Source organism: Truncatella angustata (genome assembly GCF_020726525.1).
Source record: "Truncatella angustata strain MPI-SDFR-AT-0073 chromosome Unknown BKA67scaffold_14, whole genome shotgun sequence".
Taxonomy (NCBI): Eukaryota; Fungi; Ascomycota; class Sordariomycetes; order Amphisphaeriales; family Sporocadaceae; genus Truncatella; species Truncatella angustata.
In genome coordinates, this window is record NW_025763394.1 from 487348 (window position 1) to 621867 (window position 134520).

Sequence of the window (134520 nt, forward strand, 5' to 3'; positions counted from 1 at the left end):
CAAATGTCAGACCATTCCTAGCCCTGCTCTTTGCAATATTGCTAAAAGATACAGCCTGATGCAACCCTCATCCGCAATGTTTTGGAAATGCAGTGAGGTAAGGATAAACTTGACGAATAGAATGGCACGTGCATATTTTAGCGGTATACGAGCAAGCAGTAAGGTATAAGGGCCTTAATTAAAGCTGGCCTTAAAGGGCAGGCGATATTTAATACCTGACTGAATGTAACTTTACGGCGGGGTCAAAACGTAGATGTAATTATTAAGCCACCGTATCCCACGCGGGGAGCTTCCTCAAAGGAATTAGAATTACTATAGATAGAGACTCAGCGTAAGGTCAGGGGCACAAATCCTTATTCGTAAATATTCTATCAAAGCTGTCACGCGAGGGGATTCTCACTGCTCATAAGACTTACTGCATTGAAGCCTATCTCTAGTTAGCTAGAATCGATGAGAACAGAGACGATACTTACTTACTGCAATACACCACCTTGATATCATATCCTTTTACTTTTCATCAAAACTATATTACAATAAGCATCCGAAAAGTCTATTGTTATCTGCTTGCAACTCTAATTTATTAAATTTCCGGCTGCCATCCTATACAGCGCACCATATTCTACCCAACATGGTTTGCTAGCCGCCTTCACCCCTTATATGTCTCCAGAAATCAGGCAGCTAACAATGTCAAGCGTGTGTCCATTATCAATATTGGTCTCCCTCTTGTTTCCATCACCTTTCCAACTCTCGCCACCGGCTGCGCTGGCTATGAATACTCGTGCGTTGGTCGCTGCTACGTCGCGAACTACTTTTCCGCAATGCGATACGGACATTTGCTTCTCTCGAATGGCACGAGTATTAGTACGTTACTCCTCTGCCCAACTTGACATATTATGAATGCTCATTGAATTTGCTACTACAATTTTTGCTAACGGAAACACTTTATATAGACGGCTGGCCAATTAATTACACTATTCCGCCCAACGCCAGTATCGAGAATGCAGCACCGGGGCCGTGGGGTGCCTTCCTTACCCTGCAGGATACCGAGGATTACTATGACGGGACGCAAGAAATCTTTGCAATTGTGACGTGGGGCCAGTACGGTACGGGCGAGTATGATTATGAGACTAGCAATATCATCGATATCGGCGTAGACAATGATTTTGTTGAATCTGACTGTGGGGGCCCGGATGACTGAGTTAATTATAATTTGTTGTTGGAATAAGGATCTTTGCGCCCTCGTACGAAGCTAGATTCTAGATACTATAGATAGCCCCTTATGGCTGGGTATAAGCCACAGCAGCCACCTTATGGCTGTCGGCAGCCAGCACCCGAAAAGGGGGGACCATTAGTTATCGGTCGCGTACGAAGGGATAGAATCCCTTCTTTCCCTTCGTACGACACGCTGAATATAGATCTATTTGTCGTCGCACGGCGTTCGAAGTATACTTGAATGGAGAGGCCATTCAACATTTGTTTTATTTCGTCTACTCTAGTAACACTAGAAGAATAGGCCACAATATTGCCACATTACTCTGTACCAGTCGAAACTCTACCAGTCGAAACCCCAAAATCCTACCAGTCGTCTAGGGTTGCGGTTCTACTAGTAAACGTGCTTGGCGGCGTCTAGGATTGCGATTCTACTGGTAAACGCTGCTTGGCAGCGTCGTGGTTCTACTAGTAATCGTGCTTGGCGGCGTCTATGAGCTTGACTCGATAAATATGGGTCACAAGGCGACAAGGGTGTCATTTCCGGAAGAGGAACCCGCCATTCATGTACCAGTGGGTTTTGCACACGAATGAACATAGCTGCTGCATATGCATTCGTATATCCGCCTATAGATAACACTTTGGTAGCAATTCCAACCACGCGCATCAAGCCGTTCGGCTCACTCCAAACAATGCGCTTGTCTTGTCATCATCGAACCCCTGCAAAGTTATCAGGAGTTGGGTAAAAGCTCCCTCCATTTTCTCCTTTATCTGTCTGAACTGCTCCGAATCCTCACCAAAGGCTTTCGCCGCCTGGTCGGTGACCTGATTTGTCTGTTCTCGCACCCCTTCGATGCCATCACTGAACATCCGCATCTCCCCGTAGCTCACGTTGCCCGCGGTGAGCGGATAATGCCACGTCTTCGGGCCATATGTCTTTTCGCCACTCTCGGAAGTGGACGCAATGGGTCGTGTATACAGGAGAGGGCTGGGCGATTTCAAGGTCAGTTCTGCTGTTTCCTCTTTGATAATGGCGTTTTGGCGGGAGCGAAGGATTGATAACGGTATAAACTTCTTCGGTTTCGACGGTTGGGCTGGACAGGCATGCCAGTGCGCCCCATGACGAAATCGGGGGAGGGCGACTGTTTCGACTGGTGTTCTTAACAGCGGGTGGACTAGAGAAGCAGCTGTGGAGGAAGACGGCATTGAGCTACTTCCTTTTGGCATAGAGCTAAGCGGTTTATTCAATGCGAAAGATTGCCGTGCGCGAAGAGTGATTGAAGTTATCGCCTGTAGGTAGAAACGCGGACTCTTGTTAGCAAGCGTGGGATAGATTGTCCGAGATGGAACAAAAGAGGCAAACAACTTACAAAAGGAGCGACCACCGAACCCGGCGGGTTCGACGATCGCAGGTTGACTAGAAGAGTCGCCTTGTGCTTTAGCGGGACGTCACCAAGGCGTAGAACAAACGACTCGTTAGGTCGGGGGAGCAGCTCAATGAGTGGCCACTCTTGGCGGAGTAGGGTTTTTGTCGAGTTGTGAAGATCCTGCGATGCAGATCATACATGTTAGTTTCTCCAAGATCTAAAGAGGAAGGAATCTCACACGGGGGGGGGGGGGGGGGGGGGGGGGGGGGGGCACATGATTTCCTTACATTTGGAGGGTGCATCTGCACCTCGACGATGACTTTCTGGGACCTGACATCCACTGCGGTGGCCGTGGTAGAGAAGCGCTGCGCGACAACCAAGAGAATCAAGTCTGACGGGCAGGGTAGCACATCTTGTAGCCACGTCCACATTGTCCAATCCCCCTTGAACGGCGCAACAAAAAGGGCCGCCTGTGAATCTGTGTCGGTATCAAATGAGGGAATAGGAGCAGGAGTGTGAAGTAGGGGGCTATAAGAAGAAAACAGTGGTTAGCACAACTTTACGACTTCGTCCCTAAACCACCCTGATAAACCGCAGTCAATAGAGCTTATACGCACCATTCACTGATAATGAAGCACCGCTTTGGCTCGTAGCTGATGAGAGAATTGTCCAACGGTACTCGGAGCGAGTACCGTAGGTCTTCGCCCCAGTACGCCCCTGCTTCTGGCGCCTCGCCCAATGCATTCACTCTGGCTGGATCCGCCCTTTTCCGCAACAGAAGCCTCAACATCTCCCTGCCGTCCACAGAGCGAATATATGTCTCGCCCACCATGAACTGCTTCTCCTTGTACTGACTCGAAACCCCCGCAGAGCGTCGCTGCACATCCACAAACTTGCTTATGTTCATCTCTATCTCGCCTACATCGCGCCAGACGCTGAGACAGCCGGGCAAATGGGCAAGCTCGAGGTCGACAGCGCGCGCGCCTCCTGCGGCGTCGTTTTCGCGCCGCAAGCGCGCAGCATCGTCGTAGAAGGCAAGTACAGTATCATAAACAACTGGATCTTTGGTACGCCGGAATAAAAGGAAGGCGTCGTGTCCCGGCGGCGTCTCGTCTGAGACAATGCGCTCGTACACTGGGAGAAGGAGTCGCACCACATCGATCATCGACCCTGGTGGACGGGCCGGAGGAGAAGAAGAAGAAGAAGGAGAGGGAGGTGGAACGATCGCCTTCGCAAAATCCGTCTCAAGTGCTGCTGCATACTTTCCACCCTTCTCTATCGTTCCTGGCGGCAAGGTAAGCGGATGCATGATCCGGATCACGCCTTCTCTTTCATTGGGCGGTCGAATCATACCACTACCCTGCCACCCGTTGGCCGCATGTATGCGAGATGCAATGGCGTTGATTCACGATCATCGAGTGCGTCAACTTCTGCGCCGTGCTGAATCAGGAGCTTAACCGCAGGCAGGTTCTCCCTTAACGCGGCATGGTGCAACGACGTATGATTGTTCTCGTCGCGCGCCCGAACCAGCGTGCTGTCGTGCGCTAGGAGGATTGACAAGATCTCGAGATGCTCTGCCGACTTGAAGTCTGCGCAGGTGTGCGATGGCGTCACGCCGAATTTCCCGTAGTCTCGGGTCCGCACGTCCGCGCCCTGCACCTTGAGCAGTACCTCGACGAACTTGACGCGTCCGAACACAACTGCGAGGTGTAGAGGCGTTAGAGTGTATCTCGCGGCATCCCCAAGAGGGGCATTGACGTCGCCACTCTTTCCGAGTACGAATTTGACTGTCTCAACGCATTCCGTCAGCACCGCAGAGTGCAGAGGAGTCCAGTCAAATGGTGCCACCAACTGTCGCATGCTACCGAGGCTGCCACGAGCTGACACGAGAATCGTGTCAATCTCCATGTAAATCATAAGGTGCGTGTCCGACAGCTTCAGCGTCGCAACGCGGACGGCAGAAATTTCCGTCGGGCTCGCCATCCCAGCATACACCTTAAGGGCATTTAGATGGACGTCATTACACCTGAGTACAAAGTCCTGGACGGTCTCGGCCCCGTCCACGGCCATCTGGCGGTAGACGGCGATTACGGCGTCACGCATCGTAAGTGCGAATGTCTCATACTCGGGGCGTGCTAGGTAGAGAGCTTCGAGCATCTCGGACGGTAGAAGCGTCAGTGCAGCCCGTTTATAAGAAAACGGAAGGGTGGTAAGGTCTGGCGTTGTAAGAATCTTGTGGTATAGTTGCTGCGAGAGTGCGAGACGCAAGTTCGCCGGCAGGGCGTCAGGCGTGTTGAAAGTGTGGTAGACTTAGTTCATCGTGAGCAAGGCCATACGGTCATGGTCGACGATCTGAGCAGACTGATGAGTTTCTTCGTATCGTGAATGTGATAAAATATAGAGCGGCAACTCAAGAGACTTACCTTACTGCCTAGCTTGGTTGTTCCAAACGGCAAAAACTCCTCTTGGTTGGGGCTGATGTCGGTTTTGCCATTCTCCTTGCTGTTCGCCTTGCCATTGTCCGGCCTCCAACAAGTCAGAACACTTCTCCGCCAGCTGCTCTTCTCTTTCGACTTCTGGCGGGGTTTTATATTCAAGATCTCCTCAACCCTCGCTACACCTTTCCATCGCTCTTCCGGGTTCAGTCTCAGACTCCCCCAGAATAGCTTACCTATTCCGACCTCGAATATTGACCCCTCCAGCTCGTCAGCCGACGACTCAATCGCAAACATGGCCACGCGGTCTCTTTTGTCTAGCCTTAGCGCCTCGGCTTCCTTTGCGGACATTGCGCAGAAAAGACTGAGACCCTGCATCAATGTGAAATACGCAACCAGTCCGAATGAGTACTCATCTCTCGGGCTCTTCGTCGCATGCGCCCTCATCTCCTCACCGGCGGATTTCAGGCACTCGGGCGAATTCCACAGCTCAGTGCCGCCCCGCGGCGCATCTCTCGAAGTCGATAGCCCGCTCATCCCGAAGTCGGTGATTTTGGGGACGACGTGCCGCTGGGATCCGTCCTCGGCCGGAAAGAGCAGCACGTTCTCCGGCTTCAGATCCGCGTGCACGACGCCAGGGAGTGCAGCGCGGCCAAGCCTCGGGCGATGCCCTTGACCAGGTCGATTCGAGCCTCGAGATTCACAGGCACTATCCCGCGGCCGGTACGAGACGAATTCAAGTAGCTTGCCAGATCCGGCGTCTCGGCCATCGCAGGCTCGAGCAGGAGAATGGGAGCGATGAAAAAGTCCGCGTTTGCAGCGACCGTAGAGAGTGGGGAGGCGGAGGAGGAGGACGGGAATACGTTGGCCTCATCAAATGTTACTCCGAGCACCCGTGCTACATTCTGGTGCTGGCAGCGGGCCATAATCTCCAGCTCAAAGAGCAGGTCGTGCATGGCACGCGCGCGCAGGATCGCGGCATCGCTGCCCGGCGCGCACACCAGTGGCCGGAGCGCCGTATAGCTCTTCAGTGCGACAAGCACTGCGGGTCGTGAGGGCGGCGTCCATTTCCCGATCCGCACGTCGCCGAAGGATCCCGAGCGGGGTGGTGCGGAAGCCGCAGCCGTTATTGATATCTCGGCGATTGGCGCGATCCGCACGTTATTCCGTGTCAGTGTAAGCAGGAGCCGCAGGATATCAGGCTCCGGGGGAGCTGAGTCTGTAGAGGTAGCGTACCATTGTTGGGGCAGCGTAAGGTGTTCGGTGACGATATCCCGTAAAGAAGACGGGACAAAGGGGGAGGGTCGTTGGGAGGGAGAAGTGGTCGTTGATGAGGCCGAGAAGGAGGGGAGCGGGCGGCGTTGGGTGTGCAAGCTGAAGCTGGACTCTGTTGCTCTAGAAATTGTTGACATTGTCAAGGTGCCCGGGTGAGGGGACTGATGAATGCGGTCACGTTGTATCACACTCACTATTGAGAGACAGAACAAGGGAATGTGGGAGATGGTAGGTAATTCTATCGAGACGTAGCTCTCTACCCAGCCCCAGACTCGTCTTCAGGCTCAATCGATTGGCGCTGCGAGATTCCCTCATCGGCGCCTGGCCCGTCACGGGCAAAGTACTGTGTTGTTGGTTCAGCGCCTTAGAGGACGTGCATATGCGGACGGTGCGGCTGAAACGAAGCAAATATCGTCACGTCCGTCGCCCCGCCATGAGAACACAAGCACACCTCAATCTTCTATACTGACGGTTCACGAGGATGGCTGAACTGGTTGGCCTTGCCGTCGCTATACCGCCCCTGATACAGCCTATTAAAGACAGTATTGCGGCGCTGGTAGTCCTCATCTCTGCTTACCGCCAAGCCGATACACATCTTGCTCACACAGCGCTTAAACTCAAGACCCATCTGCTGCATGTCTCTGAGCTCACTGACTTTGCATGCGGCAGCTACGCAGCCTTTAGTGATAATGCAAAGGTCATCTTCCACCGGCTTATACGCGTCCTCGATGGGTTGCTTGCAGATTTCTGTGATGCGCTTGTCGGTTTGACAGATGTGGAAAAAGCGTGGTTGAGGAAAGCTGGGTTCGCATTGAGGGGCAGAGGGGTCTTCAAGAAGTTCGACAGTGAGCTTCTGGACTGGGAGAGGCGTTTTAACGATGTGGTGTTTATCACGGTGCTCGCTAGCGGGCGCAAAGTCCCTGCTCTGTTCACAGCTCAAGCCACTGCTGTGCAGCGCTCTCCATCGCTTACAAGACTGCTTGACATGATCGCTCGTACGTTTCATGAGTCTGGCCCGTTGTCGTCATCACTTAGCTCGGCGTCCCTATGCCTGTCGCCGCGCGACATCTCGTCTGCTGGATGCACACCAATCGACTATTCCTCTGTGCTGTACCACCCGCACACAGCCACCTCGCCGTCGTACCTCCTGGAAACCCACACCCTTACCCTCGCGACTGAGGCAGATGTACGCGGCATCGCTTCGTTTCTATCCGCCTCAGACCCAGCCATTACCTCGCTCCTTGCCTGTAGAGGCTATTCAGAGTCCACCCTGAAGTACAGCGTCCCGGACGGCTACAAGGACCCGATATCTCTCCGATGCGCACTGCTGTACGGAACCGACGCGAGGACTGAAGCCGCGTACGCGAAGCACTCGCTCGACGAACGGTTGGCGCTGATGAAGCGCCTCGCCAGCGCATTGCTGTGGGTGCACGTCGCCGGCCATGTGCACAAGTCGATACGGGCCGACAACATCATACTCTTCGGGAGCTCAACATCTTCGACCCCCTCCTCCGCCCAAACTTCCAGACAAGACAGCAGGGAGCGCGATCTTGAGTCAAAAGGATTTCCCCACGTGCTCGGCACGTCTTTCCTGCTGGGTTTCGACCTCAGCCGCGCCGATGCGGCGGCCACGTCGTACACGCAAACGGCGGACCTCCAGAAAGCATACTACCTGCATCCCGACCAGCAAGGTACGCCGGACCGCAGATACTCCCTGCGCGACGACGTCTACGCCCTCGGCGTGCTCTTCATCGAGCTTGCACTGTGGACCTTGTTCGTGCGTTGGAACAGCGCCACCTGGGAGCGCAATCGCGGTCTGGTCTCGGCCAGCACAAGGAAGGCACCGAGTCCCGAAGCGATGCGGGTGAGGTTTCTGGGCTTCGCGAGGAAGGAGGTGCCTCGGGCCATGGGCGGCGTGGTGGGAGAGGTGATTGTGGCGTGCCTGGAAGGGCTGGATGACGTGGACGAGGGGAGTGGTGATGGGGGAGCCTATATTAAAAAGGTACTGGAAATGTTAGATCGGGTGTCTCTATAAGTCTTGGGTAGCCGTATTTTTACAACGTTGCCACAATCTACCACCATTAGCCGTCCGCAATGATCCGCACGCATTATTGTAGATCCCGGGCTCCATAGTGCCTCTCTGTGTCTGTGGGAAGTCTGATCCGGGGAAGGTTGTAGGTGGGTGGGGTGCAGACACAGCAGTGGGACCGTAGACAACGATACCAAGAAGAACACCACCTTGCGGACGTTTTATGTACGTGGTGACTAGGTCTCGATTCCAATCACGCCTCGGAAACGATCATGTTTGGACCATACCTACATATGACAGCGGTAGAACATCGTACTGTTCTGCACAATCTCAGCGAATGGTGGAATGGAAGTTGGGGAAATGATGCGGCACCAATCGTAAATATCTCAACGAGCAGCAATCTGTTTCGCCAGGAGCAACGTTGGGAAAGGCCCACCTATAACGCTTGCTAAACTGCGGGTTAGCTGATGACGTATTTCATCAGTCCTGAATTTGCCCCATAACTTAAGTCCATAAACCCGGCACTAACAGACTTGAACGTCTTAAAGGTGCTTCCAGACGAGTAACCACCCCAGCACTTAAGCCGCAAAGCCACAAAAAGAACTAGTTGTCATCCTCGTCTATGTCTTCAGTATTTGGTAAAATGATATTCATTACACACCCGTAGCTTCTATATATTAGGGATGGAGAGAGAAATATTTTGACACTAGAAAGGCGGATACTACTCGTTCTGAATAATATGAAAGTGTGGGACTTATAGTCTGATTAAGCTTGTTACCCTTTGTAAGTTCCATACTTTGAGACGTCTTTCCGAAATTTCTAGGCACTAGACGATCGGGTTTATTGAATGAGTTGTAATAGATTGATAAAGAGAGATTCGACAAATATTTATATAGTTGTACCGAAGCATTGAGTAGAAGCCAGACGTGGAGCTGTCATATCCGGCAGAGCTGGAAATAGTACACACATTTGGCCCCGCGAAATTGTGCTAGTCTTGCCTGTTCGTGTCCGCATAGCCGAAAAGCTCAAAACAGGATACTTAGACCGAGCCGCGGGCATGCAGTACTACGTTTATGGTAATACCTGCATTCCCAAGAAGCTACAAATGGCGAGAAATGGATCGGAGAAAATAGGGAGCTCAATTGATAGCGCAATGTTCCTGACGACTCATAACGGCTATTGATGTGTAGTTAGCTATAGATCAAATGTCACCTTCGAATCCCAAAGTAAATTTGTAAGCAAAATGCATTATTCAACCCGGTTGGACTGGGACTGGGTAGCAGCCCTGTTCGTCTTGTTTGGATTCTATCCGTTGCTTCATCTTTGGCAGTCGGAAAATCGGGTTAGCAAGACGAGATTAATAGGATAGTGTATAACGTAACGTGGATTAGGGACGGAAATGGGCATCGCTTAGATATCCGGCAGTCCAGGGAGAATTGATGGATGGGTTATTTACGGAGTTTGTAGAACGGTCGCGGTCCACCCACACGTCGGGGGTCTAGGCCGGACACAGTCGGCTTCCGCTACACATTGTAGGGCTTGCTGGCTGTCAGGTCTGCCATCAACAATCCAAGAAGCGGCTAAATGGTTTGGAGGGACGAGAAGTGGTTAAGTCCAAGGTGTCACTAGAGATTCACAGAGACTTAGACCCGGAGATATTTTATGGGGCCGGATTATATTAGATGGAGGACATTGCGCCTGGTGGAAGGGGGACCAATTCCGGATGCATCTTACTCTGCCACAATTTGCGATGCAAATGCCTTTCGAGTAGATTTTGTAACCTTGTGCGATCTTGGTATAATTGCGCTAAATATCTAATGCTCATTGGATGCATCTAAGATCTCCCAGCTTAGTGAGAGCCTGACGACGATCCCGAGTTATCGGCGCATGACCATGCGCTTGACCCACCTTCCTTCGTGTAGGACGCGATAATGTCGCTGATGGTCCCGTACGTACCAGCAATCATGAGGAAAGTACCTGATGCTATCACGAAAATGCTGAAGGCAACCATTAATTTCCATCCGGTTCCCCGATACTTTCGGTTCCAGTTGTCATAGAGCCACATGGCGCCCATCGGCTGGAATGACATCAGGGTGCCGAGCAAAGCACCGACCAAGGACACGAGACCTCCAAACACCGGGATAGCACTGGCAATTACATATGCAATCAAGGTAACCGCAAAAGTACAGCCGAGCCAGACAGACCAGTGAGTCAAGGTGTTGGCTGTCAAGTGTTTCGACCCGCGTAAAGTCTGCACAAAGATGTATTTACTTGGCAACTGTGTTTGTGTAAGCAAGCGCTTCTCGTTGTTTAGTCATCAGAATGACTCACATGGGCGCAGATTATGCCAGAAACTAATAGTCCAGGCAGAGCGATACCATAGGCAATCTTCTTGATGAGAGGACCAGCTGAGCCTGGCGCAGGCGTAGCGACGTACGACCCGCAAAAGTAGTAAATAACGATTCCAACGATGCAATAAGTGACAGTGACGGTTGTCTGGCAAATGATCAAAGAACGGGTGTAGTGACGTGGGTCCCGCATCTCGGCGGCGATTGCAAAGAAGCCTGGTGTACCGGCATAGGCGAAAATGATGGAAGAGACGGCCGATATGGCATTCGTAAACGACGGATTGCCGACAATCTTGTAATCCGGGACCCAGACACCATCTTGAGGAGCGGCATATGGGCGGTCCTCGAGGCCTACCGCAATGGTAACAGTGAAAACTACTCAAGCATTAGAATCTGTTTGAATTTGCGAGTTCGTCACACAAGTCCTTTAAGCGCCACTGCGAAGGATTACTCATCTGCCATAATATCTTCGCCGTCATCAACCCAGCGATTTGATCTCGAGCTCCGAAGGACTCTTAATGACAAAGGTGTGATGTAGAACTTACCAGCGGTCAAGATGCAGATTATGCCTACCCACGCAAGCCAACTGATCTTCCCCAAGGTACGTATGCTAGCCATGCAAAAGATGGCAATGGCAGCAACAGCAACAAATACCGCTGTACAAGCACCGTGATCTGATAGCGCATTTAGAGCAATCGACAAACTGAGCATAGCTGAACCGACAACAAAAATCCAGTCTATAGACCGGTTAGTTTGCACATTGGACGATCATGCCCGAACGTTATCAACCTACACAAAACAAAAGCACCGCCAAAAATAATGCGTCCTATGCGGCCAAATAGCAGCTGACCCACGTCATCGATACCGTAGACCTCGGGGTGATTTAGCTTGAAGACTCCGACGATATAGTCCGACCAAGTGGTGATGGCAGCGATAGCGCAGAGGACTATGACACCCGGTACGAGGCCGAGGGCGTCAAAAGCCGATGGAATTGATAGAACGCCCAGGCCGATCTGGGTCTTCATCATCAATACTGATGTGCCTATCCATCCTACCTGGAACTAGGCATTAGCGTACCCGACAAAGCCAATTGCAATGGGAATCGTCCTACGAACATTACGGTAATTTGGTCCTCCCTCTACTATTTCCCCAAACACAGCGTCGTGAGTAGTCGTGCTCGGCCCACGAGAATCACCAATGTGTCCAGCTCCATATGACGGTACCGGACCTATTCCATGGCCATCGCCAAGGTCCTCGTGTTCCTTCTTCATGATGTCGGACATGGTTGGAGAATGGTCGAGTGGGTGCAAGTAGGCACCACGTATTTAAGGAGAGCTGAACGGAAATGAGATGTACGAGCGTCTGAGAAGCATAACGATATATATGGACAATAAATATTTGGCAGAAAGGAAAAGTAAAGCAGAAATCTAAAGTATTGGGTTAATTATGGCCAGTGATCCTCATACATTTCTCCAGCTGCCGGACTGCAAGGGGCAAAGTAGGATCCTCCTAGCTCGACTCCGCTACATTATCTCTACTTTCTTTAGATCAAGACTACCCCAGATATGACATCACTCTCCGTGATATGCAGTTTTCTAGTGATATCTTGTACGTACACGCGATTCATTTCCTGGGGTCTAGCTCGGTGTTTCTCCAGACTCCATAAGCTTTGTGGAGCCGCGGGACCCTGCACTAGACCCTATCCTGGCATGATGCTGCAACAGAGACGGAACCGGCAAATATAGTGCATCATACGAGCTGGAGCTAGGTAAGGATTGCGGCATTTTTCGTGAGGCGGGCAGAGGCGAACGCGCATGGTGCTAAACAGATTTTCAGTAACCTTTAGAGATGAAGTCAACACTACACGGCGAGCCTATATCTGGCGACCATTCAATTCGTCATTGGCTGTCGAGGTGTTAACCGACAAAAATCGCCGTAAGTCCAGGGTCGGACATACGCGGTTCACCTCCTGGCAGGATGACACACGCTACGGATGTAATGCCGTAGCGCTCTTGTAAAGCCACCAACCTAATAAGGTTACACGCGATGGTCGTTGATCTAATCATGATAACTAGACCGGCAGACCCGGTGTACACCCCACAGCACTTCAGAAGTAAACATCACGTGTCCGCCGATGCATGATATTATGAGGCATAGCTGATAAGACAACGTCATGCTCGTACGAATCGCCTTACCAGTGGCGGTGCTGAGCCAGCCCGGAACGTGCGATCCTCGGAAGTTCCAGCTACAAATTCACAGATAGCTACAACATTGTGATGAATTTAGGCGCATGTCCCGCCTCTGATCCCCTGCGTGACATTCGCGACAAACGCCGCCAATTTCGACCCTAACCAAGTTCAATTCTTCAAGCTATACAACATCGCGGTTAGGACACTGTCGAGTTCTTGGGTCAACTACCAACGGATTACCTTGAGAATATCCATGATAGATGTTAGTTCATACTGCTACATGCCACAATATTGCCACGGTATTGCCCTAAAGACGAATGGCAAAAGGGCTGAGGGAATTCATGCAATTAAGATGGTACCTTTAAATGCAGCCTCCAACACGCGTTGTTTGTAATGGCACTGATCAACCAACTGATTAACCAATTGCTATATTACAAGGTACTATTAGCTTGCATCATTCGGTCGATTATTGTGCGACTACACGGAAGACGCTGTCGCTTTTACTCAACGGCAATCTATGTTGGCGTAGCCGCCTCCTTAAGCTCACTGACACTGACGTTGTCTAGAAGAGGCTGTTAACACTTGTGGTGATGTGTTAAATCTCAGAATGAACAAGCTTCCACTAATTCCCGCGACCAAATGTTAGTTGAATATGAGTCCCGTAAATACTCCACTGACCATTGTATAACCTTGTTGTTGGTGCTGTCAGTCAGCCGGAAACGTCCCATCAGGTATGCTTCCTCGAGGGAATGACAAAAGCATTACCCAATTTTCCTTATCATGCTAGCTCTCGATAGAGTGTGGCCGAGGTAATGCCAGTGAATCTTGCGCATATCAGAATACCAGATAGCCAGGGATCAGAGGAGATCACTTCGGGAGGTCTTCCGTCTTTCGGACCATTTGCCAGAAGGCAGGACGGGCGACCGATTTACAGTAAAGATAAAAATTAATCTTGAAACTCCACAAGTTGTGGCTCCAGACTTGGATTTGAACAGAACACTAACTTATATTCTAGTTTGACCGAAGTGTGCAAGATATTTTGGAAAGTGAGTCTAGTTCACGGACAGCCTTGCCCATGGCCGTGATGGTATAATTATTAACGGATATTGCCAGTTGCTATCTCGTGGCAGAGCTCCAAGTTGTCGATAGTAATGGCATGACAGGGTTGACGGTTTTGCTTAGAATCAAGCGGCGGGATCTACAATGCCCCCAGTATAGTTGCGGGCATTACTTTTCAAGTATAAGCCGTGGATGAGAACCACAGCAAGGGTATCTGTTAATACATCGGTTGATGGTGCGATGCTCTCGATCATAGTGCCCTTATCATATTCGTGTTGAAACACTCTGAAAATTCGCCCTATCCGAGGATATTTGGTTGAAAATAGGGTCAACGGGTAAGATGCCGACAAGCTGTCTCCCCATACATATGGCTCTCTGGCTGCTGTGGATTCGACTGATTGGCAGGACTGCCGCCTTGATACCGCGGTCTAACATCTCTGCCTCGTCCTGGCCTACATCATTCTTGATACTTTTATCATCATAATGTCTCCCCCAACTAGCTGAGGGCCCATCTTTGAAATTTACGGTGACATAGAGACTGCCTTCTTCGATACGTGTTGCCTGATTATTATGCTGACAAAAAGAAATCGAAACAAAGCCACTATCGAAGGCGGCAATGATTTGCACGGATGATCTTTCCGCTCCCATACCCACTTTGGCGAGGATTGTAGAAGAATAGAGGTTAAACTAAGCAACAAAGTCAAGTGGGATGAGGTGGTTCATCTCATCAATTAGTAGCATATCGTCTGGAACATGGGCTATCGGGTCTTCAAGTATCCTGGACCGAGTCAGATGTAGATGGGCAGTTGGACAGGAGACGTTTCCGCTCACGTGTGAAGAGCGATGGAATAACTCTGGTATCGATGGTGGGCACTCTAATCACGTTGGAAGATCTCATACGAGGGACCATTCTTTCGTCATGCCTGGGCGAAAAGATGACTCCCTTCATTGGCGTCTAGGATTAGCACGTGAGGCGAAGCTGAAACCACTTGTTTGTGCGTTTTGGATTTGTTTACTCAAGAACGTTCGTTTCGATTAGATTGTGTAGTTCGTATGGTAATTCCTAAACTTGGTATCCTCCCGTAACAACATGGACAGATTCGACACGATCGACATTCACGACCAGAGGAGACGCATACTATGTGCCCAGAGAAAAATCTAAAGCAATGCAGAGAAAACCTGTCCCCATATCTGCATTTTAGGGCCTCAACATCTGAACTAGGAGATAGTACCCGCCTGAAGTCTTTCATCATGTGACTGCAGTAGGCGAACATCGGTCGAACCGGGTATTTCGTTTTCGTAAATCGACCAGTCGCTGATAAAAAGAACTGGAATACCATCACTTTGTACTAGGTTAGCGCATCATTATATATCGTCCAATCATGATCCAGACATGTCTGTGGCAGAACATCTCAAACTCCTCCTCATCCGCGGCGCATCAACACTTGGCGATGGGGTTGCTGCAGGACTCCTTCCCGCGATGCGTAGAGGACATGCCAATCACGATTTGGATGCTTTCCAAAAATAAAAATAAAATAAAAAACCACTCGTCGCCCTCCTTCTCCTGGAAATGTTGCGGAAGAAGCGTCATCTGCTTTTCATTGCAAGGACATTGCACTTCTCTTAGAGCTGGAGGGGCTACCTTCATAAAATTCTGTTTAGCGATTGATTCTTTGTGTAATTCCATACAACCTGCCCAGTCTGTCCGACTGATCAATCTTCTCGGTTTACCGCTGGGGCATCTCAGAATGAAGATGGTTGATCTCATTTCCACCAGAAACGCATTGCCCTCCTCGCCAAGCATAACTGCTGTGTTCATCAATCTGCTAGCATACCCACCACCCATCAACGAATAATGTCGCCCTCCTTATCGATGCCCTCCGTCATCTCAATGATGTCGCTCCCGCCCATGATGCCCGTTCCCACCCCGCTGTCGACCTCCTACGTCTTGCACCCCATATCTCGTGGAACTTCACACTCTTATCGCTCGCCGCAACGATCAAGCAACCTTCTGCCATTCCTCCCTTCCCCTTCCGCGATCGACGATCACGTAATCCTCGGCTGGACTGCCGTTGTCGATGAGCTCGGGATTCGGAGTTGTCCGATTGTGTATGTGATGTCGGAGATAGGTTTCCTGGATACGGAACAGCATAGAGGGCACGGTGTTCGCCGTCCCACTTTACGCTTGCAACCATTTGGCAGTCCGGCCAGCTGAACACGGCTATCCGAATTGCGTGGTCGGGTTGAGCATAGCCGAACGTGGCAGCGATTTCTCGACGAGTGGTGCTCCAAACGAGGCTGGTGACCTGAGCGCTGACGGATATGGTGGCCAAGGTCGTTCCAGATGTGCTGTGGTAGAAATGAATCATCTTGTCGTTCGAGCCACCACCAGTGGCGAGTAGGTGGGGACGCCAAGGACAAAATGCTATAGCCTTGACAGCAGCTAGATGTGGCCAGCAGTGAAGGGCCGCCGACGCGTGCCAAGTTTTGACCCGGGGAACTGGAGGGGACGGAGGAAAGTGTGGTAGCACGAAGTTTGGACCTTCTGGTGCAGGTCTGGGAAGTCCCAGAGGGTAGTAGTAGTTTGAAAGAATGTCGAAGTTCGTATAGTCAGTCCAAGAGGCTTCTGAGCCTACGCCTGACCTTGGATCGAAACTAGGCGCTAACGGGTTCAGCGAGTCCTGTGGCTGATCGTCCGTCCTCATCTCGAAAACCTCAGGTAACTCTTCCGACAAGCCCATGGAAGTCGAATATCGAGGGTTCTACATTCGAGAGACTTCCACTTGCACATCTTCGTCCTCGATATCGTCACCTAGAATTTTTTCTGCCCTGAAGAGGCAACACATGTTGTCGTTGCCTCCTGTAACGAACATTTCGCCGTCAGGTGACCATGCGAGACCACAAATCTGTTGTGCGTGAACCTTGACGCGAGCCAGCAAGGACATTGACCCATGCCAGGTATCTCGGGCAACTTCCTAAGCGCCTGGCCACTCCACAGAATAATAGTAAACATCGCCAGCCTCTTCACCAACGAGGAGATCCTCGGTATAAGCTGGGACTCCGGAATTGAAAGGATTTAGCGAAGGTCGCATGGTGGTGACTGGACGCCAGCTCATGCACGAGACAGGGTGGGGGTGTGCGGCTTCAAAGCGAGGAATCATACTGTCGAACAAGGAAAGTAGACCAATGTAACCGTTTGATCGTCCATATGCCAATATGGACTTGCCGCCTTCAGTAGATGAAAATGCCACAGAAGTAAGCCATGATCCATCTCGAACACCTGGATTTAGCAGTGATGTACCAGTAGGTTCTGACCAGCCGTACAAAAGGTTCCCAAGACCAATGGCAAGAATGTTGCAAGTTGGAGAATAGGCCATGATTGAGCAGTAAAAATCGTCTCGAAGCCCAGGGGCATCAAGGACCCTCCTGGAAGTCAGCGTATAATGTGACGTTAAGGAAAAGAAGGTCTCACCTGAAAGGAGGATTGGGAATGGTTCGCTGCTTTTTTACACGCTTTTCTGCACTTATTAACCATTAATTCAACCGGCCAGCATAGTAATTGAACGTACTGGGGAGGTGCTTGTCATTGGACCATTCAGAACCAGTCCAGGTTGTCCTGGATACGTTTCTTGAAGCCCGGCATTTATTCCTCCTTCTACGAGGCTGAAATGTAGAGGAGCCATGGTGATGGATAACGCGCTGTACTCGATTCATGTTCAATGCTTGTGCGAGTCTTCCTTCGTGCTTTTCCTGGCGTTCTTCAGAACGTGGCCGTAGGGCCGAAAATGGCATACTGTAAAGGGGTGCGTTGGTTCCGCTGCTCATATATTGGCCCCGACCACCGTCAATTGCCATAGACCCTGGTGCAGTGCCGCCGACAGACCAGATCGTTCCCCCACTAACCTAGTCACTATTAGAGTATGCGACGAAGGGGCTGACATGTAACCGAAATCAGCTTAGTCGGACAGCACCTACTTGTCGCTCCAGGGAACTAAGTGTAATTGCATTACGTGGAATGGCCCCTACCGTAGTGCCTAACATCATTAGTGCTAGTCACTTATATCTTCGATGTCACTCTTACCCCGTCTATTCCTACTGTCTGGCTGCCGTACTGTTACTGTATCAGGTTTGGGACAGGGAGATCTAAAGACGAATGGATCTGGGGTGGCGTCCTGATGCCGAAGTAACCGCTCAGGTGTTGAGAGCTTATGCGATTCTTTCATGGTTCGAAAGTGATCAGATATGGGAAGTGGACTTTGACTGTTGGGCAGGAAGCGATCAGCAGCTGTCGCCAGCCCTCTCTGGGACCCGTTCATTCCGTATCGCAGAAGGCAATTTTGCTTTCGGCAATTAATTTCGGGGTCCGACCAAAAAGGTGTCAATACAGCTGGGCGAAGCTTGCCGATACAAGAGTCAGTAACCGGTATCTTTGAACCCGAGCCCTCTTGCACATCCGGGGGTTGACTGCAGCGACGCTGCGAATGATCAGTACTGGGGGTTCTGGGTGGAGACCAAGTTCCATCCAAATATTTTTCAGCAGATTGTGATCTGTTATTCTCGGCGCCGCCACGTGGACTAGATAATGTGCGCGTGTCTAAACATGGAGGCACTGGAGTAAAATTGGTGAGCTCGGCCAGTTCTTTCTTAGCTGGCGTTGAAAGATGCCTTTGGTGAGTTGTCTTGCAAAGCGTTGTACCACTGGATACCGATTGTGAAGAACGTTTGATGACGGGGGTGAAGCATTTCGAGGCTGTTGTTCTCTTCTGGCGGCGAGTCTCTTCCATCACAACTGTCGATTGTAGCGATAACAAATAAGGAAACGAAAGATCAAAAACTGCAAGGCAGTAAACAATAAGTTGTTGAATGATACTGTGCGCAAGAGTAAGACTGGAGCCGACACAAACGACCAGCACGTGTTGTCCTGATTGCACTGAAGGTAAAAGAAGGAGGGCGGAAAGTTGAGAACGAAAATTTCGATGCGTATGTGGTAGCCAGAGAACATGTTAAAGTACAATGATCTGAGGAAGCAACTCGTCAGTGTGGCGTGCCATCGTTGCTGCTCTAATTGTTATATCTTTGCCGGCAGATGGGCGGAGATGTCCTCCATTATTACCGGCTACGTACCTGATTTATCTTATCATTAAAGTTGACCTCGGAAGGCACAAGGCACGGGGCACAAGGCACAGGGTACGAGAGCACAAGGGCAACTTCATTGTACGAGATACCTCGTCAGGTGATATCTTCCAGAGACTAGACATAGTGCCGTGTTGGATTATCCTATAAGGTATTCTCGACATCAGTCCATCTTCCATTGCGAAGCGGATCGAGTTGTTTCAGTTTCGCAAGCCAATCTCTGGTCTCGCCGGACGACTTTGAATCTCCCGCCGTTGTGCCTTGGCCGTGCTTCAAGGCCTCGAGCGCTACGCTGTACTCCAGCAGTGCCTGATAAATCCACTTCACATCTAGATAATCCGCCACAAGGTCTCTGATCTCCTCAATCTCCTTCTCCACGTATTCTACCCGTTCCTGCATGGTCAGATTAGGCGCTATTGTAGGCCTGTCGATGTGTTCTAGGATGTGGGACATGAGGAACTGATGATAATACCACAGACTCTGGTCTTCCGGGCCGAGGTTGAGCCCGTCTCTTGCGAGATCGAGCTCTTCCTCCAGGAGCCTTTTACGCGCCTCGTCATCGGCGCCTCTTTCGGCAAGTACCTTCAAAATCAGTTGGCTCCGGTTGTGCCAGGCTGAGAAATTACTCAAGTTTTCCCCAATCTTCTGTCTCGTGTATGCAAACTCGGCCTCCGCCATGCTCGTGCCCTGCAGCTCCTCGCTTTCAAGTTTGGCAACCACCTTCCGTCGGTAGCTCCAAGCATGAAAGTTGCGAGGATCCTTGGAAAGCATCTTGGAGACCAGTCCGAGTTCTGCAGTCCAAACCTGGCGAGCCTGCGCGACCGGAAGGTGTGATATGCACAGATGAAGTATGTATGAGCGATGGTTCCAGATCCAGTAGCATTTCGGGAATTCGAGTAGGAGCGGAATGGTAAACTGTAATTCGGACTGCAGTACATCAGCGTCGTTCTTGGTCTCTGGCCGTTGTTGCAGCGCGTCGTCGCCCGCTCCGTTTCCGTTAACTGTTGAGGAACTCTGCCCATCCCTCGTAGGTGTTTGGGACTTTGGGTCTCGCGGGATCGCATCCGAGGGCGATTGTGAGGATTCGGCGGAAGGCAGTTTCGTAGTGCCGCTCGCTAAAGTACTCGGCGACCCCTTCGAGAGCCATGACCCATCCGACGGTCTGGATAATGAGCCAGAGATTAGACAGCGTCGACGGACGTTCCATATTGTGTAGTATTCGGGGTTGAGACGGAGAAGCTTGGTGGTGAGGTGGAGGAGGGTAGAGTCGCTGTATTTTTGTTGGGCAACCTAGCGAGGAAGAAAGCGTGAGCCAGTCGCCACGAGCGATGGGGACATGTGTGATGCTCGGGATTCAAACCTGTTGGCGGATCTGATCCTCCAAGTCGCGATATTTGCTAATCTTGTTCAGATCCTGCTGGCGTTGCTCCTCGGTGCGTTTCCGGACGGTTCGGGCTATGCCATGCGAGCCTCCAGCCTGGCCTGTTAGATCAGTGGGAAGCGACAGAGATATTGAAGCGACACGAGGCTTACACCTGACATGTTGGACGTTGCAATATAAAACCCGGCCTCTGCACTGACCTGTCCTTCTTGTCCTGGCCCTGGTCGTGGATTGATTTACCCGCGTAGGTGTTTCGTGCCGTGTCGTCTCTGGGGGGCTGAAAGTCGCCGAGCTCCCTTAAGGAGGGGCACCTCCCTAAAGACCTAACTAACCTAGGTTAACCTTAAAGGCCAGGTTAATTCCAAGACCTACAGTACATAGTCTAGACTAACCTTAGAGAGCAGGATCGCTAATGAGATCGCTAAATGATAAAACGGCCGCCTACAGTACCGTCTTATCGATAAGAGCTCCAACCTAGTACTAGGCTGGCAGGCTGGGGGCCGGAAAACTGCTCAGGCGAAATCCAGTATAACTTAGTCTAAGGTTAGGTTAGTTAGTAAAACACAAGACCCAGCGGTTCATTATGAGGCCGGCCCATGTTCACCTGGGTTGGTTCAGTTGTAACTCTACCCAACAGCTTTGCCTGTCACGCATCGGGGAAACTATGATACTGTTTGTAAGCCCCCTGCGCTTGACTATCCAATCAGCACAATAACGTCATGCCACCTTCATCCAGAAGAAGAAGACATAATTCATATTACCAATCGTCATCGACTGAAATTCGTATGATCTGATTCCCCATGCTGCTTCTTGTGGTATAAACAACAGATCATTTCTCCGACTGCTCGTTTGTTTTTCTCCCCTCAAGATTAAAAACAAAAACAAAAAATACCATAACACGATCAAGCCTCGTCAATCTGCCACCCCCACTTACATCACTACTTTCACTCACACTTACATTGACCTCGGCATACAACCAAATAACAACCAACCATCCAAAATGACGACCATGAGAGCCCTGGTCACCGTCGAGGACCACAAGGCCGCCCTGAAGAACGACGTCCCCATCCCCAGCTTGTCTGAGGGCGAGATTCTCGTCAAGGTGCACTACGCGGCACAGAACCCCACAGACTGGAAAGCCGTATCGGCAGCGCCTGCTGGCCGGGTCGTAGGCTGCGACTTCGCGGGTACGGTGTCGGACGCCAACGGCTCGCACTGGCGGGAGGGCCAACGCGTAGCAGGCTTCGTGCAAGGCACGACGCAGCGCGGGGCCTTCGCCGAGTATGTCGCCATCGAGGCCTCGCTCGTCTACGAGATCCCCGGGCCGGTCAGCTACCAGGACGCCGCCGTTGTCCCGCTCGCGTTCGCCACGGCTTCGCAGGCCCTCTTCCAGAGGCTGGGGCTGCCCGAGCCGAGCAGGCCGGCAAAGTCGGCGTTCCCCATCCTGATCAACGGCGGTGCGTCCAGTGTCGGCAAGTATGCGGTGCAGCTTGCCAAGAATGCCGGACTCTACGTGGTAAGTGCTGAAGTCCGATTTCTATCTATATCTTGAATTTTCCCCATGGTCGGACAGTCAAGCGCTGGTGGGATGGTGGCAGATCAGGACCCAGATTGAACAATCTAGGGAAATGTTGCATTCATATGACGTCAATCGTATAGAAACGCTACTCACCAAGACTTTCACTACTTATTCGTGCATGCCTGCATATTCAAGATCCTGACTGACTTGTGAACTAGATCGCCACGGGATCACAGAAGAACCACGAGCTCCTGACATCCCTCGGTGCCGACGCAGTCGTGGATTACAGCGACGCTGATTGGGCCTCTCAGGTCCGCAAGTTGAGCCATGACAACCTGCAGCACGCATTCGACTGCATCTCAGAGAAGGAGACAGTCGGCGAGGTGATCAAGGCCCTCTCCCCGACCAAGGGCGGGCACGTGCTCACGATCCTGCCGCGCAAGAACTCAGAGTACCCCGACATCAGCAGTAAGGTCAAGATCGAGAGCACCATCGTCTACACCGTGTTCGAGCGTCCTCTCAGCTACGGCGCGTTCGACAACTGCGGGCACGGCCCCACGCCCGAGGATAAGGCGTTCTGGGAGAAGTACCTCAGCCAGCTGCCCGAGTGGCTGGAGAAGGGCGCTATCAAGCCGAACCGTGTCAAGGAACTCGGTGGGCTCGAGTCCATTCTTGATGGATTCAAGCTTCAGCAGGAGGGTAAGGTCAGTGCTGAGAAACTAGTATACAAGATCGTGTAGAATTCGTCAGGACGTAAGAGGAAACTTTGCGGTGTGTGGATTGAGGGGCCACAGGTCTGCAGCAGCAATTACTTACCCAGCAAAACAACATAACTTGTCTTGATGGCAATTTAAGTCCAAATGATTCTGTCGAGTTCCACTATCTCATGGTGCTGCTACAATGTGGATCTAGAGTTTAGAATCTAAAGAGCAATCGACTGTCCGTTCAAGCAGTACACTTCGCTTTGACTAAACTAGCATCCTGGCCCACTAGTCCATCAAAATACGCAAGCAGCGTCTCAACAGGGACCATATCCAACACGCCGAGACTGGGGTTACTCGATCTCAACGTCTGACCACTGAACAGCACTCTGGCATAAAACCCACTGCCACTCCCATCCCGCCTCGACGCGGCGGTCGCGCTCCCCCCGCTCTTCTGCCACAGCTCGAAGACGACCTCGCTGCCCATGCCGGGCCAGACCATCTGCTCGATCTGCAGGATACTCAGCAGGCGGCTCAGACTCCCGTCATGCGCGACGTTATGCCAGTACACGACCTCCGCCTGGCCCTCGACGACGGCGCGCAGGTGCGCTGCCAGCTCCGCGACCCAGACCCCGTACGTGGCGACGCTCGCCGCCAGCGAGTCCCCCGCGTCCCGGTAGATCTGGCTGTACTCCCACTGGCCGAGGCGGTAGACCTCGTCCGCCTGGGCCTGGGTGATGCAGTCCCCGCTCGTCGCATTGCACGGCAGGGGCTTGCCGTGGCACTGCCGCGCGGACAGGTTGTCGTAGTAGTGGTCGAACCAGCTGTGGAATCCGGCGTCATCGGCAGGCACGCCGGACACGGCGTCCAATGCCGCGTATAGGTCCGTGGCCCGGGTCAGGTGGTCGGCCCACGCCGCGTTGGAGGACGACTTGATGTTGCTGAAGAGCGCACTGCCTGCCGCGCAGCTGTATGCTGGCTCTAGCGAGTCGATAGTGCTCGCCTGCGCCAGCAATGGGATGTCTTGACCCGCGGCGCCCCACATGCCCGCGATCAGCATCCCGGCCACTTGCGAGGTGATCTGGTTCGTGGTGACGCGATACTTGACCTTGCTCTGCCAATCGCCAGATTCCTTATCAGGCAATAAGTCGAGCAGGTCGTGGTACACGCCGTACAGATCGGCACCGTGAGCCCAGGAGTCGTCGAGTCCACCCGAGGTAATCTGAGGGAATTGGCACGAGCCTATCCAGCCAGAGGGCACGAAGGGGTTGACGGATGAGTTGTAGCCATCCCAATACGTGTGCGCAGAGAGATTGCCGGACCCAGCTGGTAGGTGCTGACCGTAGTAATAGAGTCCCTGGTCGTCACAATCCCAGTGGTACGGCTCTACCGGGAAAGCGTTGCTGGCATAAGGTGTACGCTTGTGGTGTCTATGGATCTGGTTTCAGTCAACATTTGGGAGCGAGTTTCGGATGACAGGCGAGAACTCACTACTTCAACGTATTTCAGACTGTAATCAGCACTTGGTTTTATGTACTCAGTCTTGCGCACGTGCGGCATGTTGCACCAGTTGTAGGTTCCATATTTGTCAACCGGTGTATTTGACGAATTGAAGATGAAGCCATATACACCATTGCCGCCAAAAGCCGTGGTGATGTTGTTGACGTCGGTTTGCGTTGGAGCGTGCCAATCCAAATCTACGGCGGCGTGGGCGGTCGCGGAAAGCAATGTGGCCAGGAACGTTGATGGGTGCGAGAGCATGTTCAATCGCATAATGAATACGAGAGATGTGATGATGCACAGTAGAAGCACCAGCTCGAGAGACCGCCGAACAAGAGTCGCCATTGCATATTGATATAGAACGGGGAGGACGCTGTGCGGCTCCACGTAAGATTAGGAGCGCCGAGTGCGTGCCGGATATAATTGGTTTCCAGGAGAAACTGTTATTATGATGTTGCATTTGGCCCAGAAGTGCTCACGACGTTCGCTGATCTGGGATAAGAATATTCCGCCAAGTCTGTCAAAGTCACTGCAGGTTTACATAGTTAGAAGCAAAGCGCCGATCACGTTCCCTAAGGATCATCCTTCAGTGGCTGGGATTTTAGCGGCCGCCAGGTTACCGTTGGGTGCCAGGGTGCGTTGTGGGATCGATCGTCGGGCCCCGCACTTGGATATTGAAGACTTGCAAGGTTCACGTTGAGACTATACTGCAGACTGCAATCAGATTCACGGGTGGGCTGTCTCTCTGAGAGTCTTGCTAGTGAATTCGACGATGGCGACTCCTGTAGTTGACATATTTCCTCTCATGCGACTACCGCCTGAGCCGCGTCATGAGGTCTTTCGCGCGGCGGTTCCGTCTCCCGGTATCAACTTTTTTCAATATACACAGCTGGCCCATAATCGCGAGGAGTGCGATTCATAACACCGTGGGAGAAAGCCCGAAGCTTAATCTTGACCTCCGTCGTCTATCTATTGAACATGACGATGAAGCAGTCTTCGGGTATAATTCTTCCGTTGGCAAACCCGCCACGCGCTTCGACAAACTTGTCGAGAGTCACGAGAAACTTGCGCAATTCCACCGGAGGAGCTGGGGCTATTGGTACTCACTGTACCGAATAATGGGTTGTTCGTACGCGGGGGATGAGCAGCTGATCTATGCTAGTGGACTTAACTCTGTATAATATGGTATTGCGAGGTATGAACGTTCGGTGCGACACCATGTCCAGGTACACAAAGAAGAGATGTGGTGTTTCTCTATCCAGAATTACAGCTCCGATATTACACATCAGCTCTTGGCATCGTGGAATGAGACTTCTCGACGTTATGATGGACCAAGAGGTTCGTATTCCGACCGATACGAAGCTTATCAAGGTGGTCGTTCAGGACACGAGATGGGACTGCCTCAGTTCAGATTATGTGGACTCGGCAAAGGTGGACAAGTAGGAGAAGCAACGTTTCGAACTCGCTCTTCGATGCCCCAGCGTCTACAGATGTAGACTACAAGGGAGGAGACGAGGAAGGAGAGTATTGAAACCACAGTGGTAACGAGGACTAGTACCATATCAGTATTCCATCAGTCGGATTGGATTAATTACCTGTTGAATGATAGTTCATGGTGGGAACACCCATCGTTTCTTGCCGAGATGCCCCAACACTTCTTCAATGTCTGATAGTCACAAAACGATGAGCTCGCACGGCTCCTGGGGAAACCTAATATAAACTTTAAGGGGTGGGTGATGCCGCCTTGGTAATGCCGCCTTTGTAGTATAAAAGTTTACACTGTTCGTCGGCCTACTCAAACCCACTATATATTACAGTTGACATCCAGGTCTTTTGGGGGATCAGTTAGACTATCTCAACAAAGCTCCATGTTGTCAGTACAAAACAATGATAGAAAATAAAATAATTCACGCTAGGTACTTTGAAGTTAGTCTTAAACTGAAAGCTCTCAGACGCTCTGTCAAAAAGTGGAGTTCTATAGCCGAAAACAACTGCCTTGATCGATACAGCATCTACCTCGAAGGAGTTTGACGCCGTAGCGAAGAGATTTGAAAATATCATCAGGAATACTTCCACTGCGGGCGCGATGCTGGAAACACTTCCACGGCTTGATGGCTTTGATCATTCAAGTCTAGTCGAGGCTCTGTCTGTCTTCCTGTATGAAGAGAAAAGCATTCGATACTTCAGTTTCGAGTCTCCATTAGCTGTTTGGAATACGGAAGTGAAGTCGCTAGGTCTGTTTAGTCCTATGATTCCCCAGAACTCAAGAAATCATACCCGCTAGGTGACGGTTTGGCCATTGAGGAGCAAAGAGTGGTACCATTTACCACGGAAATACTATCAAACTATGTCGGGAAACTGGGGTGTGATTTCATTAAACTCCTTGGTCGAGGAAGCCCCTGTAGAATTACTACCTTCCTGGGATAGATGACGCCCACGCTGGAGAGCACGCCCACCTAACTCCTCAACGATGCAGGGTTCGAGATTAGAGAAAATATCGAATAATAGGTTCTAGATTGGCTCCATAAACTGTGTCTGGAAGCTAGAAAAGCTGGACAGCTGAATAGTCTTCTTCGAAAAATGGTAGCGCTCTCGGCGGATAGAGCAAAGGCGCGTGACATCTATTGTCAACTTGGAAAGGTATGTAAATAGTCCAACTGGCTGAAATTACGTCAGGAGGTTCCATTCAAATGCACGTTGATCTGCGGGTTTACAATTTTACTCTTTCACTCGTTTCGCCTATAACGATGGAGTGAGGCTTGTCTGCTTCACCTCTGGTGAAGAATTAAACCATTGGGCGCGGTCGATACACTCAGGGTCTTGCTAGAGAAGAGAATTGGACATCATATTGATGGAGTCCACTGCCAGGCATCTCGCCATTATGCCACTCGAGCGAAATTTTGATCAACTGGAAGGCGAGCACAATTGTTTATGCACAGTGATAGTAAATATTTCGTTCCAGGGACTGGTCAAGGTCTTTCTGTAGCACTCTCTAAATCAGAAGCTACTCGTTACCGCTCAACATGCTTCCCAATTCTCGAAAATAGGACACCCTTGCTACCAATAGCCCAGACCACCACCGATAATCAGAATTGCTCGATCAGAAATTTCCACGACCAGTACGACACCATCAAGTAGCACTGCCCCGACGAGCATGAACACAACCACTGGCGCAATGTTGCGATGCAATATAGCAATTACAGTTCTTGTCACAACAAGTGATGTTACAATGGGGCTCTCTGTCGTTAAATCAATCTAGTGGATTTTCGGGTGTGGCCTTTTCCCGATGGTCTTTCCTACAAGGTAGCATGTTTACAATCAGCCTAACATAGTTACAGAACACATCCATGCCCGCCACGGTAGTGCTGATAGCAGTCATAATTGTTTTATCACGATACAGGTAACAGGGAGTTTGACAGCCTAATGTGGTTTCAACAAAAGAGAATGCAGCTTTTTCTTCCAAAATCACATTCCGAAGTTTGCTTAAAATACACTCACTCCAGCTGTGTCGTGTTGAAGAGGCGGTTGCCCGTGTCAGTTGTGCCTCTCCCCGTGAACTTGTTCTCGGACACTCTCAGAGCAACAAGACTAACATCTCCTTCCCGTACAAGTGCATCACGAACCGGATTTCCTATCGCAATTGCCCCAGCTTGGACAACTCCCGAAACAATGACAATGCAGGTATTGACCGCCAGCGACCGCACGTGTTGGACAAAATCAACCAGCGTTTTACCACTATTCACTACAGAATCAACGAGTATCACATTGTCATGTCCGACGAGATGCTGCAACTTCAGATCACCCGGTCTATGGGCATGGAGAAACGAAGCCAACGGGAAAGCATCATTCACCCCTAGCGCCATAGGTTCTCCGCCGCGCATCAGCGCCACGATGATGGTGCGCGACTCGGCACAGAGACGGAAGCCATTTGTCTGATGACCTTGCACATGCGGGACTAGGTAATCTTCGAGCCCAATCACACTTGTCAGGAGGTCAACTGCGAGATACCATCCCACACGGCGATGGGCTTCTCTCAAAAGCGGACCAGCAAGCTGGGCGTCACGTGTCGGAGTCATGAGCAGTTTGGCTGCATCCTTTTCGGTTGCCTCAAATACATGAAGCTTGCCGGGCATAGCGCCTAATCGATCTGAGAAACGTCGACCAACGATGTTGTCTAGTAGGTCTTGGTCTGAAAGCTGAACAACAGGTAACTTTACCTGGTCCAGGCGTGGCTCTCCAGTATGAGGCAGTAGAGTTTGTCGTGCCTTAAATCCGTTGACCCCTATGGCGTTTGCCAGGGCTGTCTCCATGGATTTGCTTCGGCTGTACTCATCACCGACAACGACAATAGCCTGATCAGCTTCCTTCAGCATTGGCAGGTCTAGAGGGCTGTCCCCGAATGCCCAGACACTTATATGGTGATGATTTCTTAGGCGTCGCACAGCGGTGGCTTTCAGGTCGGGGGTGACGAGGCAATCATGATCGATGCGTCCATTGCCGATGACTTTGACGCGGCCAAGCAGACCTGCCTTCCGCAAGATCTTTTCCCATACTAGTTGCAATCCGCACGTAAGAACAATGATCCCAACGTGCTTATGTGCCACCACGGCTTCAAGCATCGAAACGAATTCGCGATACATGGTAACCCCAGAAGCAACATCCTCGCATAATGTCTCAAATTTCCTTTCGCTATCGATCTCTTCGTGCAAAAGCGCTGTCTGTAGGAAAGCATTGAGCGAGTACCCGAGTGGGCCCCCAAAAAGTCTTTGCAAAGTATAAAGCTTGCCATTCGCCTGTGGCAACATGTTCTTCTGAACCCTTTGCCAAAACAAGACACCGGTATCCACTTCGGCCAGTGTTTTGTCGGCGTCTAGGACTAGCATGGTCTCTAAATCGTCATGCTCGAATACCATTTCATCAATCCCGTCGTTGATCTTCGTGCGGTAGTCCACTTCAGTCAGCTGAAAGATCTTGCAAAGTTGCAATACCTTTGGGCCGAGCGCGGATTCATCAACGTGCAGGACGTGGAACAATATACCTCTATTGTGACATACATATCGCAAGCCATCAATCTCCGCATCCTGCCATCTCTGAAGATTTTCGGGCGATATTTCGGGGCGGCAACGATGCTCATCGGCTCGACGTCGTTTAGCAACAACATCGGCAGGGACCTCCAAGTACAAAATATGTGTGTAGGTATTCAGATCCGCTTCGGTACAGACATGTTCCGGGGCCATAGTCTCGTCCCCGGACCAAAACATGAAGTGGCCTGCGACAATCCCGACACTGCCACTTGTGGAACATTTGTCGCTGATGGTTCTTATGGCCAACTCACGCCAGTAGAGCTGCTCTTGTACGTCCGCTTTCTTGAACGAGTCAAGGCCGCCGGGTACCAGTTCTCCGATGATTGCAGAGCCTTCGAAAATCCCGCAAGACTCATTTTGCAGCTCAATACTAAGCTGGTTGAGCAGATGAGTCTTCCCAGATCCAGAGACGCCATAAAGGCCGATGATTGTAGGTTTATCTTTGACGTCGACGGCAGCCGCTTCAATCTCAGGCCCCATCTTTGCTGACTCAGTTCGCCTCAGGTGTTGTGACATTTTGATAGGAGTCCCATGAATCTGCTGTAGTACTGACATTTTGACGGTTTTATGCTAGATAATTGTAGTTTAACAAGAACAAGGCTGTGAATCAGGGTCGACTGTTTTGAGAGGTGCTTGTTTTAATGGGTGGACTAAGGGTCTGAGGATAGGCTCCTTATGTACAGCTAGGGGCGGTGGCTAAAGTTACAAACACCCATCACATTCAAACTTTGGAAGGGCGCAACTTAGAGGAGGTCTCAGGAAAAGAAAACTCCAGTTACTGCTGTCTGCCGGTTGTGGTGCTGTGATGTTTCCTGTGGGAGGCCTACCAACTTTCTGACCGGTCAACTATCAGTCGTCGCCGAGAGTGGCGTGACCTCTCGGTTTCTCACACGACAAACAAATAGACATGCAGGAGATTCCCTGACTTTTTTGGACGGGGAGAATCTGACTGGTCCAGGGCTATGCGCCTACGCAATCTTATGCAACCTCTGGCCGTCTTGTTGATCACCCACTTCGCATACAACCAACAGGAGAGGACCACACGCCCGACGCAAGAATGAGGTTTCGAAATTATGTCGGTAATCTTTGAGTAAGTTGCTTATTGTGCCTTCAACGGTACATGGTGATTCTAAGCGGCTCCGGCATCGACGAGCTGTAAGTTTGCTGCAGTGCCTATCACCTAAAGTCTAGAACATGCAATCGCCTAGCTCTGCGAACCATATTCTCTAGAGAGGTAGCTACACAGGGAATTTGGAGGTTAGATCATTCTTGTCCATGTCCATAGTTCTTGATAAATAACTGAGAGTGGATCCTAATTCCAAGAGAGGCCGTAAATGGCTTGGTACAGCGGTCACTCGCAGTATCAGGTCAAATACATGCTTCGAGGCCATAGGGATTGTCGGATATGGAGACACTAGACCATCATGATATTTTACCTTGTATTTTTGTTCTCTCAATTCATAGCGTGTGACTTCCTTGGTCTTGCCAAAAGTCAATTGATAGAAACCGTGTTTCTTCGAGGCTATTTGTCACCCAAGAATGCAAAATAGTGAATTAATTACGGCGTCCGAAAGATGCGAGAAATATACATAGAGATTCCCTTGAAAATATTAGATTTGATGTCAGCCTTTAGAGGATTATGCCACCGCTTAATGGCACAAATAAAAGGTTATGCTAGCTTATGCCCTTCAATTGCGCTAATAGTACCGCCCTTCATTTTGCTGGTGTGATAGTAAGAAAAAGAAAAAAAGGCCTCAAAGAAGTTTTAAGACTACCTGGGCGGAATGGTTTCCTTGCCGGGCTAAGCTTTCTGTGAATCTGTCTTGGGAGGTTGGCATTCTTCATACTTCTGTTCGCTTTGTCCTTCCCACTCAAATGGTGATCTTTGCCCAGCGAACGCAGTACCTGTGTTTCTTTTTTGCAGCGTGGTAACATGGCATTCATCATATTCTGGACCTCTCATATATCCACCCCACGCCTCTCTCTTTGTGGAGTCACGAAGAGCATTTTAGCCTACAGGTGCTATCGTGTTAATAGAACAGATTTACAGACAAGTTCGATCGAGTAAGCTTCTAGTATTATGCACTGCAGTTTCGATGAAATGCTTTTACTTGCCATCATAGTTTAGCGTGATTGTTAAATTGGGATCTTATACTTGATAGCCACCCATAATACATTAGATGGCGCTGCGCACATGAAACTTCTGTTGCTAACTATACGACATACAAGGCTCGGCCTGTTCGCTCATGAACAATTTCCATTACAACCGAGAATTGTGCGCGAGACGGTCGCGGGCCTCGATTAGTCCGTGCGATGCGGTTGATATTGTATAACCACAGAGTCTTCATCACAGGACCGGATATCTTCTTCCGGGACCAACGTCTATGTCTGAATAGCAAATTGAAAGTGGGCCGGTGTCATGCACCCAGCCAGAAAACATCAGGACACGCTAAAATTTGTCCGGAATCCGAGCCACACCAACATTCGGAATTACGTGACCAGATATGAAGCACAACGTTTTGTTGATTGTAACTGTAGTGATTAGACAAAAAAGAACGTGCCCTTCAAGCATTTCCACAGGAAATCTCGCTATCAGAGCGCTTATTGGGAGGCAAAAAGAAGACAAGGTTGTTTCATATTCTTGCTAAGCAATCTGTCGAAGAGGGCGCTGTAAATTGTGCATATTGATCAACTGGATTCCCATCACAACCCATAGACGTCGACCGAACGGACAATGTCGGTCACTCTTTCGTCCCTGATCCTTGCCGAACTTGTGGCGACGATCTTCCATTTGCGGGGCGAAAGGCACAATATCCCTTTACACAGATTTGAGATGCAGAATGCGGCAAAGCGAAAAGAACAGTATACGTATGGGTTTAAGTTCTACTGCTTCTTGTGTTTGCCTAACTCGAGGCGGGAAGCATCTGGGCGATCTTGCTTCTAGCAGCGACTGAGACGAAGCACACGAGGCCCATAACTACATGTCAGGGTGATTCGCGATTTCCTCGATAAATGTCGGTGGCAGGACTAGCTTAATGCCTGTGTGTCAGCCATGTCAGAATAGCTTTGTTTTTCGTTACAAATCGTGCTTGATATCAACACCAAAAGCTTGGTCTTTGAACTATGACCATGTTTAGATTGAATGGCGCCAGAAAGATACTCATGGTGAAACATACTTTTGGGTAACCTGAATTGAGCAGGTTTCGAGTTCCCAGCACTTCTATGTGCGTCCAGTCAACAACATGAACATCGCCTGACCGCACTCCGTTACTCTTCCGTTGAGACAAGTTGAAAGGTCAGTACTAGGGGCCCCACACCTGTGAGCAGTGCTTGCAATAACGCGAGGCTCGGAGGATTGAGTACAGCATTCTATGAAGGGTAGTGCTGATATTTCGTTCATACAGCTTCTACTGGCTGATGAGCCGCTTGTTCATAAAGAACTCATCCGTATAGAATTTGTTGCCTGTAGATGCGCCTAAGCTACGAAATTGACGTTGACAAGGAAAGCCGATTTGGCAGCACCATGTACCTGATCCCTAAGGAGAAGAAGTCCTTGTTTTTCAAGACATGCTCTTGACAGTAGAGAACCCATTTGAATGAAGAATGACGAACCTAAACTTTTGGCCGGCCTTGTTAAGATTTTAGATAATTTCTATTATTATTATTATTAAATACGCCGTAGGACTCTAAGTCCCTCGGTACCTCTCCGAATTATATCGTACGGTAAACCTTGCCTTAAGGGCTGGAGAAAACCCGTACGCTTCGTGTGCTCTACGCCCTAGTGGCGTCTACGTTATAGTGTCTATAATGCGACGTTAGTTCTCACCTAACCAACGTAATTACCCCTGAAAAGACTGGCTATCCCCTATATAGGATAGTCTCCCCGTTTGTAATAGCCACCGAACTAAAACCTTCGACACTTCCGGGATTAACGTAGCCGCGGCGAGGTCGCGGCGTGTATTTAGCTTTACTGGAGCTATAAAGCTCCTTAGGCGTGCTTGTGCCTCTTCTAATAGCCCGCAAATGGAGGAATACGTGTCCGACTGTTTCGGGGGCTTCGCCACAGCGGCAGAGGGGTGTATACGCTCCGAACGCGTCTATTCTAAATAAGAAGGCTGCGAGTCCAATCCGTTCAGACCGGATTTGGAAGATTATCGTGGCTTCTCTCCTCTTGAACTTCTCATACTGCTTTAGGCCAGTTCCGGGGGCTTCATCGGCTAGTGCTCTGCGCTGGCGATCGTCTTGAGATAATTTCTAAAACACTGAATCCAATACTTGCCATTGACTATTTAATGTAGCGTATCCCACGAAGGGAACAATTCCTTGTCAGGAGCCAGTATGTTGAAGGTGTCTGGTTCGGGAAGCAACGGCTGGATAGATAGTCCATTGGTCAAGTACAAATCGGTCCCGTGTTACACTACTGGACAAAGCGACGCTGCTTATTGCTTGAGATTCGTTCGTAGCGAAAGATTGACTCTTGTCACAGCCTGCTGGCTTGAACGCCCTGCACTGTAGATTTAGTGTGAGTCGCTTGGATCGACATATATACCTGGCGTTGTTGGGCTTGACTCTTTTGCGAGGGCGTGATCGCAAGCAGTCATTTCCGGCAATTTTGCAGTTTTTGCGAGGCGTTTCTCGGTCACACTTGATCTAATCTCTTAATAAGCCACAAAGTTAGCATATGGTCGTTAAATATTCGAGATTTACCCTTTTGAGAAACCAAGGGTCGCACTGAGGGTTTTGTCAGCACTAATCAAGGGTACGAAAACAGGCAGTAACCACTATGCAATCTCCAGGATTAACCTTCTAAGGGTAGCAAGAAGGATCAGTCGCCATTAGGTCTACAGCCGATGTCTTGCTGGCGTCTGCGACCCCCATTAAGCATTCTAGGTCGTAGGCGGAAGTAACAGCAATGGATTAAGCTAAACCTGAACTCAAGCACAAATCAGCCTAGACGCCAACTTGTAGATCATTTCGAAGTAGCAAACCGATCGAGGACAGACGTTATGGTACGGTTCGGCACTTAGCCGCTACATCAGGGTCCGCAAGAGCTTGATGGCCAGCATTTGACGAAAGCCTGAATGATACAGCCTTGCTTGGCCGTATCAGAGCTTCTCTGGTTTCGGACTGTAACTAGGTATATAAGGGCTGTAATTCCCCACGTGTGATAGGGAGTAGGTACCTTGTCGGCCTTTTAGGCAGTAAGGGAAAAAGGGGGGGGGGGGGGGGGGGGGGGGGGTTAGATATGGAGACTCCAGTGTTAGAAAACGTTCCCTAACGCACATATTAGAGTTTAAGTATACCTGTTCAATGCATGGATTACTGTGAAATATCGGAATGCACTTCGTTAAAAATCGTAATACACGTTACAATAGGTCATAATCGAATTGTTTGACTACTCAGAAATTTGCTTGTTCAGTGTACAACGTGGTCCTAATGACACCGTCTGTAATGTGAAAGCGGTAATGCATGTTCCACTTCGGAAAAGATTGATAACCCTGGTAATTCGAAACATGCGAAAATCATGAGATTTTCGTATCGAACTTGTGTGGAGAGCCACCCAGCCACCACGGCGCTAGCATGGAAGTTCAAGGGTGACCAAGTGGGCCTGCACTCCAGGGTAGAAAATGGTGATATTCTCACAACGATTCTTCGGTCGTCGGGTTTTTGTCACTAATCAATGCTGAAGTGAAAAGCATTGCCGAAATACCGGTAAGCCTATTTCTCGATCACTGGCTAGGTAAGCTACTGCGCAGATCTATAAAGTAGATACGAGAATCTACCGAAGTCACTTTGATTAAATCCACGTTACCAATGACGCTGTCAAGGCCGTTGGATAATTCAAATTACTACAAGAGCTAAGTCATTTGACAAGGGCCCGGGATTTAATGTATCCTATTGGTAGCACTGTAGTTCCAGTGCTATCGTGAGGCATGTAACGAAGGGGTCTTTATCGATTATGCCGCTCCTAAACGTCAATCCAAATATATTGACTTGCAGCATCGCGAAGCCAGCTGAACTACACAGTTTGATAGGCGGAAACCATCTATGCCGCTCGATTTCACAACTTGGGTACTCCATGACGATGTACTCATACAGATATGAGGCTGGAGGAAACAACGGGATAGTCATCTCGCATGTCAGTTGTCTACAGCGCTTTCCAGAGCGAACCAAATAAGCTTCACTCGATTCGCTCAAGTTAGCGCCGACCAACATAGTTACAATTAATACATAATCAGAGGATACAATCTTCAATATGAAGTCTGTCCTCGCCACCATTTTCACAGCTACCTTCTCGCTAGCCTATTCCAAGCGAGACGCGACATGCCATGCCGTCACGGCCTTCTACGCCAGCTGCAGTCTGCATTCGCTACACTGCAAGTTTGTGATATTCGTACTGTCCCTCTCCCTCTCCTCCGCCTCTACTCCTCACGCAAACCAAGCCAACATAACACGCTCCCTAGGTACGAATTCAGAATTGACGCGGCCACGAGCTGCACCCGCATGCTTCTAGGGCCAGGATACCTCCTGAGGTGATACTCACCGGCTGCGCGGACCGGAGCTACTCCTGGGCTGTAACGATCACGGCCGATTCTGGGCTAGAGCTAACCATCACTAGGGTCTCTGACGCTGATGCTACCAAGAATCTCACCAGCACGCACCACATCGCGAGCAAGGAGCTAGTCGTCAGAGACTACGGCAGTGTTCAATATCAAAGCTATACTGGCCCGCCGGATTTCGGGGTCCAGGTTGCTTGAGTACCGTACGGGTTACAAAGCTTCCGAGTAGGTCAAAGGCGAATAGTCGGTAAAAGCGAAAACTGGTTCTAGTCTTGCGTTGATATTTGGATGCTATGCTCCGTAGCGATGTGGTACTCAAGACGTATGTGTAGCGTGCGTGTGCAAGATATCATTCCCGAATTCGAAATGAAGACACCGGTAGATAGATGCAATCCAGGTGGATTCTGATGAGGCAGGACAAATGCAGCAGCATATGACAAGTCTAGCGAACTCAAGTTGTGATAATCTCTCGAGAAAGGAAGGACTCGGTACCTCATGTCGCCGGGTGCGAGTTGTGATAAGAAACAAAACAAACAAATTTTGGAATTTTGGCGATTCGAAAGCGACTGTAGATAGTTTTTACCAAATACTTTTGTTGCTTGACCTTTCATGCTTATAGTTATTCAAATGGTGCTTAAGATGTGGGTTACAATCGAGACAAGTTTGAAGTGATGCGCATATTTCCCGGTTTTTGTACGCCACTCTAAGTTGTTCGGAATCATTGCTACTCCCGAAAAATTATAAACTTGATGAGAGCTTTGTTTATCGTTACGAACCATGTCAGCCATGTCGGCCCCTAAAGCGAGACCGCATCATGATGCGAGCCCCATAAAGATCAAACGAGGGTTGGTCATCTGATCTAACCTAATCAAGATTAGCTCAGCTCTGACCAGCTCATATGTAGCTAAAACGCTATAGTAGCGGTTACGCGCTAGCGCAGTTGAACGCGTCGGCGCGCTATTGTCAGTGTCTACGTAGTATAAAGTGTTGACATCGAAGTTCTTGGTGTTATGTTTGAGTCGGCCGAACCCTCTGACATAGATATATGGAGTCATCCTATCCAATTCGAGACGTCTTGGAGAGCCGGTCCTTATCTTTCTGGAATAACGACGGTAGTCTGTATGTTAGTAGCAGTGACATGCTTCTTCGAACGCGTGGCTTCAGACCACCATAGTTAGCAGGTCAATCCAGTATCTAGAATAGTACCGGCCGCGAGTCACCCGGGGGTCTGCATACTTACGAGAAGGACTCATGGCGTTGCTTGATAGTCGCTGATAGTGGTACAGGTCCAATGAATTCAGATCCAGATTTTTACGATCTTCACTGCTGAGAATGAAACTTCTCTTAACTTCGCCTATCCGAGAGTTCCGCCGAGCGCCGGAGTTGTTGGAATTTGACTATTGACCGCTATCAAATGGCTTCTATTACAAACCCATCTACCCGTCTTAATCAGGCCAAAGTAACAGCCATCAACGCTAAACACGGAGGACCTTGGCAGGCCTTGTTGACAGGCTTCTCCAATACATTCCGTTAGTATCTCGAAAGCACGGCGCTGAGGTATGGAGAATAACCAACCCCTAGGACGCCCGCACGGGAAATGCAACAACTCTCACGCGGACTCAGCCTTTTAATAAGACCGCAATCTGGATTTGGAAGTGGAGATTTATTAAGATATACATAATGTTTTTAAACGATGATCATTTATTTATTTATTAGAAATTAAAATCCTAAAGGCTTCTCAACATATGAGTGAAGTTCTATGTTCTGGTCGTATCTGGCGGGGACTTGTTGCATTTTCCGTGCGGGCGTCCTGCCCCCTATTCTAATCTGATAAGATCACGCATGGAGAAAAGTGGTACAATCTGGTTTGCAGTTGCCCATCCCCGCCCGTTTGGAATGAATTATACCTGATAAGGCTAGATGGAGCTACTAGTTCAGCTAACCCGAATACGGTTCGGGTTTAAAAACGTTTGAAATTCGTACCTGCTGGCTGCTGCACGCGTCAGGTACGAACGCACTAGCTTCCGAATTGCTAATCCGTTGAAGGCTAGGCCGTATCCACTTTCATGTGCAACGAAACCTCAATATCCGTACCGTCGGGTGCTTCACGATTGACCCGAATGGACCTCCTATGCAGTCTTACGTTAACAATCATAGAGTATGTATGTGTAGTTTGATGGGCGGTCATACATCGAAGACCATGTGTATGCTGTTCCTCAATTTGCTGTGGGCGATTCCTGGCGGACCCTGAACGGTGGATCTCAATAGAGTAGCTGTCAGCTCTTTTAGGGGTCCTGGGGTCCAAATTGAATCACTCTCTGTCACTCCGTAAATCCTCTCCTTTGTTGCTTTGGCCGGTCAATCAGTCTGATCCACGTTGCGTTTTCACTTCAAAAGCAACGCATGACTACGAGTATGGCTCGATGATTCACCACAAACGGCAAAGACTGTATGTACGGTAAGGCATCTGCTGTTATTTAGCTTACATGGGAGGTTGCCTGCATGAAGCCGTCGGCCGATCCTCACTACCCTTATGTACGTCCCCTGACCAACGTGAGATATGTGCATCCTATGTACGCATCCGGAGGCACTACGTAGTGGCGCATGATCTGCTGCGCCGATTTGGTTGGAGTTGGTTCGAGGCAGAACCCTTTCACCCCCCTGTAGAATGCTGACTAACAGAGCCCGTCTGGGGACTGAGTGATGCTGACGCCAAGTGGGAGCGTGCTAGAGCCTGCTAGAGGCTGTTGCCAGCCCCCAGGAGGCTGCGGATCCGTACTTGCGGAATGCCCCCACTAAAACTGCAAGAATCGTTACAGGCGCTAGCTACAGGGGCTAGCTGATCGGTGAGAGAGAACTTTCTTAAAACCTTTCCCTTTCCGTATACGAGTACAAACTCCCTTCCCTCCTCTGGCTCGCAACGATTTCGTTCCCTTCACTATCGATCGTCCTTCCTATCACCCGTTGACGAGCTTGCGCCATGGCTTCGGAGTCATTAAGCTCGAAGAGTGACCCGAAACCCCCACAGGCATTTAAGCAGAAAGCCGATAGGCCTCTGCTCAAACATGCCGAGGACACGCGGTCACTCGGATCCACCGCTCTATTCTTTGCTGTCTTTGTCTTTACTTGGCTCAACTTCAGCTCGCCTATCTCCGGCGGCCTAGTCTCGTTTATAGCCTGGTTGTCTCTGTTTCAGCTCTCCTTCATGGGTGCAGTCTCGACGCACAATGCCATCCACGCACCTTTATTTTGGAGTTCGCAGTGGAACAGCCTCTATCAACTCTGCTTGTCGCTGCAGTATGGCTTTCCCGTCACCGTCTTCATTCCTGGCCATAACCTGTCCCATCACAAGCATCCCCAGCAAGCCAGAGATTTCAGTGAGTTCATCGCACACCTCCATTTTGCACCATGCCATGTCTCCTAAAGTGCTAATATGGTGGATTAGTGCGTACCACCAAGGTTCACTACCGCTGGAATCTCCTGAATGGGCTTCTCTTTTTCTGGCACGTTGTGTTGACGGGAGGCGATGACGAAAAGATGTACTTCGCTGCTCAGGCTCGTCACAATCGACCCATTGTACGGCAACGACGGCTGGAGCAGGTGGCGGTCTTCGGTACCACAGCGGTGCTGCTTCTTCTTGACTGGCGTCGTTGGATCTGGTTCGCCCTAATTCCGCAGTTCTACGCAAAGTACTGCATCTTGTCATTGAATTTGCTGCAGCACGATGGGTGCGATGTTACTTCCAAGTACAACTTTGCACGTAATTTTACCGATCCGCTACTCAACTACCTTTGTTTCAACAACGGTTTTCATACCATTCACCATCTCTATCCTGGCCTGCATTGGTCAGTCCTGCCGCGGAAACACGAGGAGCTTATTGCCCCCCACATCGCCCCCAGCTTGGAGGACCCCAGCATCCTAGCTTATATGTGGCGCACGTTTGTTTGGCCAGGCCTCCGGCTGGACTATCGCGGAAACCCAGTCGTCTTCACCAAGGAGGAGATGGAGATGCAAGACGAGCCGTGGCACTATGACGTGGCGGAGACCTTTTCTGAAAACAAAGAGTACCTCCCTGCGGGCATGAAATGAGGACATACCCACACATAGCCCAAATTCGCAGCAACCGGATCAGCTTGGACTTAGATGATGGCGTCCTTGGGGTTAGGAGGGTATATGACCGTCTTCTGGCTTATATGGCAGGACGCTGTGGACTCGGGACTTAGAGCAACAGTCAACCACGCTTACAGTCTTCTTGAAATGAACGTCCACCTGTCTCGGCCCAGACATGACATACACCTCCGGTCATGCCGCTACATAGATTCACATGAGCTATGCATTAATGAGAACTTATCATTGCCTAGACTTGTGTTTCGGATGCTAAAGCACAACCAGTAGCAATTTTGTGCAAACGAAGCTTGAGCCTGCATCATCTCTGATCCGTTGAACATCGCTTTGATCTGCAAACAAACTAGGCAAGGTATGATGATCTGGAGCTGTTGTCAGACGAAATGGAACCAAAACTACCATTAAAGGCTGTATATAGTACGGATAGGCGGATCTTTCGCGGCATGGACGCAAGGACTTCCCACAAGTTGGCGGCTGCCCCCGACTGGCTACGGTCTGGTAGGACATGTAACATGAACATTGTTAGCACAATCATCTTGGCCCATGTGCCTAAGGTTATCTACATCAGGCGCTTTATCGCGCCGAGAATCGCTGTATCAGCCAAGAGCACGGTATTAACGTCAGAGCTAATCTTAAGCCAAATTTCAACCGCGTAGTGAGATAGCTGGTCATTACTTTGTCTTTCACAAGATTCTTCAGTTGACCATTGATTCTATTTGCGTTTGAGAAATGCACAGTCCTGGCGAAATACTCTAACAATGCCTAGCATGTCAGTCATGGCCAGTATTCGGCAACTTGGCCTGATATGAGTCCCGATAATGGTCCAGTAAGGCGCTCGAATATTTTGTGCGCTTCCTTATGACCGTCCTCTTCTTCCTGGCTCGCAAGATCATCGGGGGAGGATTGTAGACTGTAAAGATGGGAACATAATTCGGCGGCTATACAGGAATTGGCCATATGAGAATATTCATGTCCTCGATTCTACAGATTACAATTCCCTCATCATTGATGCGTCTTGTAAAATTCTGACAGGATGTGACTCAGTGTTTTTCCAATGTTGCGTCGAGGAGTTTGTCGATCAAGGTCGAATATGCATCTCTTCTCTTTTTCTTCTCCTGTTTCTTCTTCTGTTTCTTTCTCTTCCTTTCTTGTTCCTCATTGAAACATTTGATGCCTCATTTAGTGTGTCTGAATTAGTAACATCATCATACCAGTCGAGCTATTCGCAAAAGCCTGGTAGGTTGCTATGACATCTTCGGAGTGTCGGATCATCGAAACATCATATCACATAGGTCCAACCAGCCTTTGGACGAAACTTGACCCCACTACGCTCTTGAATGCCTTTCGCAGCCGATCGTGCAGCTAGCACTATATCCGCCTCGTCACCGCACATAAGCTTTTTATCCTGAACCAACATCAAGCCATCAACCATGACATGAGTCACATCCTTTCCCGTACAAGTTCCACCTACCAAGCTGACAGGGTCCATACCGCCGGGCATGTCTTGATCCCATGGCGCTGCACAGGCTCCTTGGACGTCGAGAACAACCAGGTCGGCTTTCTTACCGACCTCGATACTCCCAATCTCTCTCTCGAGGCCCAGTGCCTTCGCACCGCATATCGTAGCCATCCCCAAAGCCTCGTGAGTGCCGACCGCCGTAGCGTCCAAGGTAGCTCCCTTATGCACAATTGAAGCCAGGTGCATCTCGCGTAGCATATCGTATGAATTGTTGCAAGGCGCCCCATCCGTGCCCAACGATACATTGATCTCGGCCTCAAGCATACGCGGCACCTGTGCGATCCCTGAGGCTAGCTTCAGGTTACTGGTTGGATTATGCGCCACCGTCGTTCCGGTCTCGCGCAAGATCGGGAGGTCGGTATCCAAGTCGAGGTGGCACATGTGGGCCAAGACCATCCTTGGCCCTGCCAGGTTCGCGTCGCGACAAAACTGCATGGGCGTCCGTCCTGCGTAGACCTCACGAAAGATGGGGAGATCTTGTGGCGCCTCGGCGCAGTGCATGGTGATGCCGATGTCACGCGCCCTGCATGCGCGGCCAACCTCTGCGAAAGATGAGAGCGGGGCTCCGCGCGGCGTGCCGCATGCTGCCCATACGTGTATGCGGTTGTTGCTGGAGCCATGAAACTTGTTGTGAGCTGACATTAAGGACTCGATACTCATATGCGAGAGATCTTTGTCACGGGCGTCCGAAATGTTGAGTGCCGGATTAGTCTCGACAAATTTTACCAGCTTACCCTACTGTGATGGTGAGCAATTCACTTTCTAATGGCGGCGCGGGGACGACATGTAACGAACCAGACATGCGCGAATGCCCATCTCAGACACCGCCCGCGCGACGTTGGCAAATCCACTTCCGTGTGTTAACATGGCTTCCAGAAAACAAGTCGTCCCGCTCAAAAGCATCTCAGAGATAGTCGTGCGCGCGGCAATATAGCCGTCGGCGTCATCCCCCTCTCCTGCGTACGCTGCCTCGAGGGGCCATATACGATCACAAAGCCAGGAATGCAGACGTAAATCCTCCGCCAATCCGCGAAGCAGTGACTGAGCCAAATGTGCGTGGGTGTTTATCAGGCCCGGTATCATAATCCGGCCAGGCAATGATAAAACATTTGTGTCTGCTCTAAGAAATTCCGGCTCTTGCGGTCCAACATGGAGAATTCGGGATCCTGAGACGAGGACGTAACCCTTTAGGATGACTCTTCGCGAGGAATCTACCGTAATAATAGTAACGTCCTTGAAGAGGGTCGAATCTGCCTGCTTTGCCATATTTCCGCTGGGGCTTCAAGAACCACGGCGCGGTCAGATCAGTACAACTGAATTCACGAAAGCTTTTTGTTCACAACCAAAAGGTCCGCAACAAAACGTCGTCTCGTTTTATAATATTGGTGAATGTTGCCTCGGCTTGACACAAATACCGATGAAGGCATAGGAACATCAACCATCAACCACACGGTGAGTATGGCACTACCCTGTTATGGTAGCGATTGCCGCAGGAGCGGCGGTGCAGGAGCAAGAGAGTAAGGCGATAAGCCAGGCTCATTTCTCCGCAGTCGGGTAGCTCCGGTCAGATAGGGTGCATGCCGGATGGTGAGTGTACGAGCCAATCAATTCCTCACGCTGGAGTGACATACATCAGAAAATACTCATGCGGCGGGGCAATTTGGATCAAGTCAGCCGGGGAAGCAGTATCTTGGTGAGATATGTGGCAATCGGTTGCGCCGCTCCGATCCTCCCCAGGTACGCGTCTTCAGGTAAGCAGATTGTATGGTGACTACATATAGGCTCGATGCTTTTGACTCGCCCGAAATTTCTAAAGCGTTCATCTCGTGCCACTTATTTAGCGTGTCTCAGATCGAGTTCCGTTGTTGCCAAGTTCGACATGACCCTTTTTGCTCAGAAGGAGGCGACCGCTAAAACCTCTGGACCGCAGTACTCGGAATCTGCAACAGGTCTAGGGCAAATTTCCGATTCAAGTTGGAGGAATGAGCTGTCGTATCTAAAGTGGTATTTCACGACTAAGGAAGGTTGGTTCGGGGACTATGTAGGTTCATGTTTTTTCAGTCTTCACTTCTTCAAAGGAGTCACTGCTTTAGTGGGCGAATTCCCCCTATAATACTCGTTTCGCCGGTCTGACTGTATATAAGTATTAACAGCTCGTAGGACTACCTCTATCTCATTACGCCTAACTTATGGCCGTTGAATAAGAAGTATAAGGGCTATAAGGCGCCTTTCTACGGACTGAACGACGAGGTGCCCGTCCTGCTAACCGTCGTTCTCGGGTTACAGCATGCGCTATGCATGATTGGCTCCGTCGTGTCGCCGCCATTGGCCATCGCAGGTGGTGCCTTCTACTTCGACTCGGCAACGACGCAATATTTGGTGTCAGCCGCATTCATCACCACCGGCATCGCAACAGCCTTGCAGGTAACGCGAGTCCACATCACCAAAACGCCCTTCTATATCGGCACCGGGCTACTGTCTGTCGTCGGTCCAACGTTTGATATCTTACCCATCGCCTTCAAGTACACAGCCATGCGTTATGCAAACGGAACGTGCCCGACCGCCGAGGATGGCACGCAGCTCCCTTGCCCAGAGGCCTGGGGCGCCATCCTTGGCTCAATCCTCTGCACTGTCTGGGTGCAGATTCTTATGAGCTTTGTGCCATCCAAAATACTTAACAAGATGTTTCCAAAGGTGGTGACAGGAAGTTTGCTGTTGTTGGTTGGTGTCTACTTGGTCGGAAATGGGATGAACAATTGGGGCGGCAGTAGTAATTGCCATGGCGGCGTGGGCTACTATACTCTCTGCCCCGATATCTCCGCTCCACGGCCGCTGCCTTGGTAAGTCAGTAACCGTAAAAAAGTAAATCTTCAAATTCCGAATTCATCTGACTTGGATAAAACAAACTCTAGGGGCGATCCAAAACTTATCGGTCTCGGTTTCACGGTCTTCGTTACGATTGTATTCGTGGAACAGTTCGGTGCACCACTAATGAAATCGGCTTCTATCATTATCGGACTTCTCGTTGGCTGTCTTGTGTCTGCACTCACGGGATTCTGGTCCATGAGCAACGTCAACGCTGCGCCAGCTGCGACGTTTCTGTGGATACATACGTTTCCTCTATCTGTAGATGGCGCCTTGATACTTCCCCTGATTATCATGTTCATCTGTGAGGCTGTATCGTGCATGCCTGATATCCTCGCCACAGCAGAGATCAGCAATGTTGACATCGAAGGTAGAGAGTTTAACGCAAGGGTCCAGGGAGGAATTCTGTGTGATGGACTAGGCAGCCTGATTAGTGCGCTGGGAACCGGTTCGCCCATGGTGAGGTAAAGTATTTTAAAAGTTACCTCTGCCTTTATCTCCCTTGGGGCGGAGATCGCTACTGTGAAACTACTTCCTTCTATATTGCACCATAAGACCGCGAAATGTTGCTAGAACTAATCTGTGGATAGTCAAGCGGGGAACAACGGCGTCATCGTCATAACAGGTTGTGCCTCACGACGTGCCGGCTGGTGCGCCTCTGTATTCCTGGTATTGATGGGTGTCTTCGGCAAGTTTGGGGCAGTCTTCGGAGCGATGCCACCATCGGTGCTGGGCGGCATGCAAGTATTCCTCTACAGCACGATTGCAGTAGCGGGCCTGCGGGTGCTAGGGCTAGTTCGATACACTCGGCGTAACCGATTCATCCTGACTGTTGCGTTAGGGATCGGATTTTTGGACGTCACTCAACCGGATTGGTGGGATAGCATGTTGACATATTCAGGGTCTAATGTCGCTCTGTCTGGTTTCGAGCAAGGTCTCAATCTGATGATACAGACGCCGTTTATCATTGCTGCGGTGCTCGGTGTTCTCCTCAATCTAGCCTTACCGGAAGATGCTAGTCAGATGGATGATATGCTAGGAGACCAAGATGGGCGGGTCTTGCTTCACAAAGAGCATTGAAGGTATTGTTTACAGGTGTTGGACTAGAGGAGCATTATAATAGGTCATGAAAGCATCATCAAGAACTTTTGGTGAAAAAGAGATAGCGATATTCATAATATCGTAACTGGTGGACCGATCTGCTGCCTATCGAAATCTTAATGGAGTCATAAGCGTAATGCTAGTTAGCTAGCTGGACTAAGAAGCAGTTCGCACTTTTATCCGAACCATAAGATCTACCTATGACGATGGTAATAATGTGAAATAAGCTTTCTAAGGCATGCCATTCCTATTCGACAATTGCTCCTAATTAGTAAGTCTCGGAAAATTTTATATAGGCAACTTCGAACAAGAAGCGATTGACTACAACCATATCAGAAATTGAGCCTTCGTCTCAATGTTATTTTTCGTCGCCATGGTGCAAGTCCTCTTCAAATTCTCAAGGTTTACAGGTTAATAGCCTACTTGAAATTTTCAAAACCCTGTCAGGTTTGAATCTCAACCTCAATATCGTCATCTGGCTCCACAATAGCGGCGGTAACATCAGCGTTCATGGTAGTTGGAAGCTTCCATTCGCCTTATACAAGCTTCAGGTCTAGTCTTCCCCAAGGTTCAAAATCCCCATGGATAATTTGATCTGGCGTTTGCATGATATCCCTATTAGCTTCGAATTCCTTTTGGTCTTCAAACCAATTATCGCTCCACATGGGGACCATTCCAGCACAGCCCAAGCGCGATCGTCCAATGTCACATGCTTACAAGCTAATCCGACACTTCTAACAAGTTCTTACTGCTGCTAATCTGCTTATTTCAGGCATGATTAGGGATTGGCCGGCTTTGCACGTTTTAATGATGGAAAACAATAGGTTGAGCAGTGGAATGTGAACAGAATGAAAGGGAAGTCAGAAGCACTTGCATCCCGCCACGCAGTCCTGGCCTTATTCTCGATGTCCTGAGCTAACTTCATGAGTTCCTGGTGCATGTCGTTCATATGCACGGTCAACTTGTCCCAGTTGTGAATGAGAGCTATTTGGGTACTACGTTCGAGGCGAGCCGTGCGTTTTGAGTACCGTCCTTTGTAAGTCCGAGTCCATTCCTGACGCATGCTATTTAATGAGTATGGTGTGCCGGCCATGTATTTGCGGAAGGCTTTGAGCAGTTGGATGATGGTAAAGTACGTTTTGGACTTGCTGAAAGATTTATCTTCGAATAGTAGCGACTCTAACTTGTCGCCATCCTCTGCAAGTAATTCGATCTTTAATTATTCTCATCGTATTAGTGATTATCACATGTTATCTGAGATGTTATTGCTGGCGGGAGGCATGGGGGTGGAGGTTATATTTAAAAACTATGACTCTCATCTGTTCGTCCCTGATGTATTGTTTACACAATGTGTATATATATAAAAGTGTGAGTGCTATAAAGGCAGTGCGTGATAAAGGCAATATCTGTAAACCATCTTGGAAGAATATATCAAATATTATTACAGTCAAGTTGATACAATTCCAGTGTGTTCCTGCTCGGATGTGGGTGAACAAATAATTTTTCTTTTATGACATTGGCCGGTTGTAATCTAGCTCCTCTAGCATCGTGATGATGTCCCGAGGGGTGGAGTATCATTGCCAATGTGACGCTGGTTGCGTCTAAGCCACGGGGACCTGCAACACTCAGCGAAGTGTCGTCGGTCGTGTGGAATGAATTTGGCTAGAATATACGAAAACCCAACATTAGCTGAGGTGAGGTCAGCCAAGCTTTCCTGATCTTAAGAGCCGCCCTGACAGCAAAACGATAACCGTCTTACCGCTCCAGATATGGAGTGCTGTGCCGCCGGGCCGCTTTTCGGTTGATGTGATTTTGGGCCTTGGTGTTGGGGCTTGAGAATTATATCCTTTAAGATCATGCATATAGTTAGCGGTTGCGTTTCCATTATGTGATGCTCTTGGAGATGGGGCCATATCTACTTGAGTATTTACAGACCGTCATCTTCTGTTGTAGAAGGAGTGGGACTTTGTTTGCGTGCAACATTATGTCATTAGGGTATGGCCGTCATTGTCTTGTATGCCATGCTCTTGATTAACTGGTGCTGTTACGTCCGCTCCCACGATCATCTCATCGATCCTTACCAAACGCTTAGAGTTGCTGGCTGCTGTGTGTAAGACAGCTATCGATGACTTCAATAATTTTACATACCAATTTCTGATATAAAGAATGACTAATCATTTGTAAAGCTTAGAACTTTAGTTGATGTAAGAATTTTGAAACGCAAAGCTTCAGGAACTATAGAGTATTACTCGGGAAATACGACCCTTTACGTTAGCTGATAATGCTATTCACATAGTATTATTGGCCTCGCTACTAGCGCGTCGATGAAAGCTTAATTTCCGGCACTGGTATGGCATTATCACTTCCATGCCTGTTAATAACGGTGCCAAAGCTTCTTCATAGTCAAAATAACCCACATATGGTGCTACTCCAAAGGCAAGAAGCATTATTTATTGATTCTTTGAGGGCCGATATTGAAAGGAGGGGACTAACATTAACGGCACGTTAGCACAGGCAAAATAACATTATGTATTTTTGCTAACGTTAATTACACCTTCGGCACTAGCAATCCACCGCGCACGTTGATTCTGTTAACAAAGGTTGACACGTGAGGGTTTCAACTGTGTACTGTTGCGCATTTCTCTAGGTCCACAGCATCGCCGATATTAAGAACACTATAACCCTTACGACTACCATTTTATTATCAGAATCCATAACACTCATGCAAATGACCAGCCACCCGTCTTACCAGCAAAGAACCCATCCGGATCATACTTGCTCTTGATCTTCTGCAACTCAGCGAAGCTGCCGAACGTGGCCAACGGGTTCTGGTCCTTGGCTGCCTCGTTCAAGAACAATGGTAAATCCGGCGCATCGGGCGTGGCCGCCACCATCTTCCGGAAGCTTTCCTGGATGGCGTCGTAGACCGAGTCGAGCAGCAGCGGCGGGGTGGCGATGTCGTAGGCCGTCCAGAACCAGGGACCATCGGGCAGCTGCATTGCGTTGCCGCCGTTGGCATTGCTCCCATCTGTCAGGCTGCGCGCGACCGGGTACATGTACAGCCCGGTGTGTATGTAGCTGCCCTTGTTGGTATCGGCCCAGGTCCGCCAAGTCTCGAGCGCCGTCCGGTAGCTGTTGTCCTCGATGTGGTGCACGCCGGATCGGAAGACGTTGTCGGCCCTGGTCAGATCCGCCGTGAATGGCAGCGGCATGTTGGCCACTTCTGTGTAAGACTTGATCGAGCGGGTATCGATCAGGTGCGGTATGCTGGTGAAGTTGTCAAAGGCTGTTCCTGGGTCCTCACCATCGTATACAAGGAACAGAACGATAGCCTGGTCCAGGTTCAATGTGAGATCGGGTGTTGACAATTTCTCGTATGTCGGCAATATCGTCGCTTTAGAGTCGGTGTTGTACGCGATGAAGTCATGTATTGCCTCCAGCACCTCGTCGCAGTAATCAAACAAATACACGATGTTTCCAGCGTAGAAATTTCCGATAGGGCGAGTCTGCACGGTGTACTTTGTGACAACGCCATATGCGTTACCGCCACCACCGCGCAGCCCGAGAAAGAGATCGGGGTTCGACGTGTTCGAAGCAATGACAACGTCACCGCTCGGAAGAACAACCTCAAGCTCCCGGAAAGAGTCGCAGGCAATGCCATACTGAGGCGACAGGTAGCTGAGACCGCCGCCCAACGCCAAGCCCGTGCCAACGCCCGCCAACCTGCCGCCCATCACCGTCCTGCCTAGGGGCTGGTAGTACTCGTACAGGTCACCCCAATTGCTTCCGGGCTCATAAGTCGCAAGCGTGGAGGTGGCATCGTAGGACTTTCCAGTCATCTGTTCCAGGCTAATCAAGACACCACTATCGACGGACGAGAAGAAGGTGTTTGGATTGTGTCCGCCGGCCTTGATGGCGAATCTCGAGCCTGCTGACTTGATGGCCTCAAGAGAGATCGAGACATCCTGTGCCGACTCCGCATACACGATGCAGGTAGGATCGTACGCGCTCTGGCGTGCGTTCCAATAGTCTTGCGTTGTGGCGACGTACTTGGGGTTCAAGGAAGTCGACACGACCTTGCTACTGCCGAGCGACGAGGTGATATTTGCACAGGCAACCGACCCGGGGGTCGAGACGGCCAACGCACTGACGACGGGCGCAGCGGCAACTGCAAGAAGCAGATACGGTGGGGACGTGATCATCATGAGCGGTCAGGGGCCAGAGTAGTACGAACGCAGCCGACAGAGCCTCAAGTCCCCAATCACACAGTCTTCGGAGAAGGTATAAATACCCATCTTGTCTTATACATGTCGAACCACTGTCATGGTTATTAAAGAAATCCTGCCGCTCATACGCGAGGCACCCGTTGGGCTCGGCACTTGGGTGAAGCGCCAACAATCAGAACCAGTACTTTCGGGCTACAGCTTTGTATGCCACTTGCATCATCGGTGGGGAGCTGCAGACTGACATATGATCCACAGTTACGTGCAAAGGCAAATGAGCTCGTATAGTTTTGTGTGGAGAGAAACTTCTCTTTCCGGCAGTCTCGGCGCACCACGCGGTCGGTTTTGTGATGGAACTTGTATTGCCGATTGGCCCCTCTTAAGTTTCCCTTCGTCATATGGCTTTGGAACCATTGAGACTGGTCTCTGGAAAAGGGTTCCAAAACGTCACTGCAGCCACCCCATTCGCTTGTTTGCGACATACATATAATCCTTTCCATGGAAGTGACCCAGCTGGAATGTAGCTGAACTGTGGATATCCGCAATTATCCTTGCAGGACCCCACCTGTCAAAACAGTATCGCTTTCAATAGTGCAATCCCAACCCTTGCAAAGCCGTCAGCCCGTTTGCAAGACTGCTCAGGATTTTTGCAGAAATTGTTGCGATTCTTGTCAGTGACAGTCCTCTTTTCGGCCTGGACTCGGCTTGCCGGCCCCGTCTTTACTCGAAGCAGCCATACCTCGCTTAAATACTGTGCTATCTTTGGAATCTCGGTCGAGACTCTTCCACGAATTTGGGGAACGCGTGGATGCAAGACCACGTGGTGATGCGGAAAACTGACGACAGACATCCGTTCAAGGCCTCGGGATGGATCGTGGAAACTGCGTAGAATTAGCAGCACATTTCCCCGGCCATCTCCCATGATTGAGTCGTAGTCGCAGAAAAATTAACGTCTTAAAACCCTGCTTTGGTGGAATTCGGACCTGCAGGTGCTATCTCTCGATACAGCTGCAAGCGCAGAGGTCCTACGGCTAAATGACACGCTCCGGCGCATACCTATATAGCCCCTTGGCTTCAACGTCGCTGCCATACAGTAATCATGCACCATACCTTGAATATCGAAGTGCTTTATTCGGTATAGTTCTCAATATTTAACAGCGTGCGTGATCGCATCATCCTCCGTCTTGACCACATCGACCTCGGCCTTGATCTTCTCAATCTCCTCCGTCTTGACCTCCTCACCCGCCTCCCCTTTCACCTTCCCACCTCTGAATGCCTTTCTAAGCTCGCACTTGCCCAGGTTCTTCCCGCCGGCCTTGCACTCGTCGCACTTCTTGCCGTGGTTGATAATGAGTATGTGCAGTGCGTACTTGTCTTCGTCCGGCACCCTGGCATCAAGGTGCGCGTGCGCCTCCTCCCTGTTGCAGTCCTTGGGTCTCCAGCCTAGCAGCCCCGTGATGCGGTGCACATGCGTGTCGACGGCGAAGCTCTCCCTCCTGAGACAGAAGAGCAGCACGCAGCTGGCCGTCTTGGGCCCGACGCCCTGGAACCCGAGCATCTCGCGCATGGCGTCCTCGTCGCTGGCCCCGAAGAGGTGATCGAGGGAGTACTCGCCGTACTTTTCCTTGGCCTGGTTCAGAATGTCGATGATGACCTTTGACTTGGACTGGGACAGACCTCCGGACTGGATGGTCTTCTGGAGCCTCGGCTGGCCGCCCGCGACGATGGCGTCCCACTTGTCGCTACCGCCGTACTCGCGGTCCATGGACAGCTTGGCGCGGGTGCTGTTCTTGTCGCTCGTGTTCTGGCTCAGGATGGTGCGGACAAGCGCGTCGAGCACGGAGCGAGAGTCGCCGCATCCAGCCCGATCAGCTGGGGCGACGACTTCCTTGGGCCGCTCCCGGTCGCCGTGTAGCCCCGCGAGGATCTTGCGTGCTAGCTTGCATTCCTCGGGCGTTGGGTGTGCGAAGTCCGGGAACGGCGACTTGTTGCTGAACGCGGCATATTGCTTCAGCTTCTTAGCCTGCAACCCTGCTGCCTTTTCGGCCTTCGTCTTCTCGGTCCCTGCTGCCTTCTTCTGGTGCTGCGGACTTGGGGACTCTGCTTTCAGTTCCTCGTGATCTGGTTCTATCTTGACCTTCTTCTTCTTCCGCGACTTCGTCAGTGATTCTGATTCTGATTCTGATTCAGGCTCCGATTTAGCCCGCTTCCTAATACCCTTTGGGGTCGCAGAGGCTGCCGCTGCACGCTTGGTGATGCGCCGCGGGTTCGGCGTCTCATTATCCTCCTTCTTGACCACGACTTCTTCATCGAAGGACTCCTCCTTCTTGAGGTTTCTCTGACTGCGTCGTGGTGCGACTGCAGTCGCCGTTCCTCGCGCCATGATCCCTTGACCGATCCTGGACGTTCTGAAAGCCAAATTTGATCTGATGATGTATCTCAACAGCATAGGATGTCTCCAGTAAAAACAATTTATAGTAATCTTGCTAGAAAAAGCATTGCCAAGAAAGTAATGAAAAGATCTAAGTTGGGAAATAAAACGTCTCTAGATCTTGGTCCCTCGCTCGGGAAAGCAAAAAGACCACACCCGGCCGGATCACCAGGCCTGAAGTGGTGATGTCACCCGTGTCGCTGGTATGTGCAGGCGGTCGGTTCCTGCGCTAGCGTTTGCTGGGGCCTCTCAATTAACAGCGATGATTTTAGGCGCTAAAATCCGGGGGGCTTTTCCAGCATGACCGATGTCACTGTCGCCTCAGGCATTTAACGTCAAGTTCAAAGCCATTCTTCAGCATTAGTTTGCGTTTTGCAGCAGCAATCGGCTTTGTCCTATCCACGATGTTTCCCCGGGGAGTGGGGGGTAATCAACAGGCTCCACCACGCAAGAAGGTAGCATGCTTGATCACAACGGTAATTGCTCATATGAATATCCCAACGCCAAAACGCAAGCTGACAGATCGAAGAGTGATGGGACGATGTATACGAGTGTTGGCCCAGGAATTAGTCTAGGCCTGTTTTGTGCATTTGCGCACGTGTCACGTAGAACAGGAACCTTTTGGTTATAAATGGATAACACACTCTGCATAGTCTAAGGGTATAATGGTAATAACACAATCTCGTCAAGCGTTGCGGTTCATCAAGCTGCTCCTCCGTCCCAACCCAAGCCACTTACGCCGTACACTTTGCCCACTTTGCGGGGTATTCGCATTTGATAAACATTCTGCCTCGCCATGGTCCTGCTGATACATCTTGGGTGTAGCGGAGTGCACACGACGTGGCGTCAAGGGCCTTTGACTGCTGCTGTCCATGCTGGTGCCACCAGGCGCGCCTCGTTTCCGCATGATAGGCGGTGGCGTCGCACTTGACAAGTCATCATGGAAGACAGCTATAGGGGCTCTCCAAGGCAGTGTTGCTGGTGGCGGCACGCTGGAGCGCCCGGTGGGGCCATCCTTCCGAGGATGTGCATGTGTCGATTGCATCTGCTTGCCAGAGGAATTGGCTTCTGCGGCACTTCTTGGCACCTCTTGCATGTCCTGATTGCTTCCAATTGACCTCTTGAACAACCTGTTCAGTGTACCAGATTTTCTCAGTTTCGTTGGCTGTCCTGCAATTGGGGGATACTGGTTTCCTTTCGAATCGCCCGTTCCATCACCGATATAACTTTGCAAACTTACAACCGGCGGACGCATACTAGCAGAATCAACGCTGTTGCTCCTTGTTTTCTTCGAAATATGGCTCACACTGCTTCCCCGAACGAGACTCTTCTTAGATTTCCCGGTCTCTGGATGATTTGAAGTGCTAGTCATGCTGCCAGTACGGGCAGAGCGGCTAGAGCGCCGAACAGGAGGCGGGATCCCACCATCGGGTGCTCTTGGATCCGGTGCATGATACATGCCGCCATGTGGAATTATTAAAGTAGTCGGTTGCTCGTCCATAGGGTCACGTCTCAAGTCCGGCACAGGTGTGAATCCCGTCCCTCGCATCGCGCCCAGTATTGCATCTGTTTCCCACCGTCCTGATTCTGTCGGAAAATTGAAAAGATCAGGCGATGAGATGCCATCATCCGTTACCCTGACATTGGGCTTTACGCTTTCATGCATCCAGTAATCGATATCACTGGCTTCTGAGTGAGCATCAGCACCTCCATCTGTATCAGACTCGGAGCCCCAGCTGTTTGCCCGATGACGAGACATCGGCGTCTCGTCCGCCGATGTGGGCCGCTGTGATTGTACTTCAGAATAATATTCAACGTTGGCGCGGGCTGTTTTCATGGTAGGGCCTAGAAGGTCCGTCTGGCCCGTCACGACAGGAACTGGAGCCAGGTGTGAGAACTTGCCCTTGGCCAATTGCGGAGAAATCTGGGGAGGAAGAGCTATTGTTGGTAAGGCTTTAATATCATGGACAATCTCGTCCTTGGGCAGACCCCTTGAGTTCTTTGTTAAGGTATCGTTAGAATTATGGTAGCGGCGTAGCATTGAGCTTGACGTAGTATCGGGAGTTGGAGGGAGCATTCGAGCATTTGCAAAATCGGTCGTCTTGGGCGAGGTAGTGACCACTCTGCGCAGCGCCTCCCGCTTCTCTTGTTGCGTTCTGACCTGACTTCTAGCGCGTCTCGACATAGGAGGCTTGGCCGTGTTCACATGACTCGACGTAGATGGACGAGAAGAGTTGTTCATGGACAATTTGTCTTCGACTCGCCCTGTTCGCTGCGGAGATGGGCTGATATCGAGGACGTCGCTGAAAGATTGCATTTGGGATGCCAGACTGGCGTCTTCCCTGGAGACGTCCCTGAGTAAATGACTCCGTGTAATGCTACTCCCTTGACTACTGCTGTGCCCTAGACTCTGTCCCTGAGAGAAATCTGGCATCCTGATCCTATCCGGTACCACTGGATCCTCGAGACTTGGGGGTGAAGGCATCTGTTCCGGAGTTCTGGCAGTATTACCGTAGACACTCATGAAAGAGCTTTCGCTGAGAACACTGAGGCTTGGACTGGCAAGTCGGTTGAACTCGCTGGGAGCAGCACTCATGTCAGAGATCTTGCGCATGTGAACAAAGCTGCTCTTGTTGTTCAGAATCATGTCACGTAAATTGACTGTTCGCTCGCCGTGCTCCGATAAGAAGCTGGACATGCGCTCCAGCGTTCTTGGGTCACCCAGACGACCAGCAAGGTCGGTTACTGGCCGTAAGCTTGGTGAGTTCGACGCAGATAATGCTGGCATAGCGGATCGAGTTGGTCCATCTAGGTGATCTTGCGCTGTAGGATCTGGAATGTCTGCTTCAACCATGCGTATCATCTTTTTCTCTCGCTCCAGCTCGTCCACTCTAGATTGCAGGTCCACGATCATATCAATAGCCTCAAACATAGCCCTGTCGCGTCTGTCGAGTTCTCCGGTTAAGTCGTCATATAGTTTCATGGTCTCGGTGCTCTGCGCCAGCATAATTGCGTGTTCCTTTGACATTCTTTGCGTTTCCTGGGACATTCTCTGGGCCTCTTCTGAAAGCCGTTTTGCTTGCTCTTCCAGAGCTGTCTGCCGTTCTCGACGGTGGTATAACTCTAGTTTCATATCCCAGTTTTGCTTCTTCAGTGTTTCAATGGCCTGAATGACATGTAAGTTACAACAATACTGGGATGGAAGTAGACTGCTTCATACCCGGTCAGTCTCATTGCTCCCCGTACTATTCAGTTCGCCCTCGTTGCTATTATTGGATTGTACCCGTCGTACCATGGCAGCGGCGCTCTGTCGAGCTGGCGAGCTTCGTATGACATTGTCTCCGTCTCGAGTACGACCAGTCGATGTACTCATGTTTCCCTCGCTCATCTTCTTTTCTGCCCGCCGTTGTTGTATCTTTTCCTGCAGAAAAGTCGAAGGCTGAGATATGGTGGCACTGTCGGAGCCGCAGTGGTTGTGGTGGAATCGGTGAGAGTGCGAGCTTGTTGTGCTCGTCCGGGAGGGAGCTCGGGAGCTCCCCGGCCGTCTCTGGCCTTCGGTGCCGTCCATCTTTCAGGTGCAGAAGCGGTGGTGTTGTGGAGAGATAATGTCTAGGCGCAGTAGGGATGTGACGAGAGCACAGAAGAAAAGCTAGCCTGTTGCCATTCACTGGAGGCGCCGATTGTTTGGCGCCCTCCGCCGTGGTCCCTTAGGTAGTAAGGTGCAAGAAGAGCATTGAATGGCTGGCTCGCTGGCCAGATATCAGCCAGATGTGATCAACGAAACAGCGTATAGGACGGGACGGGGGAGGCGCACGGCTCAGTGACCGAAAAATCAACGATTTTGTGAGTGATAGTAGGGCACTTGGACTATGAGAGTTGTCTTTTCGTATGACAGTCAAAAGACCTCGAAATGTCTCTGAAATGTGCCAGAAGAGATGCAGAAAGGACGTCTATAGCAAAGGCTATTATTGTTGCTTGGACCCCCGGCGCTCGCTTGGGATGCCGGTTGTTAAGCTACCCTGTAATAAGCTCTACCGACTGATAATGTAACGCCATGCACCCAAGGTTCGTCACGGTAGTAGCTTTGGGGCAAGTAATTGTTTGACAGCAGACAGAACCGCTCAGGTAAAATGAACTTATTACCAAGTCAGCAGTTGTCTGCGTTTGTCGTCCTGTAGAGCAGGCAAGGAGAGGTGCTGAAGAATGCGGGACAGCCAGTGCTGGAGTCAGGGCACAAGGGCAAGCAGGAGCTCAAGGCGCCGGCCAACTAAATGATGACAGTCTTGTGTGCTGCATGTCTCACCGGTAGTAACGAAGTGATGTGTCAGAAACAACAGGAGAGCAGAACCATCACTTGAACAGCAGGGCAAGGCTTCATTCATGACCCGGGCAGGGTTGGGAGAGAGCCGTCGTTGCTGTTGTTGTTGTCGTTGTTGGAGGGGAACGAACAATCAAGACGCATGCAAGGGATCCATCCAAAGTCCATTGGCAGTTCCCCTGCAAGGAGTGTCCCTCTGCCCTCTCGAATAGGCGGTCTTAGTTTAAGGCTGCCGCTGTCAGTGCTCCACTGTGAGCGCAGTGGCACAAGCGCCCCCATCAAGCGCATCTCTGCCAATCCCTGTGAAGCTATGCGGTGCCTTGCATTCCTTGTCTGAAAATGGGTGTCATGTCTGGTTTTCATCACTACATGCTAAGACAGATAAGGTATAAGCCTGCGATTACAGCAAATTGGAGCCGCGGGGGACGCCCAGGAACACGAAATTGGTGGATGTGCTAGGCGTCTTTAGTGCCCTACCGTTGTGCCAGTCTTTCGCTTGGACTGGGTTAGATGCCGGCCTCTTAACCTTACTGTGTATACTATAGTAGGTTAGACTAGGTTAGGTTAGTCTAGTCTAAATGAAGCTTCTGCTTTCGTCTCTTCGGGGAAATTGCGCGTGAGAAACGACGCCAAACAACGACCAAGCCCGTCACAACAGCTCCGTTCTGACGCCGCCCAAAGCTTGCATCATCAACGTCGATGCAAAATACATCCCTCCGTCGACGTGTTCTTCGCCAGGATAGAGAGACAACCATGTGTCCTGCGGATGCCGGGCAGACCCTGGTTGGCACCTTACGCGCAAGCTTTCGCGAGATGGCACGTCTCCACCTTATGCGTGCACTTTGAGCGCAGGTGACGACCAAGTTTCGGTACCCGGGGGGCTGGCTTCTGAGAGTCGCATCGAGCCCAGAATGTGATGACAGTCACGACCACTCAACTTCGCCATCACAATTGCTGCGAAAGGCTTGCTCCACAGGCTGCATCCTGCAAGTGTTGCTTTTGGCGATAACTCAACAAGCCATGGCAAAAATCTCTCACTACTACGTGTTTTAGATAGGTACATCAAGACCAAAAAAATCAAATGACCTTCGTGTCAATTGACAGAATTCAAAACACTCCTCTCATACATGTTGATTGAGACCTTTCGAAACTTTGATGAGCGCCGCCCAATTTTGCCAACCCTCTGATCCGGGCGCATCGAACGACTTTACAGGGTACGATATCGGCAGATTTTATGAGACCGTGCGTTTTGCTTTTTCCATAGCCCAATGCGTGGATCATGACCAAAGCAGAACTTCCTGCGATCATCTAACGCACCCCTAAGGTTGACCGGCGCCGTTTCACTGACCGCGGCAAAGAGGAACCCGCCTGTTCGTTCATGGGCGCATCCCGCTGTCCCGGCCAAGCCCGCTGAGCGTGGTTTCAACACCAAACGCTTAGCTGCATGTCTTAGTTGATGATCGCTGTCCCAAAGCATCACTTGTCGGTTGTCGCGTCACGTTCAGAATGCAACATTTATCGACTTGCACCACAACAATTATACCACAAGCAACATGACCATCGCCGATTTCCCGGCCGTGTCAAGGGCGTCTCCAGTGCTCCCTGATCCTACATGTATCTAACAGGACATATATGCGGCTCGCATGTGGCATTACAGAATCTCGGGGCTTGGTCCTCGGGTCCGTCCCGTAACCGGTATCAACCCAGACGCCACCCACCAAACCGCGCCCATGGTCACAATCACAACGTTCCAGTTACACCATCCGCATTATGGTACGAATGAGCATGATGCCAATGGGATTGGAGCAAACTACGTTCATATGTCGGAATTGTATAGGGATTCAAGTCCAGCAGCTTAGTAGGAGTCGCTACCTGTGATTACTAACTAGTCTAGCCTAACTCTTCCACGTTTCGCAACCACACTCAATCTGCAAATGGCATTGTCTGTCTCAGACACTTGTGGCACGAAGCTTTCTTGCAGTGGAAAGACAATCTTACGTCGAACAAGTTCATGAATGGCCGTCACATCGCCCATTCGTCATTGTTACCATTGTAATGTAAGACACTATCTCCGGACTCGAGCCTTGGTAAGGGCTCGTAGTTGCACAGTCGCAATACAATCTCGGATTTGCATGACACTGCGTGGATGTTGCAGCTTGACGCCTCATTCAAGTGACTCGACAGATGGTCCAGTGGAATGGTGCTTTGGGCCTCGATACGTGTCGGGCATGTATGCGTATAATATGCGTCTACCTGCTCACATGACGCCGAGGCCACCAATCAAGCCTTGGCGACGTAGCACTTCTCTCGCTTCCTGTGCCTGCTTCCTAAACCACCAGTGCATAGAAAAGAATGCCATGTTAAGCTTACAACTCTTCCAAGCAATACCAGCTTGCAGTCGTGACTAGTCGACACCTATCAGCTATCGCAAGTCCTGAATTCCAGTTAGTACAGAAGCTCATTCAGCACATAAGATTATGACTCCATCTCCCGACATCATGACAAGGGCTAGCCGCATTCTTAGTTTTGACCGCGTCCCGATCATAAGATCGCTATTCTGAGCTGATTTGTCTCAATCTTATTTTATATGCCAGTGGTCACACTAGGCACGTGGTTGACCAAATACCTAAGACTTCCAGATAAAACAATGGCTCCGGTGAGCGGCTGCCATGCCCTTCGTGAAGATCAAAATCGCAGTGAAAAATCCAGCCGACAGGGGTTTACCACCACCTTTGCTGATCGACCTTCATTCATGGTCTGATGGTACGTTGTGACTCCTTTGATCGGTGACTTACATATATGAGCTTTCATGGCTGTATCTTGGTAGCCGTACGATTTATGGTGCCCGCCCCACACTTATTCACGGTGATTTTTCAATACCATTATTTCGATCCATATTTCTTGGTCTCGATGCAGAAGCTTGATCGATGTCGCGCTCGTAGTCGTAAACTCCATGCATGCGAGAGGGTTGTTGGGTTCGCTTTCGCAAGGCCGTCGAAATGGAGATATTCTCCAGCCCGATACCAGGGAGTCCCTTGACGAAAATGGTCTTGTAGCTCCATCTTCGGTCCGTGGAGCGGTTGACAGACATTTATGACATGCCCTATCGTAGAGTTCCACGAGAACAGACATACCCAAACCCGGACTTGTATGTCTCTATCACAAATCGCTCTCATAAGGTAAAAGACGCCCTGTTGCTCTGCACCGCAAAAGGGACAACGGCACAAATCCTACCCCATTATGTCGCAGTCATTTGAACCGCCCCATCCTCCGCCCCGGCCTTTCCGCTATCCGCCACCTCAGTCGTGCTGTTATCCTCCTTCTTCCAACGATACTCCTTCTCGACCCCAACCCTCCTCTGAGCCGTATCACATAACCTCACATCCCCGCACTCGCAGACGGGCGGGTTGCGTATCCAGCGATACGTGATGCTCCAGCGGTCCTTGCGAAGTCTAACCGCGCCATCCGACAGCGTATCCGTCTTGCGCTTCTTGATGCCGTGCGTCCAGTGCAGCCGGGAGTCGCCCGACATCCTGAGCAGGCTCCTAGGCTTCAGGTCGACCTCCACATTCTTCTTCTGTCTCTCATTGCCGTCCCCGGGGTGCGCGAACTGCATCAGCACCGGCGACCCTAGCGACAGGGCGTACAGCTGGTCATACGCCGAGTGGGTGTCGACGTGGGGCGGGATGCCCGCGCCGGGCGGGTAGTGCTGCAGGCAGACCTGGTCCGGGGGCCGGTTTTCTTGGGTCGGGATCAGGGGTTGCAGCCAGGCCGGGAAGGGCGTGAAGGGTATGTCCGGGTCCACACCAAAGGTCTTGTAATCGAACGTGTAGCCGTAGTGGAGGGAGAGGCGGCCCGTGCGGCCCTGGGGCCACGGCAGCGAGGTTCGGAATATCTGGATCAGCTCCGCCTCGTGCGAGGCCGTGATAAAGTCGTCCTGCCAGAGGAGCCCGGACGGCTGGATGGGCAGCGCTTCCATCTGGCACCCCGGTTTCGTCCAACGTGAGGATGAAAGGGTAACCCTAGAACTCTATACCAGATGATCCGCCTCCCAGGTAGTTGTCGATTAGGAAAATGAGGGCAACGCCAGTATTTTCTTTGGAAGATCCTGGGTTAGGGCCTTGATGCTCGACTTCAAATTGCTCTTCGATTCTTTTCGACGAAAAGTTTTCAACTACCCCGCCACCTGACGTTTGATTCTCAAATTGACAATGAGGGAAACAAGTCAAAATTTGTGATATATCCGGAAAGAGCAAGTATAAGGATAGTTATATTGCTCGGAAGAAAAGTATATTACCAATTTGTGAGCAGTACAGACTTGACTTGCGTCAGACACAATCGCACAAGAAGTGAAGTGAGGTTGGCAACTTAGTGGTTGGCCCGTGCGCCTGCTCGTTCAAGTCATCGTGAGAGAGCCAACCTGGGTAGCGACGAGAGATATCTTTCCATGCAGTTATACGGTGGTAACTCGACATCAGTTTATTACCAACTGGCCTTCCTAAGTCATTCTTCGGTCTAACAACATACGTTTATACGCTGTTATGCTCTAATTAACGCGACGAAACAAGCACATATCTGCACTGTCGATTGTAAACACTATATACATACAAAGGATAAGCTCAATATGACATATTCCGAAAGAGGAGAAAAGTCAATATGTACAACCCTGACTAGCCATGCTCAAATGAAATATGGAATTTCCCGATCGTTCCATTACCAAATCCCGAGAACCCGTTCCGCCTTAGCATTGCTATTCGTGGTGTTTCGTGCTGTTGTCCTTTTCCTGTCATGCTCCGTTGAACCAAACTCAGCCCATGCCGAAGAGTTGAAGCAGTCCATACCATTCATGTCCACCATATCGGCGCCGTTAATCATGTCGCTCGTGAATACATTACTCAATCTATACTCGTCGCCTCCCGTGCTCAAATCCGAAAAAGCATTTGACAACCCTGCCGACAACGGCCCGCCGTCGGAGATACTGACGCTGCCAAACTCTGAGCTTCGAGTCGTAATTATACTGAGGCCTAGATCATCTGTTGACGTAGAATCAATTCTTCCCAAGGAATGGAGCGACTTTGGACCAGCATCAACATTTAGCATCGTTGGCTCGGCCGCCAAATCCAGTTTTCCAAGAATCTCATCAGAACTTTTGCCATCAATGACTTCACCTACAACCCCGCTGGTTGCATGCCAGGAATTCTCTCCTGTCGGCTCCAGTGAAGATATAGAGGGGCTTAGGCTAGTTCTCATTCCACCTGGAGTCTGTTCTGCAAACATGAGCAGCTTGTCCGCATACATTGTCTTGCTGTTCGGACTCGCACTCAATGTCTTGATGAAGAATTCCAGTGGATCTAAAACCGCTGCGCGGCGCCCAGATGGTCCGAAGAGAGATAATCCGCCGCCAACAAAGTCCATTCCTGCCACGCCGTCCGCGGCTCCTCCAAAAGGCCGTGTGGGGTTTGTCGTGCCTGAGTCGTAGGCACCCATCACATTCACACTCCAAGTCCCAATCTCGAATATTTTTTCGAAAATGCCCATCCCATGCACCTCGACTGCGCGGCTGGGAAGGGACTGTAAGATTGCAGCTGTATCCCGCGCAATTGAAAGTGGGAAGGAAAAGGAAAAGCTCTCATCACCAGCAGCTGTAGAAAGTAGGCCCTGTCGGAATGAAGATTGCCATACAATGAGCCGAAGCCACTGCTGGGTCACCATCAGATCAGCCTTTTGGATAGTCGTCGGGTCCGGCTCATCATCGTCCTCTTCTGAGCTTAGATCCACGTTTAGTAGTAATTTCGGTGGGCTTGGGCTTTTCTTTGGTCTCAGGAAATCCAACGGCTGAGCGAGCAGACGCTGCAGATTGAGATATGTTGTGGCCGAGACTCGGGGATCACTACCGTCGTTCCACGCTGCAACAAAGCTCTCGTCTAATGGTGTGTAGCTATTGACCAGCTTCATGAACCCTACATGGATGTCGGATGCTTCGTAGTTATGCTTTGTCGTCGGTAAACTTGGAGTTTTTCGGAGAGTGAGAGGTTTGTTCCTGAGAATCGCGAAACTTCGTTCGGTGACGAAGAGGATCCAAAACACGCGCTGCCGACAGAGCGTTTCTTCAGATGAGATTCCGGCATAAGCCGCATCGTCGTGTAATTTGAGCTCGATAGCTAGGGTCAGCGCTTCGCGTAAGTAGAACCATGACTTCCTGCTCTGGTTTATCTCGAAGAAGCTTGTGCTGAGCCAGAAGGACGATATCACAGCAGCGAGAGAAGTGTCCTCCAAGAAATCGTATTTCTGCCGAATGGATATGCACTCGTCAAGGAAGAAACGGCCGACATCCTCCCACGGTGGCTGACCAAGCACTGCTAATGACTTTCCAGCCATATGAAAAGAAGTAAGGGCGCTCAAAGCGTACACCAAGTTCTTCTCAGAAGATGTCATGGATCGCACGATTGTGCTTCGTATCCATGGCATGTAGACAAGAGGCATGATGGGATAAATATGTTCGTAATACAGGTCAACGCAAGCTGGGATAAGATAGTGATAATCCTTGATTCGAGGCTGGTAAGCGTCGCTTGTAAATGGGCCTTTAGGCTCAGGGGCGTTTCTGGGGTCTGAGGTCACTGATGTCCACGGTATAAATGGTTGTGATGGTGGCGATGAGGCTGCAGACTGTGGAGCAGTTGTCGGGGCTGAGTTATAATTTTCTGCGTCAATGCTGCTGCTACGATCAGTTCATCCCTATGCCTATGGCGAAACAATTAACGAGTAAAGGGTGATATCGTACTCAGAGCCACTGGTGTTTTCTAAACCGCGGGTACCCTTCTTCTCCTGTGCCCGCAACTCGTTAATGACGCGCCCATGGCCGCGTTTGGGGCCCCTTTTCTTGGGAACATGGTCTCTCTTGCATGTGAGAGTCGCGCCTGAACACTGTTGGCAAGGATAGCGACCATCACAGCGTATTCCTGCAAAATTGGACTCAGTGATGGCGCGCCTTCCAGTGGGGGTGGGGGTGGTAGATGTAAGACAAGACTGATGATATGGCTGAATCAAGTGAAGATGGCGCAAGCCCAAGCGCAGGGTAGTTGGGACATGCTTATAAACATGAGAGAATGACTTACTCCTCCTGCGACAGTTGTCGCATACGGTCCGCTTGCTTACGGCTTGAATGTGCCCGAGATTCTCAGCTCCAAATACGTCTTCCCTTTTGACCCTGGTAGGGCTGGTGGGAGCTGAGGTCATCAGTAGACCGGGCCGAGGCCGAGCAGCCTCATCGCGCTGCATAATTGAACGTGAAGACTCGAGCATAGCACATGGGCTCTTGGCTTTAAAATATGCCGAGCTTGTCTCCTGAGTCTCAGGCTGCCATAAGGGGAAGATTTGAGCGAAATGACCGGAAATGACGAGCGAGAACTAGAAGAGGTTTGCTCATTGTCTAGATGGATTGGGGGACGTTGACATCACAGACCTTGATCTGGGGATTAACTAACCTAGCATAGCTCAAAGCTTACAAGTGTGGAATGCGGGGAAAGCTGAAAGAGACCCTGACCCTGGCTCTTGAAGCCGCCAGCTTAGTAAAGGCTCAAGCAAGCTCAAGCTCAGAACGACAACGACAGCCATGTGTCGTGTCATGTGCACGTTGGGCCATCGGAGGAACCAATCAACGCAAAGACTACTGATGTTGTGGCAAGTAATTTAAGTTTCGGTTTTGCAAGTGGCGTGTCTTCGTTTTACACACCCGCGGAGCATCACATATTCAGTAGGATAGTGACTTGAGAGGCCTAGAATCTAGATGTTCACTCATTTTATCAAACAAGTAGATGGCGGACTGGACATTCGTTGTTACTACTTCCAGGCAGAGCCAAGCTGCCAGGTGTTGAGGAGCGTTCTCCCAACCAGGGCCCCCGCTAACGGTCCCAGGCGGGGCCCTTCCCACTATCGCTCACTATTTGCCCACAACATCGACCGGTGGAAACTCTAACAGATCAGTGGCCCCAACAACTTTGCTACGGGCCGAACGCAAAGAATCGTGCATATAGCCCCTGACCTACAATTAAAGATGCATCTGCAGCTATAAGTTCTTACATGATCGTATTTCATAATCTCATTCGCTCTTCGTCTTAGCGCGTGTATCTACTTCCGTACTTGTATTGATACGGTCTTGGCGTCTGTGCTTTCGAGGTCTTCAAGGACTAATACCCATTACATACTACGTATTCATCCTACAACCTGCCCGACATGCATCTAATTGTAGTTCATTACTGACCCTGCTTAAAATCCTACGTATATGTCATCGGTACCCTGCTCTGTGATGCCATAGCGAGCCTGTATTCTCCTGATCGTGCGCCTCATGGGTGCATAGGACCTTGTTCTCGCCATTCGTTTGGTAGACGAATGCCGCATTGAATGTTCCAATGGCGCCAGTCCCCTTGTAGCTGAGTTGGACACCTGATGCCAGGGGCTCAAATGCTGACACAAACTTCTTCAACCTAACTACGCAGCTGGTCCAATGGTCGTGAGGACTGCCATCTCGCCGATTCCCCAACAAAACAACGTCTTGACATCCGCCACGCATCAATTGAGCATCATGATGAGGTCGTGTTCAAATACGACCCAGCCGTATGGCAGTCAGGAATGCTTTGCGGCAGACCTGCCGTAACATCCGCGCAATATAAATGATCCCTCCTGAAAAGTCGATCACACTCACCCTCACAGTACCCAAGAGGGGTCTTTTCGTCAAGACTGGTGATTCATTGCCAAAGGTATCAACGGGCCGTGGATTTCTTCCTTTTGCCCCTATCTTGAATGAGTTATACCCTGAGCAAAAGACCGTAATGGAAAAGTACATTTAATCTGCGGAATGCAGAAGGGTTGATCTAGGATATCTCAACTTTCCATAGTCCCGGGCAGAACGCCAACTGGGGATCACGGAATCAATATGGAGACTTTGGAATACCAGTATATGTCCGGCTGTTTGCTCAGAGCCAATATGGTACTAGTGACCGTCGGCGATCACCTGCCTGCATGCATTCCTCTCACGAAGGGCCGCACAGCATTCGGTCCATTGCACAGCTACTTGTGGGTGGAACAGCGACGCCAAATAGCACTGGTCAGCCCATATTATCTGAAGACGTTACGTTGCAGAATGGGGGATATTTGACACGACCTGCATGCGTAACTCAATTACTTTGCATAGATCATGGTGACCAGCTGCGTTGCGAAAAGGAATACGAAAAGATGTGAGGTTTCATGAGCCAACAATTGGCTCTCTGATGCATCGATGGGGTTTCCCTGCAGAAATGCCAAGGTAGTCGCGCCTACTGCAAGGTACACGGCATCGTCGCTTCCCTCTAGCCATCTTGTTGGCACATACACGAGAATCTAGTGTTGTGGTGGTCAACTCCATCAAGCTGTCAAATAAATCATGATGCCTTGCCAAGCCGTCGCAAAACAACCTCATAAACCACAGCTTCGTACATCTTATTATTGCCGGTCTTCTCTCCTCCGGCTCTATATACCAGCTGCTGTCCTCGACCTCGGCCCTATCTGGTTTATCCTGCGCGCAATAACTTCCTCTAGTAATGGGAAAATTAGTAGCCAGTATATTATCGCTGTTCAGCTTCTTAATCGTTAATTTACAGAGCTACCTAGCCAACGCTCTTGGTCTCAATGAGGCTACCAGAGCATTGAATGGATTGATTGCAGGTTGGGACCCGTCCACGGGCCTGTACAATAGGAATGACAATGGCGCGGCTTGGTGGCAGAGTGGCATCGCCCTACAAGCTACCTTGGACTTTATGATCGCGACAGGCACCACCAATCACCTTCCGTACACTAATTACACCATTGACCTGCAGCGCGCTCCTATCAGCTGGTGGCCACAAGGCGCTGGTGACTTCCGTGCTGCTAGCACCGATGACACCGGCTGGTGGGCACTTGCTGTGCTCTCCATGTACTCCATCACAGGCGAAAAGTGGCTTCTCGATATCGCTGTGGAAGACGAAAGCTATATGTCTCAGTACTGGACAACTGAATGTGATGGTGGATTGATATGGCGAATCAGCGACCTCTCTTACAAGGCTGCGATAAGCAATGAGCTGTATATTGAATTGACAGCTGCCCTGTACAATCTCGTCGGCGACCCCATCTATCTTGGCAAGAGCTTGCGCGCCTGGCAATGGTTCGAACATAGTGGAATGATTAATCGTGGCTACCTCATAAATGACGGGTTAATGCATGGACCGGACAACACTTGTATCAACAACAACGCGCCTACATGGACTTACAACCAGGGTGTTATATTGGGTGGTTTGATCCAGCTCTACAAAGCCACAGATAACATGGAATACATACAGGCTGCTCGCATCATTGCAGATGCAGTGATAGCAAGCCCTCAACTCACCATGAACGGCGTCTTCACGGAGCCATGTCCAGCATCTGGATGCATTAACGATCAGAAATCCTTCAAAGGCATTTTCGTCCGATACTTGGCAAAGCTCAACGTACAACTCCCCGATCGGCCTTACAGCACATATATCTCGCATAATGCAGCAAGTGCATATTCCAATGCCCGATTGAGCACTAACGATGGGTGCGATTGGTATGGGATGAGCTGGCAAGGTCCGTTCAGCAGCAGTTCTGTTGGGAGTCAAGAGAGCGCAGTGATGCTTCTTACGGCTGCGCTTGTGACATGATGTATGTATCATGAAATGTAATATTAGTGCGATATTCGTTGCAGTCTTTTGTCGGCCCTGTACCTAATTTCTGTATTAGCTTATCTTCTTCACATGGCGCTCTATGCTGGTCTACCTACACCAAACCACAATAATTCACTAGGTTAGCAAGTACTTGGGTTGCTCTAACTTATCTGTACCTTATCAGTACCGTGGCACTGTACGCCGCCCTCTTTGTTCAATTTCTTCAAGTATTCTACTAGTGCAGCCGTGGGTGCATTCATTGCCGGCGTGCCCGCATACTGATTCGGGGCCGGCCATACAACATCTCGCGAAATCGCCACATACAATTTCCACATGGACAACACCATTCCAGGTCTCATCAGACTGCTTCCCTCCCAGAAAGGTCACTGACTGGTCTGAAGCTTCTGTCTTATGTGCCAGTACTTTATATAGGGTTGCTTCAACTTCCTTTTCTGATTCTGAGTCGACAAACTGTCGCACGACCAGGAGTCGGGCAGGCTCTGGATACGGCTTGCCATCGACTTTGAATGGCAACTTGCCGCCATCCAAAACAGTGCAACCTCCATGTGCGCCTTTCAAGAACTCGACCGCAATTCTGAAATTTGCCTGAACGAAAATACCCCGCACCACTTCAGCGCTCTTGTCTTTCTTGATCATCTTGCACATTTTGGCATTAAGAGCGTTGATCTCAGCCGTCACTCCTTCAGGAACAGGTCTGACGGTGGGTTCTTGATACCTTAGCTTGAATTTGCACTGTACCATATGGTCGCCACTGACAACCTGCGCGACGGCATGTGTCATCTCTACGTCCAGCTGTTCCATCCTCGCCATCGTGGTAAGCAACGTCTTCTTCGCCGCTTCCATCTCTGGCGACTCAAACATGGCGACTGTCCTTGCGCCATCCTGGCCCTGCTTTGCTGGCAGTCCAAGCACAAGTGTGGTTGCGACGACCACTCCGGTGTGGTTGCCGTCCAGGAAAACAAAGTCCTTGCCGTGGTATCGACAGGCACCATACCGAACGATGTTTTGCCCTATTTCCTCCATCATGCCACTCCTGTGACACTCTGGGAATTCGTGCGCCAACCATTCGCGCGCACGCTGAAACTGTGCTGCTTCGCTAGTATCTTCTGCCTTTTCTCCCGGGTTTGTGCTTTTTTCGAGAGAATCTCGCCATGGCTTAAGTGTTGCCCACACCACTTCCGGTAGCGTTACAGGTCCCGGGGCTGGCCGCGGGACCCTGTTCTCATCCCTTTCGTGGCTTACTTTTGAGCTGGAGCAACCCATCTGTGGGAAATGTGGTCACAGCCGCGGTTTGTCTGGTTGGCGATGAACTTTTGTAAATGTTTGCCTCTCTGTGCGGAATAATTAGACAAGTGTAGTACGATGTCCTCTGGTACGACTTGTGTTAGTTGTGGTAATGGCCAAGTTTTGTGCCGAGTGTATCAAAAGATTGTAATGAAGGAACATTAAATCTCGATAGTGCCACTGCGGTTATCACCATCCGCAAGATCGTGGTGAAGATATATCTATTGAAGTAGTGAGTGTTGGCAGCACTATAATGATGAAAGGCTAAGTGGATCGTGTCGGCCTTGGTCGGAGTTGTTCTCGGCCTGATCAATATAAGACTTGAGAGATAGGCCTTTCAGATAGTTTTCATTTCATGCTTTTACACTTTTGTTATAGTTAGTCGTTGATTTTGCGGCCATGTATTCAATGACAACGAGAATGGCTCGTTGTCGCTAATTAATAATATTTTGGTCGTCAAACTCATCCTTTTCACTCTTTATCTATTAATCAGAGCCTGCGAGTTCATCGTGAGGCCCGTAATCAAGGGACAAGACATGGACCCTGGCTCACTATGTATCCCGTGGAATGACTCACATGCTTTGAAGCAGGCGAAGTACCGTCACCTTCGCTCAAGCCATTGAGTAGTTTTACACGAGAGATACAGCGTCTTACTATCAACACGATCGTATCCATACCCATGCGCGCTAATCTCTAAAAAGCAGTCTATTGTTAGGCCTTGCTAGTGCGTATTTACCTCGAGCCTCCCACATTATTTAGTGCCTACGCCCTATAAGGCAGCCGCTTTAACCAACCCCTGCCAACCGTGTTGCGTATAGTGGATAACTCTTGACCGGATCCTATATGGTCTGGTCGCATTATTTTACCTTTCATGTCACGTCGCATCGTCAGTTACAAGTTTACAGTATCTTTCCAAACAGAATGAAGAAGTGCTCTGCCTAAATGACCATATCGTGTTACTTCACCAACCAACATACGACGCTTATCAGTTGCTTGTTTTGCTAATATTGTTTTTCTCCAAGTCTCACTAGACATTAATTACTGCTAGCCATCCCATTCGTCTCATGCTGTCCATATTTGGTCCGTAACCCTGTGGTTTGTTTATTAAAGGTGGTATCTTCACCCTCATACAGTTAGCCTACTGCTTGCTGACTTGAATAATCTCGCGGTCTTTTTTGTTGAAAGTCTTCAGCCACAGCTTCCATGACCTTTTTTTTTTTTTTTTTTTTTGGCCTCTTGGCAGATACAACCAGCTACGTGTCTTCCAATTGATGGGCACTCGCTGTATCATTTTTTCTCCATTACTATCTGCCCTCCAATATATTGGTCTGGTCGGATATATTGAATACATTGGGTGTCTTACCTAGATGATGAATGAATCTCATCGTCTCTGCTTGAGGTGGCTTTAGCCTTTCCCTGAGACTTTTGTGTACGCCTGAAGGATCAGGCTTGTTCCGTCCCCAACGCCTTGGGAAGGAAGTGGTTATCGTATCTGCGAAGTCTTGGACCCAAATTCAATAAAGAATTTAAATAAACCACCTCCCTCCCCCCAAATAAAAAAGAATTTTAAAAATAAAAAGATCAGCAGACAGAGGCTTACGGTCATCAAGTATCCATAATTACAGTTGGTCCACCATGACAACTCGGCGGTTGAAGCTGCGGACATCGCTGGATCTGGTGCCCCGGTACACGACTTGGTCCTTGTCACGCTCGGAAGTATTTTCCAACGCCAAGAAACAGGATTGATCGAGGGTCCGACGGATATGTAAGGGCGAGCCAATATTGATGTTATCCCGCAATAGCCTCTCGTTGGCTTAATAATCCATCTCTTCTGCAACTTGTGCCACTTGGAAGAGGTATTGTCTTAGCAATTCTCTTTTCGAGTCATGTTAGTATGCAATGGCATTGACGGTGTAGTCTTACTGACCTGCGTGTGAGAGTGCGCGGCACTTTCGGCTGGGCAGTGTCTCTGTTGTTCCTCTGTTTTTTGGGCTTCGACATAGCCTTATCGACTGTTTGGGGAAAAGCACCCGCCATGCTCATTTATGCTAGAGTCAATACCCATAACATGATTAATAGCATCTACCATCCTAGCACGACGGCTACTTGTCTCCCAATGGAGATATGGTAGCTTCATTGAGGCTGTCAGCAATTTTCCGTGGGGAAAGTTTTGCAACACTTACAAAAAGCGCGATGTTCTTTTCTGGAAACGGTGGTGGAATCGAAGAAATCCTCTTGGGAGTACTAGGAAGAGTGGGGAGTAATGGTGCTGAGACACTTTTTGGAAACTTCGGTCTGGCCTCTGGAGGAGTGTAAGTCTCTAATTGTTTTTGAACCGCTTACTGTTACCTCTAGGGATCAAAGAACACTTAGTTCTCATGTGTCTTGAATGAACTGGTCCGGCGCGACGATGGTCATACACCAGTTCCCAGTTCCTGTCAGCGATCAAGTTGTCCCTCTGTGATGCGCTTGCTTTGTCCAACGGCCCGCTCCCATGCATCTAACCTTTCCAGAACTCTCTTCGTAGTACCTGTCAATGGCTTTCTGTATACTTTCTTTTAGCACTTACACGTGACTTGGGTCATTTGAGAGATCTCACCTCAATCCAATCCATGTTGTTACTTGGGAAATGAAAATACCGGATCGTATCATTAGGACATGCTTGAGTTAGAGGGTTGTCTTCTGACTTTCTCAATATGTCTGTGATTGCAATTTTTTGGTTTGGAAAATCGCCTTCCAGCAGTGGCGATTTTGCTGGTGTATATCCAACCATCGTCCCACTGTCAGGATCCTTGTTGAAATACATGACTCCTGCCCTAAACCCATCGTAGGGATCATATTCCACCTGGCCGTAGAGGATGGGAGCTTATCCGGCGACCTCGTGGCCGTGCGCTCCGATGCTTGTTGTGTTTGTTGAGTTGCATTGCGATTTGAGATATGATTGGTAGTCGTCGCCTCGGCCAGCTCGACCGTGGAACAATCCCTTCAGTAATCTTTGGCGGCCTTATTGCTGCTAGGTGCTTTTCGTCCCAATCGCGCAAGTACTCCTTATACTCGGGTTTGATGGTCTCGTCCAACTGCGCCTGCCGTTCTTGCCGGATCTGTGAGATGTCCGAGACAACCTCGCCTTTCCAGTCCGTTTTAAGCTTCTGCAGTCTGTCTATGAGAATCTTCACATCGGGACGTGTCAAGAAGCTATTGCATGACTTGTCGATTCTTTCAATCTCGTGAGTGACCTTAGGATCCTTTACGTGTCTCAAAAAGTCCTTCCGATGGGCTTCCCGAATACTTAGGTATGCCTCTACTGCGTCTTTGTAGTGATTCCATGGCTCATTTGCATAATCCTGTTCGTTGTGATATTCCCGTATATAATTTTGGTCAATTGCTCTGTCACGGCCGAGCACAGGATCTATTGGTCCTGTATATTTGGTACAGTGCTAGTAGAAGATGCAAGGGCTGCCATGGTTATTGTGGAGGGTGACAATGCACGATGTATCAAGAACGAAAGATAGAAGTCGACCCAAGCCTGCCCCTATGTATTAGACGGAAAGTAGTCCATGACAGCATGCATGAACTGGAAAGGGGGCCACAAGCCCATGACTATTAGCATTTTTATCGATATTTTGAGTATCCCTTTAATAGACTTGGGGCTTTTGTTACTACTCTACCTTGAGAGATCCAAAGCCTCATTTTGGCCCCCAATGTTATCTGAAGGGGCTAGTCAGCACACCACCAGTGGTATGATGTTAACCAATTGAAATCATACTTTATGACCAGGATAGTATCACGGTGGGTGAATCAGCCAATAACGTATCGTACCAGTAGGGCGTTGGCGGCAAAGCATCTTTATTCCATGTCCATGGTAGAACGGGAGGCATGGAGGTGGTTCGCATACCCGTCGTAGAAGCCCGGCTGGCTGATTGCACCATAACTGATCGAAAAGCTTAGTCCTGTATGTCCTCAGACTCCCTGGTGATTGTTGTAGGGTTGGCTATGACGAGATTCGCAACGGCTACGAGCAGTACCAACGACAAGTAATGTTACAATGCATTCCGAACATTAACATACACCACGTTGTTTCGCTTTCTATGAGAACCCCCCTTTTGAAGAGCACCTCGTGTTCAAAGGTGGCTGTCGCACTCACAGAGTCTAATAATCATTTGCCGTTATAAAGACAACATGTACTGATAGCTTGGTTCCTTTTCGTGGACACGTTCCCTCCTCTCGGAAATAGTTGAGTTGAAGTAATAATGCGTATTTAATGCCGAGAAGTGCATATCACTACACAACGACCAGCAACATCCCAAGACGTAGGTGGTACAGGTGTCGTTTTCCGTGACGTCGTTCACGTATGTAATACCTTGTCGAGAACAAACAGTAATCTGGGGCAAGCTGCCCAGTTGTAGGTTGACAAGAAGTTCGAGGGCCAGCTGTGGGCAACCTCCGGATCAAAGAGGGCCCTCAGACTCTGACTCAAGTCCTGGTAGACCGGAGTGAGGCAACTTGATTGTTAATTGGCCATATGCATGAAAAATTGTGTGCTCGGTGATAACAACTCGTACGACGTCGTGCCTCTCAAGATACACACATCAAACTAGTCTAGTTTGTTGTTTTGACTAATGATGTCATCCCAGACGGCTTCCCCGCTAGTCGTTGCGAAGCTTAGAAGGGGCCACATGGAATCTCCCGACGCTGATATTGCAAAAGCTTCCCTAGACTAGACTAATAAGAACAACAGGTCCGCTTTGATCAGCCTCATTCAGGCACAAATCCATCAAGGTGTCCCATGCGCATCGCGAAAGGTGGTTCTCGTTCTTTAGACTACCCTAGATCTTTCTTGAAACCTGTCGATACTACAGTATGTAGTGCGGACGACGTGCGGCTTTGCAACTGGCCCCGGAAATAGCGCCGAGATACAGGAGATCCACATTCTACTGCCAGATTTTTTTGCTGAGATAATGCGGGAAGAAGTTTGCCCTCTGCTATTGTGAGTTTCTAGAATGATGAATACTCCACGTAGACCACTAGACCTCATTTGTAATCAAGAGTATATAAAGAACCAGGTCTGCAAGTATCGAAGGATCAGTATACAGCAGCATCTCACCCGAGGCTAAACTCTGATATTCTACAATGGCTCAGGAACACATCGATAACCCCGCCGCTAGCGGCATTTCTTACTTCACACCCGCACAGGAGCCTGCGTCTGGCACACAACTCAACGGCTCCACGAAGCTCTTCACTCCCCTCACCATTCGTGGCCTCACTTTCCAGAACCGTCTTTTCCTTCCTCCTCTGTGCCAGTACTCTGCCAAGGATGGTTACGCCAACGACTGGCACCTCACCCATCTAGGTGGCATCATCCAACGTGGACCTGGGTTGACAATCGTCGAAGCAACTGGAGTGCAGCGCGTTGGCCGCATCACTCCCCAGGATCTTGGTCTCTGGGAGGATGGTCAAATCGCGCCTTTCAAGCGTATTACCGAGTTCGCGCATGGTCAAAACCAGAAGATCGCCATTCAGCTTGCACACGCCGGTCGCAAGGCCTCTTGTGTTGCACCCTGGTTGAGCGCAAACGCCGTCGCGACCAAGGAAGTCGGTGGTTGGCCCGATGAGATTGTCGCCCCCTCCGCTATCGCTCAAGAGGAGATCAACCCTGTTCCCAAGGCCCTCACCCTGGAGCAGATTGACGAGTTGAAGAAGGATTGGGTTGAGGCTGCCAAGCGTGCTGTCAAGGCTGGCTTTGATGTCATTGAGATTCACTCCGCCCACGGCTACCTGCTGCACTCGTTCTTGAGCCCGGTCAGCAACAAGAGAACAGACAAATACGGAGGCAGCTTCGAGAACAGAACCAGACTTGTCCTCGAGATCGCCGAGGCCATTCGTGCCGCCATCCCTAAGGATATGCCGCTCTTCGTTCGCATCAGCGCGACCGATTGGTTCGAGTTTGACCCCAGCTCCAAGGAGGAGTTTCCCGAGACATGGACTGTCGCTCAGTCTGCCGAGCTCTCCAAGCTCCTTGCCGAGAAGGGTGTGGACTTGATCGACGTCAGCTCTGGCGGTATCCACGCCAAGTCGGCGACTGCCATCAAGTCTGGTCCCGCCTACCAGGCACCCTTCTCCAAGGAGATCAAGGAGAAGGTCGGCGACAAGGTCCTCGTCTCTGCCGTCGGTGGCATTAAGACAGGTGCTCTGGCTGAAGAGGTCCTGCAGTCCGGCGTCGATGTGGTTATGGCTGGCCGTTGGTTCCAGAAGAACCCCGGTTTGGTGTACCAGTTCGCAGACGAGCTTGAGGTGGATGTAAAGATGGCCAACCAGATTGGCTGGGGTTTCGGAGGACGTGGCAACCGCGGCCGTAAGAGCAACAAGCTATAGAGGTTTGTCTAGCCTGACCTAGGTCAAAGACCAGGCAGAAGCATGCATTATGTAATCATACCCCCATAGATCAACGAGCATAGCATAGGCGCATGGTAATTTGAGATACTTGACAATTACTCGCAGTGTGTGTCATCAGTGTTTGACGTGTGACCGATTTCCAATTGACCTTCCGGTTCCAGTTGAGACTTGAAATGATTGTTGCAGGTTTAATTTTCTTTCTGCTGCTTGTCTTGGCAACCAACCATTCTGCCGGAAGCCATAGTCGGATGCGCATCCGGAGACATGTGAGCCCCAGTGAATGAAAGCAGTTCAAGAGGTAACCAGCCGTACTGTCCTTGACGCATAGTATTTGAGCCAGACATGTAAACCAGGAATGAACGTGACGCTTATTGTGACGCCTTTTGGCCTTTCTTTGGCTTCCTCCAGGCAGTGGACCCTACAGCAGCAGCCTAGGCCTGCTAACCTCAGGTGCTGGCGCTATTTCTGGCACTTTTATTAATTAACCTAGGTTAGTCTAGAACCCATCCTTGATGCAACCAGGCCATCACACCCAAACTCGCCCGTAATTCTCGTCGCCTGCCAGCACAACCATGGCGACCTGCCAAAGCAACGCAACCAACCATTTGGTCTCGTGTTATGGTCGAAGGTTCTGTATACACGAGGTAGTCTCGTGGCGCTCTTTCGGGCTCACGATGACATCGGCGCATCGATGTTGCCAGCGGCGTCTGGGTGGCGCCGAGTGACCTGCTACTGTAAGACTAGTCTGGACTAAGCATAATTCAGCCCTGAGCGCGAAGGATGAGCACTAGATCTCGCTTAAACCCACTTGGGAATCGCTCCAGAAAATGTCAGGCACCCGACCGGCATCGAGCCTCCTTGGCACGCCTAAAACAGGGGAATGACAGAAGGAGATTTGCTTCTGCCTGTCAGACTCTTTTGCGGCACAGCAATTCTGTTAAAAAGTCCCGGTGTCCTTTGGTACTACATTTGGTACTACCTCCAGTCTTCGTCTTCATTGCCACCTTGCTTTCCAGCATTTGTCACTCGTTGCATTGCATTTCATATCACTCGTTCTCTCGTTTGCTGTAGTCGTTTCCCCGTTGTGATACCCTCGAGTCGCCAGCATTTCCCCGACTACTCCATTCAAGTTAACTCGAAACGCGACCCACCTCAGACTGATCCACGAGCTTCTGAAGATTGTCGCAGAGACTTGGATTCTTGGCCATACCTCAAAAGAAAGACCGGGGGAAAGAAGGAAATAGCATCATGTCGGAAGTGAGGACCGACGAACCCATGGCGCCTGCGAGAGCTACAGCGCCATCGCCATCCCGCACTCCCCAACCTGCGACGCAGGCTCAGCAGTCTGCGGTGCTTGGCTCGACTGCTCATCCACAGCAGCCAGTATATTCACAGTATCCTTATGCTCCACCTCAGTTTGTTCAACAGTCTCGAGTCATACCATACGACAAGACATGGCATTTGATCAAGCTCGTTCTCAGGGCTGCGTCGCTGGTGTGTTGCGTTGTTTTGCTAGGCATATCCATCGCTATATCCATCGGCCCAGGATACGATGGTTGGAATATCACTATATACTGGGTTGCGCCTCTCGTTGCCGTGGCAGGCATATGGGACCTTGCGGAACTGATAACCATCCTCGCATGTGGGAAACGCAACGGCGCACAGCACCGCCGAGGCATACATCCCGGCGCTCATGTTGGTGTGGAACTATGTATCTGGCTAGCTGGCGTCTTTTGTGTCTTTGTGTCCGTCATGGCATATTACTCCGCAGTTTCTCAACTACGTAACTGTCAGGAGGAACAGGAGGATGGCCGTTCTTCGTCAAGCAGCTCCTATTACTCGTATTACTGTGACGAGGACGAATGGGCCATACTGTCGAAAGGTACAGTCGTTCCTATACTTAGGGCCATTGAAGCCTTCATTGCCCTTTTGACGTAAGTTGCACTATCTTCACGAAAAGCTCTGTCGTGGCCTAACACTCAACCAGGCTTGTGCACTTTATCCTGTTTGTCTATGCTTGCATTGAGACGAACCAACGTAACAGGAGCCGCTCTCAGTACATGATGATGCCGCCGCAGATGTACTACGGCCCCCAACCCGGTATGGCACCGTACGGCTACCCGACGATGCCTCCTCAAGCATACATGGCTGCTCCTCAAGGTGCTTCCTCGAACGAGAAATCGACTGCAGCCATCCCACAGCCGCAAGGTAACCACTCCAACTTTGCCGGCTTCTACGCTCCCGCTGGAGCTACACCAGCGTATCCACCGCAGCCTCAAGCCACACCAAAGGAGCCCATAGCGGCCAGTAGCAGCGCATAGCACTAGCATCAATGATATAATTGTCTATGGCTGCATGCATTTAGCGAAAAGGCGACGTTTTTGATAGATACCTATTGTTTTCAGTAGATAGCACATACCACGTAATGTAATCTTAAAGAGCTTCACCCCGCATCACGCCCTTCCCCGTCACGTAGAGTACCGCTGGTCTTACCGCGATTACCCGAGATCTCTTGACCCTTGGAATGTGTCTGTGCTATTACCATGGTTGCCCAGAGTGCAGGCCACGGCTCGGTCTGCGAGAGTAAACGCCAGTCTGACGAAGCCGCGTTCTACTCATGGTGCCTCGTGATACTATAACCAAAAGACATAAGTCTGGGAGTGCCATAAGCGCTACTCTAGTGGACGCGCCCCGCGAATCCTTCGTTCTCCACAAAACACGTCTCAGCGGACTCTAATTCAGCCTCACAAAAAATGTGGTTTTGAAAGGTCGGTGCTAAGAGACACATCGAGTAGGGCACAGGGCAAAAGCTGTCTTCTCGCGGATGGGACTCTCTGACACGCCACCGGCACACGTGCCTGAATGGGTGGTACCCCTTTCCACCACGTTTCTCGGCCTCGGCGTAGTCTTCTGGGATCTGACATACATCCTGATCACCCGTCGCAGCCTGCGGACACGATCGTACGGGATGCCGATCCTGGGCCTGATGACCAACGTTTCCTGGGAGATGGTGTATGGCTTTTACGTTGCCGAAACCGCGCTCGAGCAGTCTGGCTTCATCCTCTGGCTGCTGCTCGACCTCGGGCTCGTCTACACGACCATCCGTTTCGCGCCGGACGACTGGGCAGCCACATCCCCGAAAATTGGCAGGAACATCTCCTGGGTTTTGGGTAGCATGCTCCTATTTGGCTGCTGGGGTCATTACGCCTTCGTTTCGTGGTGGCTCTCAGCCCCGGGCATTGGGTTTGGCGACAAGACTGGTAAGTGGTGGCGCGGCAAGGAGGGCTACGATCAGACAGAGTTGGCATACTGGTCAGCTGGAGTTGCGCAAATGGTGTTGAGTGTTGCGAGCGTGGCTATGCTCCTGATCCGAGAGCACTCTGGAGGGACAAGCTACAAGATCTGGTGAGTTCGTTCCATTACTGATGCCTGAAGAATTCAAGTCCACGAGTCTGCAGTGTTTCTATGACATAGTTGTATGGAAGCTTAAAAGCTAGCTGCACTTTTCATTCTTATGAATAGGACTAAGCTTGCGGATTATCGAGCCGATGCTGTCCGCACTCTGTCCATTGGTCAAACCCATACCCTATTCTAATTATGCTTGGCCCTGGATGCTACTTGGATAAGAACAATGGGCCTTGGCTAAAAATATGATCACCTCGATAGGTTCTGCAGGTTCTTTGGCTCTTTGTCTGGGATGGGCTTCTGTAACGGTGTTCTCTGGTGGTACTGGCCTGAAGCACACGGGTACTGGGTCAGCCCTCTCGGAATATTTATATGTGGCTGCTCTCTAGCTGCCGATACGGTCTATCCTTTCCTATTACATTCGGTACGCAAGCATGAAGTCCAACTTCCAGATGGTAGATTAGTCAGAGGCGACGAAAGAAAACAGGCAGAGCGGAAGTCTCAATAGCCGAGAGTATTGCAATACGGTTGAGGTCGGGCGTTCCGAGCCTGAGCCAGATAATGCCAGTACATGGTGACATATCACAGGCTACATAATTCTTGTTGCGGGAATGAGGAATGTCCCTGTCCTTCTTGTTACCAGCTACGCAAAGGTCAAATTCAAGTTTCGAAATCCTCCACCACTTGATACTATCCGTAGCCACAGGCTCAGATAACTATATCTAAATAAAGAAACCCATACACGATCGACAAGCATTGATTTGCATATGGCATTGTAGCATCCAGCATTTCACCGAAGCAAGGCAGTGATGCCAATAATCTCCACAGCCTCCTGGGAAGAGATCAAGAAGTTACCCATAAAAACTAGGCACGGCCGCAAGGATATGGCACAGCAAACACTGATAATCAACATGCCTGCCGGCCAAGGCACTGAACCAAAGCGCCGGGACTATTTTCTCCCTGATTGAGCACTGAACTCCGTGTAGCACAAAGCAGCAGAATATGCTGGCGTTGAGCTGATATCGTTGCCTGCTCCATACGACCAAGGAGCACCCGACACAGCCGCGTGTAATTAGGCAGCCAGATGAGCTCTTTCCTGACAGTTGATCGTGTTCTTCCAGAACCGGTGTCTTGCCCAGCCAAGCGGGGACCAATAGTTGTTGGGGCTAGATTCATGCTCTCCGGATCAAGCGGTCGAATCCGTCGAAAGGGGCAGTTTATACTGTCACATGAGCAAAATGTGATGCGGGAGTCCACTGAGATCGTCGTGCAAGGAGTTCATGTATTGCCGACATGTAGCTGTGCTTCTGCCGTGAGTGCCGGCTCAATCATAGTTTTGTGCCGCATGAACTAAGATCGCTACCGGAACCCGCTACGCATCAGCCACCTGTAGCATGATTTGTTTGGGGGGACACGCCAACGATGGTTCAGACCTTTGAACTTTAAGGTTTGAAAGTGCCCAGCTTTGCTCTTCTACCTGCGGATACCACAGTACATTCCTCGGTCCGCAAGGACTCACCAGAGTTCGTTATCTTTTTGTCTGATGCTCGGCCGGCCCGCAACAAGTTGGCTTGCTGGCTGGAAAGTGAACCTGGCTTGCAGTAGCCCGCGTAGGCCTGTTGATGCTTTTCATTTCAGCATGCCCAAAATCTCCACTCATGCGCGATCGCTGTAGGGATCGCAAGCGTCCACTTTCGTGACACCGAAGCTGCAAATGCCGGACATGACCTTGAGACATGCAGAATGATAATTCCAGTAGCTGATCAGATGAGATTTGTATAGAAAAGAAAACTCTATTTCCCTTTCGTTTTCTTCCTTCAGATGAGCGGGCAATATATTGCGATCAGCACAACTTCCTTCTGTGGCCAAGTCACCAAGGCTCCTGGGCTAGTAAAGCTAAATACGGGCAATTACACAGCATTGGAATTTACACGACCTTGAGAACGTAAGGGTGATCTCACAGATAATCATATCGTACGACTTATTTCTCGGGATACAAAACTAGGAGGGACCCCTGGTGAGCTCCACGCGGGAGATCACTGCATTTATTGCTTGACCGATAGCCGGGATCTTTGGGACCCAGGGTCAGTGTGACATTCACTAACGAGGTGATGGGAGACCGGTCAGTGGAGGAATTGCCCAAGTGAGCCGTCGATAGTTTGGCTCTGGTTAAGACGTCGACCAGGTTGTTTGGTGTCGTTGGTTTCTGGTATCCGAAGCAGCGCTGGGCGTCATGGTCTGAATGGTCTGGACATCCTACAGATTAAGCTGACTCCTGAGTACTGCATAATGTGTACTTAGCCTTTCTGCTGCCGTGGCGCGCAGGCAAGCAACTCGGCTTCTAATGAGCCCTGTCCCTAACTATCGGATTGGCGAGACTTGCGCAACTGTCTGCCAGCATCCATTGGCTACCACTAGGCCGCGGTGTTTCGTCTAGCGAACTAGGCAAAGTTAATATAGTATCTCGTTACACTCACACATGGACTTCACGCATGTGCGAACGATAACGTAAGCGGAAGTCAATTATCCTGTCGTACTATGTAGCATATATGAAGTGCATGCGCTTCTCGGCAATCTGCATAATGAATGCGACAACTAAAGAGCGCATTGCGTGGTACACTGCAGCGTCGTCATCTCTATTAATATACATTTTTAAGGCTGCCCGTGGAAGCTGATATCTGATTGTGGCTACCACCACATAGCAAACAAGGAATGTGATCATATCGCTGAAAATACATCGGGGACAGTCTAGACGAGAAGAAAGTAACAAACGTTAGTTAGTAGTTGATAGTCAGAATACGCGAGACCGACAAGGGTACCATTTCAAAATGAACTCACACTGCTAGATGAAAAGGACCATTAAACTCTTCACTCCGGTATCCGTTATCAGTTTTCGGGCATGGAAGGGTCTCGGTCTTGGTTTGACAGAACTTTGGGGGCTCCTCCGAAGAGATAAGATAAACCTTTGCTCGAAACAAATTCCATCGGAGATGTCCATCACAAGATACCAGGGAGCCATGGCATCATTCTCGTGCTATCGACGCTCTATGCGCTCTTAGGAAGGTTCATGGGTCACTGGGACAGGTGCCCTGCAATTGCAAACGCTAGCAATGCAGTCAGACGGGCTCGAAGGAACGGCTCGACCTGATAGAGGGCAACGTTCTGCGGTATGGTCAAAAACGGGATCTAGTTTGCTAGTTGCTGGATTGACATCAGCCTAAAAGAGAATGATCTTCTCTCATACATGTTTGACAGGCGGGCCTTGAGTCGCTACATTATCCATAACTGCAGTAGCTCAAAGGCCCAAAAAATGCACTTAAAGCTCTCTGGAATACCGGTGCTCTGTCCCAAACGTGGGGTCTCAAACTCACCATGCGATTTGACAAGAGCGCCGAAAGCAGCCCCCAGAAAGTCATGCTGGTGATCGATCCCCTGCTGGCGACCGGTCTGCCTTCTAGGAAGGATTCTGCAAGACCGTTGACCGTGATCAACCACGCCGGCCCTGGCATGTCGGATGTAACCACAGGCTAGCAATGGTTTCTGATACGTCCTTTAGTTCTTTTATCTTTCCAGGCATCGCATATCTGAACCATCATCAGAATCGGATAGAAATTAATCGGACCTATTGGGAAACAAATGATAAAGATCTGAAAACAAGCCCCCCCCCCCCCCCCCCCCCCCCCCTCTCCCAAAAAAAAAAAAAAAAAAAAAAAAAAAAAGGGAAATCGTAGTCATTTGCAAGCTTTGCATATGCTGTTGCCCATCCCTTTGGATGCAGCCTTGAACAGCGATATCCGATATCTGATGAGAAACGTCCCTCATACAAAATCTTGGTAATGAGTTGCTTCTGCGGCCCTTTATGCATGCACGAGGCGGTCAGAGGGAGTACAGCTATTGCTGGAGGGGAAGAAAAAAGTAACCTGTCAGATCGCGAAATGATACGCGACAAGATTTGGAGATAAGATCTCCGCTGTTGACTCACGGGAATTTAAATGCGATGGCATGTAAGTTAATGTAGTAGGTTAGTATTTTTACCCCTCCATCCCGCATAGGCAAGCAATCCATACGCGCAAATGCACCCCGCCAGATCGTTGATGGCTCACGAGACTTATGCTCCAATGCACACGAGGTTGTACCGGGTAAGAAGACTGGGCCATGCGTTAAGAAGTGTTCCGTTGTACGATAGACACAAGCTGCCTTTTCCATGATTTGATGCGCTTCATCTATACTGAAGAGCATATGCGGTAGGTCCAAACAACAGTGAGACACATGATCCTTCTGTCCGTCCGTCCGTCTGTCTGTCTGTCTGTCTGTCTAGACCCTGACATCATTTCCAGTGTAACCCCCCCATATAGCAAAATATACGAAAGCCTGGCCCAGCAAGATGTACGCCTAGCTCCAAAAAAACAAAACAAAAAAGCAAGTATCCTCCTAATTTCAGAGACGCCAAAACGAAGTTCCTCATTCCATTGTCGCATTGCCATGGAGAAAAATAAAATAAAACAAATCCAGTAGACAAATCCTTTCGCCAAGCCATGTTAAAAAGTCAAACCGAACTAGCCATAAGGTTTGCACCCTGTTTTTTACAGTCTTTATACGTTGCTTTTCATAGTTGTAAATGCGCCCAAAAAAACTTCGTCAAAAAGCTCTGCCATCGCGCGGCGTCCGCAGTTGCCTTTGCCGGATCTCGAATGTGCGGTCGGAAATTCGAAGGTCGGCCGAGGTCGTGTAGTGTGAATTGAAAGAAATTAGCCAGTAGCGGTAACTTTCAATCGTCGTTGATCATCCAAGTCCATTGATGACGGATGGTCTGAGTTAGACCTCGTGTTCATTAAACGTAGGGGGCCCGTGTATTGCTTCGTCGAATCATCCATTCCCATGCTGGAGGAGAGTATGGTCTGCAATCGCCTACGTGATTGTTAGTGGGTTACAGTGTATTCTAGCCTTAGGGATCAGCACAAATAGGGTTTGCGCCTCAGGTGACAAACACCCTCAGAAAACGATGATGATTGTAGGCGCGAGGGAAGAGAGAGACAGAGAGAGAGAGAGAAAAAAAGGTGTGGGACCAAAAGAAAGAGAGAATCAAACGCTTAAATAAAACGTACTGCATAGTTCATCTGATCTGGGAAGGATGTTAGCATCGTGTGGTGCCATATGTGAGCGAGCTATCGTACCTATATTCTGCTGTTGTCACATTTGGCGGACAGACCTTATGCGTCCGCTCATAGCTTGAACACCACCTTTGGACACGAAACCGGAAATGATCGCAGCAATATTGCACCTATATCCCAAGACGACAATGATTAGCGACACAATTATTTATGGCCTGAAGGGAGGGTTATTTCTCACCTGAGTGTAGTCACACATATTTGACGCAATGAGTGCTGTGTTTTGTATACCAGCAACTGTATAAGTCAGTCACAGTGAGCTTCGTGTTCGTGTTGCGCTGAACTTGGCGTGTGTAGCTTTGCAGCTCCCTAGTTGTGGTAATATTGCACGGTGGGACGATATAATGGCTAACACCATGCGTGACGGTGGCTTTGCAGAGCCAAAGATGGAAGAGGAAAGGAGAGATGGGTATATTTAAAAGGCTGTTTTAACTTTTCAGCATGGAGGTTCAGGCAGCCCGGGATTGGGAGTGAGCGTTGGGAACCTTTTGGGACTTTTTGTGCACCAGCTTAAGTTGCATGACACGCCTTAACACTAGGGAGAGCGCAGACTTTCTAGTGGACTTGACTAACACTTTGGTACCTTGCCTATCCACTACAAATCTTCGAAAAGAACTCTTCTCTTCCTTGGGAGCATCCATGATCCCTGTCAAACGTTAACGCGCCTAAAATATCCTGGCTGGCCACGTCCAGCTTTGGCATACCATTTCTTGAGTGACTGACATGTCTAGCGGCGGTACCTGGCTCGGATCTTGTTGGGGTCTTCCTGGGCACTGATTCTTGGGATTCCATGTCGTTCCTATAATGCATCCACCACTCAGAGGTGAAGACTGGACCAATAGGGTAGACTGATTCTTGTCCTCCCGATTTGACTTTCACGAAGTCAGGCAGAATCTGACTAGCATTCAGGGGCTTTCTACTATATAGCACTACATACGCACAACTGCAAACGAAGTACTTAGGCACGGAGAAGACATGTGTTCAGGTTTCGAGTCTCAAGGTCATGGGTCGTCACCAAGCAGCGCGAGTCTTGCAATCACCCGAAGCTGGAAGTTATCGAGGCTCTTACATTCCCTACTTGATTCTTCCTTTTCCATGGGATTTCAAGCGACGGTGTAGCCCTGACAATGTCCGTAGTGGGTACATATTGTGCTTCTCTCCCGTGAATCTGTGGAGTGTTTTTGGCCTGTTTGACGTCAAAGTCCCTGAGCTGCGCATTTGCATGTTGCATTACCTGGTTTCAGATGTAAACCATACAGAACACGCGGTCAGTACTACATGCACCGTGTCCGGTCGAACTCTTATCACAATTCAGTGACAGCGTAGTAAGGCCAAAATCACGGCCTAAGCCCGACTCCAGATCGCGCCGCACGGTACAGTGGTTCAGAATATATCAAGGACAAGCCTGAAGGCATCTGCCGGGATTTGCCTATTTTTGATAGGGAATTGTTGTTTGGGAGTACTTCTTTGTTGCTCGAGAATGAAACAAGGCTGATGAGACTCAACTATGTACATGGGCCCCGCATTTCAAAACCACCACCGGAGCGCCAACTGAGAGGGGTTTAACGTCGAAAAGATCCGTCCGACTAATCTTGGAGATGGACCAGTGTAACAACGGATCAAGCCTGTCAACTCGTGGTAATTGAATGCCATGACATAATGTTCCTGGATTTAGGCTCGAGCTACTATCCCGGATTGCTCCATGCTCAGCAGGAAGGGTGTGTTTCGTGTACGGCATGCCCGGCGGTCTTGCTGGCGCAAATGACTGAAGCTCGATGGTGTCACCGCATAGATTAATTGAACATAGTCATCCATTGGCGGGCTGCATAACGTCTGCACCAGCATACATCACTAGCAAGCAGAGCTTGGGGAGCAATGTGCAAAATCGAACGCATCCACGCATTGGGTTGGAGTACAGATACGGCTTTCAGCATGGCTTGACCAAGGATGGTGTGAGGTGGCCTCCGTTGAGTTTGTTTAACCTTGCCATGTTTGCACACTCGCAACCCTCTTGCAAATACAGAATTGACCGATACCCGACAACACGTGGGCATCAGGGAGGCCATGCATTTGAGCAGGGGTGGGCGAGCGGGTACTCTATCCTCTTCCAGAAAAGCTCTTTCGGTGTTCTTTTGATGGAGCCTAAGGATAGGGAGGGTCTCGGCAGGCCTCATTATCCAAGGCAATCATGTTTCGCAAACTGCATGCCACCTTGGAAACTGGGGCAGTCGTCCAAAAACATTGGCCCAACAGGGTTTTGTACATTTCAAAACCTCTAAAGACTCGACACTTGATGGCATACTGTCCAGCACTTTGCCCGGGGCTCAACACGCAAGGGCCGTTCAGGCGGGTTCCTGAGATGAATGCGCCATCCCGAAGGACCGCTGACAAAATCAGGTCATTCAACGCCTCCAGTGGACAGGCTCAATCCGTTGTGTCGGGTCTGCTAGTGGGCATCAGCGCTTTCTGATTTGACAGGTCCAAAGAAAGGGCGTAGTCCGGTTACGCACCAGGGTCTGTCGAATCTCGTTAGCACTTGTAGTGCCATAGATACAGGACACTAACAGCACAGGCGATTCACTTTCGGCTCAGGCACATTGGGTCTCACTGCTGGATGATGTGCTTTTGCACGACCCTCGCTGCGATTTTGCAAAGCCAGGCGTCGCATGGGGTTGGACCGAGGCCCTGGGTCCCCAGTGACTCGGCTCGATCGTGAATGTATGAATCAAGCACTACGCTCTCAAATGCACCCATGATATTGTCAAAAGTAATACGCTGGATCACGACAAGGTCATTGCACCCAACATCCGACCGAACGCATCAACCAACTGCCAGGCTGACTGATGTCGGAAGATCACTTCTAGGACTAACGTTATATGTGTAGCGTTGTCGCATGGCAAATGCAGATGAGCCTCTTGCGCCATCGTTCTTGCAACAGCACAAGGTCATGGACCGCACGTCGAGACCCTTGAAATTACCAGTCTTTCAACTTTGGCCAGCCATCATATTGCAAGGTTGACATCCTGGAGCGTGCACTTTCACCATGTGTCGCTAATCTTTATGTTTCTGAATTATGCTAGCACCTTCTTCGGACGAGGGGATGGATGTCTGTTGGACCTTGTCGATCAGGCATATACTTGAAAAAGCGGTCTATCTAGTCAATCCTACGTGCGTCATAAAGTTGACCGGTGAGCAGAACTACACTTATCCATTTTCATTGGTACCTCACATCTCCGACCGGTGTGCTGGCTCGTGTTGATCAGATTGCACCTTTGCGGACCTAGTCGGCCCTCAGCGCGTCTGATCGCTTGAGGTGGTTTTATGAGTCGCCAACAAGGGCAAACGCGTATATGGGTAATCTTCCGATCAGTTCGACCTCCACTGCCACCGAGGCCATGGTTGTACATAATACTAGTATCAAGCGCAACCAGCATGGGTCTCCACAAAGACCCACTCAACATAATGGGATCGGCTGTGTCAATGAATCGCTGTTCGAGCACTATGAGCTCGTCAAGAGAGCAAAGATACATAGTGTTCATGCAAGTTGCGGGTCGTCCCTCGTCTTGTGATCCTTCCAGAACATTACAAAGCTTCTAGCGGCATGAACTTTGGCGGACTTACAGAGGCCGTAGTTTCATGGGTTTCGAAAGTACTGCTAGTGATAGCGCAAGTTCAGTTGTGGGCCGCCAGGGGCCGTAAACGTCTGCGTATCCGAGAGAAAGCTTTTTTACCACTGGACGTTTCTACGAGATCATGGTTCGGAAAACTAAAGATTCGGTTCTGAAGCAATGATATCCTAGCGCTCCTGGCTCTTAGACGATTCCATACAATCGTGCTTTCGAGGTTGGTACTTCTACCTTACTGACAAATACGCCTTTACTGCACAGTCGCGGCACCAGAAGAGTCCCACTTCCAAACCGCTTTTTTCTTCTTCTTGCCACTGTACTGATCGACGCATGGCGGTGATCACAGAAATGCCTGCAGTACGGGCAATTCTTGAGACCGTGACACGCAGGGGGTCGATGGTAGCCCGCATGAGAAAAAGTCATATGACATGGCCCACTAGGGTTGGGTTGATCCTCACGTAGAAGGTTGTACCAAAAATATTCGCCTAGTCAGTTGAGATTAATTTGACTATTCAATAAGTTACTATTGTTGCACACGAACTCTAAAACCAACGATCCTTTTTCAACCAACACGCAATTACGATAGTGCTTCGTGCATCAGCAAGAGCCGAGTCACGCCAAGGGCTTATCCTGGTGGAGCTTCCGTATCAACGCCTGTCAATGCGCTTCTTCGCTCAGGCGAGTTTGCTCAAGCCATCACGGCAAAATCCTAAGAACCACCATTCAGGATGTGATACGTTTCCCCATTGGTTAGAATTTCGGGGATGGCTGTGCCCATGCAGTTGTGATGATGCTTAGGCCAGGAAAGGATTCAAGGCTTCAGTCTCGGCAAGCGTTGTCAATAGCAGCTGAAGTTGGCCTACGCCTCGTGACCTCGCCTAGCACCACGTGGAAGATACTACAAGCCTCAGCCTCAGGCCCACGATGACGACCCCCACGCTCCTCGGCCTTCCGAACGTATGGTCGTGAATACCCTCCTTCGCATCCCAGGAGAAAGGACGCATTCCGTACAAAATTTATTTGCACAATTCTTTCCACAGTTCTCTTGCACTGTTCTTATCATGCATCTGACTCATTGGAGAAAAATCAATGTCGGCCCAGTTTTATCTATTGATGGGTTTAGAACTTTTGGGAAAGGGAGTGTTTGTACATCTCGCATCGTAGTAATAGCTCTCAGGCATGCTAATGTAATTAATTTGGCAAGATACAAACTTATGTCAGTGAAAACATACTTGTAAAGAATGACAATGAGTCACCCCTCCCCCCCCCCCCAAAAAAAAAAAAAAAAGAAACAGGGGGAGAAAGTGTGGTGTTTTCACACAGCAACCCTGTTACATGACTATTCAAAGTGCCTCAAGTTTTCATCAGTATGGTTAGTATGAAAATAGCGACTTAAATAATACCCGTCATGATGCAGTGTTTCTAAGGCGTATGGACCACATATCCGGTTTGAGACATTTCCATCGCCTCATATCCCGAGGCAGCAATAGCGTGCTCAACGGCCGGTGCAGGTTTATAGCTCGAGTTCCACACTCTCAGAGGCTGGCATCGCTGAACAAGTCAATACGGTCCCGTCCATCTGAACACCTCCCGTTACAGAGCCGCACATGAGTTTGGCAGCACAGCTGCCACACACACCAACTCGACAACCATAATCGGGTGTAAGGCCTAACGACTCTGCCAGTTCCAGCAACGACTTTGGGCTGTTCTGATTCCAGATTGCCGAGACGTTGGATTTGGCGAATTTTACCCGGGCCGTATTCAGATCACTAGTGATGGACCCGGACGGCAAAAAAGATTCGCTTTTGATTACCCGCGACGGCACCCCTACTTTTCCCAAGCATTCCCTAATCGAAGTTTCGAAAGCAGTGGGACCGCATATATGAAACGACGACATTTGAGTTGGCAATGTCATATCAGATGCTCCAAGGGGGTTCATGGTATATGAAGCTCCGAGTATATCTTCGAACCATGAGGGATCTGGTCGGCCGGCGTAGTCATAATCATCGCCGTCTATATCTGCCTCTAAGGGGTGAGTAAAAAATAGATGTCTTTGAAGTGGAAGTTTGAGCTTAGCCAGCTCATCTCGGAAGGGAAGAGTGCCACTATTTTGCGTTACATGAATCCAAAGCGCTTGGGCTCTCGCAAATTTGGGATGAATACTATGCGCTTTCATCATGGCGAGAATAGGCGTGATACCAATGCCGGCAGATATATAGACCTGACGAAATGCGACCTGCGTCCCCCAGTCTAAGAAGAAACGACCGGCTGGGGACCTCACGGGCAATATAGTGCCTACTATACAATGCTCGTGCATCCAAGAAGATGCGTCCCCCGCGTCTTTAATGGTGACTCTATAGTTGGACGGACTATCTCGAGAGGGAAAGTCGGAGATGGTCCAGTTGCGCGTCTTATTCCCTGGTAGTTGGATTGATAGAAACTGACCAGGCAGGTAGTTTGCCAGCGCTTGTTCGTCTCTGGGTCTGAAATAGAATGATTTTAGCCCAACACCTTCTTTGACCACTCGAGTCACTTCAAGATCCCTCCAACCTTTCCAAGCATGCTTGCCCTTGTTTAATGAGTCTTCAATAGCCCACAGTTTCAACATAATGAAGAACCTGTTCATACGGAGAAGCAATTGATGATTTGCAAGAATATCAAGTGTGTCTCTTGTTGTCAGGGATGTATCGTAAGCGACACGAGTAATTGTAGCCACATCCATATCATCATTGGAAGGACTCTGCAAGAAGGCTTGATCCCCCGGATGTATCCGGCCACCCTGAAGCACACGTAAGTAGACTCCAACTCGACCAGAGTCTGCCAACGGCTTAAGCCACAGGTCACTTTGACCACATCTCCAAGCCAGCTTTCCGCAAGGGATGCGGGAGCCGCACACCTCGAGCTGTACTGAGTCGCCTATTCTCCACACATCTCCTAGGTGTATATCATCTTCAAGGTGGACCTCGTCCTTGCACTTGAGGGTTATGTTCTCGCCCCAGTGACACCTGAGTAAAGTCACCATTAGTAGAGTCATGTAACAGAATCAAAGAGTTCCTTACCAATTCCAGGCAGAACGCTCCACACCTAGGTTTGAACACCAGTAGTCGTAATTCTCGGCGAAGAATACGTACACCGGCCCATCATGGGCTGCCGTCCTATTGCCAACGACACCAGACTCATTGAGCTCGATATAGCCATTGCTCGATGTTATAGGATCACGAATGATAGAGGTGGATATCTTCATACCACGAAGCTCATACTCCTTGGGCACAGACTGACTAACTGCGACGACCTCCATAATGATATTAGTGTGAAGAGAATCTAATATGGTATAAGCTGAAGGTTTGAGAACAGATGAAGATGTATTCATGCTTATATGCCGTCATTGCAGCGCCTTGCGCTGTTATCCCCGAGTTTTGAGTGCGGACCCGGTCGCCGGCCTCCGGACTCGGTCAATTTTTGGAATCCCCGGCTGATAATACCTTCAAGTTGTCAACCGGACTTTACAGTACTCCTCCACACATCAGCATTGCATCCAAAACCGCACATTGGATCTTGCACTGGCTAGATTGAATGCGCAACACCATGACAAATCTTTGTTCGTTTGAATGTTGAGCGTCAGCTGCAGAACTCGAAATCGAGCATTCGTAGGCGCTTGTGTTTGATATCATGTGTATGCATTGTGTCAATGTGAGAACGTTAGATATTTATCCTGACCAATTCAATCGGCGTCCTTGGCATGAATGCAAAGTCCGATCGTGCTGGGATCGAGGTGAAATACAACCCACACTGCTATGGAAATCGAGCACCGGGAGCTTCTTATCGGACAGATGAGTTTTGATGGCATTTGCGACTTTCTTCAAGCAATCGGGTTGGGCAGAGGGACCTCATCATGCATTGTTATGAGCTGATGTTCGCTACTAAGCATGAAAATCTCGCAAAACATGCAGCTCTACATAATGTGTGGCTAGTGAGAACCCAACGTACCCACTCAAGCTGCCCAAAAGCGATGCGCGCACCAGCAAAGGAAAGCTAAAGCTGACACGTCAACTTGTGCAGATACTTCGCTGAGCATCCCCTCAAATCTGCTGATCTGATCGTGATTCATTCGGCGATGCATAACTACTGAACAGATGGATCGCTCAGCAACTTTTGGTACCTGGAAGCGTTATAAGCTTGGCCAGGCGCAATTCACAAAATGGTTAAAGCAAACTTCTGACCGTATCAAGGGTGCCACCTCGGCTGGTGAACCACAGAAGCCACCGAACTCAGCCTCCAACCATGGCACCGCTCAATTGGAGGCAATGGTCAAGATAGTTGTAGACAAAGCAAATCCCAAGGACATCCCACCATCCTCAATTCGTATTCTTCGGGATGTCGTGAGCCTGAGAAAGAAGAGTGCCCGTTTTTTTGGCAAGGTCGCGTCCAGGTCCGAGGACGATAAGCTCAAGAAGAGCAACAGCTCTCATGAACACATGATCAAAGTTCTCGAAAAAGCACTCGTACAGCTGGAGGCGGCAGGGTCCAAAGTGACCGGTAAGACCTCGCAACCTGATAGCGATGGTCAGGTTAGCATGGACGACATCAATAACATGTTTGAGTTCTTGAAGGTTGAGGAGACCCAGAATGCAGAAGACGTTCAATCAGAAGAGTCTGAGCCCGAGAAGCACACGAAAAGTTCCAGTAAAAAGAAATTTGGCAAGTCCAAGGGCAAGAAGCAGAAGCAGAAACAGAAGCCTAAAAAAGAGCCCAAGACCCAATTGACGGAGCCAATGTCAGTTGACAGCAACTGGGTTGACGAATTCAAATGGATGGATGATGACGGCGATGATGACGAATTCGACTACTACATGCTGATTTACTGTGAGTCTTTCTACCCTCCAAGACTCATCCTCTAGGATGTCACCTGTGCACGCAATGGGGGTGCCATATAGTTGTGCCGCACCACCCACTAACCTCCCTTCTCATTCCGCAATACTCGTGTTTCGTACTTGTAAGCCTTGTTCACTGAGCTGGCAATAATTACTGACATGATGTTATGAAGGCTTCTTCGAAGATTTCAACTCTATCCGCGATTATGTTGTCGATAAATGGTGCGACTACTACTTTTACCAATCTGTGCCCATTGAGGTTCTCGGTGTCATCACCAATGCTGCATGCGAAATCTTCCACGAGATGGAGTCGGAGCTCTTTAAAACGGCACGCGCACTGAATTTGCCCGCGCGAATGGTAGAGTACCAATTCATGATGAACACTTTGTTCATCCAATACGGTCTGAATCACGTCGACTATTCCAACGACAAGATTATGTCGGAGGAAGACTTGCAGCAAAAGATTCACCGAGAAGCGGACTGGTTGGGTTTCATGACGTATACCCGTCTCGAAAACATCCTGACAAATGTGCCCCCGGGAAAGGTGCCTATGTATCCTGCAGGAACACTCGAACCCCCTGTGTATGGAATTCTAGACGCCGATGGTGTGGCAGAGTTCACAAATACCATCATCTTCGAAATGCTGCCGGACTTTTGCTTGCTCAAGGCTTTAAAGGTAAACCGTCAAGCGCCGAGTGTTATTGGTGCCCAAGATGAAGTGACGTTGGACTTCGAGGGTGCATTACGAGCCCGGTCGTATCCGTCGGCAATGGTTTTGGGATTACAGCTCTACGTTGATATACGTTATGTGTTGGAAGGCGACACAGTCAAGGTTTTTGATCAGATGCAAGACACAGCCCGCCAAAATGAGGCAGCTCTAACCAGGGTATACGAACATGTACAACCGTCGAGGTTGAAAAGAGAAATGTGGGGACGCATCGCGGAGATGAACTGTGTTATGCTAGAAGATTTCATGGAGCAAGACAAAATAAGGCGATGGAAAGAGAGAGGTATCACGGACGAGAAAGTTGAGAAACATTCTCTTCTCAAACGCCACCCAATCTGGTCCGGCTTGCTTAGCCTTCGATGCAGGCTAGTTTCGAACGACCTCGGCCACCGTATTGTCAGCTCATCTACGGCAGTCCTTGCGGCAGCCTTCGCCTATGAAGCAGCAAGGCTCGTGGCGAGGGATTTTTTGCCGAGCTGGCCTTCCATGGATGGGTTTATCAAGTACTACGGCCAAGATTGTGTTCTTCTGCAAGGCAACTTATCCGGCAATATGTCGGCTGCAGACTTGCTCAAGCGATTTGCGGAGTATGATCTCACGAACACCAAAATTGCTTCACTGGTGGGCTTTGACAAACCATCAAAGACCCAAGCTGCCTTTTATGAACGATACGGGGTGGACACTGAACGTTCTCGGCAAGATATGAGATATCTACAGGATATAATCAAGGAAAAGTATAGCGTCAACGCTACAATTCTGCCCCCTCATTTGAGCAACAAGCCCTTGGCTGTCATCAACCATAATGAGAGGGACGCGACTGAGAAGACTGCGGAGGTTGCGAAGAGTGGGACGCTTGATACTTCCCTGAAAACAGCTGAAAGATTTTTCGAGCCTCAACGTGTCTCGCCAATTCGGCTGCTGGAAGTTTTGGGCGGTGCTACCATCGATATCCTGGACAACCAGCTTTCTGTTAACTATCTACAGCTGTACGAAGAAAGCATTGTACTTCTTGAGGCAATTTCTGAAAAGTTTCCAGAAATAACGGAGAATTGTGGCTTACCCCAGGTTGAGGACAGTACTTACGTGGACAAATTGGGGAAGGTGCTTGTAGGCCTTGCGACATCAATGGGCCACAACCCACATGATGGACAGGCGGAGCAGCTGGTTGATGGAATCAAGGAATTTCTTGTAGGGCTATCTGATTCAGATACCCCCAATCTGCAGATATCTTCCGAGTATGAAACACAGTATTGAAAAAGAACATCGCAACGATTCTAAGAAGGCTGAACGTGTCCGCTGCTATGCAACACCTTCCCGTCGTCCGCATATTTCGCACGTTCAACGACACCCTTGATAGGTAAAGTTGCCGCCAATTAGGATGTCCCGCACCCTACATTTTAGGTGCGCCTTGCCATTGCCGAAACTTATGTCCAAGAAATCCGGCAAAACGCACCAGGTCTTGACCCCCCATCCTTCCTCAACCTCCATGCCCAGTTCACCATCATTTTTTTTTTTTTAGCACTGTCTACTTAACAATAGGCCGTGGTGTCAAAGCAGAGATTCTTTGGTATTCGGCAAAGAGCGGGCTCGGGGCTGGGTAGAACTTTTCGCATGTGTTCTGGAGGTTGCATAGACTACTGGTGATGAAGAGTAAGCGAGAATCAGATGAGTTCCGTAGCAGCGCCATGAATGCATGCGTCATTAAGTGTACCGAAAACATTAGTGTCGAAGGTCCCATAATTTAATCAAAGCGATGTTTACTTGTTTGTAATCCCAATCGAATTCGCCGACTTGATTAGCATTCAGCACTGTATTTGCAAATACTGTTATAGTCACTGAAAACTATACTCACCAGCATGATTGACAAATGCATCAACATGGTCATGAGAAGGTCGGACCTGCTCGAAAGCCTTTTCGATAGACTTGTCACTCCCGAGGACCCAGATATCCATTTCTGCCTCGGACTTATACGAGTATAGATTCGATAGTCAGGGGTCTGAACTCCATCCCGGCCAGCTGAAGGTGATAATTGATGCGCCGCACTCGCGTTGAGTACCTGTAGACCTAGGCTTCGGGGGCTGCCTTGGGTACCAATTCTTGTTAGTCAAGGTTTAATTATTTGAAAGAATATTCCTCACTACATTGAATATGACATCAAACTGCGACTTCATGTTGATGGCTTGGTTGGCAACAACACGGCGATGGATTGAAGAGACACCTATTCGGGGAATTGCATGGAAAGAACACAATTGTCGGGAAAATCGCTCGTGACGATTCATCAGGTGCAGGCGACTTTCGGTCTCACTTTTCGACCAAATACGTGGTGCTAGGAACTCTCTCGTTAGCTTGTAGCGGTCTCCGACGATCCTTCCTAGCTGCCGCGTCTCCAAGGCGAAATACAAGCTCATGCGCGACAACCTCAAACCGCTAACGTCTGCACGCATGTAATCATGTTGTGAGGCGACGGCGACAGTGAGGACCTAGCTCCAATTTACAATGCTCAAGTCGGCGTTATTATCCATGTTTTGATAATATCAACAATGTCTCGACGGCTCTTCCGCGGCTTTCCAGGTGGGCCACATACTCTGCAATATGTCATCTTTAGCGCAGTGCGATGATGGTCACGGCCAGAATAAGCAACTTCAAGCATACGTACCTGGTGGCAACTTTCCCTACGAGCAAAAACTGACCGGATCTAATGTGAAGAAGAAGAGGCAGCCATCCTTCTCATATAAGCCTATCTAACGGTACAGCTGGGATGCCTGACTCGCTGCACGTCGCATACCTCGTTAATTACTTGCGCGACGGCTATTTTTAGTCGACCCTGACCACTCAAACTCGGCGACGGACCCCGACAAAATTACTCGACATGCCAGCGAGTCAGCGCCGTTAGCGAGCTCGCCCAGCACAATTTCTGTAGCCAACCATCGTCGGGTGTATCCGGCTTCACAGTTTGTTAGATATTCACCTTTCAGCACTACCATGTTATACTTGACTCGCGCGGCGATTTTCACAAATAAGCATGCGAGTCGGTCGGATAAGCAGGTGCAGAAAGGCAGATTTCAATCAGGGGCTGATTCGTGGGCACGCATTGCTTTTGAATACAGCTTCTGAAAATTCATCCATGGATCATTTATCAGTAAGGCGGTTGCGTGATCGTGGACCGGCGCCGGAGCGGTAACATATCCTTGGAGCTTTGCCCAGACGAAAATCCTCCATCGTGGATCGGGTCGGGATTGTGCCGCTCCACATCATGCCTTCAGATATGAAATCGTCACTTCATCGTTTCCGTGTTGAAAGTCGGCCGTCCCCATCATTGCATAGCGATCCCCTAATGTCCGACCGGCGGCCTTCCGCGGGTGGAGTCGAGAAGTCATACGATCTCTTGACGGCCAAAGCGAATCACATACCAGCGTGCGAAAGGTGAGATGTCCTGGCGGATCAAAACTCCACCACCGAATTCTGACATGGTAGCAGATGTCGCAATTTCAAGAAGAAGTGTAGTCGGACGTTTCCAGTTTGCTCATTATGTGCCAGCGCCGGAACCAAGTGCTCTTTCTCCACCCCGACCTCGTCCGCAGATGCTCAGACACATCATTTGAGAGCACGACTGAACTGGCTGACTGCTAATGTCAACCAAGCTTTGCCTGCCGGAGCCCCTAGAATTGACACCATTGAGACCGGAGTGGACTTGACAGAGCTGCTGCGATGTATTCCAGCTAGAACAGCTGCCTCCCAAGAGCAATCGCCCGCAGCTGTAATCACCGGTGCTCGGGATCTACATCTTACAGGAGATCAGCAACTGGTCGATCAACCGATGACCGATCCTGGCAGTGGTCATTTGAGCATCAATGGACAGGTGACAAACTCCCCAGGGTGTCGCGACAACGTCTTCGAGCCTGCTGAGACCCTAAACAATACTCCCCGAACGATTATCGATGGCGAGCATGTTATTCGTCAGAAGCTTCCCCCAAACGCCGCCGCCCGGCGATTTGTAGATGCTTACCTTCGTAACGTCAATCGGGCATATCCATTTGTTGATAGGAACAAGGTGCTTCGTGATCTTGAGACGCTCGGAGATTGCCCGACACGACAACAAGATGCAAGCTCAACTTCATTGTACCTGATAATGGCCATTGGATGTACCACGCTTCAGAGAGCAGGTCAAATACCAGATGACACCGTATCCAAATTCGATGTAGTTTATTCGGATATAAGTAAGTACATGAGAGACCGTCTGTGCACTATCGTCTCAATCATACCCTAGGTTTGCACAACACTGTTGGACACAATATCCTGAGGAGACTCGTGCTGTTCTCCCAGGGAAGGGAACCCTTTCCTCTAGCCAATACAAGAATGGTAGCTGACGGTGTAAAACTAGTGCAAGAGAATATCTGCCAAGAAGGAGTCGAGTCTATACAAATACTGGTGCTGCTAGCGCTCTATTCTTTGTTTGATCCCTCCGGCCCATCTGCGTGGTCATTAGTAGGCATGGCGGCTCGTCAGGCTGTGCTGTTGGGGCTGACTCGCCGCCAAAGTGAAACCAGATCCCTTTCCGCCACCGATATCGAGCTGAGGCATCGACTCATCTGGTCGATATATGTGCTGGATCGGATGATGGCGACTTCCCTTGGCCTTCCCGCTGCTTTAGTAGATGAAAGCATGAATGTTCCGCTACCAGGGCTGACCATTGACGAATTCGCGTCATCAGATCGGTCACAGTTTGCGACCATACTACAGACGAGCCGTCATGTAATCGTGCTGCGACAGATTGAAGGGCGGATCCTAGACCGAGTGCACCTGCTCAAACAGTCCAAGATTAGTACACTTGCTCTTGCAGATCGGCGGGCAATACTGCAAGATATCCGAACAGATATCGAGAACTGGTACAGTAATGGCTGCTTGGTGTGCCCACCCGAGCCAGACAATATTCCCATACATAACTCCATTACTTGGCTGAGCGCAAGATACTACTATTTGCTGCTCCTCCTGTATTATCCCTCTCAATTCACTTCAGCAGTGGTATCGAAGGCGGAGCTCCTGCGCTTTGCACAGAAACATGTGCATTCAACATCAGTGCTGTTTCAGCAACGACAGCTACCACTTAACAGGGTGACACTGTTCCGGATATTCCCAACTGCTTTGGTGCTCATGCATGGTTACGTCGCATGCGCAGCCGATTGCACTCCTTTCCCAGCTCAAGATGACGTGGCTGTGCTCATCAAGATCTTGGAGGCATTCTCCGGCGGTTGGTTGGTCGCACACCGAGCATCCCACATCCTGCGCCAATTTCTCAATGTAATCATGAGCTCGCCGGAGTATACTACGATACAATTCTCCATCGCTAGCTTCACCGAGTTGATGCAGGAAGCTCTAGGAAAAGCGACATGCTACGCTTCCACCGAAATCGTAGAGGACAGAACAAGCAGACGACTTGGCTCATACGGTTCTCTTTCTGACACTGGAAGGACAGGTCTAGGATCGGCCACAAGTATGTCGGGCCTGGTTGGGAGCGATGAATCAGACATGAATTATGAATGGCCAGGGTCACTAGATTTAGACTTCCTGTAGCGGATACCCTGCAACTACAAAGCGCATCCATTTCAACCGAGATTGCCCTAGAACTATCGAACAATCAAGCAGAACTTTGTTCTGTGAAGAGATCAGCATTGATGTCCAACTACCTAATCCGTGCCTAGCAACAAGCCCACTATTGCTCTGTCGCGGGGTTGTTACATCTATTACTTAGTGGCGGCACAAGCATAAATCATTTCACCGGCCCGGCAGTGGTTCTTAGTGGGGTTCTTATCCGCAGCGGCGATCACAACGGGCAGCCTCACAACCAAAACCTGCTGAAAATTCAGAATTACATCGGAGCAGCAGTATTTTCTCACAACCCTTGTCGCTGAGTTTTTCGAGAAATACTTCTACGGATACAGACACAAAGCTCCGACTTTGACAAATCTATTCATTTCTATCCGGACCACTGTCCAAGGTCAATTAAGTCAGCATGACCTCCCAGTCGGAGCGGTATGCCGCTCTCGTTGAGTGGGTGCGCGAAGGTGGGGGCCACCTCCACGATAGTGTTGAGATTGCTCAAGTCGATGGGATGAGAGGTTCGTTCCGAGCCACAGGTCCCGTGAGTACATTTTTTACAAGGTGCGACCCTACAGACCTATTACAGCAATTCAAGTCGTTTCTCTAGATGTCAAGCACTCAATACTCACGTCTCCAGTGGTATAATGTTGAGCTTCTGATGCATTGTCTCTATGCACCTGGTTTTTGTGGCGAGAGGACTAACACTTGACAGATCACAAGGGGCGATGTTATCGTCACAACTCCTCTTTCGAGGACATTGTCATATCTGAATGCTATCAGTGGTCATTCCGCCGCACCAAATTTCTCAAACGAGACATTTAAGTCACCGGAGAACTCGACTTTTTTCCCCACCGATTTTATCAACACAGTTCCACCGCATGTTATTGGGCGATTTGTTCTGATGTAGGTCCGTATGAAGCACTACCTGGACGCTTATTTTCAAGACCGCTCTGACAATTATTTGCCCTCAACCACCTACCTAATTACCACTGATATACAATTTTGCTGATCAAATTTGTTCATGTTAAAGGCAGCAGTATCTACTGGGAACTGCATCAAAATGGTGGCCATACATCCGCACGCTTCCCCAACCAGAACATATCGGTGGCATGCTACCGGCTCTTTGGCCAGAGGTAACAAATTCCTCAAGCAGATATTATGTAAACATCACTGACTTTGCCAAACAGGAAGACGTCAATTTTCTTCAAGGGACTAATGCATATGTCGCTGTTCAAGAGATCAAGTCGACACTCAAGAAGGAGTACAAGGATGCGATCAAGCTTATGCCAGATGACATTCGCACTACTTACACGCGACCTCTTTACCTTTGGGCATATGCGATCTTCACAAGCAGGAGCTTCCGCCCCTCGCTCGTCCTACCGGAAGCCGAATCAATGAATCTGCCTTGTGCCATTGATGACTTTTCCGTTCTACTCCCTCTTTATGACCTAGGAAATCATTTGCCCACTGCGACAGCTCCCTGGACAGCTGATCACGCTTCCCAAATGGTTTCACTACATTGCGGTGACGCGTACGAAATTGGCCAGCAAGTGTTCAATGTGAGTTTCTTCTGCAGTGTTGTTTTGTGTCTAGGTGCTAACAGTAAGCTAGAACTATGGCATGAAGACCAATGCGGAGCTTCTACTAGGATACGGATTCATGCTGTCAGAAACTGATGACTTCCATAACGACTATGTCCACATCAAAACAAGAGCTGCAAGCGATGACGATTTCTCGTCGACGCACATTGTTTCGTTGCGGCCATTGAGCGATCCAAGCTCTTTGATCGGCAGATCACGAAGGCTGATCTCCAGCGATGTTGAAGTTGTCCCAGAGTTCTCCCATATCCAGGATTCGCTGGTTACTAGTTTGTATGATGCTATTACTTCAGCGTCGGGCGACAGCGAGACGGATGATCTCTCCATGGACGACATGATGGCAGGTAATATGCCGAAAGCCATCCACGAGAGGATCATTCAAGCGCTTGGTTCCAAGCTCTCTTTTGATCTTGATACATTGGACGAGGTCGAAGTGCCACGAGATGGCCTCAATGCCAACCAGCAACTGGCAGTGGAATACCGCGACCAGTGCCAGAGTGTCTTTATAAACGCGTTGCGGGCCTTGGCGAGTTCCAGTCCTTGAGGAAGACGAACTGTTTGAGACGCATTGGTCGGTGAGATTTTAGGACCGCTGGGGTCTTGGCAGGTATTTGATTTTCTTCAATCAAAATGGACGCAAGGGGACGAACACTCTGACGTCGTAACCAAGATTTGAACATTGGGTGACGGTCAGATGTAGCCGCCAGAAAGAGGCAACCAATACTTCGCTTGGCGTGAATGCCACGTATCGTGTGGCGGAGTCAAAGGCTGAATACCTGGGCGATAATGAGCACTGTAATGGGTAATCTTGGCCTGCCTTGGCTGCAGCTGTCATGGCCAATATAAATAATCCTGCGTTTCGTACAGCCCGCATGCCACAACAGCCATACATCACTAAGCTGGCCAAGGTATACACGACCTTAGTATCAATCCCAAGAAACCATCCAGTTGCGAGTGTCATTCCCGAGCGTTTGTGCGCAGAAAGATGAAGAGTGTGTTGAAAAGTACTAAATTCATGGGTATCTTAATGCTCAATCTGTCGCGCCTCGTCTTTTTCTTCTAGAAAAATGTCATTCTCCGTGCTTCCGATGGGGTGAATGCTGAGAATTAGAACGCCTGCAAATCCCCGCTAAATGCACAAGCCAAGCTCAATTGCTGACCTTGCTTCCATGATGCTGGATAGTTGAACCATGCTTGAAAGCCGCCTCAACATCATCCGGGAGTGCATGCATATCCGCATTCATCAGATCTAAACCGACCTTTGATGCTGCGGCACTGATATATTAGCACTTCAAATTTCTCCTTGGGGGGCGGATCAACCGGTTCGTGCTTACGGAGTAGACAGCTATAGTCGCCCAGCTCGAGTGCAGCGCTCATCCGCGCCGACCTATAGCAGCCGTAGGTCTGCTGCAAGGCCAGCATGCGCTTCCACAGGCGTTCAGGGTCGCCTTCCGTGCCCTCCTCGAGAGTCTTTATCGAGTTCCTCCTCTCGGAAGTACCCTTCGGCGCGGTGTGCTCGCTTTCGCTGCATGAGCTGGGTGAGGGTGACCTCGACGGTTGCATGTCCTCAACAACAGTGCATGGCGGCGCTTGTGAGGAGCTGGCCTCATTGGGGTGGGTTGCTTGCGGGCACGGGGTGATTGCGTCGATGTCGTCGCTGAACGTCTTCCTGCTCGAGGAGCGTCGACCGGTTCTGGCCATTTTGTTTCTTTCCTTTCCTTCGAAATTTTCGCCTCCTGTTACAAAGAAACGCCCAGTAGGTAAGATGGGGCTGTGCGTAGGTGGGGTGTTGTCTGAACAGGTGAATGTGCTGCTGGAATGCTGCTAATAGATGTATTTGTCCAAATCAAGAACAAAGAACTATGGTGGATCTATCACTGGGTTTATATGCCTCTGAATGGCAATTACGAATATGGGTAAGCGAGTCGCAGTCACCGGCGGAGGGAAAGGATGTGCGATGTCTTATATACCTACAAGGTCCTCATATGCATAAGGTCATCACTAAGGTTAGTCGTATGTCACAATGAAACCTGACGGCTTTGGCCAATAAGGTACAGCCACTGGACCGCCGCTTGTTGGTGCTCTTACTGTACACTCCGGCTGACTCAAGTACCGGTCGATGTGCTGTCTGGCTTGTTTCTTGCACAGCTTGTCAACATCAAATAGCGGCATTGTGCGATCAGTGTGCATCGCGACTAACCTAGGCAACTGGCCGATGCTAGTTTGAAGACCGCGGATACGCTGGAGACCATTAAGATTCAAAAGTACTGCATCAGCCGCGGCCATTCAAGCCCAAGGAAAGTTCCCCTAAGACTAGACTAGACGGCAGTCGTCTGGCAGCAAAAAGTTTGTCACATTGAGCCAAGCTTTTGGCACCCTGGAACCTCTGTTTTGATGGAAAGGGGGGGGGGGGGGGGGGGGGGTTGTGGCATGCACGCTGCAGGCTTGTCGATCTTCAACTACCGAAAGCATCCGACCCCACCAGCAGCTTATTTGCCAGTATGTCCGTTGTCGGATGGCTGATCCGTTCCTCTGCAGAAACTTGAGCACGCTCGTCAACGATTGTGATAATGATTGCATCGTGACACTCGTTGCCGCTAGCGCATCTGTGAATTCAGGCCCAAACCGTCAAGGGATTCACATGGCAGTTCGACTTTTATGTGATATGTCAACAAGAACTAACTTCTGGAGCAGATTAGGATTCAAGGAACCACATAGTCTAGGTTAGCGCTGCCTACGTAGCCCAAGGGGACAAGAGAGAGGGATCAAGGTCAAGGCTCGTGGGCCACGGGCCATGAGCACAGTCTCACCCAAGAAAAAACATTAGGCTAACCTTAGCCGGTTGTCTTGTGAGCCCTGACGCGAGAGCTACAGGCATGTTGTGATGGCGCGGGTATAGCACGAGACTTACACGATCAGATAGGATAGTGCGGGGGGTCGAGCCATTATCGCCAGCTGAGGTGGAGTTTATGAACCTAGGCTAGCGGTTTAGTGTGCCAGTGCATCGCCCTATGCCCACCGGGAGCATGGCCGGAAGCATGGGATGCATGATGAAATTGGGCAGATGATTGTTGACCACATCAACATGAACCAGCTGCCAGCACAAACAACAGTGGCTTTGATGATGGGTAGGTGGGCCAGAGGATGAAAACATTTTAATCATGCCGAACAATAATTGCATCTACCATGGCAGCCAGCGCAAAACAGTCCCTGTGCAGAAATTTTCTTATCGGGAAAATAGTCATTCGCAGCCCGCTTCCCTGCACCGCACGAGGTCATGTCTCACCTCGGGGGGCACACCATCTCCTGGAGCCCCCCGGCACAGAGGGTTCGATTTCTTCTGTTGATTGAGATTTTCATATATCCCGCGTCCGGAGATAAGATGGCTTCTGTGAATAGAAACCAAACGAGCTTTGCGATACCACTGGCTTACCCGATTGAGAAACGCCGTATCGCATTGAGTCATGACGATGGCACACCCGTGGCCTATCGGAGCGTTGCGCTCCAATCCGTTCGCAAGAAAACCAACTGTCGCATGGGATCGGCGGTCATGCCGCGTTGAGCACAAGTTGACACAAAACACACAAGCACGAAACATTCAATCCATTTCGAGCCGCAGAATTAAATGTCACAAGTTGCTGGTCCTGTCGCTGTGCACACCGAAGCAGTCTCTTCCATGAGCCCGATACATAGTGCGATGACAACGAGCGTATGGTTCCGCAGAGTTGGAATTATGTCCGCCACGACGGTTGAGTTAACGCTTGTATAACAACATGCTGTCATAACATGCAGCAGCACTCAAGGTGACGTCGACTATTTATTTGTCAGTCTGAAAATACAAATGTGAACACAGATCCACCAAGGCACAGAAGCACCAGGTAAGTAGGACCATTGCCGATCGCAACGGCCTGAAACCTTTGGACTGGTGCATACCTTGGGAAATCAGGGCAAGCGAAAGGCAACGGAACCAGATCTCGTAAAAGCACTTTGGGGGCAAATGCCCTTGCTCATCGATTGAAACTCGTTATAACATTGAGCGCATGTTTCATGCTGCTAAACTGCAAATTGCGACCAAAGCATCATGTACTCATAAAACTTTCCAACAACTACACCAAGCTAGGCGCATTCGGCCCGTTGTAGAAAATGTTCATGGCATTCCGCTCTGCTACAGTGTCACATTCATTACACAATTACATAAGAACTAATAACTACATGGGCCAGAAGAGCCCTTACATTATTGCGTTCACGCATTGTGACATGCCTCCGCACCGCAAAAATTGCAGCACGTCAGATCCTGCTTCTATACTACATCCCCTAATTGGTTGCACTAGACTAACCTAGTGTAGATGAGCCCGCAAGGATCCGATTGAGTTTGCGGGCCGATATCTTGGCGAGCAAGGTTACGTCTAGGTAAGAAATGGAATCGTGCTGACGTGTAGAATTTGTTACAGTAAAGAGTTAACTTAAGTTAGTGAATCTTCCGACCATTTGGTATACCGGTCTCCAACCTTGAGGTCAATCAGCACCCACGCCTAGCGGTTGCAACTGAGTTCAGCACTGACACGAGGCTCGACATTCTCAGCACAACCAAGACGAAGCCCTTTTTTGATGACCCTGCCAAACAACGTTCGGTCGTTCTCTTGGAATTAGCTCCTAGTCTAGTCCAATTTAGAGTTAATTGTCTCGACGATTTGTGCAGCAACGGCCCAGAGAAGCCCATGAAATGGTGTGCATCTTAGTTATTCACTGGGCATGGAATTGTCAAACAATTGATCGTTTTGTTTTTCTTACTTTCTTTCCTTTTTTTCCCCCTTAATTCTTTCGCCTACTGTTCAAAAAACAAATTTTACAGAGAGCGTTGGCTAAAGACGCCAGTCGGTCGTGCGTAACTACATTCTGCCACTCTGGACAAAGCTTGTCAAAGTACAAACCGCCCAAACAGGTGACGATTTGATCGCAACGTGGTAGTTCTCGGTTCAATAAATATGGAATTGTAACGTAGTCACGTGGGGATTCAAAACTGCGTTAGTGAACCCGCATTTAGGGCATTTCTAGCTCCAAGCCATGGAGCGTCCGTAAGCTTATTGCGCAACGTTTGCGTTTCAATTGCTGTCGACTTGACTCAGAATACACGTACTGTTCTCAACGAGAGCTATAAAATGAACATAATATTATAGTGGAGCCTCGTACTGAGGAGAAAGTTGGCCATAATTGAACAACACACACGATCATAGGGACCACACCTAATTACCGACACACGGACTTCATACTTAACGATTAGTGCTGCATCAGAGTTGTTGCAGGTCGTTTTGGTTTTGTTGAAGCTAAAGCATTGGTTTGCTATTTCACAAGAGATTCGCTAAGATACGTTACTGTATCATGGTACTGGATAGCGGACTCACTTCTTATCGATTCCAGCGTGGCTGGCATCACACCTGCGTGTCTACAAACTATAATTTTCTTGACAAGCTACGCAGCCTGAACTCAGAAGTTAAGTTGACCATTGAGCCTTTCAAAGCTGTCTCAAAGGAAGAATAAAGAAACTCCAGTCTGGGGGTTACTCTTATGCGTGATACATTTATATTGAGCCGTGAGTATTGACCAGCGAAGCCCTCCTAATGGAATATTCCGAGACCACGGTAGATATAGTCATCCCTGATGTCTTTGATCGAAAGCGAGGCAGCAAGATTCCGGACGGGAGACACACAGTGGGTTTTGTAGTGAAACTTACGTGGAAAGAGAACAAGATGGCGGACTGCCTTATTCAGTTGCGAGTTAAACAATATTGCTTTTCAGGAAATTCGGTGCATGGTTCAAAGCACTCCAACCTCTCGTTTTGAGGTATATGCCCCTGATTTACCTTTCAAGTTGATTTTAACGTCCTTACTATTGAGGTGGCCAGAAAAAAGCCTATCACGGACGTCTCGATCATTGGCACATCGATTGGAAAGATATTTGATTTATTTAGCCTGCCACAGAACTTTACGAAAGGTCACAAAAACAGAAGTATTACTGACTATGTGTCGCCTACTGCAACATTCGTGGTACAAGGTGTTAAGGCAAAGGTGTTGTTATAATTACAAGAACATGACTTGGGTGACAATCACGTTCCGGCTCTAACCGTTCACTTGGGAAGATGTGACAGAGTCTGGAAGGGCTATGAGCTTCGATGGTTTGTTCTAAAGGATGGCCGCCTGAATTACTATAAGAATCAAGGTAGGGATCCAACCTGAAGACTAGAGTCATCAGTTAGCCTTTCGTGCATTGCATCTGGCACAGGCACTTCTTGGCTTGGAGCATTTTCACCTTGAATTTTCTCTCCCCATACGGGATCTTCGAGTAAAATATGTTTTACACTTGAAATCTCTAATAGGGATGTCAAATGGGAGCTGAAGGCTAACCATGAGCTAGACTAGTCTAGAGGGGAAACTCTAATATTGGAAGTTGAGTGAAGACATATATTAGATACAATTCAGGATATATCTAGAGTTTTGTAGAAGAAGAGCAAGGAATTTTTTTTTTGTGAATTTCGTTTAGGTGTTTTTACTCCAGAAAATTTCAGTTGTGGCAAAATGGCAAATGTCGAATGGCAAATCTAATCATTTTGTCGCTAGCATCCACTAGAGCTATTTTTATCTGTCCACGATGTACACTGCTTGACGGCGCCGACAAGAGCCAACTCCTGTCCCCCCACCCCCGCAGTAAGCAAATCATCCTAGAGCTGTAACGTAGTCTCGTTGCCTCTGCCGCTTTCCATGCGTGGGTCGAGTTCAGGAGGGTCTCTACAAAGGACAGTCACCGATTTCATAAGGTAAAGTTCCTGGATTATGAATCGTATGAACGTTACCATGTAGCTACAGGTCTTGATATTGGCTTGACTTGGTTAGTTCCGATTAATTGATCATGGAAAATATATTTATCAAATAAGCATGGGTGGACACAAATAATATCAAGGCCTCAACTACTTGAAATAATCTAAAACAAGCTTAGTCGGAGCAAACCACAGAATGGCACGTACAGATAGCATGGGAGCGCGCGAGCAATAAATCGATACATAGAGGTATATAAGAACAAATCATCTTGGACAGTTCGAACAGCTTGGCAGGATTTGCTAGTCACCATGAGAAACATTACGTATTCCGGCTTTAGATCATGTGGGCTTGTGCCACCCGTCTTGAGCTTGGGACAAGTCCGTTTGTTGTACAGTCCCTAGCGAAATCAGTCTCCTAACCTACTCTCTTTCACACCTCACTTTCGGGCCCACTCTAGTGGAGCCAAAGCTGACCATATGTACCTACTCGTGCAAAGAAGTACTACGCCGTTTTTGGACCTACTGACAATACTCCTTATGCATACACAAACACAGCAGCTACCCCACAGTGTTCTGTCCATTCAGCCACCGATCCTCTTTAACAACGGTGGCGCGTCGAGGCGAATAACACTGTGCTTTCCCTATGGAGTTTTACTATATATGTACTATAGCGACGCTGCGTCAAATTGCATAGAAACAGATTGATATTATAGCGAAGTTGTCAACGACCATCGGATTAATTCTTTATTGTTTCTGCATGACGTCACCACACCCCACAGTGGCAAGCAAGCTCCGGAGGCGTCACATATTATGATTATTAAACGTGATAATTCTAGAATATGCTACTATAGCCAAAATGTTAACTATGCGACCGATGTTTCTCAAGATAAATGAGGGGAACACCCTAGGACCCTCCATTTCAAAGGATTGGAATAAAGAGGTTACCTGAATCGCATGATTAAGACACCACCGGCCGAGGTACCAATAACAATAGTATCGCCAGATATGGCTAATTGACCGGGACGATATTGGGTAGGTAACCACAAAAGATTCTTCTCGCCAAACACGATCCAGCGTGAATTTTGACTTATACTAAAGCCATCATGTTGCCTAGCTGGTATTGGCACATCATGCGTCATATGCTCATGCAGAACGTTGTTATGGCCCCGCACAGACGTATTCTCGTCGGGTCGTGCAATAGTAAATGTTCCCTTATTCGTAAGAAGTCGTGTTCCACCAAGGTCAAACTGCAGGTTGTCTACAAGACCAATCTCTAGCACCTGCCGCTCTGCGCCCGTCTCGACGTCCCAGATCCGCACCGTCTTGTCCCTCGACCCCGACGCCACGAACTGGCCGTCGGGCGAGATCGCCACTGAATAGACGATATTCGTATGGCCCTCGAGCACCTGCCGCTCTGCGCCCGTCTCGACGTCCCAGATCCGCACCGTCTGGTCGTTCGACCCCGACGCCACGAACTGGCCGTCGGGCGAGATCGCCACTGAATAGACGATATCCGTATGGCCCTCGAGCACCTGCCGCTCTGCGCCCGTCTCGACGTCCCAGATCCGCACCGTCTTGTCCTGCGACCCCGACGCCACGAACTGGCCGCCGGGCGAGATCGCCACCGAACTGACCATATCCGTATGGCCCTCGAGCACCTGCCGCTCTGCGCCCGTCTCGACGTCCCAGATCCGCACCGTCTGGTCGTCGGACCCCGACGCCACGAACTGGCCGTCGGGCGAGATCGCCACCGAATTGACTTCATCCGTATGGCCCTCGAGCATCTGCCGCTCTGCGCCCGTCTCGACGTCCCAGATCCGCACCGTCTGGTCGTTCGACCCCGACGCCACGAACTGGCCGTCGGGCGAGATCGCCACCGAACTGACTTCATCCGTATGGCCCTCGAGCATCTGCCGCTCTGCGCCCGTCTCGACGTCCCAGATCCGCACCGTCTGGTCGTTCGACCCCGACGCCACGAACTGGCCGTCGGGCGAGATCGCCACCGAATTGACTTCATCTGTATGGCCCTCGAGCACCTGCCGCTCTGCGCCCGTCTCGACGTCCCAGATCCGCACCGTCTTGTCCCTCGACCCCGACGCCACGAACTGGCCGTCGGGCGAGATCGCCACCGAACTGACGGGATGCGTATGGCCCTCGAGCACCTGCCGTTCTGCGCCCGTCTCGACGTCCCAGATCCGCACCGTCTGGTCGTTCGACCCCGACGCCACGAACTGGCCGTCGGGCGAGATCGCCACCGAATAAACGATATCCGTATGGCCTTCAAGCACCTGCCGCTCTGCGCCCGTCTCGACGTCCCAGATCCGCACCGTCTTGTCCCTCGACCCCGACGCCACGAACTGGCCGTCGGGCGAGATCGCCACTGAATAGACGGGATGCGTATGTCCTTCGAGCACCTGCCGTTCTGCGCCCGTCTCGATGTCCCAGATCCGCACCGTCTGGTCGTTCGACGCCGACGCCGCGAACTGGCCGTCGGGCGAGATCGCCACCGACCAGACGATATCCGTATGGCCTTCAAGCACCTGCCGCTCTGCGCCCGTCTTGATGTCCCAGATCCGCACCGTCTGGTCCCACGACCCCGACGCCACGAACTGGCCGTCGGGCGAGATCGCCACCGAATAGACGGGATGCGTATGTCCTTCGAGCACCTGCCGCTCTGCGCCCGTCTCGATGTCCCAGATCCGCACCGTCTTGTCCCACGACCCCGACGCCACGAACTGGCCGTCGGGCGAGATCGCCACCGAATTGACGTGATCCGTATGGCCCTCGAGCGTTTGCAAATGGGCACTCCACCTAACGTCAACCCTCGGTTTTAATGCCAGCCATGCCGGCTCTTCTTCACAAAATCTTTGTCGCACTAAACTCTTTGTAGGACTGAAAACAAGTGCTGATGCGTAGACTTGAAGTGGATACTGAGCAATCACGGCCCTATTATATTTAAAAAATCGTGTAGCATCAAATAACCAATCTTCTAGATCCTTTATCTCGTGATGACACTGCATATGTTAGATCTAGGCAAAACAAGGATAAAGATATGTACCTTTGCATAATTGTGAAGCTTCGTGACCGAGGCAATCCCGAGCGCTGTCGCACCTAATAAACTTAAGGCTTCTAGCCAGTAAAGATACTTCTGATGCAGAAGTTCCTTAGTTACCGACACTGTTTTTGTGCAATCTTGCTGGCCATCGTGAGACTCTCCATCGATGAAATGGTCAACCCAGGACACAAAACTATATCGTAATGGAGCGAGCGTGTCTAATGCTGGTGGATCGATGTCCTGGACAAATGTACCGGGGTCTTGTAAATCGTATGGATCCCGTTTGAGATGTTGGGATAAAACCTTGAGTGACAACTCTGCTAAAGCTCTGTGTTTCGAGGGAATGCCTCCAGATGGAAACACAACATTCGTTGCTTCTGTGGTCAGAAAGTCCTTCGCCGATTGATGAACGAAATAGACAATACCGTCGCGAATGGTAAGAAAGGACCCACAGAGTTGTACAACCTCTTCCAAGTCTGATAGGTTATCGAAAGATTTGGGGTCGACTAATGAAGACAACTCTGCGAGGCTTACCGGCCGATAAGTGATTGACACTACGCTCAGAATCTCACGACAGAGCTTAGCATCAAGCGAATCGTGGATTGAGCCCAACATTCGTTGATAGAAAGGATCTAGGCCAGGCGGAAACTGGTACAGTTCGCGGAGAATGTTTCTGGCTCGCACTTTAGCATCCTTGAGTCGTTGGACAACCAAAGCTACCCAGAGAAATGTATTGTCTGCATTGGTGTTCATATAGTCGACAACCTGGCTATACTTTTCATCGTCCAGGTTTTTGGCTACTCGTAGCTCCTCAGCTTTATGGCGGATATAAACCTCAACAGTAGCAGTGACGGAATCCTGATTGAGTTCCAGGCTGAGCCGCACTTTTTCACTGGCCGCACTAAGCATGTCTTCGATCTGGGGCCAGTTACGACTCGAAACCAACCACTTCGCATTCCCCATTTGGGACTGCTGTGCGATGAAGTTGATGAGTTTGGGCAGATCATCGGAGCATTCGTCAAGCGCATCAATGACGAATACCACTTCGCGCGACTGGCGATCTTGTAGCAACAAAGTCAAGATCCGCGTCAATGCATTCCATGCGTTGGCATCCTCAAACAGTCTTGATCCAGTCACTTTCCATTCTTCGTGTAGGTGTCTCGCCAAGGAACGATTTTGCCTGACAAGCATGTATATAAGACCGCGGAGCACAGCTGTGGCGTTATTGAGGTTTCTGTCAGTGGCTTGGCAGAAAAAGTATGACACCATGGGCTGATTTATTGATAGACCCTCCAATTCGTCCGTGATGCCGCAGAGTAGCATAGTCTTGCCTTTGCCAGGATCGCCCTTGATCTAGAGCAGAGAACTGTTTTTGTCGCTACGCCATTGCTTGAAGTCCGTGTTCTCGAGTATCCATCGGAACGAGTCTTTTAGTAATCCGCCTTTCGTTGACCGAATGCGTGACTTGTCGTCTTGGGGATTCGAAACTCTGAGATCAGCTAGGCATTGGTTGATGCTTTCTTGAAGTTGTGCATCTTCGCTCAGGCGACCTTAATCGACTGCTAGTTCCCTATACAGCCTCTGGAGCGCCCCCTCCTCTCCTTCTCCGTAGTTAGACGGCATTATGACACCTAAAATACCAAACAGACAATACGCCTTATCTTCACCTCTAGACGTAACTCGATTGTTCGCCCAAGACATGCGACTTTCGATATCGAATTCCTGAAGAAGACCTGGCTGCAAAGCACGGATAGGAATATGCGTAATCTCGTGTATCAGCTGCTCTAGGGTAATCTTCTTGCCAAGAAAGTGGCCTTTAGCAGAGAAGAATTCCACCACGCCAGGAGCGATAAGTTCTTAGAGCGTCCATCCACGAGTAAACCATCTGCTCTTCCGAAAATCAATCTTCCACGTTGATCGAGCCGGTTCGTCGGCCAAGCCATCGTTACAACAGACATCGGAAAGGTATGCATAGCATTTCTGAGCGTTTTGGTACCATCGAAACATCGAATTAATCGCTTCTGTAAGCTCGGCAGAACTAGATTTGTCAATACAGCAGGTATCTACCCAAAAGTATTCGAGACCATCGCGTCGAGCCTATGTACCGCAGAACAAGATCTTCTGATAAGCAAGCTTATAGTCGTAGCATCTGTTGTTAATGTCCTGGAATGTGATTTCGTCCTCATCTCCGCCCCAAGTATGGGAGAGAATGGCGTATGGCGGAATATCATCAGCACGACGTTAGGTGAGGATCAGCTCGTTTCTGGCTCCAAGCTAAAGGAGACGCATGTTCAAACGTCTGCTTAAATCGTTCGCATCGGAGTCTTAGTCGTAGCTATCGTCGAATCTATAATTGGGGTTGATGTTAATGGGAGGAGATTGGTTCAGTCGGCGAAGGAGGAGCTAAATCAATCACAAGACCTGGAGCCTGCGACAATGAGGCAGTGCAGACCAGCATCGGCAATAATGCCAACGGAGCTGGCTGGCCATGTGAAAGCAAGCATCATTTTGCGCGTCATATCAGATAGACAAGGTGAGATATAAACAAATTCTGATTTACTGGTCAATTGTCAAAATATTTTGCGGCGATATGGGATTCAATCGAACACTGGTAGCTAAGAGATTTACGTTACAGGCGGTCAGTCCTCTAGCGCGTTCGGGGCTTACATCTCCATAATCTTGGATTAAGATCCTTGGACCCTGAACATCCCCCAAGTTGATGCAGCTCAATTTTCACTCGATACTCCAAACCGCCAAACTGAACACTTCGGGAGCGATTATTGGTGGTTTGGAGTATCGAGTGAAAATAGAGCTGTTGCTGGCTGTCGAACAGTCACATTAGAGCATTGCCTTGAGTGCGGCGTCGTGATCCACTCTACACGTCCTCGATCGATGCTTCGATAACACTAACGTACATGATGAAGCAACAATCGCTTCAAGAAACCCTGAGAATATGGTGTCGGCAGGGGCATAGACCCTCGAACATCCATTAATTAGTAACGCTATAATCGGAAGACGGGGTCAAGTACTCCGTCCTTTATTCCTTAGAGCCACAACACGTCCGCTGATCGCTAACATACAGTACGCCAATGGCCATTCGCCTAGAATGGTGTTTTGCATCGACTGCCTGGAGTGATTTTTCGTCTGTCCAAATCAGGCGCAGAATGAATGCGTGTCTTATTGTTGCATCCAATATTTGATAGACGATATTACAGTATTGTAACCAAAAATGAATTGCTCTTTGGCAGTTTCGGAGATATCAATAAAGGGCTGGAAGGAACCCCAAAGTGGACCGTGTGTACCGTAGAACGGAATGCACTCATGCGGAAAGAACACTGTGAGTTGGTCAATTGTGCATACATAAAAAGTACCGTAAGAAGTCCAGAATCGGCGCAGTACTTGTTAGCCTGACTAGGTACATATGATCATTTTCGGCTCTACTAGAGTGGGTCCGAAAGTCAGGTATGAAAGAGAGTAGGTTAGGAGACTGATTTCGCTAGGGACTGTATGGTCGTGTTGATATCTTAGTGTTTCTCGGACGATTAAGTCTGAAAGTTTAACTATAACTTCAACCCAGCAGTACAAATGCCAAGGCTAGCCATACTAACGACAAGAAAGTCCCTACTCCTCTGCTCCCTGGCACAGCATGGGCTTGTACCGGTAGTTGTGTGCTCGTGGCGTTTGGCCGTATGCCTCCTGTCCCTGTGGCGCCTCTGGAGCTGGTTGAGTTGCCTCCTCCAGGCGATGATGTGGCCGCCGCCCCAGTCGTGCCTGCTTGACCCCCCACGGTTTTCGTGGCTGTTACCGTGTCTGTTGCCGTGACGGTGACATTATTGACGATCGATATGATGATGACTTCCGTCGTGATGCTGCCGGCAGCGCCATTGGTTGCAGTGGTTTGACACTACGAAGAACTTAGTCAAGGTGGTGCTTAGTGAGAACCACAGTCACTTACGGCTACTCCTATACATAAAGCCGTTAATACCGCTATCCAGAGCGGAAGTCGCATGTCTGCTGTGAAGACCCGCGTCTCCACGACTTGGGCAAGGCTACTGGAACCGTTTAACTCAAGGCTTTGCAAGAGGTTGAGATTTAGCGGACAAGCTCAATCGTCCGTAGTTGAAGCTTCTCCTTGTCGGTCGACTTCCAGGAACCCACGGATGACGGTTCTCTACCCGCCCTCGTGAAGGACAACGTGTTCGCGTTTCTGGCGCCTCGACGAATGCTTTGCTAGTTCAGGATCGTCAAGCGTTTCCAGCTATACGGTACACGTAATGGGCGCTAACAAAAACAGTCGTATGCAATTGTCCGAAAGCAGTTTCGTTGTAGGAATCGAGAAGTGCTGGTATGCGATGCGTGTAACGTGGTTGCGTCCAAGTTCTTCGTGATACAGAAAATGGCAGTTCCAGCTACAAAGTTAGCGGTATTGACAATTGACAAAGGCAAAGTAGGTGCTTGTGAATTGCTGATAATTACATTTGATGAAGATTATCTTCAGATGAAGCCGTGAAGGCGGTTGATCCCAGACACTCACGACACAACTTGCTGATTTGGTACAGGGATCCATGCGCAGAGGTGACCAATTCCAACGGCAGAAACCCAGACAGCGATCTACTCAGCTACTGAAGCGTCAGACCCCCCTGGTGGAATGCACACGGAAGAGGACGAGTAAATATAACCTGAAACTCTTGGACCGGCTCGGTGGAGTTGCATGTTGCGGTTTTCGAGTCTTGGTATTGCGCCCGGGCTGCCATCGAAAGATCATGCGTCTTCTTGAAACAGGCACGGTCGCAGCAACCAGAGCACCAACACGGAAGCTGTAATATATCTGGGTTCTTCCCCGCCAAATTCGTGTTTGTTATAGCCAAAGCTGGGAGACCCTCCAGAGAAATGTCAGACTTGATGGCGGTCAATGACGGGTTGGGACTGCGAATAGTGTCACTGCAGGAACGTTCTGCGGCGACAACCCTTTCATGACAGGTGGAAGAACGAAAGTCTAAAAGACGACCCTTTGTATAGCCTTCAGCACCTCACGAAACGCAATTGATTTGCATCACGGCTTGCGATCATATACATATGAGCAGACTTGACAACCACGCTGACTAATTCCCGTGCAGTGCATCCTGCAACTCAACACAGATGAACAAAGTGATGAACAATGATTACGGAGAAGGTTTGTTAGCACTATCAATGCTATCTCAAGAATCATCGTCCGGGAGCTGTGCATTCAGCAAATCCGCAGTGACGATGAGCATCTTCAGCGTCAGGCGCAATGAGCGACCTGACGAAGACCTTTTGGTCTAACCCGCCCCGAGAGACATGTAATCCAACATGATTTCCTCCACCAGACAGAGACAATCTGTTCCACATCCAACCCAGCATTACAACGTGCCGCCCATGATGAAATACAAATATGCTAATGCTACTGGCTATGTTGGCCGATGACGAATGCGTGTCTAGATATGCAGTTTGTCCAAGAAAATGGTGTGCCGCAGCTAAGCGCTTGGCTGCGCTCAGTAAGCAAAAGTCAAAAACGCCGAGTCTAAATGCGAAAACCCGCTGGTAAAGCGAGGGCTGGTGGTATCAGACAAAAGAGGTCGATCGGAGACCTAATGAAATGCTGAGTAAGGGGGGGTATCTCGACATGTGGGAATCTCTGCTCCACAAGTCTTCCTCTTCTCATTGTGTAGGACAGCCTAATGTTTCTTTTGCTCTCCGCTGCTCGTCGTTTTCGATTTCGACGGGTACGACGAGTAGGAGTGGCTTTGTCGCACCTGCAATGCCCTGTTAGCATCGAGCACAGATTGAAAGTGGCTGCTTTCGGTGGACCGAACCCTTTGGCGACCTCTCCTTTCCTCCTCTGCTGGCGTGCTCACTGTCCTTCTCTCTTCCTCGTGCCACTCGCTAAGGCTCTTGCCGCCGAAGAGGAGGTCATCGTCATCGATCTCTATCGGCTGCATCCATCCGTACCCTTGTGTGTCGGTACCAGGCGACGAGTAGTAGTAAGGCGACACGTTTTGGGCGTGATGCGAGTCTGTCGACGTCGTGACCATCTTGAGAGGCGAAGGATTGGCAGTGTAGGACGACGTGTGAGCTTGGGCGTTGGATCGTTTTGTGGTGCTGCTGGTAGGCGGCGAAGGAGCCGAATAAGACTTTGTGCGCAGATGAAAAGTATACTGAGAAGGTGACCTATTCCCCGATGTTGTCCTGGAGTCGGCTGGGTTCTGGGCGCGAGGTGACGACATAGATGTCCCCGATAGAGGCGTGGCAGCTGAGGTACGGGTACGGAATCACGATTGGTGTTATGTACGCGAATGATGTGCAGAATAGGATGCTGGAGATCCGAGCGGACGTGATGTGAGCACGCGAAATTGGATGTGGCACTGCTTTTAATAAGTGTCCACACCCCGACCTTGGCGCTCGGTGAGTTGATCTAGGCTGTGCTCGCCCGGAAGCCTTGGTGGATAAACTCTGCACGGATAGCTGAACCAAGGGCTGTGTGTCCTCGATCTTCCGAAGGTTTGCGGCTGGAGATGTAGTAGATGGCAAGCCACTATATCGAGTCGTGAGATGGAGGGGGCAGATGGAGACCGCGAAACCGAGAGAGCTGGTCGCGGATGCGGGAGACGTGGGCGTGAGGCAGACTAATGTACGGACGCGAAAGGTAAACCTGGGGGTTGGGTAGCTGAACAGGACGAATGCGGGGATTTCCGGATGAGGGAACTCCAATCAATAAATGGTCGCGGGTTTCGTCAAAGGAGGTGTGGATGGTCCAGACTCCAGACCACGGAGAGGATGCGTGATTATGTTTCACTTTAGCGAAAATAGCGCCGCCCGCTGGTTGCGCCGTTGCCAGGAGTCCTGGCTGACCAGAAGACGAGAACTCGTGACCGATTCAGGCTTTTCGTTACACAGTAATATTGTGACCGGATATGGAAACGAGAGCTTGTTAAACGGCCTTGGCCGAAATGGTGACTACGCGATTAATATGGAACTGAGCTGAGTGGGTGAGGTGATTTTGACATGTGCCGATGGTAGCTTCAAGAAGACATATAGACCAAGGAGCCTAGAATCTGAGGCCTGCTTTAGGGGGGGAGGATTAGGCTGATAAAGTAAAAGTCTGGGGAAATGCTTCGTGGGGCTCGCAAGTGGGTATCGTGGTCTTTTCTCTTCTTTTCATTTCATTTCTTTCAGTGATGCACCTTCGAGTGTGCCAGGAGTCAAGCAAGCTTCTCTGCAGTGGTGATTACAAGGATCTCCAGGTTTGCTCTGTACATCTATATAATTGTTGGCGATTGCGCACCACCATGTCTGGGCAAGTAATCGCGCATTTGTGATCTCGGGGTGGACCAGACGTCGTGCACTGCTTATGTTTACGTTCTCTTGCGAAGTTTCTTTTGCTTGGATCAACGCTATCTCATGCTGCAAAAACTCTGTACGAGGAAAAGTCTCTGTGCTGCCATGTAATCTTTACTTGTTGGTATCTAACGCAGTTTGCAGATCGCTCAAACGTTTTCCTAAACGAGCCAAATTGCGATTCAAGCACTCAACAATGACGAACTTTTGCCTTGCCCCCCCATTCTGGTGGATGCGAATACCTGACTTATTCTGCTGAGTACGCTGACTCGCTGTGTTTCTCCATGATCTTTTATTTATTACTTGCACCCAAACGGCGGGACGAGAAATTTCCCCGCCAGTCACTTGGCGCATCTGCGCAGCCTTGTGGTGGGAGGGTGGTTTAAGAACTATCAACCGTAACCTAGTTGCCTAGCTAGTATGATAAATGCCCGTCATGATTCACGGCTACAGTCGTAGCCGCGGAGTGCTCGGTCCATTGAAGGATCAACAGGGTCCTTGTTGGAGGCTGAAAGAGAGGGATGATATTCAACGACAGAACGAGTGCTCCCGCGTAGACTGGCGATCGCACGCCGTTCTGGCAGTTGATCGGCGACCTTTGCAGCAGTCCTTTCTACCTTCCGGTGCCGCGTTTGCGGCCAGTGGCCCCCCCAAAAGTGTCAGAACAGAACGTGCTGGAACTTATCTCCGTATCCAGTATGTTTAGAGCGTGTAGTTTGGTACCGGCACAAGCGCTCAATTATTTTGGCCTCGTCTAAGGCAACTGGTCACGATCCAAAGGCAACTGGTCACGATCCAAAAGCAGGCATCAAGATTCCAGCTGAAAAATACCGGATTCTCACCACTCCATGCCACCTTGCGACCAATTGTAAGCTACGGACTTTTCGAGAGCTTTTCTAATATGCTTGATTTGCCGAATCTAAGCCCTGCTGTAGTTCCTGAGGGGCACCACCTTTGAGGCTCTTTCAAGAAGTCATGATGCAATGCTGATCCACTGACCAGGGGCGACCATGGCGTTAAAGGTACCGTGATGCAGCGGTTTCGTGCCTGAGTGGCTTTCGAAAGTGGCGCTTGAATGCCACTGGGGCGGCATTGTCGGAAAACAAGTATGCATCACCATCTGCTCAGTTGTAATCTCATAAATGTGTCATCCTCCACTCGTGATTCGCTTTCGCAAATCTCATAGCTGCACAATGGCGCTGGAGAGGCGGCCATGCACAGCACCACCATGCGGTGAAGACTATTTCAAGTGTAACATGAAGGCGGGACACAGCACTCAGCCGCCTGATAGTGGCGTAAAATTGCATTGTTTGTGGGATAGATCGACACTGTCATGATAGCCACATTGAGCGTCTGAACGTTTTGGCGCAGCTGAGTTCTGGACACGAGCATTGCTTCCCGTCTAAGTTTCCAGATGTAAAAATAAGCAAAATGTAAACACTGCACATCTTTTGGTTTGAGCCAAGAGTTCTGGAGTTCATGGTCCTAGCACCGCGATTATGCTAAGAGTACTGCGGGTTTCATTATGCGACCTACTGACAACTAGTGACTCGTCTCGCTCGTGTGTTGTTGATCTTTGATGCTCTTCGTGTCCGATCAACTATCAGCTCATGTAAGCCATGTGGGAGATTTTGTGCAGACTACCATCGATTTGATGAACCAATATCACAATCGAGGGATGAAGCAAATGTATCGTGGATCGGGTTCAATTGTTACCCGCCGATCTGATAATTGAGGCATCTCCGACGTGTCGCCGCCGCTTACTCAAAGCCACTGGGCAGGCTACGAGATCTTCGCCAAGTGTTTCCTATCCTACGTACGTTCTGATTCTAGACTTTTGGGTGAGATAAGCTTTCTTAGTCAGATATACGGATACCATCACAGGGCTACACCGTCGCTTCGTCAGATCTGGGAAGGTGCTTTGATGTCCGTAAAAGTGGTCCAGGTGTAGTCATGTTACTGAGCCTCAGTTGAGTCGCGGCACGGGTTTTATTCGACGCTGACATGTGCTTACATCTCATGACCGCAGCTTGTCCGTCATCACCCGCGTCGTGGCATCGAGATGGCATAATAGAGCGGCCAGTTAGCATATGTGACTTGTCTAGATTAAGTCTCTTGCAAATTTCGTAGTGAACCAAAACTTCTGGCAACGGAACAGTAAGTCCTCACTGGTCGCATCTCTGCCCTGTTGTGTACCAATCGAGTCCACAATATTTCCCATGTGACACTGGGCCTCGGGGTAGCTTAACCCCGGGGACACTCGCCAAGCTGTGGTGCGGGGTATCTGCTGCCAAAAGGTTGGACCCTTATTATTCATAGTACGGGCCCCTGGCACCCCGTAGGCGCTGGACTATTCAGGCTATCAGCCATGCCTCGCATGCCAGGATGCATGACATTTTGCACAGATTCGAACTCGATGAGGGGGTTGGTGGGCATTAGCGGCCGATCGTTGCACTTGTCAAGATAGACTCTGGGCTGGGTCCGCCCATAAACCCTTCTGCGTATTCTGGGAAACCTCGTAAGACGCGCGTATGGCAACACTGTTAGTGGAAGTTTCGCATTCGAATCCGGGAGACAAAAAAGAGCTTATTAGGTCTAATCATACTGTTTATATCATCACTACGATTTCGGTTTTGCGCGGACGCGGCGATGGAGGGACCCCGGCGTCGAGGCGCCGAATCTTACGGAGAAAGCATGTCGCTTTGGCGTATTCCGGAGGGGGGAGGCTCCTCCCATCCAATACTTTCAATTAATCAGAGGGCATCCGGTGTAGGCGAGAGGTGGCCGTATCACATTACTTTTGACGGCCGAGCCGCTTTGGGTCACCTGGACTGGTCATGATCTTGTGCGCACCGAGGACGTGCCGACTACTAAGCTGGTGATTTCGAGAAGGACAATATGCGTGCTTTGGAATGGTTTGACACGAGCTGCAGAACTTCAGTAACGGTTCAATGTGACTTCTTGTGCTAGAGAAACACGAATATGCAAAGGAGCGGGCTCGTTGTCGTACCTAGTACCATCCGCAATCCATGCCCTAAGTATGTCGTCATCCAGTAACGTGAGGCGAAGCGGGGGGAACTACGCTATTGCATAGCTTCTGATTGCGGCCATCCGCGACATGTCCGCCCGCTGGCTTAGTGCCCGAAGTAAGGCTACCAAAGATCCGGGTTCCTTGGGCCATAGTGGATTGATGATGAAGAGATTGTTTTTTTCACTGATGTCATCGCACGCTTTGATCCCACAGAAGGTTTCCCAATTCCACGATCATAGCGATGGAGGCGACACATGGCAAAACAGCCCGGTCTGTGAATATGGCTGTGGATAGAGTATCTGATTGATATGAAAAGGGCTACATCCTCATCGCTTGCCTCGTGAAAGAATGTGCCAACACTCGTGAGCCTTACTTATTAATGCTGCATACAGAGTATATCAATACAGCGCCATCTTGGCTATCCTCTTAGCTCAATCTTCCTATTAAGCATGTCGAACTACTTCAGCAGCCATAGCTCACTTCAATGGAAGTTTAGGCAATGCCTTGAGTATGTAATGGTTTACGAGTCAGACACTCGTTGCAGAATCTAGAAAATAACAAATATTTCTTATTACTCGAAGTTTTCCCCTGCGCATGCCTGAATCAAGTCCTTAACGCCGTGCCTATGTTCACGTCGACCACGTAATGCTTTCATGACACGCGCAGCTGCGATAGAAAACCATAAAGAAGAGCATAAGGAAAATCGAATCGTCATGACAGCTTGTTTCCCTCACTCCAACCCCCTGAACCTGCGGTTGAACTCTTCCACCGCTACCGCGACCATTCTGTACAAGAAAGTCCTTCCACTTTCCTCTCCGATCGGCACAAAGGGGCCGTTGGTACCACCTCTGAGCACGATACTAAGGCCGGTCCTCTCTTTTGCAATGGTCTGAACATCCTTGAGTGAAACATCCCACTCGGTCGTCAATCTCCGACTGCGTATCAACAAGATTCGACTGTAGGTGACCATGACGACCATATCTTCTCGAGGCAGCTCGAGATGGGCGATGTATTCCTCATTGAAGTATCGCCCGTTGTCAACCTGTTTGAGCCAGGATTGACCGAGAGCCTCGCGCTGGTTGTATGGGCGCACTACTCCGTCAGATGGGATGAAGCGTGTGATACGCACGCGGTCCAATTCAGAGCCATCAAACACGGTCGTGGTGTTGCGGACTCCCTCAGCCACGTTCGACGCAAAGTCTAGAATACCCACAGTGGGTTTAGTGACGAGGCCGAGTGCACCCTTGCCCACACCCTTGAAGAAGCCTGCGGCGCCTTCCTGTTCTGCACCTTCGAGGGGTTTCTTTGCTACGCCGCCGACACCTGATGCGACTGAGGTGAAGAAAGAGTTCGCACCAGCCGTGAAACCATACAAAGCATGCTTCGGTCGGTTACGTGCACGTGTGATACGGCGACGATCCTGGAATTGCTTGTCCAGAGTCGCTGCGGCCAGACCTTTGCTAAAACTTCCAGTGATCTTGGAGAATGAGTCCGAAAATCCGTAGACTGATTTCTTCACGAAGCTAGCAGCACCCTTGGCGATGCCGATTCCAAGGTCTTCGGGCTTGTCTGACATGATGAGTCCTTGGTAAGGTTCGTAAAAGACGTCTGTGATGCCACTACTAATATTGTTGAACAAACCAACCGGGTTGCCGAGGAAATCCGCACTCCCAATGATCTTGTGAACTTGGTAAATGACCTCTTGACTGTAATGGTTGGACATGTTTTGGACGAGGACGGGGATCGATACACGTGCATTCTCCAGAAGTAAAGCATTTAGTCGGATAGGTGCATCGTTGACATTGCCAATTGCCATCGTCATCGCATTGATAAAGAACATGACAGGGTTGTGCGACGAGGTCTTGTCTTCGATGTTGACCCGTTCGGTGCGCATGAACGACAGATCGAGCTGCATGGGCTGAATGTTGAGCACCTCAAAGTATATGTCCTGGCCTGACTGTTGTTGCTTTGGCTCAGGAATACCAAGGCCTTCGTCACAAAGCTTACCCTCATGGGTCTCGGTCCATGAAGCACCCGGCACTTTTGTGAAATCGAGAACAGCGTAGATGAAGTCCTCATCAAGTTCGACTGTCATCTGTTGCAGCAGCACAGTAGCGTACTTGATGTAGAGGACACCATAAGAGTCGTCCTTGACTCTCGTTACCATGGCGTGCAATGATGGGTGCGTCTCGATCTCTTGAGCTTGCTTAGGAACCACAGAAGGATACAGGACCATGGGGAACAGTCCTCCATACAATTGGTTATCGATTTGTATCCATTTGATCGAAGCACTGATGTTCTGGTATAATGCTGACTCGTTGTACTTAAGTTGAATATCTCTGAAAGTGACATATGCAAGCTCCTTGAGCTGGGAGTTGATCAACGAGACACCAATACCAGACAGCTTGAAGCTTGCCTGGAACGTCGTATCATTATCAAGCTGTTTAACCTCAAAGCCGCTAGTACTGGCAGAACCGAGACCAGTTCCAGTTCTTTGTCGGTACAAGCTCTTTCCAGGCTTGAAGTTGGATAAGATTAGAGTCTGCGTTGGCCCATCTGCGGCAACATTGATGTCGATGATCTTCTGCCCACCAGAACTGCTGACGAACTTCATAGGAATGAGGTTTCCAATCTCGGCCAATTTGACATGTCGCTCTTTGCTAGAAGTACTAATGACCACCTCCTTGAACTTGGCAGCTGGGAAATCCCAAGCATACGGCATGATGCTGCGAGGGGGTAATCGATATCGTACGGGGCGCCACCCAGAGCGATCCTCCACACCATCGTCATCGACATTGGGGTTTGCTTGCCAGAAAGTGAACTCTGTGTCGCTCTCATTGCGCATAGAGAATGGCCAATTCTTGGTCTCGACGCTGAGGTGTAAGAAAATTGTGGCATCCTCCATCAGTGTCTCAACCCGAATGAGACGTTGGCGTTGGCCGGCCTTGGCAATCTTGACGTGAGTGGTACCGAGATCAGAAATGTTGAAGGAAGAGCTCCATTGGTTATTGATACCGGGGAAGCACAAGGCCAGTTGTTTGGCATGAGACCTCTGAAGAGCATGCAGAGGTTGCAGAGCACCTGGTCGCAGGGTCATTATATTGGACGAGCCTGGTTCTCGGATGTTTAATTCTTCGCCGGCCTTGTTCTGAACAACAAATCTCGGGGCTAGAGTGACGACCCTGGTCATCTTGTACTTGCCATCGCCTGCCTCGACAGTGATTCCCACGTGGTACTCTGTGGCTTTGTCAGCTGTCGGGAGAACAACATCCGTCGTACTGCCAATAGCATCGAAACTTTGAGGCTTGCTCCACTCCGAGCCGCCAACCTTGAGCAAAGCACGGTTCCTATGATCATCGTTTCCGAAAGAGAACATAAATGGCAAAGCCTTAGGTTGCTCTCCATTCGAGTTATCAGCGAGAGGTGATTGACCAGCAGCTCTCTTCGCTTGCTGTAGGAATTGCTTTCCACGAACATTGACCTCCAAACCTGTCTTATTCAAGACAATGTACGGGCTGTAAACGGTGACCTTGAAAGCGCCACCTCCGTTGGGAACTTTAAAGTAGTGAAGTCGCAGTTGAAGCTGGAGGCCTTCCTCATCTTTGCACAGTAACTTGTTCTCTTTTCGGTAATCGTCCTGTTGTCCGGGGTTGATGATGGCAAACTCGCTAGGTTTAAACACCGTGTCCTGCATGTCTACGCTCATAAGAAGGAGATGCGATAATTCCACAACATGCACGGGACTAACGCCACCTTTGCGCAGGAAATTTGTCCAGTCCTTCTTAGTGTTCTTGTCATAGATCCTGTACTTGAAATCGTATGGCAGCAAATTTTCGAGGATGACCGGGGGCGAGAGCTTGATTTTCATGTAAGGATATTTACTAGGATCATAGTCAGCGAGCGTTATCAGGAGAGAGGAAAGGGAATATACCCATTCAAGAAATGACCCTTGTCGAAACTGGTGTTCATCTGAAAGTAGAACGGGTCATTGCCTTCACCCTTGCAAACCAGCGTTCGGGTTGGCCTTTTGATCAGATCCTTCCACCAGAGGTGTTCAGATGACCAAGCATAGCCAAATCCGGAGTCCGGCCGCACCAGCAGAGACTTGACAAAACAAGCTGCGACAGGTGCAGGTCGGCTCTCACCTGGAGGAATCTTCTCGATCTTCAGAAGATGCCCTTCTTGTGCATCGTAGACGCCTAACTCCACGGGGATCTGCGTATCATTTTCAACTACCAATGGTGATCGCAGTGTCACATATTTGATGTTGTCCTCGCCAAGCTGCACTTCAACGAGAAGTCGGTGTAGTGTGTTGTCTGTCTTCGGTCGTAAACTGTATAGATATTCACCATGGCGATTGATGCGAATATTCTTGACTGTATCAAAACCACTTCCCTCGATCTGAATACTCACAGTATTGGTAGTGTTATTCTCTGTCATGATATTTTCCCGCATTTTCTCCCAATGCTCGAAGCTCCAAGGAGCTTCTTGGCCATCCTCAAGCTTGACAGAAATGTTCTCGGTATTGCTTTGATTCCTCGCTTGGACAACAACATCGAATCCAGTATAGTTCCGGATCTTGTATGGGGACTCGGCCCCCCGTGCCTTGCCCAACACATCTTCATTTTCTGTCAAAAAGTCAAAGGATTTCGAGGCAAGTGCGATAGTAGCCGTGGTGACTGTAAGGTCAAAAGCCTTTCGGGACTGCATGTCGATGGACAGCATGCCATTATTTGGTTGCTTCGCCACACCAACACCAACCTGCCAGGGCTCAAGCAGAGGCTCCCAAGCAGACTTGGCAAAGTTGTAAACATTAATGTACATATCCATTGCTGTCTCCGCTTTGAGGCTACTGGTCCAGTCGGCGGCTGATGCTGTGAAGCTCTTGATGTTCAAGTCCACGATGGGAAGTTCGTGTACATCACCTATCAACACAACCCGAACGCCGTCGATCGATGCGGTCAACTCCTCATGTCGTTTGGGGCCACTATTGACATCGTGGACTGGTCGTGGAGGCTGTGATGACTTGCGCGTTCGAGTCGTCAGTGTGCCAGCCGTCTTGGATCGCTTTGTTCGATTCGCGATAGTTGAATTACCGCGACCGCTTGCTGTGCGTTGCTTGAAACCGTCGTTACGGAGCTGTTCTGCCTTCTTGTCCGAAGCGCTGACCCTGTTGTCCTCAGGTTGGTTTGCAGAAAGCTCAGAAGCCTTGCTGACAATTTGAAGAACGAGAAGAATATCGCGCAACGAAAGGCGCAGGATAAGAGGCTCGATGTCGACATGGATATTGGTCAGATTGGGCTGGGAACTGTCCATGGACATCTGAATAGAAAAGTCATCTAGGATACGCAACCGTGACTCTTCGAATCTATCCATGCGACATAAGAACATGCCAACCTTCTGAACTTGGAAAGTCAAAGCGTGCTGTTGTGATAGAAGCACCTGTTTGGTGCCCAAAACGATAGCCTCTGAGCTTGAGCTCAATGGATTTGCGATAAGGATCACCTGAGCATCCACGATGTTGACGCGGAAGGCAACAGTTATCTTGGACTCCTCTTTTTTTTGCCCAACATTTTGGAGTTGTCCTGGCTTCTGAGATTTGCTGCCCGTGAAGACAACTTGCATCGAATCAGTATCAGAGTCTTCGGGTGAGTCTTCCGAGCTATCGTCCACTTGCACCGCCTCATCAACCTGGATACTAGCGGTAACGAATCTTTGCAGCGCGAAGACGTAGTCCAGGGCAAAAATGACTCGAGGACTGTCGATAGCAACCATTGCTATAAGATTCTTGTTCTGGCCAGAGCTCATGGAGATGGAAGCCATGAATTGTTGGACACTCTTATTGGACGAAGTCATGATCTTGCGGAACTTATTCCCATCCTTCTGGCGCGAGTCCTGGATGGTGAAGGAGTGGATGACGAACTCTGCCTCGAGAGATCCGTCTGCCAACATACGAGTCTTCAGTTTGCTGTTGTCGAGAGAGAACTGCGAAAGACTAGCGCTATCGGTATTGCCGGTTCGTTTGCCCTCAGGGGCATCGATCAACTCAAGACCGATCTTGTGGGCCTCGAACACCAAGTCAAGTTTGGTCCAGGTATCCTCCCGAGAACCAAGTTCAGGGCCCAGATCGATGAGAGAGTCTTCATTACCAGTAGTCGTTGAAGACATGGTCTTAGCTCGTCTCAATGTTCCCTCGTCGACATCTCTCTCTGCTTCTTCGCCGCTTGCTTCAGCATCTGTGGCGAAGGCAGCAGGCACAGATCTCGAGATTTGGAGAAGTGATTTGAGTTGATACTGAGAGATTTTGAGGTTCAAGTCGGTCATCTTGCCCTCAATCTCCATGTCGGGACGTTTCGATCCCCTTTGGTGCTCAGCATAAGTGATGTTAAAGCCGAGATCGACATGGTCGATCATCTCCATCTCCTCAGATTCGTCTTCTTGGAAGTGGTACAGAGACGTAAGTCTTACGTTACGAATACCGGCCGATAACTTCATGGCAATTTGAGCGTCTTCGGAGTCGTCCAAGGGAACAAATTTGTTTTGAGCATAGATCTCTCCGAGGTAGGCCGTGATCAGGTCACGCTTCGCCCTGCCCGGTACGACCACACCAGGGAAGACGATGATGGGTGTGTTGACGAGGACGTCGAACTTGAAACGGCTGGTGCTTTGTTGAATTTGCTGTGCCTGGCTTGCAGCAGCTTGGCGTGCGGCATTGTAGATTGCCTGCATCTTACCGAACTTGACCAAGAATTCGATGATCTTTCTGAAAGGTTCTTCTTGGAAGTTGATCTTAATGGAGCCAGCCCGTAAGAATATCGAAGAATCATAACCAGGATATGCATTCTTGTTATCCCTATCAAAAGTCTCATATCGAAAGTCCGCAAGCTCGTCCCCTTGGATTGTGACCAGTCTACGAAGGCTGGAATTCTCGGAAGCGCCAACGTTTACATCATCGACTAGACTAAGATCTCCCAACTTTGTAGCTATGCGCATCGTCTTTCCAGAGAGATAGACACCAACGTCAGCATGGTTGAACGAGAGAGTCGCGAGCCGTATGCCATCGTTATTCAGGATCAATCGTATAGTTTTCAAGTCAACCTTGACCCTGATAGACCCTGCCTGTTCCGGCTGTTGTTCGGGAGGAGGTTCCACAATCTCAGGTAAGTCGCTCTCATCGTCACTGTTCGTGATCGCTCTCCTCTGCGGCTGGGCGTTTGCATTATCATTGTTGGTGAAGGTTACCAAGATAAAATCCAACAGTGTTAGCAACGTCTTCCTTGTTACGACGAGGTTGATGGTCGAGACCGTGACATTGATGTTAGTCTCTATACCTTCGTAGACTGGCATGAACTCTGGCGACTCTCTCTTAACCTTGATAAACTTAACTGTAACCAAGTCTCTCTTTTCTTGGCGGTCCTCAACATCGCCGGATGACACGATTGACTTGAACTCGACTGAAGGGTTGTTCTCAACAAAGTCGTCAACGGTGACAGATCCAAGAGACACTTCAGCAACCATGTCAAACGGTCGGATATAAAAGTCCAAGTCGAAGTCCTCAGCAACCAGCTCAACCAACAGAGACTCGGGCTTCTCTCCGTCGGGGTCGCTCCTGTAGAGGGAGCCTTGCAGTTTATCGACAGCAAACGTGAACTCAAACGTCCGTTGCTGCATCTTCAGTTGTTGATTAGTGCTGCCTTCAGATGCATCTTCGAAAGCATCATCGTCGTCATCGTCGTCATGAATAATGACAGCAGTCTGTGGGGTCGAAAAAATGTTGGCCGAAGACTTCCTCTTATGGGCCTTGTTCGACCTCGTGGAACGACCAGATGCACTGCTGAGCAACCTTGGTCTGTTTGGCCGTTGTTGCGATTGAGCCTGCTGTGTATCTCCACCAAATTTCGGTATGGCAACATCAATCAACTTCATGAGACTCTTGTATTTGGTGTCGGACACAGTGGCGTGCAAAACAGGTAAGTGACCGGACACCTTCATCTTGGTAAGGTTCGGTGCCTTGGGGAGGATTGACATGGCCACCACGAAGTCGACGTTGATCTTCTCAACGATATGGTACATTCTCGTATCGTCCTTTTCGATCAATTGAGACTTCGCATCGTCGATCGAAGGGCCGATGAGGACCTGCGTTGAGCTCAGTTTGACGACAAACTTGTCGTACATTAGCGACTCAAGTTGCTTGAAGTCCTCGTCGGAGTATGACTGTTTCTGTTTATCCTGAACCTGCTTCATTACCTCCTTATCGACAAGCTCGCTGTTTACGCTGATGTGGCCAGCGTCTATGATAAGGCAAGTAGATCGTTCGGTGGTGATGCTTTGCGGAATAATGATCAAAGGCGCTTGCAAATCGAGCTTGGCGTTGATTGTCTTGTGTTCATCTAGAGCAAATTCGAGGCCAGCTCTCGTCTGCTGCCTCAAGCCCTCAACTGTAGCACCTGCGGTCTCCATGAGAGCACTGATGGCCTCCATGTGTCGCTCGGGCGGCTTGAAGAAGTCTACGATACCTACGACGAAGTTGGGATTCCACACAATCTCGAGAGGCTTCAGTTTAGCGGTGACAGCAAAGTCACCCTGGCCGTTTAGAGGATTCTGCTCAACTTTCAAATCAAAGAACGACGTGTTCTGAGAGGTTTCTAGGTCTGCAATCGAAAGGCGCTTCTGCTTGTTTGTGTCTGGCGCATCCTTGACTCGAACGATCTCTTGAAATATGGAGTCAGGGGTGGTTCCGTCGTTGACGCGGAAGCCGCCCAGGCTAAGGTCTGCAAGCACCGAGTCTGGTCGTTTGAGGGCCTTAGCTTTGAACATGTCAAAGTGCAGACTCAACAGGTCGGTTTTGGACCCGTGGGGGCTTTGTCGCAGAGTGAAGCTACCAGTGCTCAGAACTGTGTCGACTTGCATCTTGACAGTATCTCGGGGAGCATCGACGGCATCGGCCAATGCTGTCTTCTCGTCCCAATCGATCGCTTCGTACAGCTCTTGCCGCTGCTCTTCCGTCATCTGGGTATTTTCTGAATTATCTTGATGTTGCTGTTGAGATGGCTTGGAGCCCCAGATCCAGGATGACCATCCCTGCTGTTCATGTTGCGGCTTCGGCGGGGCGTTCTTCAAAGCTTCGGCGTTCTCTTTTTTGAGCTGGTTACGAGCCAAGGACCTCCAAAAGCGCAGATCCTCGTACGTGAGCTTCTCCTCGAGCCTGGTGAGATCTTCCTTGTCCTGGGCGGAAAGAGTTTGGTTCGCCTTGATCTTCTTGAAGAGTTCGATGTATCGGCGGCGATTGTCTCGCCTCTCACGGAAGTAGTCCCATGACCATCTTCGGTTGCGATCGTGAATCTTTGACAGGACAGCATCTCCGGCGAACCTGAGCCATGCACGGGGATCTTGTTTTGGTGAAACCCCCTTTGGTTGCAGCTTCTTGTATTCTTGGTGGCGGATAAAGTAGTGGAAAAGATCTACCATCATCAAGGCATCGCGGTATTGGTCGTCATCAAGAACGACACCGATCTCGTCGAAGAGGAGGCTGGCCTTGGTCTTTGGTGTGTGAACATGGCCCGTCTTGTCTAGTGTGATCTTGGCTTGGCCGCTGACTGGCTTCAAGATGAATTGATGTCCTACCGTCGACGCATCTTCCGCTCTGCCAATCAAATTCTTGAATTCCGCAATCAGATCGTCGTGGGGCAGGGCATTGTCTCCTTGGTCTGGTACCTCGCGGCCGGAGCCTAGAAGCTTGGTGTCGGTGTTCCAATACACAGCTAGCGCTTCCAGCTTGGCGAGTTTGTTCGTAGACTTGGTTGAGTTCTGGATGAAAGTCGGCTTCCACTCGCCGTCGGTGGAGACTGCGCTGAACTCCTCGAGAGTGACGCCGAGGGCGAAGGGGTGACCGGGGGTGGATATCGAGTCCTCGTATCGCACGTGGATGTTCTTGACTGTGACCTGCAGGTTATCGACAATCTTAGTGACCAGACTCTCGGTGAAACTCTGACTCTTCTTCTGCTCTTCCTGACTGAGACCCGCTTGAGACCGTTCCTTGAGGAGCTCAGCAGAGTCCAGCTTCTCCATCTTGAGCCTCTGTTTCCTGCGCTCCTCTTCGTCTTCGTCGTAGGCAGCCTCCTCCTTGGGCGAGGCCAGCAGGAAGACATCTTCGATAAAGACCTTGACTGGGGAGCCGCGCAGATTCGACCAGGGTATGACGAGAGTGAGCTCTCCGAGGTGTCCTTCGACGACATTGATGGGGAGCTTGAGCTGGTCAAGTGCTTCCTTACGCAGCTCGAGATTTCGCAGCTTCACATCGCCAGACCAGATGCCGACTTTCAGCTGGGTTGGGTCAAAGTTCTTGACGTACATGCCCAAGAAGCGGTTCAGGAGGCCGGAGACCAGGCCTTCGAGCATGGTGATTTTGGGGTGCCGTAACCCGGGCCGGGGAGATTTGTGGGATTAGGACGGGGTATCGTAAAGGCTCATAGGCAGGAAACGTGTCTGTCTTGGCTGTATGTCATGAGGGTTCGTCGTCGTCGTGTGGTCGTTGCCTCATTTACAGTTAGGAGGTCGTTGTTGGCAGCATTAGGATTACGGTGGATCCAGGAGCCGGGGCTGCCACTGAATAAGAGGAGCGAATCGCGCAGATGTCGAAGAAATGCAGCAATACAATGAGCCAAGGTCGAAGGAATGAAATGACCTGCGGTGGATGCAATGCAATGCGATGCGATGCGACGCGATGCGATTGTATGTGATGCAACTGAAGTTGAAATGGCACCACGATATTGACAGGTGTACGTATACTCTGCAATGGCTAAACCTAGGCCCTTACAGTAGTCGAGGTCCTCGGTTGGAGAGTCTCGTGTAGCGTGTATGTGAGTAGTGATGCTTGTTTGGCACCTGCAATCACCAGGAATAGACTTTCGGAATTTGTGGGCAGTAATACCAACACAGCAGCACGCATGTGGCATGTGGCATGTACTTTAGCTGGCAGATTCGTTGGTGCCTGATCGTTATCCCCCTTCTATCCATCAGAGATTCGTTCATCCCTAACTATCCTAATCCCAATTCCAGTCCCAATCCTGATGCCCCGTTCCATTGTATGACGCCAGAGGTCGCTGGAAATAGCAGACCAGGTGTCGGTAGGAAAACGCGCAGCGGGGCAACTCTAGCGGGGCATTAGTTGTTCACGGGCTTTCTTGACTGCCAACACAAATGACTGCAGCTGCCAACTAACATACGAGGCATCTATCATGTGCACACACATTATATATCTTAGTATTTATTCCTTCCGTACTTATTCTTGTTCCCTTCCATCGACTCCCTCCACTATCGAGATATCCATGCATTGAGTCAAGGTAATTGGTGTCACTGATGACCTGATCTTCTACGCACTCCAGGCTTATATACCCATGAAACGCGGGGTAGTTCTAAAATCAATTCCAAGTCTTAGGCTCACGGACGGTGTGATCAAATACTTGTAGGGGCTGGCCCAGGACTGACGTACAAGCGCAGTGGGGGGATTCAAGCTGTGGGCAGCCCCCTTGAACGCTTGAGGTCGTTTGTCTTTCTAATGTCTCCAACATTACGTCACTACGACCGCAAACGTTCTAAAAGCTCGCGAGCTTTTCGCCTAGCTCCAGACTCCAAGCTCCAGGCTCCAAGCTCCAAGCTCCCAACCCCCCAGATCATGGTGATTGATCGATCAAAAACACGAGCAAGCCGGCATATAAACATTAAACAGACTGCGAGTTGTCAGCATGCGGCACGCAATACTGCGTTGTGGAAATTCGTTTCAGCGCTTCGAGGTCCAATTGCAGTACCTGGCGACGTAACCTACCAGATCCAGTTTCCAGTTTCCAGTTCCCAGTTCCCAGCCTTGATTCGCTCAACTCTCGGCAGTCATAGATGATACAATTGCATCAGCCATTACATACCCATACTACTTTCTCCATCTCAGTCCCGCAGCACGAATCTTATTTGTACGATCCGTGCCGGCTGAAATACGTCTACACCCATCATCTTTGTTTCCAACAAGTGAATGATTTTTTGATACCAATTGATATTTCTGATTTTATACCTCTGCCTCAAGTGTTATTCGCTATTTCCCTGCCAATTGTGCCTAAATCTTCCCCAGTTCCCCTGAGTTGCAGTTCCCTGAGTTGCACCAACCATGTTGCGGAGCACACGACCTCTCTGGACGAGTTCGACAAGAACTCTTCTTTCGCAAAACGCCGCCACGACAACCTCTCGCCTACAGGCTTCTCAATTGACCTCAATATCTAGATCGAGGACACCCAATGCTTCCACAACGGCACGCGTCCTACCTCTGATACACAAGACATCCTACGCCACGAAGCATGTGCAGGACAAAGAGGATCCGGAAGAGGTCAAGAAATGGGCTGAGGAGAAGCTTGAACCGCACCCGGAGGCCGTGTCTAGCGAGTCAAGTGTTCGACATTTCTCGGATTTCCTAGAGCCATCTCAGAGACCCGCCAACAAGGACGACCCAGCAGCAGCGCCGCCAGTCAAGGACGGAGTGGCCCATGACTTGGTGAGTATAATCGCTTTCGATAACTTACTATGCCGTTCGTACAACTCAACCAAGAACGCGCAACTGACTCTCTTTCTCCTCAAACGCAGAACTTGGTTAAGGAGACCTTCTCCCTTAGCACCGTGCCTAAGGAATCGCTCTATCTCGGTCTCGCCGGTACTCTTCCTTACCTTGCAACATCATTCAGCAATGTCTACCTTTCATGGGCTCTGAACACCGAGTGGCCGACATCCTCCAACTTTGTTAACTCAATCCTAATGACCCATGATAACGCTAGATACTGGCTTGGTGTTGTCGAGCCTTTGCAAATGGGATATGGCGCAGTTATCATCAGCTTCCTAGGCGCCATCCACTGGGGTCTTGAGTACGCCGAAAAGACGCCCAGCAAGCCTCGAACGCAATTTCGGTATGGCATGGGTGTCGCAGCATCAATTGTTGCATGGCCTACATTGTTTTTGCCCTGGCAGTTTGCCTTGACGTCACAGTTTGCTGCATTCGTCGGCCTGTACTTTGCCGACTCTCGTGCCACAGTCCGAGGTTGGGCACCCTACTGGTACGGCACCTACCGCTTTGTCCTTACAGCCATTGTCGGCGCAGCCATCATGATCAGTATCATTGGTCGCTCAAAGATTGGTGACACTGCCCCACGACTCTCTGGTCTTAGCGAGAAGTTCCACGCGACGCATGGCGAGGAGCCATATAGCAACAAATGGGCCAATGCCGAGCAGCCAGCCAAGAAGGAGTATCAGAATAAAAAGGCAGAAGAAGAGAAGCGCAAGCAAGAAGAGGAGGCCAAGAAGCAAGAAGAGGAGGAGGCCAAGAAGCAGAAGGAGGAGAAGGAGAAGGCTCAAAAGGAGGCCAAAAAGCCCAAGGACGCGGACAAAAAAGATGCGAAGAAGGATGCGAAGAAAGACGAGAAGAAGGATGAGAAGAAGGATGAGAAGAAGGATGAGAAGAAGGATGATAACGAGAGTAAAGACAACGCTAAGAGGGATCAGGAGTCTCAGGATAATGAAAGTGGTGATGAAAAGAAGGAGGGCAAGGTTGAAGAAAACTAAGCCGTTTAACGATTGTACATCTCGGTTGCTCTTCGAAATGGCTCCGGATGCATTTCTCTCTGTATATAAATAGAGCCTGGCGTTACTGGGACTGGATGTATACTATCAATGATACATTTGACTTCGAGGCCCTGCACGGAAGGGGTCTACCCAATATCGTCTTAGTGACCCATGTGAAGATAATGCAACACTGACGTCCAAAGTCGAATTCCCAGAATCTACTGACAGGACCATGATGTACATAGGGATGCAAAGAATGCAAATTTTCGGCACGTGTTTGTGGCGAGCCACAACATAGGCGCTCTGCCGAGGGAGTACTTTGCTTTACATTATTTTCTCGCGACAACCGAGAGCCGGTCAACAAGCGCACATCTTTCGCTATTCGTCAGCTCGCTGCATTCAGGCATGACTGTCACCGATGATGGCATATTTGAGAATGCCGAATCACTCACGCTACCGCCAGACCGCCTGAGCGTGAAAAACGCTGCAGTCGTGTGGCTACCCGGATCCCCATACATGCGTCGACGAGCACGATATTCAAGTATCGTCTCCTATCTTCACGGCCGTACTTTGCGCAATGACCACGGTGTATGGAACATGTTGCTGTACGCCCGCGGTACTTCTTTTCCAAGCAAAGCCTTACTATACAAGATTGACAGTGTAGCTAGTCATTACTGCAGTCAAGGCGTCTAATAGCATATTTTGTGGAACTCATTCTACTCATTCCTGTGGCAAGAAAGCGCATGGCGCTACAAAGCCATAGGTCATGAATCGCTTTAGCATGAACCGTGTTGAGATTTCTTGGATAGCCTTTGATTTAGGCACTGTATTTTGTTTGTAATGATGTTGCAGAAGCAAGTAGTCAATAAAGGTACCCTGCAGTTAGTAGTATATTCAAAAACTCTTTAAGACTACACA

At 49.9% G+C, this 134520-nt stretch overlaps 37 protein-coding genes across 37 annotated transcripts; 14 read left to right on the top strand and 23 right to left on the bottom strand.

The window, feature by feature from the left end:
- Positions 1–628: 628 nt before the first annotated feature.
- Positions 629–1198, top strand: BKA67DRAFT_542569 (uncharacterized protein; the record flags this gene model as incomplete). Its single annotated transcript, XM_046101128.1, has 3 exons — positions 629–631; positions 693–861; positions 951–1198. The coding sequence occupies 3 exons, from the start codon at positions 629–631 to the stop codon at positions 1196–1198; spliced, it is 420 nt and encodes a 139-aa protein (XP_045951118.1).
- A 476-nt stretch (positions 1199–1674) lies between these two features.
- On the bottom strand, positions 1675–3345 carry BKA67DRAFT_139810 (uncharacterized protein). The gene is made up of 4 exons (XM_046095057.1): positions 3194–3345; positions 2864–3046; positions 2580–2756; positions 1675–2499 (listed from the first exon to the last, which is right to left on the bottom strand). The coding sequence occupies exons 1-4, from the start codon at positions 3194–3196 to the stop codon at positions 1876–1878; spliced, it is 987 nt and encodes a 328-aa protein (XP_045951119.1). The 5' UTR covers positions 3197–3345; the 3' UTR covers positions 1675–1875.
- A 484-nt stretch (positions 3346–3829) lies between these two features.
- On the bottom strand, positions 3830–4967 carry BKA67DRAFT_139682 (ankyrin repeat-containing domain protein). Its single transcript, XM_046095055.1, has one exon. The coding sequence runs from the start codon at positions 4731–4733 to the stop codon at positions 3924–3926; it is 810 nt and encodes a 269-aa protein (XP_045951120.1). The 5' UTR covers positions 4734–4967; the 3' UTR covers positions 3830–3923.
- Positions 4968–6767: 1800 nt separating this feature from the next.
- Positions 6768–8321, top strand: BKA67DRAFT_542571 (uncharacterized protein; the record flags this gene model as incomplete). The annotated part of the gene is made up of 1 exon (XM_046101129.1): positions 6768–8321. One exon carries the CDS (start codon positions 6768–6770, stop codon positions 8319–8321), a length of 1554 nt encoding a protein of 517 aa, XP_045951121.1.
- A 1515-nt stretch (positions 8322–9836) lies between these two features.
- BKA67DRAFT_139734 (putative amino acid transporter) lies at positions 9837–12211 on the bottom strand. Its single transcript, XM_046095056.1, has 5 exons — positions 11779–12211; positions 11457–11718; positions 11209–11400; positions 10647–11038; positions 9837–10593 (listed from the first exon to the last, which is right to left on the bottom strand). The coding sequence occupies exons 1-5, from the start codon at positions 11944–11946 to the stop codon at positions 10165–10167; spliced, it is 1443 nt and encodes a 480-aa protein (XP_045951122.1). The 5' UTR covers positions 11947–12211; the 3' UTR covers positions 9837–10164.
- A 3545-nt stretch (positions 12212–15756) lies between these two features.
- Positions 15757–18227, bottom strand: BKA67DRAFT_596299 (WD40-repeat-containing domain protein; the record flags this gene model as incomplete). Its single annotated transcript, XM_046105281.1, has 7 exons — positions 15757–15852; positions 15888–16411; positions 16724–16886; positions 16923–17334; positions 17384–17429; positions 17481–17814; positions 18024–18227. The coding sequence occupies 7 exons, from the start codon at positions 18225–18227 to the stop codon at positions 15757–15759; spliced, it is 1779 nt and encodes a 592-aa protein (XP_045951123.1).
- A 961-nt stretch (positions 18228–19188) lies between these two features.
- Positions 19189–20586, bottom strand: BKA67DRAFT_665419 (uncharacterized protein; the record flags this gene model as incomplete). The annotated part of the gene is made up of 3 exons (XM_046108547.1): positions 19189–20334; positions 20405–20521; positions 20578–20586. The coding sequence occupies 3 exons, from the start codon at positions 20584–20586 to the stop codon at positions 19189–19191; spliced, it is 1272 nt and encodes a 423-aa protein (XP_045951124.1).
- An 839-nt stretch (positions 20587–21425) lies between these two features.
- BKA67DRAFT_665420 (zinc-binding dehydrogenase) lies at positions 21426–22684 on the top strand (the record flags this gene model as incomplete). The annotated part of the gene is made up of 2 exons (XM_046108548.1): positions 21426–21941; positions 22163–22684. 2 exons carry the CDS (start codon positions 21426–21428, stop codon positions 22682–22684), a joined length of 1038 nt encoding a protein of 345 aa, XP_045951125.1.
- A 205-nt stretch (positions 22685–22889) lies between these two features.
- BKA67DRAFT_596302 (histidine acid phosphatase) lies at positions 22890–24406 on the bottom strand (the record flags this gene model as incomplete). The annotated part of the gene is made up of 2 exons (XM_046105282.1): positions 22890–24083; positions 24137–24406. The coding sequence occupies 2 exons, from the start codon at positions 24404–24406 to the stop codon at positions 22890–22892; spliced, it is 1464 nt and encodes a 487-aa protein (XP_045951126.1).
- A 3233-nt stretch (positions 24407–27639) lies between these two features.
- Positions 27640–29709, bottom strand: BKA67DRAFT_640093 (uracil phosphoribosyltransferase-domain-containing protein; the record flags this gene model as incomplete). Its single annotated transcript, XM_046105753.1, has 2 exons — positions 27640–29561; positions 29601–29709. The coding sequence occupies 2 exons, from the start codon at positions 29707–29709 to the stop codon at positions 27640–27642; spliced, it is 2031 nt and encodes a 676-aa protein (XP_045951127.1).
- Positions 29710–35485: 5776 nt separating this feature from the next.
- BKA67DRAFT_665423 (uncharacterized protein) lies at positions 35486–35987 on the top strand (the record flags this gene model as incomplete). Its single annotated transcript, XM_046108549.1, has 2 exons — positions 35486–35610; positions 35849–35987. The coding sequence occupies 2 exons, from the start codon at positions 35486–35488 to the stop codon at positions 35985–35987; spliced, it is 264 nt and encodes an 87-aa protein (XP_045951128.1).
- Positions 35988–38769: 2782 nt separating this feature from the next.
- BKA67DRAFT_596304 (fatty acid desaturase-domain-containing protein) lies at positions 38770–39878 on the top strand (the record flags this gene model as incomplete). Its single annotated transcript, XM_046105283.1, has 2 exons — positions 38770–39166; positions 39235–39878. The coding sequence occupies 2 exons, from the start codon at positions 38770–38772 to the stop codon at positions 39876–39878; spliced, it is 1041 nt and encodes a 346-aa protein (XP_045951129.1).
- A 1315-nt stretch (positions 39879–41193) lies between these two features.
- Positions 41194–42699, bottom strand: BKA67DRAFT_528540 (5-methylthioadenosine/S-adenosylhomocysteine deaminase; the record flags this gene model as incomplete). The annotated part of the gene is made up of 2 exons (XM_046098952.1): positions 41194–42168; positions 42229–42699. 2 exons carry the CDS (start codon positions 42697–42699, stop codon positions 41194–41196), a joined length of 1446 nt encoding a protein of 481 aa, XP_045951130.1.
- A 249-nt stretch (positions 42700–42948) lies between these two features.
- Positions 42949–45566, top strand: BKA67DRAFT_588421 (putative purine permease). Its single transcript, XM_046104376.1, has 5 exons — positions 42949–43184; positions 43285–43474; positions 43594–44273; positions 44346–44762; positions 44889–45566. Exons 2-5 carry the CDS (start codon positions 43313–43315, stop codon positions 45376–45378), a joined length of 1749 nt encoding a protein of 582 aa, XP_045951131.1. The 5' UTR covers positions 42949–43184; positions 43285–43312; the 3' UTR covers positions 45379–45566.
- A 2276-nt stretch (positions 45567–47842) lies between these two features.
- BKA67DRAFT_588425 (uncharacterized protein) lies at positions 47843–49910 on the bottom strand. Its single transcript, XM_046104377.1, has one exon. It carries the CDS (start codon positions 49602–49604, stop codon positions 48120–48122), a length of 1485 nt encoding a protein of 494 aa, XP_045951132.1. The 5' UTR covers positions 49605–49910; the 3' UTR covers positions 47843–48119.
- A 931-nt stretch (positions 49911–50841) lies between these two features.
- Positions 50842–51669, bottom strand: BKA67DRAFT_495312 (DNA glycosylase; the record flags this gene model as incomplete). Its single annotated transcript, XM_046097023.1, has 1 exon — positions 50842–51669. A coding segment is annotated over one exon (828 nt), but the record flags the coding sequence as incomplete, so codon positions are not given.
- Positions 51670–52738: 1069 nt separating this feature from the next.
- BKA67DRAFT_542586 (uncharacterized protein) lies at positions 52739–55621 on the bottom strand (the record flags this gene model as incomplete). The annotated part of the gene is made up of 2 exons (XM_046101130.1): positions 52739–55219; positions 55274–55621. 2 exons carry the CDS (start codon positions 55619–55621, stop codon positions 52739–52741), a joined length of 2829 nt encoding a protein of 942 aa, XP_045951134.1.
- Positions 55622–59609: 3988 nt separating this feature from the next.
- On the bottom strand, positions 59610–60350 carry BKA67DRAFT_596309 (2OG-Fe(II) oxygenase superfamily protein; the record flags this gene model as incomplete). Its single annotated transcript, XM_046105284.1, has 1 exon — positions 59610–60350. The coding sequence occupies one exon, from the start codon at positions 60348–60350 to the stop codon at positions 59610–59612; it is 741 nt and encodes a 246-aa protein (XP_045951135.1).
- Positions 60351–60816: 466 nt separating this feature from the next.
- Positions 60817–63979, bottom strand: BKA67DRAFT_140350 (uncharacterized protein). The gene is made up of 4 exons (XM_046095058.1): positions 63856–63979; positions 63487–63727; positions 63153–63288; positions 60817–63083 (listed from the first exon to the last, which is right to left on the bottom strand). The coding sequence occupies exons 2-4, from the start codon at positions 63671–63673 to the stop codon at positions 61085–61087; spliced, it is 2322 nt and encodes a 773-aa protein (XP_045951136.1). The 5' UTR covers positions 63674–63727; positions 63856–63979; the 3' UTR covers positions 60817–61084.
- A 2132-nt stretch (positions 63980–66111) lies between these two features.
- Positions 66112–67050, top strand: BKA67DRAFT_498025 (glycoside hydrolase; the record flags this gene model as incomplete). The annotated part of the gene is made up of 1 exon (XM_046097058.1): positions 66112–67050. A coding segment is annotated over one exon (939 nt), but the record flags the coding sequence as incomplete, so codon positions are not given.
- Positions 67051–67223: 173 nt separating this feature from the next.
- BKA67DRAFT_697228 (uncharacterized protein) lies at positions 67224–68394 on the bottom strand (the record flags this gene model as incomplete). The annotated part of the gene is made up of 2 exons (XM_046109369.1): positions 67387–68394; positions 67224–67232 (listed from the first exon to the last, which is right to left on the bottom strand). Exons 1-2 carry the CDS (start codon positions 68344–68346, stop codon positions 67224–67226), a joined length of 969 nt encoding a protein of 322 aa, XP_045951138.1. The 5' UTR covers positions 68347–68394.
- Positions 68395–71201: 2807 nt separating this feature from the next.
- On the bottom strand, positions 71202–72057 carry BKA67DRAFT_542591 (uncharacterized protein; the record flags this gene model as incomplete). The annotated part of the gene is made up of 2 exons (XM_046101131.1): positions 71202–71785; positions 72036–72057. 2 exons carry the CDS (start codon positions 72055–72057, stop codon positions 71202–71204), a joined length of 606 nt encoding a protein of 201 aa, XP_045951139.1.
- Positions 72058–73073: 1016 nt separating this feature from the next.
- On the top strand, positions 73074–75096 carry BKA67DRAFT_588446 (putative NADH oxidase). Its single transcript, XM_046104378.1, has 2 exons — positions 73074–73354; positions 73414–75096. Exon 2 carries the CDS (start codon positions 73498–73500, stop codon positions 74737–74739), a length of 1242 nt encoding a protein of 413 aa, XP_045951140.1. The 5' UTR covers positions 73074–73354; positions 73414–73497; the 3' UTR covers positions 74740–75096.
- BKA67DRAFT_140410 (uncharacterized protein) lies at positions 74775–75133 on the bottom strand. The gene has a single exon (XM_046095059.1). It carries the CDS (start codon positions 75014–75016, stop codon positions 74810–74812), a length of 207 nt encoding a protein of 68 aa, XP_045951141.1. The 5' UTR covers positions 75017–75133; the 3' UTR covers positions 74775–74809.
- A 787-nt stretch (positions 75134–75920) lies between these two features.
- BKA67DRAFT_140536 (uncharacterized protein) lies at positions 75921–77333 on the top strand. The gene is made up of 2 exons (XM_046095060.1): positions 75921–76694; positions 76748–77333. The coding sequence occupies exons 1-2, from the start codon at positions 76009–76011 to the stop codon at positions 77079–77081; spliced, it is 1020 nt and encodes a 339-aa protein (XP_045951142.1). The 5' UTR covers positions 75921–76008; the 3' UTR covers positions 77082–77333.
- A 251-nt stretch (positions 77334–77584) lies between these two features.
- Positions 77585–78673, top strand: BKA67DRAFT_528325 (uncharacterized protein; the record flags this gene model as incomplete). The annotated part of the gene is made up of 2 exons (XM_046098937.1): positions 77585–78165; positions 78427–78673. The coding sequence occupies 2 exons, from the start codon at positions 77585–77587 to the stop codon at positions 78671–78673; spliced, it is 828 nt and encodes a 275-aa protein (XP_045951143.1).
- A 9799-nt stretch (positions 78674–88472) lies between these two features.
- Positions 88473–90257, bottom strand: BKA67DRAFT_542595 (pyruvate kinase-like protein; the record flags this gene model as incomplete). Its single annotated transcript, XM_046101132.1, has 2 exons — positions 88473–89964; positions 90019–90257. 2 exons carry the CDS (start codon positions 90255–90257, stop codon positions 88473–88475), a joined length of 1731 nt encoding a protein of 576 aa, XP_045951144.1.
- Positions 90258–91092: 835 nt separating this feature from the next.
- BKA67DRAFT_542596 (uncharacterized protein) lies at positions 91093–93811 on the top strand (the record flags this gene model as incomplete). Its single annotated transcript, XM_046101133.1, has 2 exons — positions 91093–91822; positions 92004–93811. The coding sequence occupies 2 exons, from the start codon at positions 91093–91095 to the stop codon at positions 93809–93811; spliced, it is 2538 nt and encodes an 845-aa protein (XP_045951145.1).
- A 1999-nt stretch (positions 93812–95810) lies between these two features.
- Positions 95811–98128, top strand: BKA67DRAFT_542597 (fungal-specific transcription factor domain-containing protein; the record flags this gene model as incomplete). Its single annotated transcript, XM_046101134.1, has 3 exons — positions 95811–95980; positions 96035–96774; positions 96825–98128. 3 exons carry the CDS (start codon positions 95811–95813, stop codon positions 98126–98128), a joined length of 2214 nt encoding a protein of 737 aa, XP_045951146.1.
- Positions 98129–98567: 439 nt separating this feature from the next.
- Positions 98568–100297, top strand: BKA67DRAFT_665440 (uncharacterized protein; the record flags this gene model as incomplete). Its single annotated transcript, XM_046108550.1, has 5 exons — positions 98568–98696; positions 98868–99058; positions 99186–99288; positions 99343–99714; positions 99767–100297. 5 exons carry the CDS (start codon positions 98568–98570, stop codon positions 100295–100297), a joined length of 1326 nt encoding a protein of 441 aa, XP_045951147.1.
- A 604-nt stretch (positions 100298–100901) lies between these two features.
- BKA67DRAFT_542599 (uncharacterized protein) lies at positions 100902–101454 on the bottom strand (the record flags this gene model as incomplete). The annotated part of the gene is made up of 2 exons (XM_046101135.1): positions 100902–101020; positions 101088–101454. 2 exons carry the CDS (start codon positions 101452–101454, stop codon positions 100902–100904), a joined length of 486 nt encoding a protein of 161 aa, XP_045951148.1.
- A 5933-nt stretch (positions 101455–107387) lies between these two features.
- Positions 107388–109684, bottom strand: BKA67DRAFT_141190 (quinon protein alcohol dehydrogenase-like superfamily). Its single transcript, XM_046095061.1, has one exon. It carries the CDS (start codon positions 109582–109584, stop codon positions 107506–107508), a length of 2079 nt encoding a protein of 692 aa, XP_045951149.1. The 5' UTR covers positions 109585–109684; the 3' UTR covers positions 107388–107505.
- Positions 109563–111803, bottom strand: BKA67DRAFT_588521 (uncharacterized protein; the record flags this gene model as incomplete). Its single annotated transcript, XM_046104379.1, has 5 exons — positions 109563–110950; positions 110987–111169; positions 111251–111416; positions 111576–111682; positions 111725–111803. Coding segments are annotated over 5 exons (1923 nt in total), but the record flags the coding sequence as incomplete, so codon positions are not given.
- A 1384-nt stretch (positions 111804–113187) lies between these two features.
- BKA67DRAFT_542601 (uncharacterized protein) lies at positions 113188–113628 on the bottom strand (the record flags this gene model as incomplete). Its single annotated transcript, XM_046101136.1, has 2 exons — positions 113188–113523; positions 113575–113628. 2 exons carry the CDS (start codon positions 113626–113628, stop codon positions 113188–113190), a joined length of 390 nt encoding a protein of 129 aa, XP_045951151.1.
- Positions 113629–115158: 1530 nt separating this feature from the next.
- On the bottom strand, positions 115159–116110 carry BKA67DRAFT_141268 (uncharacterized protein). Its single transcript, XM_046095062.1, has one exon. It carries the CDS (start codon positions 115862–115864, stop codon positions 115316–115318), a length of 549 nt encoding a protein of 182 aa, XP_045951152.1. The 5' UTR covers positions 115865–116110; the 3' UTR covers positions 115159–115315.
- A 4626-nt stretch (positions 116111–120736) lies between these two features.
- On the bottom strand, positions 120737–130404 carry BKA67DRAFT_665445 (uncharacterized protein; the record flags this gene model as incomplete). The annotated part of the gene is made up of 2 exons (XM_046108551.1): positions 120737–123887; positions 123938–130404. 2 exons carry the CDS (start codon positions 130402–130404, stop codon positions 120737–120739), a joined length of 9618 nt encoding a protein of 3205 aa, XP_045951153.1.
- Positions 130405–132033: 1629 nt separating this feature from the next.
- On the top strand, positions 132034–133761 carry BKA67DRAFT_141356 (uncharacterized protein). Its single transcript, XM_046095063.1, has 3 exons — positions 132034–132544; positions 132634–133367; positions 133433–133761. The coding sequence occupies exons 1-3, from the start codon at positions 132164–132166 to the stop codon at positions 133470–133472; spliced, it is 1155 nt and encodes a 384-aa protein (XP_045951154.1). The 5' UTR covers positions 132034–132163; the 3' UTR covers positions 133473–133761.
- Positions 133762–134520: the final 759 nt, after the last annotated feature.

Bases quoted from the DNA above. Each gene is read 5' to 3' on its own strand.
- BKA67DRAFT_139810 (XM_046095057.1), bottom strand. The intron at 2,757-2,863 runs GTAAGGAAATCA...TCTGCATCGCAG, and splicing joins TGCAGATGCACCCTCCAAAT to GATCTTCACAACTCGACAAA. The intron at 2,500-2,579 runs GTAAGTTGTTTG...TTCTACCTACAG, and splicing joins GTTCGGTGGTCGCTCCTTTT to GCGATAACTTCAATCACTCT.
- BKA67DRAFT_139682 (XM_046095055.1), bottom strand. From the start codon at position 4,733: ATGCTCGAAGCTCTCTACCTAGCACGCCCCGAGTATGAGACATTCGCA.
- BKA67DRAFT_139734 (XM_046095056.1), bottom strand. From the start codon at position 11,946: ATGTCCGACATCATGAAGAAGGAACACGAGGACCTTGGCGATGGCCAT. The intron at 11,719-11,778 runs GTTCGTAGGACG...GCCTAGTTCCAG, and splicing joins GAGGACCAAATTACCGTAAT to GTAGGATGGATAGGCACATC. The intron at 11,039-11,208 runs GTAAGTTCTACA...ATGCTTGAGTAG, and splicing joins AATCTGCATCTTGACCGCTG to TTTTCACTGTTACCATTGCG.
- BKA67DRAFT_588421 (XM_046104376.1), top strand. From the start codon at position 43,313: ATGACCCTTTTTGCTCAGAAGGAGGCGACCGCTAAAACCTCTGGACCG. The intron at 43,475-43,593 runs GTAGGTTCATGT...AACAGCTCGTAG, and splicing joins AAGGTTGGTTCGGGGACTAT to GACTACCTCTATCTCATTAC. The intron at 44,763-44,888 runs GTAAAGTATTTT...ATCTGTGGATAG, and splicing joins ACCGGTTCGCCCATGGTGAG to TCAAGCGGGGAACAACGGCG.
- BKA67DRAFT_588425 (XM_046104377.1), bottom strand. From the start codon at position 49,604: ATGATGATCACGTCCCCACCGTATCTGCTTCTTGCAGTTGCCGCTGCG.
- BKA67DRAFT_140350 (XM_046095058.1), bottom strand. From the start codon at position 63,673: ATGCTCGAGTCTTCACGTTCAATTATGCAGCGCGATGAGGCTGCTCGG. The intron at 63,289-63,486 runs GTAAGTCATTCT...AACAGTGTTCAG, and splicing joins CGACAACTGTCGCAGGAGGA to GCGCGACTCTCACATGCAAG. The intron at 63,084-63,152 runs GTACGATATCAC...TCGTAGCAGCAG, and splicing joins GAAAACACCAGTGGCTCTGA to CATTGACGCAGAAAATTATA.
- BKA67DRAFT_588446 (XM_046104378.1), top strand. From the start codon at position 73,498: ATGGCTCAGGAACACATCGATAACCCCGCCGCTAGCGGCATTTCTTAC.
- BKA67DRAFT_140410 (XM_046095059.1), bottom strand. From the start codon at position 75,016: ATGCGCATCCGACTATGGCTTCCGGCAGAATGGTTGGTTGCCAAGACA.
- BKA67DRAFT_140536 (XM_046095060.1), top strand. From the start codon at position 76,009: ATGTCGGAAGTGAGGACCGACGAACCCATGGCGCCTGCGAGAGCTACA. The intron at 76,695-76,747 runs GTAAGTTGCACT...ACACTCAACCAG, and splicing joins GCCTTCATTGCCCTTTTGAC to GCTTGTGCACTTTATCCTGT.
- BKA67DRAFT_141190 (XM_046095061.1), bottom strand. From the start codon at position 109,584: ATGCAGTGTCATCACGAGATAAAGGATCTAGAAGATTGGTTATTTGAT.
- BKA67DRAFT_141268 (XM_046095062.1), bottom strand. From the start codon at position 115,864: ATGTCGTCACCTCGCGCCCAGAACCCAGCCGACTCCAGGACAACATCG.
- BKA67DRAFT_141356 (XM_046095063.1), top strand. From the start codon at position 132,164: ATGTTGCGGAGCACACGACCTCTCTGGACGAGTTCGACAAGAACTCTT. The intron at 132,545-132,633 runs GTGAGTATAATC...CCTCAAACGCAG, and splicing joins ACGGAGTGGCCCATGACTTG to AACTTGGTTAAGGAGACCTT. The intron at 133,368-133,432 runs GCAGAAGGAGGA...CGGACAAAAAAG, and splicing joins GAAGAGGAGGAGGCCAAGAA to ATGCGAAGAAGGATGCGAAG.